Source organism: Chelon labrosus (genome assembly GCF_963514085.1).
Source record: "Chelon labrosus genome assembly, chromosome: 22".
NCBI classification, from domain to species: domain Eukaryota; kingdom Metazoa; phylum Chordata; class Actinopteri; order Mugiliformes; family Mugilidae; genus Chelon; species Chelon labrosus.
In genome coordinates, this window is record NC_140355.1 from 15507989 (window position 1) to 15635063 (window position 127075).

Genomic DNA, 127075 nt, shown 5'->3' on the forward strand with positions numbered 1-127075 from the left:
AAATAGAGACAGACAGAGAGGCTGGGGAGGTCAATGTTGTAGACAGGAGGAGTGACAGGAGGCAAACCTCTGAGAAACTCTCCAAATAAAGCAGCAGAGAGGTGGGAGGAGGGAGTAATCTCTCTGCCTCACCAGAGGAGCGGAGGGTGGGGAGAGCTTGGACCTCACTGCACACACGCACACACACACACACACACACAGACGCGTTTCCATGCAAACAACTTGGCCATGCCGGGCGGTTAGGTGGGAGGATGTAAGGGAGAGGGCTACACCCTTATGCGAAGCTTTGTTGTGTGACACATAGACAGCCCACCCTAACATTCCCACCCCTATATTTGGCCTTGAATACAATTGCAGGTTTGAGGGCGACAAATCGGACTGGGGCAGGCAGACTCAGCTGAGGACAAGGGCAAAATTACACGATGAGAAGGGGAAACCGCTGCCGTGGAGCGGTTGTTTTGCAACAGTATTAAAGATAAGAAATATGCAGTGTTTTTAAGTCGTTTATAAGCTGCAGAATTACGAGTGAGGAGGTTTTGGATTAAAATCTCCCTCATGCTACATGGTAGCCATCGATTTCTGTCTTTGTTCGTCTTGTTATTTTTCTACAAAATCGTTCATTGTGGTCTGGCAAACGGACTCGCAGAACACGAATAATATGATGTTAAAGAATGCATTAAAAGAGATCAAGGTCATTTTTATACTTTAACAATTCTTATTCACTTTTCATACAATTTGTCTGAGTCAGGTGTCATTTTGCTGATCGCTGTTGACCCCCCCTTTGTCGTTATTTCCTGGTTCTTACACGTGCACCACAGAGATTCTTTTGTGAATGCAGAATTTTTCATCTCTGGCGTCTCTAAATATGCAAAAATAATAATAAAAAAAGAAAGTAAACCAGCTTTTAAAAATTTAAAAACTGAAATTAGCCTGGAGATTTAACAGGAGGTTGATCGAACTACATTTTCCAAATAAAATACTTTAACGCTATAAATTCTGTGGGAGACTTGATGAAATTTCACACAATTTGCTTATATATACACGTTTAAATCTCATATAATATTTTTGCAGTAACATAGAAACATATAAACAAATAATAATAAATACTGCAGCAATATAAGTTTCTAAATTTTAATCAAAATAAAAGTAAAAAGCCTTAAATAATAATAAAAATTGTCCGTGCATTGTTTTGTGTTTATTTTTCTATTTTACACGTCTTCTCCATGTGTGTACATATGTGCGTACAGTAAGTGCGCGCCTGTGCTGTGTGACTGTGTTTGTAATTATGTGTGTGTGTGTGTGTGATTCTGTGCCTACAGTATGTGTGTGTGTTGGGGTAATTACACAGTAGTGGACTGGTGGTGGGACAGTAAATCAACTGTAGAATGACTTGGATGGGTCCGCTCTGCCAGCAGCACTCCTCACCCTAACCGGTCATCAGGGAGGGATACACTCTTAGAATAAATACTGTGTGTCTACCTCATGTGTGTGCATGCGTGTCTATATACATCTGTGCACACACTGAATTTTCTGCTGTATGCTTCGGTCCACACATGTTTCGTCGGTATGAACCTGTGTGTCCTCGCGTGCGCCGCGCAGAGCAGAGTAGTGTGTGTGCACGGCGCGGCATGGGCGTGTCGGCGCGCAAGTGTGTTTGTACGCGCGCGCGCGAACGCTGGTGGTGTGTCAGCAGAGATCCTCACCCAAACAGGTCATGAAAAAGGGACTCTTGACTGCTGCCTTTTCTCACCGCAGCAGCCACTCGGCCTGCAGCCACACGGTTAGCTGCTATTAAAAACACTCCCCGCAAACCCAGAGTGAAAGAAATATTTTCAGTGCGTCACTCACAATCTAAAAGCATTTCTCAAATTTTATGAGACGGTCCTGCCAGCGGAATCAGTGTGTGTCTGTTCATATCTTGAAAGGCTGCTGCTGTTTGTCCAGAATTTAAGATTACGTGTCCAAGAAGGTTGGAAGAAGAGTTTAGTAAAAGCAACAACAACACAATGCATGAATACTACGCTACATGTGAAAACTCTTGGCATTGATTGTTGTAATTAGGTTAAAGTGCTGAAAATGTGAAGTTAATTTAGTGAGGAGTCTGTCAAGATCTGTCAGAGATCATCCTAAACCAGCTGAAACGGACGAAACTCATTTGTATTTGGGAGAATCAAGAGAAAACTTCATAACCACAAGATCTAATGATTCATCACAAACAGAAAGGCACTGGTAGTAGTCCAGAGAAACCTGCAAAAACAAGCTGAAGTTCTGTGGCCTGGGGAAAATGATAACAAACTGCTCATGACCCCAAACAAACCACCTTATCTCTCAGATATGGTTGGGTTGCATGCATGCCTTCCAATGGAACTAGTATTTATGGATGATTTCAGTGCTGACGGATGAAGGAGGGCAGAGGTATTCAGGAACATTCAACCAAATTTCACCAATGATTTGGACTCTAAACATAACAACTACCACCCAAGAGCATTTGGAGAGAAGAGGTGAAATATCTCCAGAGCGGCTGAGCTGCTTTCCACCTGCTGAAGGACGGACTCAAGGCAGAGAGTCACAAACATAAAGATGGGAGAGCAAACAAAGCTCCAGCTTATGTCTGTGGATTCTGTGATTTTGGATCCACAAAACATTAAACAGCTCATGTTCACATCACCCGTTTTCATAGAAGATATATCTCCAGACAAAAGTAGTGTTAATCACATCTGTATCTTATAGTGTGTTTAATGTAATTTTTCATGAATGCTGTGTACATTAAAAAGTATATAAAGTATTTGGCCTTGTTTAAACCTGATGCCTGTGTTTGTATGTGTGTGTATGTGTGTGTATTCGTGATGCTGCTGAATCTGCAACTTGTGCCAACACACAGAACGTGACTGAATACAAAACTCTGAAATATGAACAGGCATGTACCAGCATGAGTCACAATCACACACACACACAAACACACACACACACACACACACACACACACACACAGACTGTCCACATTATTGGACCCGGCGATTACTGGCAATAAACACCAATCAGCTTGCTTGCACGTTGTCTCAGTGTATATGCGCCTCTTCCTTTACAAAGCATGAATGTGAAACTCAGGCACACGTTGCTGCGTCGTTCCACATTGCTTTGTCTTTTCTTTTACTGTTTGTTCATGATGAAAAGAAACCCACACCCCGTTCCTGCTGCACACACGACCCATAAAACGGCATGCCTTACAGCATGGGGGTGGCTCATTGAAGCCATTGCTACACAACGAAAACCTTTACAGTTGATCGTATCTCATCTTCGGCCACGGATACAGTGAAACCCCCAAACCTACCCTCACCATTACTATTACCACAGGCCAACCACACAATAACATATACACATTCACACACATACACTGCGTCTGTGTCTCGAGGACCATGATTAGGGGTCTGGAGTTGGGGTGACGCCCTACAGGTGCTTTAGTACTTAGCTCAGGTTTCTATCCCTTATTTCATAGCAGTTGTGTCTCTTGTATGGAACCGTATAGCGTTTAATATTTTTATGACACACGTGTGAATTTAATGCATAAATATATATAAAGAAAAACAGAATTACTGGAGTTTATTCCAAGTTATATGGATTTTTTTCTTTACATATCTGTTTGTAGTGGAGTTTTTCCAGTAGCTAATAACACTATTGCATTTTATCATTTAGCCATAACACGTCCCTATTCCTGTTAGCTAGTCGGTCCCAAAACTGCTACCAGATTTAGCTAATAATAGCAACACATGTTAGCTAGAGCATTTCCTTTTTTTTGTATCTTAACAAGGCTACATATGCTACCTAGCTACATATGCTACCTAGCTAGTGGGCTAACTCGAAAGTTGGGGGGGTTGAGTCTGATATAACCTGTAGTTACGACATAGGAAGCTGTGTGCACAAAATGTTTGTCACTGAGGTGGTAGACAGCTGCTAGGCGACTGTTGATGTCTGTTTACCCAGCTAACGACTTAATGTAGGAAATGTAAAGGCGTAATGAAAGGATGAGGATGTAAGGGATATATACATTTTCCCCGCCAGCCGTATCCCGGGCTGCTAGCGTCTGTTTGAACAAAGGGAGGAAGTGAAGACGTGTCGTTCATTTCTCGCTACAGTCTATGCTCTCGCCACTTGAAGGCAGCATGAAGATGTTGCTAAGAGAAAAAAGAAAATGTTTAACAGTCTTTTCCTGAGGTTGCTGAAGCCAGACGAAGCTAGCTAACAATGCTAACATGGACTCCTCACTTTGATGCTGCCAGATAGGTAGCATTGGTAACTTTAAGATAAGGATTAAAAGCTACAGATGTTGGGTGTCGGTGCACATGTCAAAGATGTAGGAAATAGTTGGTTTAATTATCCCCTACAGACAGAATGACACTGCTCCAGATAAAATGAAGATAAAATGAACTGACAGGCTAAATTTGGATCTAGTTGTGCTAGTGTTAGTGAGACGACAGCTACATGGCGCCACTAGGATAAACTTTACTGCATAATTTACACAATTTACTCAAATTAATTTACAACGTTTACATGTATTTAATTTTGGACACTACTATACTATTTAATGTATTTTCTCGGTTTAATTTGATTAAGCATACGGTGCTGGCTTTGAGTTTCAAGTTATTTTTTTTTGCAAACAAGAAATCTGCGCACATAAAAAAGGATAAAAAAAAAACAACTCTTTGACTCAAATTTGATTTTAATTGCCTTTTAAACAGACATATAAGCTCCTATGTCTTACACTGACGCAGGGACGGTTTTAAAAATAACTCCTGTCTTCAGTAACTGAAGACATGCAAACGAATACCATAGCAACTCTCCGCCGTAACAGCTCACCTGGGGGATTTCAGGGTGCGAGTGAAACATCTGATGGCACAGCTTGCCGTGTAATTTTTAATTTCTACTGTAAATTGAAAAAAGAATAAGGTGAAACTGTACCTGTACAGAGTGAGCAACGGCGAGCAAATGAAATATACTGCGTGGCAAAAAAAAAAAAAAAGTTAAAAATACAGAATTAATTTTCTTTTATTATAGTGTTATCTCATTTCACATCTTAGCCTGTATTCGTTTATAATCATGTACTTTTTGGCCATTTTATTTTATTAAACTTAACAGGTTTGACTTCATTTAATAGACACAATGGCCGTCACATTCTCATCTCTATGTTCCAGTACATTTGAGCTGTGAATAGTGAAGGCATAAACAAATACGACTGAACCGTGACACACTCAAACAAAGAGGATAAAGAGGAGTTTTAATTAAAATAATAATTTAAAAAAAAGATCCAGAGGAGCCCACAGTCTCTTAGCCCTGTGTGGGATGTAGTTTGGCTGGGCAGGAACGCAGTATAACCAGACGCACTGCTTTCATTTTCCCCCTTCCAGACAAGACAGAAACACAAAAAGCATACACACACAGTCACACACAAACACACACACACACACAGATGTTATGTTTCGTAATTTTAACACCCGTCTCTGACCTGAAAGCACCTCTCCCTATCACTGGTGCACGCTGTACAGTTCAGACAAGGTCCGTTAGTGGGCTGAGATTTCTGTTTTAACACCCCTAGTTGGAGTCCTACTGCTCAACACGTACACACACACACACACACATATATGCATACATGAGAAAAGGAGTAAGTGTCAAACAATGTTGCCACATCATGTAAAGAAATATGTCACAAGAACTGACACACTGCTCCAACTGTACTCACTACTGTGTGAACGAATGGATGCCTCAATACAGTTTAAATTATTATAAATTATTATTATTATACGTAAGAAAAGATTGCAAACCAATTAATAAATTAATAACGAGGAATAAACTGAAGCAAAACTATCAAGCATGCTTTCAAAAAATGCATCAAGGAGCATGACTTTAAATGTGATTCCTCACCTCTTTTTGAACTTTCCTATTGTCTTCAACTGGATTAAATTACCCCAGCACTTACTCATGTCCAGACAGACAGACAGACATAATGCCACTACATAACCCATAAACGAGAACAACTACAATAGAATAAAGGGCCAGCGCATTGACACGGTAGAGAGGGTACAATAATAAAAAAGACAATCCCTGACGCAAACGGACAGTAACGCGGGAAACATGTCATTGGCATCTGTCACGAACGCTCAGGCTAAGAAGTTGGTTTATTTTAAACAAACACATGACATCGTGTTGGGTAGTGTCTGTTTTTTTGTTGAAATGCGGTTACATGAGAATGACGGCCTGGGATCACTTTATGGTTTTATTTATTTTTCTGCCGAGCGCGTAGCAGAGGTTGGGTCGACTTCGCCAACTACTTCACTTTGGGTGTTGATGCATGTGCGGAGTTTGACATGTTGGTCTGCGTCTCTGGGCTCTTAGGCGGCATGATTTTGTGACATTACAACCCGTTTGTCATGTCAGTCGTGGCTCAGTATTCAGCTAAACATATTTTTATTTAAGTGTGCGAGGGAGTAGATGATTGTGAAATTTAAGTACAAACTAAAACTTAGTGTTTACATGCTGATGATAATGCAAGTTGCTTTTAAATAGGGTTGCAACATGGCAGTCATGCTATTTTTTTAATTACTGCATCACTTCACGACACATCTCATCATGGAGGTCATCTTGTTGGCAGAAATAAGAAATAAATTCATCTGTTCTCAGCTCCAGGTTTGCCTTTATAATCTTCATGACATATTTTCTCAATATTTGGAGACTGCAGCTTTACTTGTCAGTAATGTTTTTGAGATTAAAATCCTTCATAGATCCTTTAAACTAAGTCACAGCCGCTCCAACATGTATTTTCTTATGCCAGCAACCAACTATCAAACTATTTTTGAAGGTCAAAAGTCTCCCTCCCTTCTTCCACAGCCTTCTACCCTCTTGCACCTGCTATCATTATCACCCCCCCACAAATCCCACCTCCTCCCCCTTCTCCACCCTCCATCCCCTACCTGTCACCCTCCCCTCCGACCCCCGCTGCTTGTCGCATCTCTCTCACCTCTCCCTCTGGTACCTGGCACCTCTCCTCACCTCTCCTGCTCCCCTCTCCATCCTTCACCCTGCCACGCTCCCGCTATCCGTCCCCTCGTTCTCTCAGCTATGCCTCCTCTATACCTATCGCCGTCCCCGCGGCTCCCTCTGGTCCCCTCCCTCTCCGTCCCTCTCCACTTTCTGACACTCTATGTGTTGCTGGTGAACTTCCTTCTGTGTTCCATCTGCCCCTTTCCCACCTCTCCCACTCCCTTCCAGCAGACCCACCTACTCAACGGGTGCTCACCATACATGCAGGCAGGCAGCACACACGGCCCAGAGCTGTCAGCGCGCTCCTCGGACAGTCCGCGCTCTACCGCAGCTCGGCAGCAGGGGGAGCGTCAGGCTGCTGAGGACGGGACGGAGGGGGGAGAGGAGAGCAGCCTCTGCTCCTGGAGAGGGAGACTGACGGACAAAAACACATAGCACAAGAATATTTTTCTATCAAGAGTTAAGGAAATAATTTGTGCTTCAAATTTTGATACAGAATGAACTGAATATTCTCGAAGAAAACCCCTTTTTGTGCACCAAAAATAAAATATTTATAGTGTTTGTAGAAATAATTAGTCACTTAATTGATTGGAGAAAAAGAAATGTTAATCATTTAAATAGTTATTTAAGAAAAGCTCTTTAAAATTCAGCTTATATTAGAATTAAATGTATATTTATTCAAACTATCGATTAGACAAAAAAAAAGCAGATCTGTTGTATTTATTTATGACATTATATAGACATATATATATATATATATATATATAAAGAGAGAGAGAAATAATTGTATAATGAAGAAAATAAACAGCAGAAAAACCTATAAATAAAAAATATTGTTGATAGTTGTTCATATATAATAGTAGTTTTAAGGGTAATTTCTAACAAAAAGTCATAATCTAAATCAAATTAAAGAGATTTTTTTTCCCTTAGATAGCTAAATATTATTTTACTATTCTTTTTGTTAACTGTTAGCCTCTCTGATACTGGGATCAGATCTGGTATCGTGCTTTCAAATTATAAATATTCTGGTGAGGATTCATTACTGAAAACCTGCTGCTTATCAGTGGGGTTTAATCCCGTTAACGTTACGGACATTTTGCCACAGAATCTCAAGAAAAGTACGACATTATCAGTTTCACAGCGTGTTGCAGAGATATTGTGCTAGATTGAATTAGATAATTTTCCTTCCACTCCTTGCAGTCTGAAGGTAACAGCGCGGCTACAGCTAGAGTCCTATGATCTGTCTGCTGCCCCCACCTGCTGGTTAGAAAGCTATCATGTTTTTGTTACTCAACAAATTGAACCGAGGCCAAATTCAGTGTGTTTATTTGTGTGAGCGTTAATGTGTGTGTGTGTGTGTGCACGGCCGTGTGTGTATTTTACACAAAGAGATGTTCAGTCACTTCCACCCACTTAGTTTCTCTCCATCTAGTTCACAGTGATCTTTCTCCCACACCTATCTCCTGCAGCCATTCAACCCAACAATAAAAGAGCAGAGCTGCAGTGCACCGCTGCACCGGGGCCGCCGGCCTAATGAACTTCACATACTGACTAGCGCAAATAATCAGCCCGCGCTCTATAAAAACCCGCACGTACAGTAATAACAGTTTGCTGGCCGGTGTTGTTTATATCACACCGTTGCTCTCAGAAGCCGCAGGAGGGGAGAGTCTGTGACCTTAAGAGCTGTGGGGCCTGTACTGTCTAATTCCATGTTTATGGTTTTGCCTTTTATAACACACACAGACGGAGCTGCCCAGGCCACAAGCACACGGAAATATCATCATGCGTCCTCTCTGCTGCTAATTGGTGCCTTGGTACCATCCCTCTGGTGGGGATTCAGCTATGTGCAGGGCGACCTGAGGAGCAAAGCCAGCTCCAGCTTCTCCCTCACTCCACAGGAGTTCTCCACACTGTTCCACTGAAAAACCAACTTTAAAATATAGTTTAAGTTCATAGTAACAAATAGAAATACTGAAGATTTATTCAAGTGTGGTACTAGATTAGTTTTTTTTTTGTATTTCTATTTTCTTCCACTGTTCCCATCCCCATCGTTACAGCTTTCAAAAGTGACGCACACATCACTTTATCAGTAATTATCAACCAATGCATCAAGCATTATTCTGGGCAAACAGCAGTCTTACTTTTGGTACTCCATGCTTTTGTATTTTGCGTTTCACTTGCATTTTTTTACTGTAACTTCTCCGACTGCTGTGTAAGCCTTTGTGTAAATATACTCATCTGCTGTCGGCACAGGCTACAAAGAAATATATGTTTATCTTCATAGTTGCTCACATCCGTTACCTTTCTGATGACTGAAAATTAAAATTGACATACGTGTGGTGTGGGTCTATGCTCTCTGTGTTAATATAAGGTATTTTATGTTTTGTTTTAACTCTTGTTGCATGCTGTACAAAGTTTATTGACATTTCTAGAACAATAAAATTATATACCAGTTCAACATTATGGTTCCCTTGGCAACGGTGAAAATTAGTTCTTGAACGTTTACAGCTTGGCTTCACAGGAGTCTAAAATCTGATGTTCAGTAGACTCGGGGATTTAAAACAAATAACAGATTAGCGAGATGTAGAGAGAATTATATTACTCCGTAAGTGGACGCGTTTTCTGACATTTGTGCTCGGCTCACAGGCTGCGAGAGCAGATTACAGGGCGGTGCATCATGGGCTTCAGTTTTTTTCTGATACTCATAACAAAAAAAGAAAGCCGCAGGTTTGTACACGTGAGAAGAGACCGTATAAATGGAGCATCTGCAGAGAGAAAATGCTCAGCAGCATGGGAGGGAAATGGAGGGCTGGAGTGCTTGCGGTGCTGCGGGTGATGTGAAGAGGACAACAAAGTAATTATGGGACGACTAAGGACAGATATAGAAATGGGAGAGTAAGTGAGAGGGAGAATGAGAGGAAGAAGAAGAAGAAGTGGGTTGGGGGTGTAGTGAACGGTTGGAGTCTCCATCACACCATGGTAGTTAATTAGCCTCTGACTGAGACATATTCTGCAGCCATCTGGAACACACAGGAACTTTTTTCACTCGGCTGCATGACTACCTGCCCAATTTCAGATTCATACATCTGTCTGTTATTACAGCGATATGTGTGTGTTTACAATTGTGTGTCTTACTAAAGGGCTGCTTCATTAAATGCAGACCTATTTTTTAGTCAGTCGGTCTGGACTCTATCTTCCAACTGTCTACCATACGGGTTAAAGACCCTGATGAATCCCTGTGGAAGCTTATTCATACTATGTACGCATAGTGTACACACGTCTACATCTACAGTGACTCACACTAACACAGGACAGAGGAGAGGTCTGTTACTTTAACTGCACTTCTCTTATTTTCCACAAGGGGTCGTGTTTATACCAAAAACACTAGAGCTCACTGATCTGTTGTCGTCTGTGTTTGGATTCAGACTCTGAGGGTTTCTTTTTTATTTATATCCTGCATGAAAAATCAAGCAATCTCATAAGAGAAAACAGATGACCGATAAATATATATTTTTTTAAAGGCACCTACAGTTTTTACTCACAACTCATGTGCTCCACTGCATTTTGTTGGCAAATCACTTCATTAACGACTAATGGGTAAATTATTTGGGGAGAGAAAACAACTCATGCACACATTCAACAACCACAACAAGTCATGTGAGTGGCTTCAGCCATGAGCACAAAAATGATAAATCTGTTAAACGTATTCTAAGAAATCTGTTGAAATAAACCAACATATCCAGTTCACATAATACGGACTGCAAACAAAACTTGCAAATTACCCTATTTGTTTTTTATCAAAAAAGACAGAGAAGTATCTTGATGCCGACTGTTCCTTTCTGTGTGGAGTTTGCATGTTCTCCCTGTCTCTGCGTGGGTTCTCTCCGGGTACTCCGGCTTCCTCCCACCGTCCAAAGACATGCTCATGCTCAGGTTAATTGGTGATTCTAAATTGGCCGTAGGTGTGCCGCGTGTGAGTGTGAATGGTTGTCTGTCTCTCTGTGTTGGCCCTGTGATAGACTGGCGACCTGTCCAGGGTGTACCCCCCCCCCGCCTCTCGCCCGATGACAGCTGGGATAGGCTCCAGCAGACCCCCAGGACCCTTAACAGGAATAACCGGGTATAGAAGATGAATGAATGAAAAGTATCTAGATGCAGTATCAGCTGAAAGAGACTCAGAATAGTTAATATATCCAGTTTTACAATATGTAGCTATATAAACACGCAAATGCAGACACAAATATTAAACAAATTTGTATTTATATTAATAGTAGTGGCAGTGGTATTGATCACCTTGCAGTTTAACTACGAAGGATAAAGAAAGGGTCACAATTTATAACTTACATCTCTAGATAAAAGATATTCTGTTGTTTTATTATTTTATTTTATTATGTACTTATTTGCAGTAAATGGCCATGATGCAGCACAAATAATGTTTTATTTATTATTGCATTTAGTTTAATTTTATTTTATAACTTACATCTCAGGGATAAATTGCCATGATGGATTTGCATCACACAAAGGTTCGCTCTGTCCTTTTTATTTATTTGATTTTATATGCATTGCAACTGTATAAAATGAGGCAATAACAGCGGTGTCCCTAACATAACTCCATCTCCCACAATGCCCAGCTCTCGAGCGCACGTGTCAACGCTGCCAACAGACCGGACTGGACGTCACATTCCTGCATTCCCTTTTTCCTCAGTGTGGGACGTCGGAGTTACCTCTGGTGCAGCTAATCCTCTTTTCCCCCCTCTTCTTTTTGAGAAACACACCCATGACACGGCGGATTTGATCTCAGGAGGCGATCCCGGGTTCGCCAGGTGCCAGAATCTCACTTCGGGTAGGGATTTATCTCATTTTAAGGCGTCTGAAGGCGTCTTGCGGTTGGCTCTGCTCCTACCGTGGTAACCAGATAATAACAGTTTTATAAAATGCGCTGGATTCGCGGCGAGTGGTCTCGGTGAGTGACCTGGTTATGCTTTGACCTGCACTGGCAGACCTGTTGGTGTATCACAGTGGATGCAGAGCGGTTTAAATCAGTCATTTGTGGCCTGTTGTTTACTGTTGTACTCGTAAGCTAGCGTTAGCCGGGCTGGTTAGCCGCAAAGCTTGCGTCACCATTGTTACCGGTTGATACGCGGGCACACGCACCAGGGCGTGGAAGCGCCTCCAGATGTGGCTTTGTTACTCTGACAGGGACACTGTGGTGCAGTGGCTTTAATGACTTTTAAACCTCCTGTCATGATTAAAACACGTTGCTACCACCAGTAGCTAGCATCCCAGACAAGCATGGGCGTGGCTACAGAATGAAAATAGGGAAAGGGCTACAGCAGTAGTAATAGTTCAACCATTATGGCCGAGCACTTTTGGTTTCAGTTGTATTTTGAAAGATAAAGAAGCGATAAAACGTTTGGATTTCGGATCTGAATGGAGCTGAGCTAGCTGCAGATCAGCAGGCTGCCTCAGCTGTTGAGTCTTACAACAAAGAGTTGGTCAGCTTTTACTGTAACAGCACAGAGGCGAATCAATGAAAGTACAGATACTCTTTATCTACAGTGGTATTTGAATCCTCCTCCTTTCAGAGATTAAACAGTTGAAGCATAATGTTTAATTAAATTGTTTTTGGGGGGGTGGTATGAATTTCATATACATTTGGGGTCTCCAGTCTGTAGGATTTACAGTTTAATAACGCGCTTGTCAGACTTGGCAGGAGGCCTGGCTGTTGGGTTTTTAAGGTTATACTTTAGTCCGGTTTGCTCATAACGTTCCTGAGATTCCTGCCGTTCAGAGACTGATTGGATCAGGGTGACTTTGGTGAGGTGAAGGAATGTTTGCATGCCGCCACAAGTCGCACAACATAGACCCTACTACTAAGACGGGATATCGCACACTTTGATGTAGAGACCGAATTTGAAATGTGCCTCAACTGGAGGCCTAAGGATTCCCAGTCATCCAGGTAATGGTATATCCAAAAACAAAGCTGAAAACATAGGCAGCCAGACTTGTTTGAGTTTTCTTGAAGGATTTTATTTTTCCTGGCTTGTTAGAGCACCATTCGTTGAGGTATCAAAACACACTCGTCCAATCTGAGGTGAGTATCTGGGTGTTAACAGACCCCCAGTCGCTGTGGGTTTCAGGTAGGCACCACCCACAGATGCTCCGAATGAAAACCTAAACAGAAGTCCAGCTGCCTTTCTTTTTTAGCATTGTTCTTCTTTGTCTTTGGATCGCTTATTAGTTTGCCAAGTGGTACGTCGGGTTCAGCCAGTATTCGTTACAAAGGCACACTTAACGGTTACAAACAGAGGCTGACCTGTTTGTTTAGCTTTTATAAGGACGGCTCAGAGAAATGTGAGAAGATTTATTCAAAGTATTATTTGTGATTTAGATCCCAACAGATGTAATGCAACAATGGAACTGATTTGATCGTACAAGAGTCCAGACGTATTTGGCCGAAATAATTTCATGTATGGAGAGTGACCGTGCTTGAATGGGTTGTTACCGAACCTGTTTCGGCATATGCATCCAGATGTTTGAGGTATCCATCAGCTCGGTTAAATTGTTGCCTTTAAGTGGTCATAAAATGTGTATGTGTATGTGTAGACTATTTAAAAAGACTCTCAGCACATGTGAGCCCTGCACTGATGAATGATAGTGGCTGTGAACTCTGCCCTCAGAGGTGAAACTACGACATGAAACCAAAGACTGACAGCACCAGCAACGAATAGTGATGATGAGGTAGAGTTCGGTGTTGTGACGCACACCCAGTTCACATGCGTGTGGCGTTTTGAAGAATGTGGAGGAGGAGCGACCGTAAGCTGCGCGTTGTGGAAGGAGTGGGAGACGCCTGCAGAAAACTGGAGCAGCCTGAGTCAGGCTGCGTATCAGAGATATAGCCTCGGTGGGAACTGCTGCTCATTACATTGCTTGCATTGCATGGATGAGTGAGTGGGTAAGGAGAAAATGAGGAGAGACAGATTACATGGCTCATGATTCAGAAAAACAGCAGCTCTGTAACGGGAGAGATGATCAGGTGGTGGCTTAAAGCTGGGAGAATAAAACCTTTCCCATGGTGCAGAAATCTACAGCAGTTTTCTAGTGTGTTGTTTCTGTGGCTAAACTTTTGTCACCAGAGTTTTGTCATCATCCCACGTGTTCAGCCCTGACAAATAATGGCCACAGCTCTGTTGCAGATTAACCTTTGTTGCCTCTCTTTTCACTTTTGTTTCTGTCCAGCTTTGAGGTCTCCGAGAGCTGCTACCTACCCCCCGTGTATGTCACAAAGCACGTGAGCACCTTTACACGCCCTCGTTGCGTTTGTTGTGCGTGTGCGCCTGGACGGGACGGCACTGTGGGGGCCGCAGTCCCGCACATCCTCAATCCTTTCCCATTAGCTCACGTCACGGACACAAGGGGGACAAAGAGGCTATTGTTTTAAATGTACACACATCTTTCGACCCCCTGTGGGGCATGTGAAGACTTCTGCTGGTGTGCTCTCCCAGATTAAGGTCACTCGTCTCGCACAGTGTACACGTAAATATGTTTTACCCACAACAGCTTGTTGCAACGAATGAGACGAGACTCCTTTAGTTGTTACTTCACCTTTTATAATTTCAGTATAGATGTTAACCTACTTTGTAACTACCATTATTTAGATCACTGGCACCTGTTGCTCTGCTAGTTGTATGTTTAGCGGCTGATTTTCCACATGGATAAAGTACATTTATTGTCAAATTCCCATTGGCGAGAGGTAGTTAAGGACTTTAGATTGATTGGTGCTTGCTATATGAAGCAAATTTATTTATTTTTCCCACAGCATTGTAAGAGATTGAAGCTAGGAGGGTTGGGATGAAGACAATGCTGATGAAGCTAGTATGTTGCCACATTTTGTAGGTGTGTTGTGTATTTAAAACGTAGGAAGTGCGCTTTCCACCACTCATATAGTAGTGGATTAAAGTGCAGGCAGACATTCTTGAGGCTGTGCTTAACATGCGTTGTATTATGATGGAAATTTGTGCATTTTCCAACAACTACCTTTACAATAGATGCACAAACACACTGACACAAAACTCTTCATGTCGTGCTTTGTTGCTCCATTTAAACTATTCTCAAAAAAGACAAACTATATCAAATATGTGCACTGAGTCATTATACTCAAACACGGCATGAACTCTAGCCATCCTCCAGTCAAGAATAGACTACTCCACAATATATTTAAGACCAAGTGGGAGTTTGTTAAGCCAGCCAGTCAGTCAGTAGTAGACCAGATTAGGCCTATTACCAGCTCTCGCTGCATGTGGTGAGAACATTGACTTGGACTCCCACCGGAGAGACTTGCTCCCATCTTCCACTCTGTTTGGGTTGTGAGGATTACGGTCCCTACTGTTTGACTGTTGCGTAATAATACTAAAGGCTTCAAGTCACGGATGGCTTGAGTTGTGTTGCGTTCAGCATTCCTTAGGCTACACAAGTGGCCTACAGCATTGTAAGAATTTATACACTGTGTGTGTGTTTGTGTGTGCATTGCTCTGTAATTAGCACCAACCCACTAGTCGGAGATGTGATTTCTGTGCCAGTGAGTGTAGCGGAGCGTGTTGTTGGAACAAATAAATGTTTTTAGTAGAAGAGGTGCAAAATTGTAGGACATTTCAGGCGGTGCAACAACAACGTAGTTACATTTCTGGGGAGGTGCTCATCAGACGGCAGAGTAGAATACGCAGCTACGATCTACCTACAGCATACGTTTGATGTAGAAGTATAAATTAAGATGAAGTCTAAAATATGTCCTAACACTTGAAAATGAAAAAATACTCCCAAATGATTAAATACTCCCAATCAGTACTGTCCCAGCTACCGTGTCCCAAGCTTTTGTTGGGTTTAAAGTTTCTCTGCTATGGTTTCTTTACTAAAACATTCAATTACAGTGACATTTGTGCCTCCTACTTGAATAAACAAATTCTAAATAAGATTTTGATTTCTCATACTGACTTTCTGGACGTAAAATATCTCAGGTGTCCAAGCTTCGACTTTCCACATCACATTTCTAATAATTAATCGGGATTTTCCTCTTGTTCCAAGAAACAGGAACATGCATCATTCAATAAAACGAATGTAAATTAAGCATCCCAAGAGAAGTAACACTCACCAAACATATTCTTGTGTTTTTATTTTAACCATTGTGTGTGAGGAATATTAGATAAGATAAAAAAAATTCCATCGTGAGTATTTCTTCTGTCCGTTTTTTGGTGATTTATCCGATCATAGCTCATACATGCAGTAGTATAGATTGGTATCTGCCTCTGCCCCTCACACAAAGAAACCGTGTGCTGTTCGGTGCCATGCTGTGTCTGTCCGGACAGTTCAGCTTCTGTCTGAACGGTTGCTGGCCTTCGGGCACAATCGTCAGCGTGGTCAGCTTCAGCAGAGGCTGTTTCATTTGACAGTGTTCGTCTTTCTCTGCTGGTCTGTTGTAGTGTCACTGGCTGGGGCAGGCATCACAGCACCTCACTGCACAGAGTGTCAGCGTACCATTCGGTCCGTGGGTCGTAAAAAAGGCTTTGGTAATTATGTGTTTGGTGTTAGTGGCTGGTTGAAAGCTGTGGTCACTGGTCGTGTCTTTCAGCTGCTCAAATACTACTAGTCTGGTGGCTTTATTTGTAAATCTGGGTATTGTTACTGATTTCCTGAATCGATGTGATTCAGATTTATTGATTGGCTGTTGATTCAATTCATTTAGAGATCTTTAAGTCAGTTTTCTAACTATTTTATTTAGTCACAAAAGACTTGTTCACAAAACTAATGTTGTTATTGTGTTATATACGCAATATTTTACCTCTAGTTGGCATGTCTTGCATGTGGCTTCTCTATCGTCATACTTTAAAATCCAAAACGCTGCTACACATCAGATTTCAGGCCCAACGGTGCTCTCAGAGATGACAGTAGCTTGGGTCATGTTTTGGATCGCCTTCCCGTGGACTAATCTCATTGGACATTCTTGCAGGACTAGTCATGTGAGACCGCAGCAAGATTCCTAATGAGAGGAGGCAGGAAATGGCACGTATTTTTTTAAAAAAGCGATCCAAGGATTTTATTAACTGATATCGAACTGAAGATTGGAAAATAGATTTTTTTTAAAACCCAGCCCCATTTGTACCTAATAAACTGGAAACTTGATGTAGAATCAATCATTAAACTGGCCGACTCTCAGCAACAGCTTACTAAAACGTGCATAATTACAGATATTTCAGAGGGAGTACTACCAGTACATTTTGATGTTTACCTGTGTTGCATACTGGTATGCCAGTTCTTAAGGCAGGAAAAGCTAAAAGTGTGGCTGGCAGGATGGCAGGCCGGCCTTTGTTGGAACAGCTGGTGGAACTGAGGGAGGAGAGTAAAAGTGTGGAGACAGGAAGGAGCAAGGGGAGGAGTCGGGGGCATTGTGGGACTGAAAAATGTAGTTTAAGAGGAAGGAGTGTGGGGCAGATGGAGAAAGGACAGGAGAAAGGAGGAGGTGGTGTTTCAGTATAGTAACTGTCTTTCTGCACTACGAAGGTATTCCAAAGAGGCAACAATTAACATCAACAAATGATTTTTGCAGACTCACTTCTTTCTGCCTACTCATCTTCAAGCTTGTATTCTCTTTGTGTGTGTACAGAAAGGCTGAAAGGTCGTTACTACTAATTTAATAAAGCAAGCAGATTTTTATGGTTAATTACCCTGGCCAGCTACATCTGTGGAGCTCATATTGTAGATTCAACTTAAAGAGTTTGCGCTGGAAAAATGAGACCTGTGTTTGGGTAAATCTGAGATGCCTTGCAATGCTATTTGTGCTCCTGACCTTGCAGAGTCAGTTTCTCTGTTTAGTGCAGAGGGGGGCTGCAGCCTACAGTCCCTGTTGGTGCTTGCTTTTCTCATGTACGCTTGATACAGTAGCCTTTTCTTTGTCTGGGTCAGATGAAATCCTCGCTTTAATCTCCTCCTAGCCCCGTCCTGTCTCCCGCTGCAACCTCAAGGCATGATAGGAGCTGTGCTTGTTGATTCTCACATGAGCGAATGTGCGCCATCCCAAATGTTATTCTGCAACAGAAAACCTTTTCTCTTCCAATAGAAGAACACAGGTCTTATTTTTACTGAGCTGGACCACATACCCACCATGAAAGCAAAGTAAATCTAGTCACCAAACAACTCAGAACAGATTACTGCAGGTTTGGAGTATGTGTTATGAAACACTGCAGGACTGAGTGGACTTTGAGTCCCATTCTCTTGGACAGCGGGTCTGCTCGGTGATCATGCAGAACAAGTGTTTACTTTGGATGTTTATGTTGAAGTCACTCGGACAGCTCTGGTGATTTGTTGGTCTGGCACAGTGAGTGCGTGAAGCACCTCCGCATGGAGGGATTAAAATAGACCAAAAAAGACAGAAAACTAGATGGAAGTTGTGCCAATGACTGGATCTATAACTATTGGCAGCTGTTTCCCCTCAGGCAGTAATTCTATACTATGTATCAAGGACAAGAGTAAGGACATCTAACTGGGTTGCAGCCACCACCGATATGCATCCATTAACCACAATCATCCAAATCATTAGTAGGTTGAGATCTGTCTTTATTTGAGCTGAGGTGGAAAGGACGGTGACGTGACATATATTTTCACCTCTAACTGGACAAGAATACAGAACCTGAGCCAATAGTCCCATTTTAATTTGCCTTGAAATGCACTCAAATTAATTACTGTGAACACATCAGTGTCTCTGAGCCATAATGGCTACTATAGGACCAGGAAAAGGCCCCAAGGCTTCAAACTTACATAGGAAGATGAGACTAGTGAAATTTAATAATAATAATAATAATACATTTTATTTATAGGCGCCTTTCACGACACTCAAGGTCACCGTACAAATTGTTTAAAATAAAACACAATTCAATACACGAAATAGTTAAAATAAAACACAATTAAAGTACACACAAGCATAATATAGAACATATAGTATACAAATGACAGATAGAATGGGAGATGGAAATGAGACTATGGAATGGAGTAGGCCTGTCTGAATAAATAAGTTTTGAGCTGAGATTAGAAGGTGGTGACTGAGTCTGTATTTTTTAAGTGTTTCGGGAGGGTGTTCCACAGGCAGGGGGCTGAATGGCAGAATGCTCTGAACCCCATGGTGGTCAAGCGAGCAGGTGGGATGGTGAGTTGTTGTGATGAGGATGACCTAAGAGTGCGGGCAGGAATGTTTATTTGGAGCAGGTTAGTGAGGTACTGAGGGGCGAGCTTGTTTAATGCCTTGAAGGTGAGAAGTAGGACTTTGTAGTTGATACGGGAGATATTGCGTAGGTGAAAATAGGCTGAACGGGTGATGTTGTTAATATGAGTATGGAAAGAAAGAGTGGTGTCAAGGATGACACCCAGACTCTTAACCTGGGGAGAGGGGGAGACTGGGGAATTGTCAATTTGAATAGAGAAGTTGTTTATATTAGACAGGGTGGTTTTGGTGCCAATGAAAAGAATTTCAGTTTTACTACTGTTGAGTTTGAGGAAGTTGGTGGAGAACCAGGTTCTGATTTCCTGAATACAATCCGAGAGGTAAGTGGGTGGAAAGGTGGATCTGGGTTTGGTGGACAAGTAGAGCTGGGTGTCATCCGCATAACAGTGGAAATTAATATTATACCTATGAAATATCTGGCCAAGGGGAATGAGGTAGATGATGAATAAAAGAGGACCAAGAACAGAGCCTTGGGGAACACCAGAGAAAAGGGGGGATGGGCGGGATGTAAATGTTTTTAACTGAATGAACTGAGTGCAGCCAGAGAGGTATGAGATGAACCAATTGAGAGGTGTGTCAGAGATACCAATGGAGGCTAGTCTATGGATGAGAATGGAGTGGGAGATTGTGTCAAATGCTGCGGTTAGATGTGTATACATACATGTAAATATTTATATTCTATGGGTGTCAGTCGATTAAAATCATGATTAATCACACATTTTCTTATCTGCTCTGAATGCACCTTAAAAAATATATTTTTTAAGGTTTTAATACCTTTACTGAAATGAAGTGGATGCATATGTTGGTGTTATTATTATTTCAGCAATCCAACACATTGACAAATACTGTCTAGAAGACTCTCCAGAATAACCTCAAAGGTACTGCATACTCAGAAACCTTGCTGCCCCTACATTGCTAAACTATCCAGTGTGGCAAGGGAGAAAGGGAGGAGGGGTCTCTGTATCAGCTGTGTGCTTGGCCGGCAAAGTACCGTTTGAGGCTCAGTGTGCTCCGCCGGTGACTCAGTTCACATCGACAGTAAATCCAAATGACATTGTTCTTGTGGAGAAACCCATTTGGCCTGGCTTTAGAGCTTGCCATTCAAAAGACCCCCAACTTCATCCATTTCTGATCAAGTAGGTTTGTTTCTGCGTGGCGTCCACAACATTTTTCATTTCCAAACTACGGGACGGGACGAAGGTCAAATCACAGAACATGCGCGCTTTTGTCACATGCAAATAAACGTGTGGCGTTAAAAAAAAGAATGTGTCACGTTAAATTTGCATCGGTGTATTCCAGTCTGTACATGTTTTCAGTAAGTCATTGCTGTCTGTACACTTCCCGTTGTTCACCCAGGCGCTTAGTGCGGAATCTCCTGCGTCCTACTAACTGCAAATCACCAGGCTAATCTGAGCCCCGGCATTAATGTATGGCTAGATTACATATTGACATGTATGGTATTATGGTATTGACACTGGGTCAGATTAGGACGTGTTGACCTGCTACACAGTGTGAAGAGATTAAAGCATGAAATGCGCATAAAGAACAGCAGCAGTGAGGTGATGAGTGGGGAGATTCTGCAGTGCTACAGTGACCTTGAGCTGTAGACTGGTTCAGGTTCCAGTCTCCTGTTTAGCAGGGGCGCTGGTCCTGTGACTGAACCTGAGGTCCAGTTTTCCAATTGAGCATTTTCTTCTCTGCGTCATTAACTCAGAATAGTTGTAAACATATTTTTTGGTATTGCTGGTACTTAAGGATAGAAGTGTTTGAGTTTACAAAAATCAGTCTTTAATTTGTTGTGCTGCTGTTTGAAAAGATACTACTTTGCACAGTGCAGCAATTAGTACAATCAAACCTGTGTAAATGAATAGATGGCAGGAAATGTTTAGGATGTACCTCTCTCCAGTTACACTGCATTAAATAGCACTGTAGCCAAACCCAAAACAAAGGTTTCAAAGGCTTTAGACGTTGTGTAGCCGACTTGTTGGCTGCAAATGCGCAGGGTTCCCCAGTGAGTCCCCAGGGCTCAGCAGATACCATTCTGCGTGCTCCAGCCATAAATCCTCTTTGCATGGCTGGTGATCAAGCCATGATGTAAAGGAGCTTAGTCGCAATAGACAGGCAGGCAGGAAGCCGCTTCCCTGTTGGCCTGGGGTCAGGTGATCACGCACACACACACACACACAGAGCACTGACAGGAGAGAGACAGCAAGGTAGAAAAACAAACACAGAGAGGTGTGTGTGAATGGCGACCAGAAGGAGTTTGTGCGGAGATGAGTCAGAGGTGTTTCAAATGATGGATTTGAAATAAGCAAGAGTGACTAACAAGCTGCTGTTGCTCCAGGCCAAGACAGTGTTGCTGTTGGAAGCGAGCAGTGCATTTATGGATGTTTGCTGACAGCGACAAGGTTGTTTGTCTTCTTTGAATGTTGGGAAGTTGAGGTAAAGCATTTTGTTGTTCCTGCTTCTTTCTGAATGCAGTCTTCTATCGTCTAACCGTCGTTACAAGATAGAAGACTGCATTCATTGATGTGACACACAAGCTCCTAGTCATGCTGATTTTTTTTTTTTTAGCTCACTCCTCTGTCTGTATCTCTCATTTTTCTTCACGCACAGGTCTCTTTCCTCCCCTCCTTCCCCCCTCCTGCCCCTCCACCCGTCACAGCGCCGGTTGCCATGGAGAACTCTTCGGTGGCGTCTGCATCGTCCGAGGCAGGGAGCACGCGCTCGCAGGAGATAGAGGAGCTGGAGCGCTTCATCGACAGCTACGTCCTGGAGTACCAGGTGCAGGGGCTTCTGGGAGACAAGGCAGACGGAGACTTGGACTTGGACAACGGTGGCAAGGTGCCACAGGTCAGAGCCTTCTTACTTAAATTAATGACGTTATTTCATTAGTCCCATATCTGTTAGTAGCAGGGGTCATGTTTAATGACAGTTAATGTATATATAAACATAGACTAAGGTGCATTCACCTGCAGCTCTCCTGTTGGCTGCCTGCAACCAGAACTAGTCTGTCCACATTTATAAATAGCCAAGATAATATCCCAAGAGGTCAAAGACACCATATTGAGTCATTTATACAAGAGAAACTTAACGCCTTCTCCTCGTATTTGTCTCCTCCAGTGGACTGATGACTGCAACAACAAGAAAGATGGTAGCTGGACGTCATCACGAGGACGAGGCTCGTCTAAACCCGTAAGTGTTTTTGTCATTATGTCAGAATTCAGCTCATCTCACAGCTTGATCTTTCTCAGTTAATTAAATAATAGTCTACTTATGCACGCCCATGAATCTTGTCAGGGCTCTAGTGGCAAAAAGAAAACCTCTTCTTAACTTTGCTACTCATCCATAACGTCACAAAGAACCAGATTGATCAGTCACCATTTCAGAAACAATGTTGAATCTATCCGTTATCTATCACCACCTTTCCTGTTATGGTCTATAACAAGTTGCAAGATCATGTAGAATCTCCCTTCTTGTTTTTTCTTTTCTAATAAGAGGCATTTCATCACCTCATTAATCAGATCTGAGTGTGTTGGTCTTCTGTTTCCAATAACGTCAGATCAACCTTTGTGCTAACTGGCTGACAAATGACTCCATATAGTTGAGGGTTGAATTTATTAGTTTAAATGTGAAGTAGCACCATGTGACACTTGGATAACAAATACCAGCATTTCTTAGTTAAGTGTAACTGATATATTATTGATCTAAGCAACCCTATAGCAGCACCAGAAAACAATCATTTAAATTTAGTTGTTTTGTCGTATTAGTCCTTGTATGTAAAATATACCTCCATTATTTTACACTTCGCTTTAGATTATGTCTTAAAACCCCAACTTTTAGCTCAGTCTTTGCTCATTTCCTTTAAACATTAATCACTTACACCCTCTTTACTTCTCAATATTCCTCTTTGCAATCGGCATTATTGAATCATGCATTTCTCCCTGCTTGAGTCTCCTCGCCCATTCCCGTCTTTTCTGGAAATGCGCTGGCAGCACATGCAGCAGTACTTAAACACAGCTAAGGGTAATTACAGCAGTTGCAGAGCATGCCATTATACTGTGGGAATATAGATTATAAACTGTGGAAATTGTACCATAAAGCTGCTAAACCCAAACAAACAACCGAGATAACTTAGATGGCTGCTTCAGATAATGCCACACATCCTTTGAATTTATTCACATCGCCCATTAAAGTAGCTCCAATCTGGTAAAATGGCAGATTATGCTCTGAGAGTTGCCATAGTTTTACCCTGTTAGTCGCAGTAAATATTATTTTAGAATTTGAGAGGTTTATCCTCCGCTGCTGCCTTGATTCTGCTGTTGAACGTCACCCATCCAACCAACCTCGAGCATTTCACAGCTCATCTACTTGCTTGTGGTTGCTGCCGACAAAGTATGTTCCTAATGGCTCACATGGGATACTGTGAGCCAGCGAATAATCCTGAATGAATTATCAGTCAATTAGGCTGCTGAATATCACTGTTTGTGTTTATCAGCTCACTCAGTGAGGGGAGATTTGGTGTTTAGTATCGTTGCCCCGGAGATTAACTGTTAGCGGCATGGTGGAGAGGTTCAAAGAAAACAGAACAGAGGTAACTGGAGAAATATGAACTCCACTCTATACTTTCATATTTTGCAGCAGAAATAGAGAGCGCCAGATATCACGGCCTTTAAATTTGTTCTGACGTTTATCTTCTGGTGGTTTAATATCTGAAACTAGAGTTTACGTGATTCATGTAGTGTGTCTTCTCTGGCAGTATGCAGAAAAACTCAGAAACAACAATATGCAGCTATTTATCAATAACAGAAGCAAAATGTGATACACAAACTGGATTTTCCTATGTAGTGTACTTTGAAAGAATGCCCTGCAGTAAGCATGAGGATGCATTTACAGGTTGTTATTCTACAAGCCGAGACATGGTAGCCAACCAGAGAGACGAGTATCGTCTGTGAACCAGCTAAGAGTCAATTTCTTTCTCCACAGGACGAGTGGGAACACAGTAGTAATGGCAGCACTGGTTCCCGGCCCAGTTCAGGCTCCAGACCTGGATCTGGCTCTCGCTCCGGCAGCAGAGGCCGAAACAACCAGTTCAAAGGTCCCGCCAAGGTACAGGAACAGCTGTATTGGTCTGCTGTCTTGGAGTCTACTCCTGAGTCGTATTATGTCAGTCTTTCTTCTATTTTGAATTAAATTTCTCACAATCAACATTATGGAAGTGAAATACTGTGTTTGCTTTAATCTACGTGAATAATATCAGTAACAGTAGTGGTGCTTACTCTTAAATGAAAAGAGAAAATAAAAGCATACATACCTGATAGACGTCCAGTCAAAGTCCTGGTTGTCAGGTGAGAACTGTTTTGTAGTCGAGCTGAAAATGTGCTTTTCCTTGTGTGATTTCTAGAACGGGAACAGAGACGGCTCCTTTGACATCTTGGGGACAGACATATGGGCCGCTAACACGATGGACTCACGTGGGTAGGTGCCTCACTGTTCTACAGACCTCATGTGCTGGCCTGAATTTATAGCTTTTGCCTGTTGCTCTCACAGACTGTAATCCAGTTGTGTTGCTTTCCCCGCTGTGTTGGATTTCCTCCCGACCTGCCTCTGCTTGTCTTATCAGTTTGTAAAACCAGCTCTGCTGTCGTCTACATTTTCAGTTCGTTTTCTCCTGGCTTGTACACGTTTCATCCTCAATAACTAGAGAATAACTTGCATTTATTGCGGCTCTAGCTTGATAATAAAATGAAATGCAGTAAGGAACATCATATTAAAAACAACCTTTTGAAGATTGGTTTAGCTGTTAATCTAACCTGTCTCTTCACCGAACATTAATCCAGTAGAAAGTAAGTGTTTTAATAAAGTTTTTCAATCTAATCTACCCCCTGGAGGCTTGACTGTCTCCTCTGAGAACGTTTAGTCCACATTATTTTTCGACAACACGAGATATATCTGGGGAAAAACAAAACAAAAAAAAAAAAACGGCAAAAAGGGGAAATGAGCGAGGCATAAATCAGTTACAGCAGAGTGTGCACTGGTTGCCACGGTAACGTCTGCACAGCAGCAGCAGCAGCAGCAGCGGCAGCTTCACCTAGCGGCGTTCCGGCCACGTTGGCACATCTGAGTACGCAGCGAGTGACGCAGCCGGCACAGCAGGATGACGCAAACAACACACGCAGGAAGAGATTTATTGTAGGAGTAAATGTAAAAACTGATCGTTTTAGAGAGTCATTTATGAGCTTTGAGTGAAAGCTAAAAGCGTGGGGAAATCTAATATTTCGTGCACTTGTAATTTTTTTAGTTTTTGGAAAACGTGTTCTTTTGAGCTTATGAGCTTTGTTGCACATGTGCGTGTGTTTTTGTGTGTGTCCGTTATTAATATAAAGTTGTAATGCTGAGGTCAAAATTAGTTTATGGTTTTCACAAAATAGAACGACGACAGTGTAATGTTCCACTTAGATCCAGATCTACTGGATCTAGATCTGTGTCAATGTTACGTTTGCATGTCTTTATCAAAATAATTGGCCTATTTTCACCAATCAGCCCTAACATTATGACCACCTGATCATAGTCACCCGTCAAGTGAACAATGCCGATTATTATCATTGATTATTATCATGGCATCTGCAGGAATAATTGCAATTGCTTAACTATTGGGTCAGTGCATCTACAAAACTGCAGCACTTGTGGAGTGCAGTGGTCATACCTGCATAAACAGAGGACTGAGATCACACAGTGCACCAAAGTGTGTTGTGTATGGAGCTATCTAACCGGAGTCAATGCTAACCCCTGTCCGCCGCTGATAGCGCCTACAATGCACATGTGAGCATCAGAACTGGACCACGGAGCAATGGAAGAAAGTGGCCTGTTCTGATGTATCATGTTTTCTATAGCATCATGTGGATCATCAGATACCTACGAATCATTTGTCTGGGGATGGCCCCGGGATGCAAGGAGCACACTATTTTTGTGCTTGGTCTGCGACAATGTTCAGGTGGTGGTACATATCAAAGGAACATCCACATAAATGCCAATGTATATCGTAATGAGATGATCGGATGAGCAGTTTGAAATAACCTCCCCCGCCATTAAATAGCAAAATGTGTTTGATGTAATTGAAGAACACGTGGTTTGATATACCTGCACGCTGATGTAATACAAGATGACTGAGGTATCCTCTGCAGCGTAGCCCAGTTTATTTAAGCAAATATGGGTGTATGCAAAGATATTGCATGTCTCTAACCGTTACTACCGTTACTGTTTTCTTGTTGTAGAGGTGCGGGTTGGGACGTGCAGCCAGAGAAGCTGGACTTCAGCCATTTCCACAGGAAACATTTTAGAGGAACGCCAAAGCACCTGCCCCACATTGACAGAGAGGGGTAAGACATATCTTCTGTATCTATATTACTGGGCTCTTGATGACTCCATTTATGTGTAGTTACAATTAAGTAACGGATACTTCCCATCTTCCAGGATGAACAAAAACAAGTTTGAGGAAGATGACGGCATAGACATGAATGACATAGAGAGGTTTCTACCCCATCTGCGCTCTGTAAGTCACTTATTTTCTCTTTTTGAAAAACTAAAGCCACCGTCTCAGATGTGAACGATGTCCTACTGTAGATATTTCTGTACTGCATTTGCACCATTACTTCACCAACTACAGCTGACAGATCTCAACATGTAGCATCTGTTAGTTGTTATAGAGGGACCCCTAGTGGAGTAATGGAACCATAACATACTGTACGCACTGATCACAACAGTCAAGTCTGAAATAAAATCACTTGAGTATTAAACATTACTGCACAGAACATGTCACCTGCCTCAGAGGGAAATTAATGTAGTTTATTTTTTATAAAAATCTTTAAAATCACAAATGAAACACACAAAAAAAGACCAAGACTCAATCTGTATATCACAACTCAACTATAAACATTTGGTGACATCTAGTGGTCGGATGCTGAAGTGAGCTAAACCTGAACTATATGAAAAGTTAATAAAGTGTTATACCTCCCTCTGGTGGATAAATGTACACATAACATTTAACATTAACAAGTAATATCCACAGAGAAGTGTCTCTGTCAGTTTCAAACCTCTTCTACAGCTTTGAGCTCAACTTAATGCTTAATGCTTAATACTTAAGTTCTCAAAATACAAATTTCCCGGTCTTCCTTTTGTGTGCTAATGTGCACTTTACTATATGTAAGGCTACCACCAAAGACAAACCCCATATTTTGAACTAAATGTTCTGCATAATACTTATAACTGAGTAACTAGTTGAAGTATTGAATGCTGGCCTAGTCAGGATAAACTGAATGACCTTTCTGTTCATATCGGTATACACAACAACAGCTTCCTGGCTTCATTATGCTGTCTTTCGGGGTATGATGTGTCTGGCATGGGCCGAGTAAAATTAATCTTACAGCTGTGTAAGCTCTGGTATTATTGCACGGTATAAGGCATTGTGTTTTCCAAGGTGATTTGTGATTCACTGAGGTGGCAGAGTTCATTTTAGGTTACCCTTCTCTCTTCCTTCCCTGCTCTCTGAGCCAAAATGTCTTCCATCTTTCATAGCGTTTCAGCTACAGTGTCTTCCTCTTTCCTTCCCCCCCTTGGCCTTTGAGCCGAGCTGCCTTCAGCCTCTCCTGGTGTTTCAGCTACCAACATGGCTTCCTCATTGTATAGTTCCTGAGCCAAGATCGCTGTTTCCGTTCATTCAGTTAGGGCCAAAAGAAAGACGGGGTCAGCCGCGTTTGTCTGGTGTGCTTTGGGATCGGAAATGTGCGCTGGCACTGGGACACGGTAAGGTCAGAGACACGGAGCTGAGGAACGAGTTCATCCCGTGACATTCCTCAGCTGTTTCTGTGCCCTGGCCAGTTTATCTCAAAAGCACTGCCATGTGGAGTCATGCAGCCGTGAAGCCAGGCCACCAGTGCCCCGATGCGTCTGATTCAAATGAGGACATCCACTGACAGTACACTCTTTGGCCTTGAAGACACTGACGAAGGCAATTGAATGTGGGTTTTCCACCAGAGACTTCAGTGTCGAGAAGTATAAACCTCAAAGCCAGTTGATTTCTTGCATCAATATCAGAGGCAAATAGTTTTTACCTTTTTTCACCATGTAATGAGAGTTACATTTTGTCACTGGTCCTTAATTAAATGGGTACAATGAAGATTTGTTACACTGAAAAATATTAGTATTGGAGTGGAGCTCTATGTGCGGATAGTAAGTAATACAGATCAAGGGGAAAAATGCAAATCACTCAAATACAGTTTACCGTATGTTGCACAGTTTGTGATATATTTAGTGCGTCTGCAGGATGTTTGTTTTGAGGTGGTTCCAGGAGTGTCCTGCCTCTCAATAGTTGACTGTGAGCATCCCCCTTTCTGTTGGCACTTTCACTTTTATTACATGTCAAAGTTCTTACTGTAACGGGAAGAGTATTTTTAAGAGTGGCTGTCATTGTTTGCTTCTGGCAGAGGTTGAACCTAAGAGTGTACATTTATCCTTACACTTTACTAAACCTCAACGAGAAGTGTGCCTATTAAAGATTAAGATTTTCCAGAAAACACATTATTATAGACGCTACACATTTTTAACAATTACACTACTGACTCTCAGCTATTACGACTTGTGACCCTTGCTAAAAAGCAGTCATGGGTTGACTGGGTTCCTCATTATGTTTCACCAAAGAGACATTTCTCCTCTCGGCTTCCCAGGAGGTTTCATTTCAGCGTAAATGTGTGAAATAAAATAAGACATTTGCGGTCCAGAGATTTCACATTATTTAACCGTTATTTCACCGAGTACTGCCTAGCAGAGCTATAGCGTATAGCGTATTCACACGAGACTGCACAGAACCTATACCACATCTGCTACAGCCTTGTAAGCATTTCTCTGTGCACTCCAAACAATGGCGACTGGAATTGAAAGGCTCGTGTTGGAGGCTCCACAGTAGTTGAATAACAGTTACTTTGGCTAAAATCAATGCCACGCAGATAAGAGAAAAGGCGCCAGAGTTGACGGTGTGTAGGTGAATTTTCTATGTCTTTCTCTGGACACTGAGAGACCAGGTTTAAGAAATGCAGTGAGGACCAATCAGATGTCTCTCACCACAACATGTAGCCACATTTCTCGTCAGGTGCATGGCAGGCTGTGATGAAGGGTGCGCAGGATCTTAAATACGTCTTAAAGGTACAGACATATCGTCGCTCATATCGAAACCAAAAACTCAAATACACCGCAAAGACTACAGGCAACGACCAGCCGGCGCAATGTTATGAATCTGCGTGATAGGAAATAACTCTTTACACCAACAGGTGGCAGTAGTCTGTAGTCGTTATTCAAAAAGTTAAACTGAAGGGCTACTATTAGCTGGGAGGCTAGGAAGCTACAAACAGCTACAAACGGTCATACAAAGCTGGTCTCTCCTGAATAAAGCCAATCACTTGGTCTACGTTTGATTTATTCTAGATTATCACGTTGTTGTGAACACATTTGTGTATTTGAATGTTCAGATTAGCGGAAGATGAAATACAATACAAGCTCTCTGTTTACTGAATTAGCTAAAAAAAAATAAAAAAACGGGATTGACTAATAGTGCGGGACAAAAGCTAGAGTCACGGTTGCTCGCAGTCGGACGCCAGCAAACGGCCGACCGTCTACACTACTTCCACCAATTGGCTCACGGTCAAAGCGTCACCTGTGTATTGTTTACTGTTTGTAAGCAAAGACGAAAATACCATCAAGCATTTATCACAATGTACCCGAGCAAGGTCTCTATTCCAGAGTCATCACTTCCAGCTACTGTACCGCGGGACTACATCATCCAAAGACCCCCGTCCACGTTCCACACTTCCTATAAACATTCACTTCCCCTTTCCAGGAGACTTCCAAATATGTGTGTGTGCGTGTGTGTGAGCAGCTCGCCGAGAAAGAGCTTCCTCCTTTTCCCTTCAGATTCTGCTGCTGCTCCTCTGCTGGCCTCTCTGGAATGTCAACCTGCACACTCAATAACCCTGACGTCCCCCGCGTCCAATGTCAGGTTGTAATGACAGAAGCATTCAGGGGTCAGAGAGCAGATATTTCGATCTTTGTGTCCACGCCACGTATCGCACGGATCATGGAAAATACTAAACCCTAGAGCATTTTATACAAGAAATAATACTAGCGCTTAGGTTTTTACAAATCGCTTCACACAAAATAGTTAAATAAATAATAAAGAAATAAAATAGGCCAGCGAAAAAGACACGAGTTATCAATATACAGGAAATCTGACACGTTTCCATATCAATAAACCGAGTGAAGAAACCTCGGGGGCCAGTTGATTAAAATTAATTTTATGAAGCAATTTAAAGCGAATTGTTTGAAGACCCTAGGCTACACAAGTACCGTGAGTCATCACACACACATACTGTTGGGCTCATCAGCGTGATCATGATCCTGACAGAAACAACTCATGTGCATGTGTGTGGGTTCACGTAGGTGTTCTCAACACTTACTGTACCTGAAATGATGCCAGCAAACGTTCGCTGATCCACACATCAGCAGCTTTGTGTGTGTGTGTGTTAAATATGGATGAAAAGACTGATACCACTCTCATGGTAGTAAGGTAGATACGAAGCCAAACACAGCAGACTGTTGTGCTAGGTGGCTGTGGCTCAGTATGTAGGTAGAGTGGGTTGTCCACGAACATGCCAAAGTGTCCTTGAGCAAGACACCGAACCCCCAGTTGCTCCCAGTGCATGGCGCTGGTGCGTTTGTGAGCGAATGGGCAGATGTGTCTTACGTGATGTGTCTCCATCTCAAAACGTTGACTTAGGGCCGTGATACACAGAGACAGCGGTCAGCCGTTTGCCGGTATTAGATAGTCAATATCCATTTGTGACCCTGGTTTTGGCAGTGTGTCCCGGACTGGGCAGGACCGCTGACGGACGGTTTTCAGCCAATTCAGCATGTTGAATTGGCAGTGGAGACATCGCTTTGATTGGCAGTTCAATTTAAATAAGCAAATTACAAAGTCAAGAGGACACGCACACAGACTGCTTTTCTTTTTTCCGTCTTCTTCTCATCTGAACATCTAAATACAGATATTTGTAGCTCTTCCAAGCTAGTAGCAGCACTTCCGATCTTCATTTTTGAACAATGAAAACTGACCACTGCTATCTGCTGGTATCAAGAGTAAAATACTCTCACGCAGAACGATTGTATTGGCAGAACATGTTAGTTAGTGAGCTTTAGACATGTTGATGCTGATAGTTGCTCGGGTAAACTGCCTGTCTGGCTAACCAAGTGTCTCCTGTAAGCTTTGCATTTTAAGGACATTACAAAAGCCAAATCTGGCCAGAGCAAAACTATTTGGGGGTGTGTAATCTCGCCTCTAGCAGAATGCAAGCATGAAATAGACTGTACATTTACAGTAACGCAACATTTCTTTAATAATAGAGGGCACCAGAGAAGGCACAGAGGGATAGGTTGATACCGTGGAGAGAAAGAGAAAGCGACTAGTCACCAAGGAGACATCCGGTCTCTGGTCTGCGAACAAAGCCGTCCAACAAGGAAACAAAGCAGGAGTCTGGAGCTGAGACATTACAGACTGGTTGGCCCCTCTGTCTGGAAGTGTACGTGCCGCAGAGCAGGACTCTGGCTGTGAAGGGACACCGGGGGCGTAGTGGGGTTTTTTTTTTTTTTTTTTTTTTTGGTGGTCTGTCTGTCAGTTGTCAATTTGTCCTAGACCTGCAAAGCATTCACAGTAGCTACGCACACCTATTAATTGTTCGTGCAGGTTTCTGTTCGGTTCCTTCATGTCTACCATCTTTACCTCCTCTCCCTTCACTTCTTCCTATTTGCCATTTCCTTTTTCCTACTCTGACCATCATCATCATCATGCTCGTCCCTCCTCCCTTCTCTCCTCACGTTGTCCTTCACTCCTCCCCTCCATCCTTCAAATGTTGGTAGGCAGCAGAACAATATCCAGGGGGTCATGGCGACCGGCGGCCCCCTCCCTGCGGTCACTTCCTGCTATTGTCCCAGGTCCTGCTGCTGATTGGTTCCTACACTCTATTAACCACACACATACTGACTTAATCACCACCGTACACTGTTCTGATCTGCACTCTGTCATGGGAGAAACACTGGAGACCTGACTACATGCATGACTGCAGGATATATTAGGAAACGTGTGACCAGTCTCACAAAGACATTCAGTAATAGTTCATCAGTGACTTGGTCTGTTTGTCACATCTGCATGATATGTGTCTACATAACAAATAATGCACGGGGATATATAAACGTAATATTATCCAATTTATTTTGCAAAACCGCAGACTGTGCCATGATTAAGTGTGTTTTCTGTCCACAAACTTAGTAAAATTGCCTTGTTTTTATTGTAAAGCCCTGTTTCATATAAAGCGATTCACTCGTCGACCATCGCTTTGTGGACGGGCGGACTCTGGTTGTCCGGGTAACCCTCTTGCATACAGTATTTGCATGCATACGCCAATTTTGAAACGAGCAGAACATATTGCCCGCCATTAACATGATGAATGTGGTCGTCAGAACGATAGACGTGCACGGGGTTTCCTTTCAATCGACATATGGGAAATGCTGCGTTTGTGTCTCCATTCACTGTATTCCCCCCCTTGGTACTTTCCCACTTTGCATCCTCAAATTTTTTTTCAGCCATCATCGCTACAACTCTCTGAATTTCATTAATGTTTCAGGGCCTCTTGTAGGCGCATCGCTGCTAGTCTCTTCCCGTGTATACGTCTATTAAGAAGCATCCAAATGTTCTCCCGACAATACGAGTCTTTGATAGTTGGTCTTCACAAATATAATACAAACCAGATCAGACGCACCAAGCATCGGGTTCAATCCAGCAGGGAAGATGAGGTGACTTTTAGGATAATGTAACACAGAGAGGAGGTATGATTGAAGTCTTTTTCATCATACAGACAGAGAGAGATGCCTTGAACAGAGCTGCATGCACATGAAACCTGCTGCATTGGTTGCATCTCTATAGGGTACTATAGTTTTTTCCTCTTTTTTTTTTTTCCCTGACACTTTGATCCCACGATGGCTCCATCTCCTCCTGTAGCTAGACCACCGAGTTCTTTGATGTACCTGTCTCTCCGTCCGTGGCCCTGGCCTCAGATCACATATTAAATGAGACAGGGATGTCAGGGACCTCACATCTTTGCCTCTTATCACAGATCACCAGCTATACGTGGTTGTGGCAGCTCCAAATCTCTTCTTTCTGTTCTGTCGGCGGGGATCGGCTGCAGACTGTGTTACATGAAAGGCCTAAACTGTGAGACACGCGGCGCATCCTGTGCTGGAGTAATATTGCAGAACAAAAATGTGAAAATTTTAAAGCTTATCTTGATTTGTGAGATGAGAGAGCTCGATGTGATCAGGATGTTTGCCACTGCCAGTTACAAATGATGTATCTCTCTCTAATCATTATGACCAAATATTAACAATATAATATTCTCAGTGCTGCTCACAAATCATCAGATATTAACTCAACACAGTTCAGACTTGAGTTAGCTCTGATGGAATATAAATACGAAGGAGCAGATCTTGAAGGTAAATTCTACGATAACAGACAATATTTGCCAGAAAATTGGGTTTTATCATCGCTTTCTAGCCTTCGCTTCAGCAGTGCGAAGGCTAGATTTCCACTTTTCTCTTAGATCACACATAGTCCTAGTACAGTAAATCAAAGCCGCACACCATATGCCGCACATACAAAAACTAGCTCTCTTCACTGTCACCACTTTCTAAAATACTGTCAACAACTACATCACTCCACCCAACCCAACAAGCCTGCTATTGGTACGGAGAATGTCAACCAGTTGATCCCATCGGTTGTCGCTTCAAAGCTTTGCTTTTAGCGTGCACGCCCTTCTGCAGACATACTTAGCTCTCTAATAAATTGACATTTCACCTCAGTTCCAAAGCTCCAAGCAAGCAAAACAGCAAAAATCTAATTTCCTTGGTCACAGGAAGAATAGTTTTTTGTCCGAACTTGGAACGTGGAAGAAAAAAATACTGTCAGCGTATGCATTTCCGCTCCCTCTCTTATATTATACGTGCTTGCTATCTCGTATTTACAGTCTCTCTTTTTGTCATTCTTGCTCTTTCGCCCCTCTGCTCTCAACAACCTATCCTGTAATGCCACCCCTGGGGCAGCTTTTAAATTTATTGCCTTTGGCCGAGGGCCCTCGCAGCATAAATAAGCCGGGCGAAACAATGGACCTGACTGAATGAGCATCACACCAGAATTGTTGCACACCAGAAGGGACAGGAAAACATGCACTTCACTTTTGGGGCTATTGCGGAGAAAGTTCTATAATCGTTATTCTCAGTTTCTATTCTTCACGTTTCCATCCTGGTTAGCTTTTCTCATTTCCTTACTTTCCTTCCTTGTTACTTATACTCCCTTCCACACTAAAAACTGTTGTGAATGGATTGACAATACTATCTATAAAGATCCATGACCCTTACACAGAATCCTTAAAAGAATGAAAAGATACGACCATAATATTTCGTTTTTTAGCTAGTTAGCTCAACACAAGCATTACGTTTAAGTTACAACAAGCTTGATTGGGTTGGGCCTTAGCTGGCTATGTGAGGTTGATGTAAAAAGGACACAGCCCATTAGCGAGCATCCCAGGTAGCCGCTCCCTTTGACCTGCGATTTTCCCAAGAATGCAGCAGGGTATGTCAACTTCCTCCCAAGGCACACTCGCACACCCAAGCGCATAATAGAATACAAAGACACACCTCAGTCAGGCGTGTAAAATTCAAAGCAGTTTGTTTTTTGGTTGTTAGGAGACCCATAAACTGTTGGCGCTGTGACAGGTGAGACTTGTGTTAAACCTGCTATTTAACCTGTCGTAATGCACTATAAGCAGACAGAGAGAGACTACAACGGCGCGATGAACGATTATTTTTAGCCATTTGGAATACACGTGTTGTTCCAGTCCATGACTAAAAGCTAAAGCTTCGGTTAAATCGGCCGATCTGAAAGGAAGCTCTGCCTTTGAATTAGCAAGACTGCGCCGCATCATTTTCATTGCCTGCTCCATCAGCAATCACCTTGAGGAAACAACCTGGATTGAAAACCACCGTTTCTCAGATGCGGCTGTCATGAAGCTGAAATCCTTCAAGCTGCAACGTGCAAAGCGTATTCCTCTGTGTTGACAGTGCTCGTCATTTTGATTCAGACTTCTTGAAACTTAACATGAATCAAATTGTCAAAACTGTCTGTTTTTTCCAGTTTGAAAGCCCTCTACGGTATACCCAACATACCCTTTATTTTTCTACTCCTGCTCAACAATCTCTTGCCTGGTGAACTGACCAATCTAAAGAAACACGGTTGGATCACACTGAACAGAGTAATTCTACAGTTTACCTACAGATGTCTAGGTGGAGGATAAAATGTTTGTTGCTGTGAGCGTTTTTATATCCTGCCTTACTGTTATTAAACGCTGTGCAGTATACTGTATTGCTGCACGAGGGTTGATCATCTATTACTCTATTAATCGACCATCTTTGTAACACAAAGATGTCCAAACAATATTCACCTCATCTGGTCTCTTATATTTACTCTCACAGATGTACAAATAGAAGCAGATCCCCATTTTCTGTTTCTATCAGCTCTCTCACACTAACATAGCCAGCCCCCCCCCCCCCCCTCCTCGCTATCCTTGTCACGTCCACAGGGCTCACACTGCCTGCCTTGGGGTGAGAGGTCTTCTGGCTGGGGACCAGGACAGCGCATGGTTCCCTTTGATCTACCCGGCACTGGCTGCTACCTGCAGATAGCATATTCACACACACACACACACACAGAGAAAGAGAGAGAGCTCCCTCTTGAAGCGGCAGAGACAATTCTACAGTTCTCATTTCCTCTCTGTTCCTGTTAGACGGATTATAAACTGCGCACACTAAAGCTTTTTTCAACTAACCTCTGAAGTTTTTGCTGCGATCTGGACGAAGAATTGAAAATACAAGTTAAAGAGTTTGAGAAAAATGTGCTGCACATCGTTTACGTGTGCGTGCGTGAGTGTGTGCATGTGTGTGTGCGTTCACTGTCATCTGGTTACCATTTGAAGGCAGAATTACAGCTAATGATATCCTAGAGGAAAACTACAGTAGCTAAACATGCAGCAGCTCCTCTGTTTCTTTCTTTTTTCCCCTCTCCACCTACTTTTCCCTCCCTTCCTTTCAGACCATTACAGAAGTGGCAGTCTAAGGGGAAAAGAGGCAGACTTTCTGACAGATAATTAATACTATCAATGCTCTGGATTTATATGTAAGATGATTTCTGCGTCTCACATCTGGATCAGAATCTAACCCTCCCCCAGCAGCAGCAGCAGCAGCAGCAGTGTTTCTGTCAGACAGCAGTAGGTTAGAACAGTAGTGTCAGATATCACGCACTCGCTCAAACTCATCTGAATATAGTAGGTGTTTTCTGACGTCTGGATTTGAATTGAGTTCATGTGAAAGAGACAATCTGTTGGTTTGCGCTTACACAGGATTGTTCTGATGTTCTGTGCGGACGTCGTGCACACTGTGTACTGTATGTATGTATGTGCTGTTCTTGTAAATTGCCGCCTTAAGCCATTATAGCATTATAAACGTAACACTCACAGGAAGACGCTGGCAGTGATGTGACAAGAATACACTGTCGATGATTCAGCTGTAGCAATGACAGGACAAAAAAAAAAATAAAGTATTGCCAAGTGAAGTTGGTAAAGTTGGAAGCAACTGATACAGTTGTTTGACATATGACGCAAGCAAAGAGTTCCCCAAACAGTTGTACCACAAGGAAACATTGTTCTCAGCTTTGATTTCTAACACCAAGTTCACCGTGGAACCCAGATGGAGTTCAGTCTACACTCCAGCATTATTTTTATGGTCTGCTTGTTTAACTCGGAAACATTTGGGGTGGGAAAATTATGAGAGGGTTACCTAGGCAACCAGATCTTGGTAAGTCGACGAGTGACCACCTGTCGGCTAGAAAGAAGTGGTCAGTGACTGCTTTACATGTGGACAGGGCTTTGTTTTCTCCTTTTATCTTGCGTCCTTTAACAGCCTTGTGCCACTTTTGTACCCGTGTAAATATAAAATGCAGTCTCTAAGTGGCATCGGTGAGCAAATGAGAAGGAATAAAAATGTTGGAATCGTCCAAATATGCACAGTGAGAGCTCCTTGATGATGGAAATCCAGCAACGAGGAACCGATACTAACGCCGTTACACACTACGCGACATTAAATGATATATTCGACAAATTGTTTTCCGCTTTTTTGTGTTATTGTTTTATCGAGAAAAAGGAAGATGGTATCGAGCAGACGCTGCACACGGAGCCGTGTTTCCTGCTTACACACTGTGGTCTCCTTTCTTGCACAACGAGCAGAGAGTTGAGAGTTTGGGACTTTTTGATTTGCATCAGCCTGCAACTGTCTGCACAGAACATCCTGACCGGAGACTGATTTTGACACAAACTGACTTTGTGTCAGGCTGACACTCGCACATCATGTATAGTAATGTTGGACATTATGCTGCGTGGTGCGGCAGCTCATAGTCATGCACACTGATGCCCTCCGCCCTTTTAACGACGCCTTCTGTCAGCGCATGCACAACGGCGTTAGGCCTAGGCAACCTGTAACCATGGTAACAGCGCATAGCGATGTTGTGCAAAGGGGCATTGTGGTGTTTGATTGACGGGTGATGTTTAATGGATGATAGACGGTCCTTTTTCACAGCAAGTGTGCTGTATAAGTAAGGGGGCAGCATCCAGCAAATTTTACACACCATACATCCACAACCACAACCACCTGCCTGCCAGCAAACAGTCACGTTTTAATACCTTTTAAATATAGTTTCTGTTTGTAAGAATCCCCGCTGCTTGCATTGCTAGGCAAGATCCACCATTGTTAAAGTGGGATAGTATTTTAAATCCTAAGAGATTTGTTAAATCAGAAGTTTAACCGGGAGACTTGAATAAATCAGAGAATAGAAGAGCTCTGCAATATAACTCTGTCGTACACACACAGGCTGCCTCTCCTCTCCGTCCTCCTCCGCCTGTCTGTCAAATTATCTTTCTATTAGAGCTGAAACGACTTCATAGCAACATAAAATTATTTTCATAATTGTGACTATCAAAGCATAAAAGGTGGTAATTTACTGGTTCAGTCGCTCAAAATACAAGAATCTGCAGCCTTCCTCTGTTGTGGATCTTTAAAGATGTGCACACCATACATCCAAACCACAACCACCTGCCAGAAAATAGTCAAATTTTACAGTTTACTTCATCTTTTAGTTGAATCTGTTTGTCTTTTTCACTCCTGCGTGGTAGGAATTGTGCGTTTCTCTTAGTTTTCTGTGCTATTTCAGTAACATGTCCTTTGTTTTTCCCTTTTTTTAAATACATTTAGATGATTCTTTAAAAAGTTATTTCTTAACTTTTAGTTTTTTGTTTTTTTTATGAATAAACCGTGACGATGAGTGTCGCGTGGGGAGGATTAAACAAGTAAATGATTTCGACCACACCTGCATTTAGTGTTATCTTGTTATTGTGCAGTTGCTAACAGTCCGTCGGATATTTAAGTCGAGATGTTTAACCTCCTTTACATTTTTACCTCATGTGTATCTACTTTCCACAGTCACATAAATCGTGGACCCTGACAGCCGGCGTCTCTCACTCTATGATTTGTCTCCAACAGGTCTTCCCACCCCTTCCTAATGAGGCTGAGATCGCACACACCAAAAAGCTCTTCCGACGCAGGAGGAATGACCGACGGTAATGATGCATCTCGAGCCTGCACACACACACACACACGCGCGCGCACACACACCTACCTCAGTGAGAGGGAATGTTTTCATTGCACAGCCAGCCCCATAGCTTTAACAAATCTCCACATCCAAAGCAGTGTCAAGACAGGAATGCAGGCTCCACACTTCACTGCAGACAGGGAGGGGGAAAAAAAAAAGAATTTGAATAGTTCCTGCAACAAAATTCTTGCCAGCTATTTTGTCACTTTCTCGCCTGCAATAATCAAGACCATTTTTTTTTCTGATTATTGATTTACTTGTTACGTTTATCCTGTTGTTCTGTCCCACCTCCCTTAAAGCCAGTCCAAACTAAAATTTCTACTGGCACACACTTTAATCGCGCACACTCTGAAATCGAATTTCACCCAAGTCTGACTTCATTGAAACTCGTTCGTTTAAGAGAGAGAGAAGAAAAAATAATCTCTCTTCTCGTTCCCTCGCTCCCTGCCCTGATGTCACTGGAAAACTGTTCTTCAGTTGCTAAGAGACAGGCGCAGAGAAAATATTTTGGTTGTATTTGTGGTTTAAAAAGAGGAAATTGTATCTGGACCAAATGGACAAAAGCACTTTCATCCTTGCTTTTAAATACAGAGAATAATTGCTGCTGTCCAGAGCTGTTGTATTTATGTGTGACGGGCACAGCGCTGGCATGGTAGAATGAAAAGAACAAAAAAAAATATGATCTTGGACCAACAGCAGTTTGCTTAGTTTTCAGTCCATTTGTTTTGGGAACTGGAAATATTAACAAGAGACCATCCTGTTTTCTCGTGCGTTCCGCTTCCAAAGCACACTCTTCTCAGTACTTTACAGCCTGTTTTACATATGTGTGCGTGTCTACGTCTGGAGTAAACGCATTCGTCTGTGTATACTGTGAAATGCAGAAGCTTGGCAAGCACTTGAACCCCACAGTCTGGGACCCCCCCCCCAAAAAAAAAATCTAAATGTGCCACAAAGAATCGCTTGTTTTCAACACGACTCTTGACTGATTGCCGTTTAACACCAAACAGGGTGACGGAAATACTCACGCACTTCCATTTATGTCAGGGTTGGTGACTTGCTGGATCTGTTTTGCATTGTCACAACAATGCCAAACCATTTTACAAGCTTTCTTCAAACAGCAGCATTTTAAACTTGGAAACGGGCCAAAAAAAAAAAAAAGAGTTCAGTTAATTACTCTGAAGCTTTCTAGCACAAGAACTGCAAAGTCATCAAACAAACAAAAAATCACTAATAATCACTTTTTGATGGTAAACAATGTGAAATTTCAGCACAAAAAATGTCTTTCCATGCCGTTAAAGGTTTAGACATACGACCCGTCGAACTGTAACTCCACATTAACGGTGGCTTCTTTTACATTGACAGCATTCCTGTGATCAGAGATTCCCTTTAAACTTTATTAACAGATTCTAAATAAGATATATGTGTTTACACGCCGCAAAACATGAATCGGAATCTAACTTTTTTCGACATTTTTGACAAAGTGTCTCTGGCTGAAATGCCGGCTGAACATAAGACTTAACATTTTATAACTTTATTGATGAACTATCAAGTTGAACCCACGAGGTTTCGCCCTCCTTTTAAAATGCCTGTGCTACTGCCATGTTTTGTTTCCGTTCTGAAAAGATCGCATCAGGCATTATTAGGCTCTAATATTTTACTATTCAGCAGTTTATCTCCTGTCAGCCTCCCGTCTCTTTACACTAAACCATCACACACAGGTTGGCCCTTACACATTTACGCTGCAGAAATGGAGAAAGCAGGATGAAGCCACGAATGAAAAAAATATCAAAGCAGGGATGAAGGAGAGGATAAAAAGACTGGACAGACAGGAAGTGGGGATCTGTACAAGTCTATAACCAGACGCCGACTGGACGGGAAAGGGAAAGCTACGACTGTTCTCACAAAGCATTTAGCCGAGTGTGTCATCAAAGATCTCTGTGGGATTTTTTTTTTTACAATACATAACAATTACGAAGGGCAGAGAGGACAGAAATCCTATCAAAACTAGTAGTTTGTGTGGCATTTATACCAAACAGCTAAGAGTTGGCGTTTAACATTGTTGTTCATCAAACCTGCTCATACTCTTATGGCGTTATTGTCTTAGTTTCACAGTCCCTCACAGATCATGCTAGCTGTGCGTGTTACATGTTGTGTTTTTAGTGTGTATCAGCACATCACAGCAAAGAGGAAAAAAAAAAAGTAAACTTTCTGTATCCAGAAGGTGAAATATGGAAATGAATATTGATCAGTCGACAGTATGTACAAAGCACGGGGGTTGTACCGAAACAAAGCACAAGAAAGAAACAAGAGTGGGACTGTGAGATTGAGCAAAGGAAAAGTGTAGGCTGGCCGTGGCAGGAAGGAAAAGAAAGGGGAGGTAGTGCATGTGTTTCTACTTTAGTAGGCACGTCAAGCAGGGCTGAAATTAGTTGTGATTTACTGGAATGTGCTGCTTACCGCGTTCTGCTTCAAAACAGAAAAAGGGGCAAAGAAGGAGCACGTCAGCTTCTTCTACGTACAGTTTGGCCTTTCTAAAAAAAAAAAATGTGTTAATTGTTGAGGAGCTTTCACACAAAGAGACTTTCTTTTCTTCTGCAGACTCCACGGCATTATATCCATGGTGCTTACAACTGAAGGAAAAACTATTTTAACGCACGTTAGCTGAGCAGGCTACTGTCGTTTTAGATGTTCAGCTGTCGCCACAATTAGTATCTATTTTATGATCAAACTGTGTGCGTTGCCTGATTTCATGCACTCATGTCAGAGTAAACAGCAGGAGCAGGATGCATGTGCTATGACTATGTGCAAGTAAAATGTCAAATTTATGAAGAATCATCAATCATAGTGGAAGAAGGTGTAAAAGAGCTAGTTTCCACAACCACAGTTAGTCATAGATTCAGCCCAAATCACTCGTCTTCATTTCCACCACTCCCTGGACCTGTCATGGAAATTAATTTTGTTCTTGGGCAGCCGCCATTACACGCAGATGTGTTTTTTTTTCTTAATCATTCACAAAATACCGTTAAACCATCATGACAGTGATTGTTATTAAACGTCAGAAACACGATCAATGATTCATCCACATCCACAGCGTATTGACTTCTGTTTCTGCACCTACCATGAACTTCCTGCAAATAACTTCTGGCCGCGGCGACTCGAAGTTATTCAGCGTGATCGATAAAAGAATCTTAAGACCTAATGCAAATGTTCAGTCAGCCAGTCGAAAACCTGTCTCCCCACAGTCCATTAAGCCCCGTGCGCTGTGTCCTGTATGAAGCTTTGGCCATGTTATTGACTGTCTGGCCTGCAGGCTTCTCTTCCCCTGGGCCGATCGATTCTCCAGTCTGGGTCAACCAATGATTCCACCAGGTCTCCATCCACATCCACATCCACAGCAGCAGCCGTGACTGATCGTCACCGTCCTACCTCCTCCCACGATCATATCTGCCAATTCATTTAGCCTTTTTTTATATAGTGTTCTCCTCCTGTAGGTCTGTGCATGTTGTTGTTTTTTGTGTGACATAGTTATCAACCTGTAGTTTTTTTTTTGTTTCCCCTTTGCTTGCTGGCTTTCTCCACCTGTAAACTCCCTTTTTTTTTTCCTACTTTCCGCCGTCTATAAAAAATACCCTGTAATTTTCTACAAATTGTTCTGCCACTCCACTCTCCATCTATCCTTCAACTCTGCATCCTTCCAACCATCTGCATTGTGGCATGTCCTCCTCCTCTCCTGCTTGTAGAGTGTTTGATCAGTTCATCCGAGACCAGTTAACCGTACTTCTGCCCACTGGCCCGGGGGGGAAGCGACAAGTCTCAGCCAGGTTAGTGACAACATCGGAGCAAAAATGGGACCTGGATACATTTTTGACCTTTGAGAAAACCTGTGGAAATTGCATTTGATTCATTCTGCTCAACAGATCATCCAAAGGTCGGCTGATAAAATGGTGCTTCAAACACTCAAGTAGCTTAGAATAAGAAGGCGGGGAGACGAAAAGAGATTTATAACGGCGGAATCAAGCCATGCGACATCAAACGCTAATTTAAACCTGATTAATGCCTTAAAATTACCAGACTCTTCATTCCAACAACAGGAAAGTAATTTTTCATTTCGTTAGATGCTTGATCACGCCGGAGTCAAGTCTGTTTCTAAGTAACAAGATATTGTGAGATGAAATTTCATCAGCGGGCCCATCGTTTATCCTTAATGCAAACATCTCCCTGGCATTAATGTTGACTGATGGATGGTCAATCTGAGCAACACTCAAGCTACCGCAGAGCTCGCGGTCATTAAATATGATTAACATTTTATTACTGTCTCACTTTCGCCTCCGCGCATCACCAGCAGATCAGGAGAGCGGCTTATCTGAGCTGAGCCTAAACTAACAGCTGCTGTAGGGATGCGATGAATCGTCACATCAGTCAGTGTGTGTGTGTGTGTGTGTGTGTGTGTTTCAGAGAAGAGTCTCAGAGCAGTCCGTGGCTCAGGAAAAGATTAAGAAATCTCTATAACGTCAAATTAAATGAGATCTCGGCGTTTCTGTCCGTCAACGTCAAAGTTATAATCCGGCAGGTTTCATCCCTGGCCGAGGTTGCCGCACCTGGGGTTACCGTAGCAACAGCGAGAGCGGTTTATTACTACTGCAAATACTCCCGAGCGTCTGCTTTGTCAAGGAGCAACAGGTGTATCTGTTTACAGTGTTTTCCCGCTGCCACACGGCAAAGCTAATTCCCCCCCCCCCGCGAGAAACAACAAGAGAAAAGTGGCGTCATCGCATCCAGATGTTCTCAGAACTGTGCGCTTTGTGCGAACTGATCACCAGGTGATGCCCGTCGAGAACAAACGACAAAATAATACACTCGCGTGCCAAAACATTGGGTTCACTAGTGAAAACAAATGCATTCTCGTATAAGTCTCACGTTCAATTATATATAATGTTCAATTAATGTTGAAACTGTGTAAGAAAAGTGGTAACTCAACTATATAATCCTTTTGGAGGATGTTTAGCCTAGCCCACTGCCAGTGAAATGCTTTTATTTTGAAGCAGCAGTAGGAAACGTTCAGCTGGCTTAAGCAGGATGTTAATACGGCCAAGTTAACTGAGAAGAGTCTGGCTGTTTTTAGTAAGATAAAGTGGATTCGTTTGAAATACACACTTTGAATCAAGCACTGAAAAATCTCAAGCTGCAGAATCTAATGATTAAGTTCAAATAAAAAGCCCCTGACCCAACAGCAACATAGTAGATGTTTGATGTGAAAGCAACTGTACGGTGGAACAGCTCAGATTAGCCACGTGAGTAAAAATGTGTCAGGACAGTGCAGATCTGGCTGTGAGGGAGTATTTATAAATTGATGGCGGCAGGCTGTTTGGTGGAGGAGAATCAGAAGATGAACTGTCTCGCAAGCTCCCCAAGAGAGTGGAGCGGAGGGGCCGGGGCGAGACATAAACCACACACAGAAATAAGACGATAAATACTCTCGTACGCGTTCACCTTTTTTCCATTTCTGTCCCTCTAGTTTCAGCTTCAATCAAAACGGTTTTAGTTGTAGTTGGATGAGTAAGCTATTTGTCTTGGATTTCAATATTTAATATTTACTGACATTCTGTAGATGGTATCTACATGATGGTATAATAATTGTCAGACTGATCAATAAAGAAACTGATATTTGTTAGATAGAACTAAAGCGTGCCGTTTTTCTCAACAATCCATAATTTTGTGATGTGGAGCCGTGGATACGAAGGGATGGTTTAAATGCTATATACTGTATAACACATTTTAACGCCAATATGTTCTCTAAACCTTTGATTAATGCGCACACTTTCCTTTTTGACTCCTTACCTTGGGCCGACCGTAGTTTGGAAAGTCAGAAAGCACTCAGTAATGTTGTGGAAAGTAAGGAGAATGTGAAGTGCAGTTGTAGTAAATATTAACACCCTGAGGGGGGCAGTAATACACCCTGTAATGTCAATATTGCCAAAAATCCCAAAAGAAGAAGAAGAAGAACGGATAAAGAAATGTTAATGTTCAGCTTAAGAGCCTCTCCAGACGCATGAACTGTTAATAATTCCAATTAAATATATTTGATCTACTGGCAGACCTAGTTTATGTATGTATACATATCTTGTAGACTTCTTCTTTTTTTTTTTTTTTTTTGCTCAAAGAACATTTCCAAGGTTGTTTTATATTAATCTGTTTTAGGGTTGAATGAACATTTTCACAAAAAAAGGACCAAAGTCGATCTGTGGAGCGTGATTGTGCCACTCAGTTCTCTTTCGCAAGGTGGAATAGTTTGGGTTTTTGTTCTGCAGGATCAAAAAAAAAATGTCAGGCCTGTTCTGTCACTTTTCATATTTTGGTCTGTAAAAATCAAGCTATTCAAGGTTTGCTAAATTAAAAAAAAAAGAGTGAAAGGAAAATAGTTTGTGATGAATGGAGAAGCCCACATTGTGATCTTGGCATTGATGACCTTTTAAAACTTTTAGGAAAGTTGTCTTTTCTGTGTTCATCAATCCAGCCTACCATGAGGCTTAAGCAGCTGGTCTGTATTGTTTGTAAGTGACTGAAGAAACCTATTCAAAATGTCTTGAATCCGTCTGAAAGTATTTGACTATATCCCACTAGTCTGACTCTTTGTACTGTAATAGTGAGGTACTGTATGAGTGGCTGCAAACTGTGGCTTTGTGTGCATATGCACATGAACGGCCTTAAAGTACTCCAGCCTTTTCAGGCCTGAATCTTCTTTGCAGTGTCTTCTGCAAACTGCACTATAATTGGTTAGAATCAAATATAAATGCTGTAGCTATCTATCGATTTCAGTAGTCTGGATTTTTTTTCCCTTACACAGTCCTTGATGGTTCATCTTGTGGTTTATTTAGTAGAACGGCAAATTACCTGTGTGTCAGACATGTCCTGCGCCCTCGTGTCAGAACCTGCTATTATTTACAGCCCAGTACAGTCTTTTAATGAGTTTTTAGTTTTACATCATTACTTTAATTCTTCTGGGAGCTTGTTGATTTTGCAGCAAGCTTCTTCTCCACCTGCACTTCGTTGTCAGGGAGATTCTCAGTCATCCAGGTCATATGTGTTTCCAAAAACAAAGCTAAAACAAAAGCAACCAGACTTGTTGGGTTTTCTTGAAGACATTTTGGTGCTCATCCAAGTACCTTTCTCAGTAACATTCAAACTATTCAAGTGACCAACCTTTGCTTGCTTTAGTATTCATAATCATCAAACCACGCCTCAGAGCACTTTTGTACATAGAGTTGCACGTATCTGGACAAAGGCGTGCTAGCTGCAACTAGTTGAGTTTGAGCTAGTTCACATGCTGAAGCAGATAATAGGTTGCATCTTCGGTGCCAGGGTGACTAATCCCCCGGACCATATGTCAGCGGCTTGTCAAGCCCCAGAGACGGTGCAGCAAAAGGACACAACGATGCAGGACAGGAAAACACAGACGCACTGTGCATCCGCATGTAAGCAGGCACTGGGCTTTTGACTTTACAGTTCAGTAGGTGATAGGTTGGTGTTTGAATATGGTCACGGTATGGAGTCACAGTTAGTCTTTGTGACAAGATGGGTAAGGGCCACAGAAGATAAAGATACTGCTGCTACGTTACAGTGAAGCTAACTGAAACTTGCTCTCATTTCAGGAAACAGCAGCGGCCTCAGGGAGGAGGAGGAGGTGGAGGTGGAGGAGGTGGAGGAGGAGGTGGAGGAGGTGGAGGAGGGAAGAGCCAGCCCCAGCAGATACAATCACCACAGCAGCAGAGGGATCAAACCCAATCTCCAAACCAGCAGCAGCCGGGTTTAACAGAACTGGGAGATAACAGGAACCACAGCGCTGGTCGGCCACCTCGCCAATACCAAGGAGGACATGGCCAGCGCCAAGGAGGACCCGCGCACCACGGATACAGCCAGAACCGGCGTTGGCACCACAGTCAGAAAGGTCAGGGGCATGGACAGACAAACACTGCAGGTGATAAAGGAGTACCTCCGAGATCAACCAAAGACAGAGAGACTGAGAATGTAAAACTGGGTGACGACCACATCAGACCACCTCAAGACTGCGGCAGCAGGAGTCCCAATGAATCACCCAAATCTGACTCAACGTCCAATTCAAACGCCTTCCCAGATCTGACACTTAATAAGGAATCTCCCAACCTGCCGCAAAGTGCAAAGACAAGCGAGGGCCTGTCGGAGCAACCCAAAATCAGTCTTCTGCAGTCGTCAAAGGAGAGGCTGAGGAGGAGACTAAAGGACAAGGTACCGGAAAGCTGCTTAGTGTCTGTCAGTCAGTATTAAAGAAACCAGGACTGAAGCGTATGTGTACACACACAACCGCCACCATTTAGTCCACTAATTGCTTTCATTATGTTCACAAACATTATGGACACACTTTCCTCACACTGCCTTGCTTGAATCATTCGCCTACTGATTTATTTAGCGTGTATTTTGACACACACCCAGACTGGCAGGGAGGGGAGTACGTGTTCTCACTAAGGAGGTGAAGAAACTGAAGCTTAGCAGTTTTTGACGTTTTCCACTGAGTACTAAACTGATGAGCTGGCCATCTATGTTCTTCCTCTCTCTACTGCTAACTCGTTACCACCAGGAGAGGATTGATTTGACAGCACATGACTCCCCAACAGGCAGCAAGGCAGGAATTAATAAACATATCCTAAGTGACGCCAGCGAATCAGTGATCTTGGAATCAGCCTCCGCTTGACTGGGATGAATGTTTTTAATCTTTGTATCTCATTTGTTTATAAAGTTAGTGAAGGGCATTCAGCTCAACTTTCCAGACATAATACACAAAACTACTAAATTACTGTAAATGAGGTCACTGCTTAACATGATGTTCTTCCCTTTAAACCGGCCACTCAACCGTAGCACATTGGGAACACATAACAAAACACTGATTGGCTTTCACGTCACGTTGTGACTGGAAACTCCACGTAGACAGAAAGCAGAGTGTCATTTGTTATGCCTGTGCACATATTGGCACAGTGACTTCCAGTCAGGAGTTAGAGTACACCAAGAGCTACGTGGGGAGATTGTAGAGTAGTTTAATTCGACAAAAACAGAAAAATCTATAAAGACGGAGAGGCGGTAGTAACAGGTGAACACTTCATGTTGAGGTTGTGAGCGTAGACACTAGAACTGAGAAGTTCATAGGGTCGTAAGTGAAGATGCAAGTAAAACACAGAGTAAAACACAGAGGGAGTAAAGCATACCTGCAGATGTGTGTAAGGGTTCATGTGCAGCTACTCTTTGCACAGGCCATTTGAGTTGTAAATAATTTGGCTAGCTAACTTACACTGCCCAGCCAAAAAAAAAAGAAGTAGCCACCTGGATTTAACTAAGCAAATAGGTACAACGTCCTATTGGAAAATTACTACGTGGGCGATCACTTAAACGTTTGGTGAAATCAAAGTGCAGAAAAACAATAGTAGAACTCATGAAATATGTTTTAATGAGAGAGATAACTGGCTCCAGGATTCATCATAATTCATGAATGAAATGAGTAAATAAAAATAAGTAGACATATTTTATTTCTTTACAACACCACCTAGTTTACCGCATGTTGAAACTGAATACTGCATCGTGCTCCGTCAAGCACCGCTCATGTGTCTTATCCCGTCTTTGTCCGCAGGAAGAGTCGCGTGAGGAGAAGTCGGGCCCTGGGTCTCAGAGAATGGACCGGCTGGTGGACCTTCTCAACAACATGAGGAGCAACAGCAGCGGCGTGGAGCAGCAGCTGGCCTCCTTCATGGAGGAGGCGCAGTGCTCGGCGCAGTCCGAGGAGACCCTGGCTCAGGTGGTCAGCACCATCTACTCCAAGGCGGTGTCGGACAGGAGCTTCGCGGCCACGGCCGCCAAGCTCTGTGACAAGATGGCGCTGTTCATGGTGGAGGGGACCAAGTTCAGGTCGCTGCTGCTCAACATGCTGCAGGTACGAACGCTGGATTCGGCTTCATGCTTTTCCACGTTTTCTTCTCAGACTTCAATAACGATCTTTTTCGATAATTTAACCGCATTGAATTTTTAATTATTTTTTTTTAAATCAAGGTCCTCAGTGACTGAATTGGACTGCCATGAGAATAACTTGCGCACAAAAAAGAGACTGTGGTGTAATAGTCTTTCTTCTTGTGCTGCTTTGCTGCTCTGTTGAATTGTGCAATAAGCTGCCGCCTTGATAATAAGCTGACAGAGCAACTACTCCACGGTTAAAAATTCAATCTCTGCTTCTGTGCGTGCAGCAAGAATCTCAGCGGATCTTGTTAGTTACAGTTTTGAATTAGAAACAGTGTTGTCTCGCATGAAACGTTTTTTATTTTATTTTTTTTTATGCACACGGACGTTTTAATCTCTGTCACATTCTTGCGCATGCTTGAAATGCAAAACAATTTTCTGGAATTTGTTTGGGTGGTGGGTTTTTCTCGCTAGACGTCGGCGGTCGCTCTACATTAAAAGACACGCGCAGTTAAACCCGAAACACTGAGTACACACACTATTCTGTAACATCTTTGAATCGTAATATATAAAGCGGAAAGACTGAACATTTTATGGTTACAGCTTCTTCGGTCCTGCCTTTTTCATACTTTATCAATTTAAAGACGTCACGTTGGGATTTGGGAGATTTAATGTTTTTTTCTCTCCATTTTTTCATGACATTTTAAATACTAAATAATCCTTTAAAATACTGCAGGATTAAGTGATAATAACCCTGAAAATCTTAAACCCACCCTGCGTACCAGCCCTAATATCTCGAGAAATGCAAGTTACTGTAAACGAAACGTTCTTGTTGGAAGCTTACAATCTTATTTACACGTAAGTCACCAACCATTTTTATGCCGTATGTTTAAACACAGTCCTCTCCGTAGTTTCAGCAGTTCCATTCAAGCTCAGTTTTATGAGAACGTTCAGGTGGTGGCCAACTGTGTGTGAGGTGTCGTAAATGTCAGCGGGCAAAGTAGCTAATCTAAACACCCCAGGGAGAGAGAGAGAGACCTGTTCCCCCTTCTCCCTCTATCCGTTCACTTAACTGCACAGTTCCAGTCTTGCGCCCGCGATGAAAACATCCTCTCAGCCGTTACATATTTCACCTCCGCTCCCTCCCTTCCCCCTGCACGTCCCACATGAGCTCTCTATTCCCGTGCTCCTCCGACTTATCACCTCCCCTCGCCCAGAACGGCACGGGCCAGTGCCTCGCTACTTCTCCCTCCGCGGTTCCCGTATCCCGCCTCGCTCACTCTTTAACCACGCTCCTCCTCCTCCTCCTCCTCCTCCTCCCTTTCACCCTTCACTCGTTCGCTCCATCCACAGAGAGCCAGACAACCTCGCCAGAGCGGCAGACAGTCTAGAAGTAGGCAAACATCGTCGTCATTCAAGGTCTAAACGTTAACCCACCTGCTGCCTCACTACGTCTCCTTCTTTTCCTTTACTCCTACTCCCGGTTTCCTCCTCCTGCAGATGCTCTTATCGACTAGACTCCTACATTTTTTCTCTTTTTTTCCCTATTTAAACACCTCTTTGAGATTTTGATCCCAGACCCGGCAGCGGTGAATCCTGCCTTGATCCCTCTACCCCCTTCTCCCTTTATCACAGCTGTGTGGTCCCTTCCCTTCTTCTATTTCTCACTTTAATTTCCACTTCCAAGACCGCACGGACCCCCTCCCCGTCTTTGACATTTTGCCTTTTTTTCCCCTTTAAAACATTTTAAATGTCACAAGTGGGCACATGAAGGCCTTCATTAATGATGTTGCTTCCAGACCCCTGGATCTCAATATGGGGGCAATTAGTGTGCGACTGCTCTGCTTACTAAAAAGAGAGGCATCGAGGTTTGTTGTTGCTTCGCTTAATCATTAAACGACCTTTCACCTGCAGAAGATGCTCTTTTATTTAACCCTTGGCCATTTTTGTTAATCCTGCATACACCTTCTTCTTTATTTTCTTATCTTATATACATACAGTATATAATACTCTTTGTAGACTAATTATTAATGAGGCTCTACTTCAGTGTCCTTGAAGGTGTGTGTGTGGTGATTTGAGCACGTGCTGCGTTTGTTGCCGACAGTGGAGTGAGTTTTCTCTTGGACCTCTTCAAGGCTGCATATTTTGTGCACGTCCGTGTAAAGGCAGACCTTCGGTGCAGTCGTACAAGTCGGTGAGAATATAAGCCGCTCATGTTTCCAGCCCTAACAGGCAGCCGCGCTCTGAAAATGAAATGAAAAAAGAAAAAGAGAGAAGAAAAAAAAACGAGAAGCGGCGCGAGTCGCTCTGACTGTTAATAAAGTTTCAGTTTAACCTGCTGAATATCATCTTTACAAGTGCACATTAAGCATTAACCCGTATTAACCCCGGCACTTTTACAGCACTGACACAGTTCACCACCCTCCACTGTCAAACTGAATTAGCGTACTCTCCTCTCCACTTCTGGCAGATAAAAGAAATTTCGCGAATTTGTTTAATGTGTTCTTCGGCTGCTTTTTGGCTTTAAGCATGTTAAAGCACAAGGTTAATATGTGTCCCACCTACAAAAACTCCCATTATAGGGATAGTAAAGATGTTAATGGTGATTAATGGTTCCGCCAGGAGAGCTAGTTCACCACCACAGCTTATGAATTTATGAAACGTTAAAATATCCGCCTACCTACTGCCTACTTATACTACAGATTTACTAAAGCTGGACAGACTGTAATATTTCTGTGTGTTTTCCAAACTAAATATGCATCTGTATGTGTTTTTTTCTCCACCCCCACAGAGGGATTTCTCTCGCCGTGAGGAGCTCCAGCAGTCAGATGTGGAGCGGTGGTTGGGCTTCATCACTTTCCTGTGCGAGGTGTTTGGCACCATGAGGAGCAGCTCTGGCGAGCCCTTCCGGGTGCTGGTGTGTCCCATCTACACTTGCCTGCGAGAGGTACGCGTCCAGATCCTACACAATAAGTGTGTCAACAGCAAATCGATCCGCCTTATCCGCAAGTTCCGAGAGGGAAACCTCCGGCTAGGTGTGTGTGCAACCAGCGTCTTCGTGTCAGCAAGCCAGAGTTTCCTGTTTTTGGCCCAGACGTTAGTCTAGACTCCAGACACCGCAAGAGGGTTTGGTTCATGGTGCAAACAGTCAGGACACCACGAGTTCCAGGAAAATGTGTGACCCCAGGTTCAGTTCTCATCAGCTGGTCACACTCTCTTACACACTTTCCCTCTGTCGCCATGGATACCATGTAGGGTAGCCACAGCAGACGCGCCACGATACAGAAGTGGTTAACGACAAATGGAATATTGAAAGGGGAAGCAAATGTGGGGGGAGGAGGAGGACAGAGGAAGCGCAGGAGACTGTGGTCAGGTTGACAGTTGAAGGAGGATGTTTTTACTCTTGGCATGACAGGTACAGGAACAAAGGCACGGGGGCTGGCAGAATCCGAGAGCGAAAATTGATTCCAGTACGTAGTTCAGGTGAAGAGAAGAAGTAATGGCGGGTGTTGAGGCACGTGCCATCTCGTTTTACCACCCATGTCCACACCTCCGCAAGTCTGGCACTCAGCAGACACCCGACGTCTCATTAACAATCACACACACACACACACACACACACACAGCTAATGCCATCCACACCCTGTCTGTGGGTATTCCCAGGGCATTATCTCAGCTTGTTAAAAGGCCCGGCAGCATGACCATGGGTGTGGAGTAACCACTCACAGATGCACACAAACACACCTCTATATTCCAGCATCAGCGCTGCCGCACTATATGCATCCCGGTCAGGACACACGCACCTGTCAACATCGTCAAAACATTTGCAGGGTTTCATACGTTGTGTGCAGTTGCAAAAAACCAATGTGCCCGTTCCACCGTCTCCATTTCTCACAGCCATTGTTCCCCGACTTTGATCTCGCCGCTGTTTTGACAGTCCTGTTGTAACGTGGTTGTCAGGTTTCAGCTACAAGCTATGTGTCGTGACGTGCACACATCTCTGTGTGTGTTGTTGCATTAGCATATGCAAGCATATGTGCCTGCACATGTGTGTGTGTGGCGGTCGATTTAGCAGCCTTCTGTAGCTGCAGCTTGCAGCACAGGATCAGGTAACACAGGAGGTGTGTTTGGTTATAAATGACAGCTGTATGTATAGACAGAGCAAGGTAATGAGAACTTATCTCAATGCCTGTCAAGCTGTTACAGTCTTCTGATGCTCACACAGCCCATTGTTTTTTTTTTTTTTTAACTAGATAATCCTCACCTGCGTTTGCATAAAATGTTAAACCTATATTTATAGATTTTTCTTTATTTGTGCGCCAACTTGGGGTGAAATCTACATGCTGTAAACACACATACGACCGTACTTTAAGTCATTAGGACAAATGTGCTGGCAAATACTTTCCTCTTTACATTAGTCTCCACCGCCTGAATGAAATAATAAATGGCTCTTATCCAGCTGCTAAATTCTGTTACTGCTTGTTATTGTTGTCTGCTGTTTAACACTGAACATGTAGTTTACAGCGGGTTTAACACAGTTCTTTTGCTGCAGCTGAAAATAATGCTACGGGAGCACCGAGAGTCTGAGAGGAGCTTCAGATACCCGTTCACCTGTTTTTATGACGTTACCAAACACTTGAATTATTTTATTGATTTAGTAGATTTGATATTCATCAACTGTGTGCCCCGTGAAGTGCACTTTTAACCCAAACTTCCTTCCTTGAACGTTATGAGCTTACAGGAAATTTGTGAAGTAAAACTTCTCCTTCCTTTTGTTTGTTTATTGGGTTTGCTACTGTTACGGCGCGTTACTGTGGTTACACGGGTTGTTAAGAAACAACAAATGTGTAAATTTAGAAACCGAGATTGAGTCAAACAGCTGAACAGTTCAAAGAAACACCTACACCGGATCTGAAAAGAGCATTTGCGCATACACTGCAGTGTAAATTCTAGCATTCTGCACAGAGAAGATGGAAAAAATGAATTCTTTTTTTTTTTTTTTTTACGACAGGTTGCCTCGCGAAAAAGACAAAACAACCAACAAAAGTGAAACCTAAAAGTTAAACACGGATCAGACTGCAGAACGCAGGCGACTCGAGTGAACCGATGCCGCATTTTATTGAAGCATGCTGCCCACAGAACCCATCATCAGGATATTGGTTTGCAGTTGCACATTGCAGAAAGCATGCACGTACTCTTGTGTGGCGGCGGTGACATCAGGAGCTATTTATATGGCGCCTTGGTATTCCTCTGCGAGAGGCTGCGCACAGGTCTCAAATGTGTGTTTGATTTTTGTCTTGTTGACGGCGGCGGCCCTTTCTGTTCAGTAAAGTACAGCACTGATGCAACAGAAATATTGTAATATTACGTAATGAAACTACAGCGAGCGTTGGTCCTGAAGCTAGAGCTGCTGTTGCTATGCAACTACTGGAAAAAGTTGAATTTTAACTTTGAGCACTCTGATCATTAGCATCCTGATGAAAGACTTTTCTCTCAGGACTGGTTCGTGCTTTTTTGTTGTTATTAACAATGTGTTTTTTAGCGTTCTCTAACATGAATGTGTAAGAGCGGGGGTGCCCAGTACGTCGATAGTAGTGCGGGTAGATTGTGTGTCATTGAAAAGCTGTTTTAGATGTTAGTCTATCATTTATCTGTTCAAACTCCAGAACGAACAGCGAGACAAACTTTCATCTTTACTTTTCTTGCAACATGCCCTCAGTCAAGTGGCGCACATCCACAGCCACGCACATCAACAACAACTCAAGATTGCCGTCTTTCTTAAAGGGACAGCGCTACTTTTCTAAAGGTGCTGTGCAACAATCATTTTTTCTTAGAGTAATAAAAAGAAATGGCGCTTTTAACACTTTAGCAGCAATTAATATGACATATGAATGTGTCTTTTGTTGAGTTCATTCAGTCTCTTGAGGTGTTGATGCTTTTCTGGTGTTCGCTCTCACAGCTGTCACACTTATTGTTGCTTGTAATGTTCCTTATCAGACGCCCTTTGAATCAAAACAAAGTAAATGGTAATTCCAAGGTTTCCCTGTGTAGCAAAATGTGTTTCTCAGTGATCTAAGGAACCAGACAACACGAGAGACTGTGTTAAGCAGCCTCACTGAAACTATTTCTTCCTGCAGATGTTCCTTTTTTCCCCCCCATTTAAAAACGAAAAGGTAATGCGGAGCGATGGAATGTATGTTGTGGCGTAGCGGCTACAGAGGAGAGTGAATGCACTGGAGAGGTGCCAGAGAAGAAAAAGCCACTGCAATGGATAGGAGAGCTGATGATAGATGAGTATAGATTAGACCATTTTACACGTATCGAGCAAAACTTCACTCTGGGCTCCCCCGAGAACTCATTATGAGCTAATCCCGCTCGTCACATAGTTCTCCTACTCTGGAAGCGGCGCGACTTGAGTTCCCACATCAAACAGCCGCACTGTCACCACGCCCGTCTAAGCATACTGAGGAGCTGACGTCGGTGCAATTGCAGGGCCCGGAATGATAGGTGGAATACCATTAAGCTTACAGCGTGGAAACAAGTAGCAGCTCATTTTCAGTCTGGACTATGGGAGCAGACGCTGGTGGTTCCTCTTTTCTTTTTTTTTTTTTATGAAGATTTATATGAGAGTGCTTTTATGGGAGTACTTTCTCTTAAAGCGTACATTTAAACATTAGTTTGTCTGCTCGGCGGCTATGAAATGATGATATTTAGAAAAGATGGGCCCCAAATGGAAGGAGTTTTCACCCAGATTGGGAGTGGTGGTGTAAAGCCGCTGATAATCTGTTCAGTATGAAGACATTAACAACTAATAACCAAGAAAGACTTGTTCTGATGCATGTTTTCACCACGTTCTCCATGTGGGGTAAACGTCACGTGATGAGGGCTGCACCGCTGAAAATGTGAGTTCATTTTTTGGTTTTTGGTTTAAAACGACTTCTGTCATATTTTCGCAACATTTCACATCTTGCAGAACCACCTAAAGGGGAACTACTGTTTTTTTTTTTTTTTTTTTTTTTACAACCTGGGCCTTATTTCTAGCATAAAATACGATTGTTTACTCACCCAACTAACTTTTGTGTCATTTGCACTCGTTTAGGAGATAATTAGATCAACGTAAACCCATATAGCGGGAGTGACAGGGCACTCTGCCGCGAAACTCGTTCATTTCGCCAATATTTTGTTTTGATACGCTAATGCTGTTCCCCGTTGAGTCAGGAGTTAGCTGTTATCATCATCCGGGGTCTGTGGATCGACCTACAGACCTGGACGATGTCATCTCTGAGCGGCGCACACACCCTCAACGGTTGGCTAGTTTACCTGTAATTTGCCACTGCTAGTTTTTAAACAACATGGCTGAATATTTTTTCCGATTCTGAGGTCGTGGACGAACCATAGCAGTAGCAAATTACAGGTAATCTGGATGATTTAAACCTGCAGATTAAGGCCGATAGTTCTCTTACAGGGTCACCAGTGCCAGGGTTTCATCATTTGATACACTGTTATAAAGACTACTGACTTAATCACTGATGCTTGTCTGAAACACAGTGGTGTCCTGGGAATTCCCTTCTCTCTGACTGTATCCTGCATTTATACGACTCATATTTAAAAACACCCTCCCTGTTCCTTATTTCCCTCCCTCGGTTTAATCACAGCAGTACTAAACAAGACAAACGGGGAGTAAAGCTTTGGTAGAAAAGGTGTATTTAACCAAATTAATTTGTGTTGTAATCTAATGCTAGGTGCTTGTAGTGGGAGGCTCAGCGCTGTCCTGCCTCCCTTTGTCACCATCCCTCCCCTGCATTGTTTGAAAGTGCCAGTTGTATGCCCATCTGTGCATGGGGCCAGCGTGGGGGGGAAAGCCAGCTAGCATGTTTACCAGCTCCACTGTTTGTCTCTGGCTACACTGCCTGTTTACAGTGTGTGTGTGTTTATGTACAGTGTGCATAAAGCAAGCCTTGATGTGTGATGTTTCCACGCTTGCCAAACTGAGGGGCCTGGTCCAAGATTTAAAATGTTAATGTCGAAAATATTTACAATCAGGATTAGGTCTTCTTTTCCCCCCCCCCGTTTCCTTGTGAACTGATTAACACATACAAACACTTGCATTTGCCTAATCTCCCCATGTGGTCTAAATCCAAACATACATGTATAAATATATCTTCTGGCCTTCCAGGGTTTTCCTCCCTCGTCATGCTTGACTTCTTGATGTTTTTCTTGTTTCGTGTTACACCGTGCAGCCCTTTGCTTTCCTGCTATAATCACACATTGTCGTTTCTCGTCCTTTGTAGCTGCTGGAGTCAACGGATGTTAAGGAAGATGCAGTCCTCTGTTGCTCCATGGAGGTATGGGTCATACACGCAAACCTTAACATCAACTCTTGGAGCTAAAACTGCTCTTCGAGTGCCGTCTAAAATGTTTTGTCCTAACACAGTAGTCCCCACAAAGATATACTACTAATACTTGTATCTTTAAATTAAGCTAGGAGCTGATTTGAAATGTGTGTACAGGCTTCTTCTTACTATCAAAACTTTTTAAAGTCTGAACAGATCTAGATCATTATACACAAGAAAACAACCCTGTATATGGGATCATTCTGCAGCATTTACCAGAGATGTGGCTATTACGGCTCTATGGGTCATGCACTATATTTCAGACCAACCATTGCAAGCTTCTTCCAGGTTTAAAAAAATAAATACATAAAAAGAAAATCCAGGAATTATTTTCAGTGTTTCTTTTCCAGTCTGCCAGAAAGTAAACCAGAGCATCTTCAGACGATACTTGTCTGCAGACCGTAAAGGCTAGCCAGTTAGCATCACCCACAGAGCCACAATAGCCATTAATGAATCACCTGCCAAGTTGTAATAGACTGGAATTAATTAATTAAGTTTTCTACCAGTAACAATCCGTGTACCTTCCGTTCATTCGTTTTTCGTAGTGAAACCAAAGAGAAAAAAAAAACGAGAAACCATTCGTTTTTTCGTTATCCGTTTTAAAAACCAAAATGGAAAAAACGGATAACGGATCGTTTTTTCATTTTCCGATTCTCCACCAAAATGAAAAATCTAAATTTTGGATTACGGAATATGCCCGTTGGTTTCGTTTTACTTTATGAATGGACAGAATGGGCGTGTTCGACTTCATGCAGATCTGACTTGATGTGATGCATGCTGGGTTGAACAAGTTCATTTTAACAAATCATATTCGAGGTCTATGAGCATGAACAACCCAGCATGCATCACGTCAATGTCGAATGAATAGACGTCATCTACACTCAATGACACGCACCACTCTGCCCCTGATTGGACAAGGATAATACACAAGGCAACAGGTTTTTTTCAGTGAGAAGTCAGGTCCGAGGAGATTTTATGCTTATGCTTATGCTGAGACAACTCTTGGAAGGCTTGTTGAACTATAAGTTTGTTTGTTTATTATTAATAAAGGAGTTAAAGATTTACTCCCCTATGTGAGTCAATTATGTTAGTAGCTAGATTGTAGGCCAACTGGCTTGGAAGCTAAATCGGTTTGCTGCTAATGTAGCTAGCGCTAGGTCATCTAGCTGTCCACCACTAGCATTTTCCGAAAAGAGACGTGCCCCCAGGCAAAACGAAACGAACGGGCAGATCCCGTAATCCAAAATTTAGATTTTTCATTTTGGTGGAGAATCGGAAAATGGAAAAAACGATCCGTTATCCATTTTTTCCATTTTTTAAAATGGATAACGAAAAAACAAATGGTTTCTCCTTTTTTTTCTCTTTGGTTTCACTACGAAAAACGAATGAACGGAAGGTACACGGATTAGTAACCTCTGGTAGAGAGACAACTGCTGGGTGGTCGTGCGTAGTTCACTATTTTGGGTCATAGGCTCAATCGTTTTTTGATAGACAATGTCTCAATAGACATTTATTGAATTGAAATATCTATAAATCTTCAAATAAGACCTTGAGGTAAAACAACAGATAGCAGAAAACACAGCTGAGCTCTGACTGGCGAAGAGTTCAAACACAACCTTTGCAGTCTTGATTACTTTCTGACAGCCTCACACAGCGGTGTGGCCAGAGGGTGTGTGAGCCTCTGCTGTCTGACTCTATCCACAGTAACAAGGTGCCAGACATCTTGTGTCTTGCTCTCGGTAAAGGACGCACACTCCGTCTGACCTCCTACCTCCCTCCTCCTAACCCCTGTTTCTCTCTCTACCAGTTGCAGAGTACGGGGCGTCTCCTGGAGGAGCAGGTCCCAGAGATGATGACGGAGCTTTTAGCGGCCGTGAGGGATAAGATGCTCTGTCCGACCGAATCCCCCCTGACCCGCTCTCTGCTCATGGAGGTCATCGAACTTCATGCACACCGCTGGAGCCCCCTGGAGGCTCTCACCACCCAATACTATAACCGTACCATCCAAAAGCTCACCACCACTGCCTAGGAGCCAGCTCCACACGAGAAGAGGAGACAAGTCCCCTGACACCCCAGATATAATAAACTAAACTAAACGAATAGATGCTTCACGTGGGGATTGAGCTTAACTCTAAATTCCGTAATTATTCCAAGACAGGTGACCACTGCCACAAACAAACCGTACACGAGCCACCCAACAGTTATGCCTGAGCTACGAAGGCAACACTACATGTGGCGTATTTGACACAAATGGGAAAACACTAACAGATGCGTGACCAGTAGGGGCGTGCTTGGCCACACAGAGTCTGGGAGCTCGTCTGGTTGTGGCTGCTGAGAGATGAAGGGGGGGTAGAAAAGAGGGGTCATGCAGGGAGGAGAGGGCAGCAGCCCGTCCGTGGGGAATAGAGAGATCTGTACCCAGAGATGAATGGAAGAGGGAAGGGGTGTAGTGGGGGTCAGGGTGGTCTCTGTCAGTCTCTTCATTGTGTTCATTTGCCACACCACCCTCCCCTCTCTCTCTCTGTCTCTTTCTCCTCCCCCCTCTTCTGTCTCTCCGTCAGCCCCTGGGGTCTGTGTGGCTGATAAAAGAGAGGAGGGGGAGGAAGGGAGTCGAGACGGTGCTGTCTGTCTGGGCCGTCTGCCGCGGCGGGCCAGGGACCAGGTCAAAGGGCCTCGCTGCGGAGCTCCCCAGCTCCCACAGCTCCTCCTCGCCTTTGTTTCCCCAACCCCCCCCCCCCCCCCCCCCCAGCAGGAAGCCTTTTGGAGGGGTTGAGACAGCAGGCCTGCTGGGCCGGGCTGGGCCGAGGATAAGGATCAGGCTGGCTAGAGTAGGGTGGCAGATGGCTGCTTGAGCCCCTGTGAGACGACACACTCCTAACACACCCCATTGGCACCCCATCTCCCTGAGCTCAGGCCCACGTTACCAATAGAAGCAGTAGAATTATTGAAAGGGGGGTCAGCATTAGAAAATTAAATCAGACGCCGCCGTCTGGTAATTCCTTTGTTTTCGTCTTGCAGAGGAATGTCTCTTCTTCTCTGTTAAGTCGTGCATGTCCATGCTTTGTTAACGGCATCATTTGTATTATTATTATTATTATTATTATTATATTTTTTTAATCATTTATTGTTTTTATTATTGACGTTTTAATTTTGAAGTTTTTATGATAAGATGTATGAGACGTATGAGATATTGTAGCAGTAGGCCTTATTGCACAGGTTTGATTTGTTTTGCACTGTTTTGAGGTTTTGCTTTAAAAAAAAAAAAAGTTCCAGAAGAACAAAAATGGAAAAAGTTTGAATTTGAAGCAGTGCTTGTAAATTAACATCTCAGTAGAGGGATCGGTCGAGCATAGCGAAGGGGTTTTAGGATGTTTTAACGGACTAGTGGCCTTGTTGGTTGTCCTTTTTTTTTTTTTTTTATATATATATATATATAGGAGCTCTCTTTATTTCGGGGCCTGCAGGGCTAGTGGTGTGGAGAGCGTGCTGTGGACTAAACAGGTGGACTTTATCACATCGCTCTATTGCTGAAGGAAGAAAAGGAAAAAAAAACATTTAAAGAGCAAAAAAATAAATAAAAACGTGAAGTGGGAGAATAAGCATGGCAAACAGACGAACTGAAGTGAAACGCTTCTTTACGGTTTTGTCCCACTCAAGCCATTCTTTGCGGTGGACATTTTGCAAGTGTTTAATATCGACTGTATCTGATCTCGCTATTAACCTGTGTATTTGAAGATGACAATGACAGAATCTTATTGTTTGACCTCATATTTAGCTAGTCATGTGACCCTTATTTCCAGCTAACGTGTGTACTATGATATTGACGTACCAAGCCAATCACGTACCATTTGTAAATGGGCTCTCTATATAATCTGCGTACAGTATATTTACAAGTATTTAATAACACAGTGAAATAGAGTGTGGGGGGGGGGGGGATAGTGCAACAGAGATGTTACACATAGGAAGACTGTGTGGCTAGAAGTCAGCCTTCCCATGCATTTCTATCAGGGACTGGCTCTTTGCTTGGGAGTAGTCATACATGTACTTAGTTCCCCACTGAATCTCCGTGGGCAGTTTCAAATGTTTTTTTTTTTTTTTACATTATTTTTCCGTGTCTTGCATCAAGAATTATAATCCTGTGTGGTAGAAACACAGCCCAGAAGATTAGTTAGATGAGATGCAGAGCTCACAAATGTTTTTTGAAGGAGCATCCTAATCATCTGTATGTGTGCGTCTGTTTATGAAGTGATTTAATTGTTTTTTCTGTTGTCCTTTATTTCTAGGTTCCTATTTAAATTATATTTAGCTCCATTTATATATATATATATAAATAATTTTTCTTCTGGTGGGTTTTCCAAGACATCCGAAGCAGTGATACCTAGCTTGCTGGCAAGTGTGTAAGTGTGGTATTACCGTGTTTTATTTTGTGAAAAAGAAAAGAGAGAAAAAAAAAAAAAAGCCCATCGGTCAGTGTCCATTATGCAAAGAGCGGCTGGCTCTCACAGCAAGATCGGGGCAGGTGGGGATCGCCCCCCTTCGTCTGTGGTACTGGAGCCTCCCCACCCCGCGTGCCCTTAGACCCCTCTGCTCGGGTCACATGACTCACCCGACGATTGAATGACACGCGCCTTCATTTGCATATTCTCATGAATATTAAAAAAGATTTTAAAAAAAAAAGGCGCAGACGACAATAGTGGGTCATCTGTGAGTTCTTGTTTGTTTTGTTTTTCTAAGTGACTGAAAAATAAACTAACAGGAAAAGAAAAAGACGTGACAGAACAAACTGGTGGTGTGCTTTCTGTCTGCTCGATTATCAGCACAGTCACATGGGGAGTCAGTGGTATCATAAAGGCATTCAGACATCATAAAAGGAACTCAGTGACGCACACAGTTTCCCCCTGCCACTACCAGATAGACTGCGTAACTAATCGCGGCTCCACAGTAGGTCATTACGCCAACAGCTCATACATGTGCACACTGGAACTCCTCATTTACATGCCTTCGCCTTTACGTCGTCACGCATTAGGCCGACCACACTTCAGAATTTTAACAACATTGCGTACGTCGGTGTGTGTGAGCGCTGCAGAACGTCCTTGACCAGTGATTTGCCTCAACACATGCCTGGAGGCTCCACCATTGTGGGGCGTCCCGACGGGGGAGCTCTCAATGCTGGGGTTGGAGCCCCCGACTGAGGAGCCCCCGTCTCTGGAACCTATAGGACGTCCTTCAGCGCTCGTCCACATCGATCAACGTAATCCTTGAAATTCCAACGCAACTGACAGACAGAAATTGTTCCATCAATGCCACGAGAAGCTTGGGTTTTTCCTTTTTTCTTCTGTTGTGTCCTTGATTTACGAGAGCGGTTTCATTTAGAATCACAACACGTGTAAGCTTTAACACAACACAAATGGAGACAATAAGGAAGATATACAGTTATAGACTTACTGATCCAGCTAACGCAACATCTACAAAAGGGAAGATTAACGGCAGAGGAAAGAGTAAGAAATGGTGACATTAAATGTAGCAGGGGATTAATGTGAGGAAACATATATGTAGCTATGACTGAATCTTAAGATCATATGGGAGCCTATTGGGGAATAATTGCACAGTGGAAGAAAAACAGAGCCAGCCCCAGCTGACAATTAGCATCGAATTTAATTTTGCTCAGCGCAGTGAAAACAGACAGGCCCGTTAGCCTTAAGGGGTAATGTTTGAGGCTATACCGCTAAGCTACTGTCTATAATTCACAATCAGATCACATTACAACAAGGCGGTCATTTGTCTCGGAGCGGAGTGACACAACGGGAGACAAATTAAGAGACGTATAAACTGATGAGTGAAAGAAAAGGGCTGCGGGCCACAAACGCTCAATTTATGCTTGCTTTCTGGAGGAAGTTTTTTTCGAAAAGCTGGGCTGGAACCAATTAATGGAGATATCGATCAAAACAACAGACATAAACAACTATTTTGATAATCGAGTAACCGCTACCAGCTTGTTTTTCTTGATGATTCTTGACAAAAGGTATCGTGAGAGTCACATATCATTTTTGCGTCCTACTGTATATTTTTTGTTGTTTACTTTTTATCAAAGAACCAGATTTTTTATTTTATTTTATTTATTTCTTTTTGACATTTCATAGACTAAACAATCAAACCACTTCGTTGAGAAAATAATTGGCAGATTAATCCATTATGTAAGCAATCATTAGTTGCAGCCCTAATATGGACTGCAGGAGTAAATCTAATCAGGCAGGCCTCGGGGCGCCATATCATGACTCCAGCTTTGCCTGCGTTCTCTGCTGGCACTGATGGATGAATGGATTTGTGTTGTGTGTGTGCGCGCGCGGTGACTCACGCCAGTATCGTCCATTGTTCGAGCCAGACAAAAGCAGGCTGCATCTCTGCTGGCCTTGATGACGAACCAAAGACGAGGAGGGAGGACACTCGCGTTAAGATAACCGCTTATACGTTCAGACACACTCTCCCACAAACTTAAACAACACAATCTTGTGTTCAAGGCGTCTCCTTGTGTCTCGTATTCTTTGCTAGTGTAATGGCGCACTCATGTATTTTTTTTTTTTTTTTTTAGAACTATTTTTTTGTGTGCCCTCCCGTCTGAACAGTGTGAATCTTACAAAGCGTTTGATCAGCACACAAGCCGACCGGAGGAAGGCCCCGGCAGAATGTATTCTGTTTAGTCCAAGGGGTGCAGAGGCCAGATATTGTGTAAAACAAAGTGGAGTTAAAACGCAGTAGCATCCCCAGATGTTTTTGTACAGTACGCATTGCTGTGGGAGAAATCAATAACTGTGGGCTACGAAGTGGTTTTAGCTCGCCCTCTTGACCTTTCCATCTCAGCAGCGGCAGCAGCAGCAGAAGCAGCAGCAGCTACAGCGCTTTAGTTTATTCTTCTCTCTCTCCAAAAAAACTGATTATATCTCAACTATATTTGAATTCAGACGTTTTAGCTGAATATCAAGCGGAGGCACTGGAGCCTAATGTGGATCTCTGGGAAGCATTTATTCATTATTATCTTATGGCTGCTGCTAAATAAATCTTTGTCACGTTTGGCCATGCCAGTTCTCTGAATAATATTCAAACTTTGTTGACAGCTATAGACTAAGAGGAAGGAGGGACAGTCAGCTGAGACAAAATAAAACATAAAGAAATGGGACAAAGTTTGTGACGGGGGCAAACCTAAAACTAGAACATACACTAAGTGCAGCAGCCTCATTCATCTAAGTATAACATATATGTTATATGTGTGGGTGTGTTATAGCAAAAAAAATTTTGTTTTTCCAAAAAAAGTAAACCAGAACGGAAACTGAAAAGCTGTATTACTGCTTCCTGGACAGGCGGTGAAGGAAATGATGTCATGACCTACTCACTTCCTGAATGAACTGTTTCATTTCACTCACACTTTTTGGTGAAGGACACGCCGAGCGAGTGAATTAATCAAATAACGGGTTTCCCGTGGCGTCTGCAACTCATTTACACCTCCACGTACTGACATGGTGTATTTATTTGGCCTAAAGATGATTCACTCGATATAATTGTATTTATATAGCGTCAATAACAACCCTAATTGTCTCGAGATGCTTGAACGGAGCTGACGGCGGTGAGCAAAAACTCCCTTTTAACAGGAAGAAACCTTGAGCATCTCATATGGAGGCCCCCGTCTGCTTTAGACCATGATACAAACAAAAAGTGCTTGATACTAGGTGGTGCCGGATGCACGGTAGACTGAGAAAGGATAAAAAAAGGATGGATAGAGCCAGCATTCAAAGTATTAATACTAGAAAAGCTTAACGGGTATGCAGTGTGCTCATTACATTTCAGGTAAGTAGGCCGAGTCAACAACTCTTATTCAACTGCAGCATAAACCAACATAAACAGCATGATAATGAGGCTGCAGCTTAAAACTCCAAGCTTGGTTTGCAGGTATTCAATTATAACAAACTGTCAGGAAAGAAGCTGGGCCCATAAAGTAACTACAAGACGACCAGTAAACCTCAAGATAACCCACAATAAACTACAAATGTCTGTAAAAGACAATAACGAAGGAGAAACAACCCTTAAACCCCACCATATAATGCATGTGAAATAAAAAATACTTTTTCCAGTGTGCCGTCAAAAAAGTCACAGTGAAGTGAAAACTGCCACGCACCAGTACACAGAAACACAAAGTACAACCTGGTGATTTCAATATGTGAATGAGAGCAGCCATTTCCCCGCAAAGAAAGCATAACAATAACACACTGTAAGTACAGCATTGTATTTGCTTCAGAAATGGAGACCACACACTTCAATGCGTATACCGTTCACCGGTCTTAAAACAGCTCGCATCTAGGCTAAGGAAGCATGACGTCTTTGTTGTTCAGGAGCATGTGTGCCCTTGCAGCGGCCTGGCTGAGAAGTGTGCTGCAGTAGGCTATTCTCACTTAGTTGCTGCCAGCAGCAGCAGCAGCACGCACACCGCCAATGTCAACAGACGGACCTTCATACAGTGAAAGGAGGGGAGAGCGAAGGTGAGGTAGGGGGGGAAACAATTTTTAAAAATGGAGCAAACTTTCAACACCTAACCTGAACAGGGAAGAAACCAAGCAGTAGTGCAGAGCAAACACATGGAGAGGAATCATTAGATAACTCCTTGCTCTGTCTTTATCTCGCTTACAAGGTTCACCTCAGCTAAATGCTGTAATTTATTAGCAGTGGCATCTGTGTGTGTGTGTGTGTGTGTGTGTGTCATTTCCTAGTGTGACCAGACCAGCCACCCAGAAGTGTGTCTTTCTTTGCGGATGACAAGCCGGCGTGAGCAAAGCTTCCGCTGTGAGCTGCACTCGGTGACCGTTCACTCAAGCAGAAACACACACACACACACACACACACACACACAAAATAATTAGAGACGGTAAAGGGACACGGGTAGCATCCGCAGAGCCTCGGCTGTTCACTGGAGCAGAAGTGAACACACACACACACACACACACGTACTGTACTGCGCGCACACACACACACACTGCAGCCATTGGAGGTCGATGGAAGTGTCCGCGGACGAGCAGTGGGAAGCAACACCTGATGTCTTTGTTGCCAGGCTCCCGCCTAGAGACCGTCAATGTGGCAACCTGCAGCGACAAGCACGACCCTGTTGCTAGGCAACCCAAACTTCTGCGACAGATAGCGGGAAAGTTCTTTCGCAGCGAGCGAAACTGAAAAGTAGCGAGTGTTGAGTTCAGAGATTTCTTTTTACGGACAAAAAGGAATTTAAAAAAGCACTAAAGACGCCTGTGAAGGTCTGTGGAACGGCTCGTTATCAAAGACGGCAGCGGAGCCCAGAACTGACATTCCAACCTGACTGTGTCTTCATCAAAAAAGGCTGCAGCTGTCGGCCTTCTCCGCTTTTACAGACCCACTCCCCTGCGTGCCAGCAGTCCTTTGATTTGTGAGGTGGCATGCTGTGCAAGGCGTGTTCCCAGTATACCGTGTGTGTGTAAACATGCACATAAAAGAGCTCAGCGCACGGCCAGGGGATCGCATGAACTCCTGTACAAGGTACCGCTCTGTCTGTGGACACGCAGACTCTCCCTCGGCCTCTTCTGGTACTGATTACACACAAACCCAGGGTAAGTCAAAAAAATCACAAATTTGCCTTAGGGGACTTTACACCGTACACAACACTCTCTGTGGTTAGACCTTTGATTCACATAAAGAAAAACTCCCCTAAAAGCCCTTTGACAGAAAAAAATGAATAAACAGAAAAAGCCTTATTCACACAAGGACTCTACACGTATCTGTTGTGTTGAATGTGAATTTTATAGCTTCATAACGTCCCCACAGTGCACAGCAGTAGCACTTACACAGCAGCTTATGTTCACAGATTTTAGAGGTGGACAAAATTGCTGAGGAATGTACAATACTGTATCGTACAACTTACGTGATGTATGCCGAGCAACAAATGTCTTAAACGCTTATTTCACTTTCAGTATCTTTTACAACAGAGGTGATAGCGGAATCTGAATATGTCGCTTCTCCGACGGCAGCCAAAATCCCCTCAACGGCACTCAGATGATTATGTCTACGGCTACGTTGCTGTTACTCTTCTTTCCATCTCTGAATAAAGCCCGTCCAAACAATCTGAGAGGACCGGTCCGAGTGGAGCGACTCCAGACCCAAATTCTATCACTAAAATTGTGTGGATAAAGAAACTTAAAGCTGGCTTTCAGGCTATAAAACAACTATCAAATCAATCGCTATATCCTTACCCACACTCCAAACGCTAATAAAATTTTATTTAATAGTCTACAAGGCCTGGAAATGCAGTGGAGTACTCATATGCTCCTCCTGGTTTGTTCCTCTTCCTGGCTTCCTAGGTAACGTCTGAACGGGGCCACAGTCGGCCTTCCTTGATAGTAGGAGTCCAGTAGTTCTTTGATGTCAGTGTGTCCAGGCCTTTAGGGATCATCTTTGTCAAAATGAGTCCAAACCTTGAAGACGTTTGACCACAAATTAAGATACGGCACACCCTATCAACCCAAGAGCACCGCTTAAACCCCCCATGAGTTACTTCAAGAGCACATGTACTGTTAAAGGACACAGTTTAGCCATTACTTCCCAAAACAAGCTCCTCAATAGGTGGAGTAAACCTTTACTCAGTCCAACCACGCTGGTTACACAATCTACACCAGTGACCTGACGGACGTCCCAAACAGTTCAGCAAATTCAGTAAAACAACAGCCCTACTCTGGCTTTTATTCTTTTGCCAAGTTCCCAAATGGTTCTGGAGAATCTCGAGTACACTCAAAAGCTGTTATTTATAGCCCGTCCACATACGGGACGATAACTTCTGCAGGTAACACTTCTTGAAGCTGTCTTCGCTGCCATTTATATTATGTCCGTTCTCTAGCACTCCCTGCACGGTCCACGGTATATAAAGCCAACAACTACAGTATACTGCACGTCTCGACTCTTACTTTGAATACTTTGAATACTTTTAATGTAAAGTTCAGGTCATTAGGAAGATTACTACAGTCAAGCTGCTCTTTCTTAATATTTAGTGCACCACCTTGAGATGATTTCATGCTCTTCTTGGGCAGAAGATACTTTTCAGATCCAGATTATTTATTTATAGAAACTATAAATATAGATATGGACTATTTTGTTCAGCCGGTTGTCAAGGTGAACGTCCACAAAATAAATATCGCCTATAAATCATATTCATATCCACGTCTGCAATTACACAACACACTGGGAGTCGTGAAGGTGGTCACTGACAATTCAGGAGTTAAACGAGTCAGTAAACCTGGTGTGCCTAATAATGGGCATGGATGATTCAAAAGGTCAGGCAGTGGACAAGTTACTCCACTAAATATAACTGTTAGGGGCCAAAGTCTTTCAGAATTGGCAGTGTGCGAGCATTTGTGATGTGTGAGTCAGAGTGAATTTGCCTGGTGAGTGTCATACACCCACAAGGTCCAGCGATCGCTGTTTCTAAATGATGCTTCGTTTCGGGGTGTTGTACTTCATTTCTTCCTTTTCGTGGGTGAGTGATCAAGATACTGAAAGTTGAATCACAGTCGTTTTAAATACATCCGCTTTCTCTGTTTTAGCCGTTGTGTCTTTGTTCAGTGCGTACGCGCAGCCCACACAGAGCCTACACATCTGTGAGGATACGCTCAGCCCCATGAGAATGAATGTTTGTCATGTGTGCAGCATTTGGATTTTAATTGTCATTATTAACGTCAGTCTCAATATAGTCAGTTCGATAAAAATTAAAAAATAAAAATAGACTGAAAAGAGTCCAAAAGCAGAAAATATCTAGTGAGGAGTAATATATTTTGTTTTACCCCTAATAACAGCAACATCTAGCAAAGGTTAATATTATTTAATAGTTGCTATGGCTTGTTGTTGTTGCGTAAAATCCACTCCTGTTTGTACTGCAAATTCTGAATTGTGCAATACAGCCAACGAGTTATGATGGCTTCCTTTTCTTTCTCTGGTTTTTCATTTCCGTAACACTGTACGTAATTTAAAAAAAGTATTTTTGTGCCTTAATTGGATAATCATCAGTGGAGAGCAACTTGAAGTAAATGAGAAAGGCGAGAGAGATGGAGCACGACATGCAACAAAGGTACCAAGGTAGGGCCAACAAGGACCATGGCCTCATTTTAGGGGGCGGCACACTCAAGCAGGTGAGTTGTAGGGAAAGATTCACACTGATATAGCTGGGCGACATGAGCACAAACTGCACTGGTATTAGTTCATTTGTTGTGTTTTAAATCCCGGTGTAGGTTTGCTATACAGTTTAAAGACAGATCTTCTTACAGTGCTGTGTCCAAAAACAAAACTAGAGCTCTGTCCAGGGAAGATTTTGTAATCCTTGATCCCATTACTGCAGTTTCAAGCAGTTCTAATCATCACAGAATACAGTGTAAAAACATATAAAGGTAGCCTGGCCACCACAACACTAATACATACAAATACAGACCCACTTTCACTGTATCAATAATCCAGTCTCTAGAGAGTCCGTCTCCCAATCTAGGTGTGTTTGCACGGTGGAGGAAACTCAGAGATGATCCCAGGCTTAACCACAACACACTGCCCTAACCCGTATACTCATTTAAGATGTGATTGATTTATACTATCGGCCTGCTACTTAATGAATGAACGTGCTGCAGCAAGCAGAAAAAGAGTAGACGGCATAATTACGCCGAGAACAGAGCCCCGTTAATTCACCTAATTAAAAAGTATTGTTGCAAGCGTATCGGTTCACCGTAACGCTGCCATTGCCAACAAATGAACAGTTAAAAGTGAATTAATAAACACAAAACAGCTCTAGCCAGAAAGTAAATTATTTAGAGTGTCTTCATTATTTTTGCCTGTTTCCATTCCAGCAGGTTAATTCATCTGAAGTCTTTTATCTTAAAGTGGAACCGACAGTGAAAGAGACGTTTTCTTCTTGTGTTTTCCCATTAACTTCATATAGCTGTTACTTTTTCAGTTTTACATGACAACGGCATGCGCAGTAAATACACACTCACCACATATAAACACAAATGTCACGCAGAGATATAAGGTGCAGTCTGCTCGTTCCCTAGTAACCAAAGTTTGTCCAGCAATAGTGCAGCTGTCTGCTGTTTTATTGGCAGTCGTCTGTCTGTCTGTCTGTCTGTCTGTCTGCCTGAGACGAGTGCGAATAAATCTGGAAATGCATTAAAATGAAGCTGTCCTGCGACTAACCTGTCGTAAACATGGCTGACATACGGAGCAGTGAGAAACAGAAGGAAATTCGTAACAGGACGCTCATGCAGATTCGCCTATTTTGTACAAGTTTCCCAAACAAACGCCGCACTCTGCAGTGGATTTGGTGAGTGGACCTGTGTTGATCCACGGGGTAACAGAAAATACGCATTGGGATTTTAAAGCTTAGGTTTAAAATTCAAAGGAAGTGGCATCGGTGGATATCATGGCAGAAATTAACTGACACCGAGGTAAGGATGCACACTGCCATGCTGAGAAGTATTTCCTTGGAGCTGTAGAGAGGCCGTACGCTAATTAGACAAACTGTTATAACCTTAAAGTTTCAACTTCTAGGACGAAATTTCACTTTTTCAGAAGGACAAATGAAAGAAATGCTCAAAGAGTGGTTGCACTGAGTTACAGCCAGTCAGCAGTGGAAGTGGGACGTCTTTTAAAGGACTGAGGTTTCCCGCCTCCAGCAGAGTTTCAGACACTTAAAGAGCAAATAGTGAGGAGTGTTTACGCTTCTCTGGGGGCTCAGTCTCATTACTAACACGGCTTATGTTTTGTTAGATGCGTCACCCGTCTGTGTTTCCAACTGCCATCAAAGACTATGTTTAAATGGATGCTAGTATCCAGCTAAGAACTGCAACAAAAGCCCAGTCAGAGCAAAAAAAATGCCTCACGTAACCACCTCAATCGCAACACGGTGGTCCAGGTTGGCTACATTTACATGGACATTATGTCTTTAAACGGGCTCTGGTTAAAGAGTCCAACAAAACTGTTTACATGGATGCTAAATAAAATGATCAAATTATTACTCACTCGACAAAGACAACTGATCAAGACGAGACGCACCCAATATACTGTCAATTCTAAAAACACTTATCTGAACAAGTTCTTATTTTGCTACCGCCATGTTTCTGTGCTTCCCTCCAGTTGAGGCAGTCTGTTCTCACTGAGGTGGTTACATGATGTACGTATTTTGTTCTGAGTGGACTATTATTCTGATAGAGTAATAGTAGTCACACAGCAACAACGTCAGATCTAACTGTTTCCACTCATGCAGAGAACATGAGTGGAAACAGTCCTCCTTGTGCCTCCAAAACAGTTGTGACTCATCAGAGAATGGACATGGACCTTCTGAGGTTGTCCTATGGTGTCTGGCAACATAATGTTGTTAGTGGGGGGGGGCCTTCGGGTCACATGGGTTGAGGGGAGGGGCCTCAGTGGATCAGATACTTGATGAGTTTTGGATCTAGTGAATTTGGAGGCCAGGTTAAACACCTTTGTTTGCTGTTTTTGTGTGTGTGCCTATGTCAGGCTGCATCCTGCAGGCTGGGAATGGCTGCTGCCATCAAGGAGTGTTATTGCTATGGGGTGGGGGCGTCTGGTCTGGTCTAGGTGGGTGGCACATGTCTAAGTAACAACCAAACGAATGCCAGGTCCAAATGTTTCCCAGCAGAACACTTAACTGTCACAAGATGGTCGATGTTATTCACTTCTCCTGTCAGTGGTCATAATGTTATTCCTGATCGGTGTATATATGTGAGGAGACAATTACTACATTGTTCTGACCTTTAAAGTGGCGCTAAAACTATATAGGTGTTTTTCCCGTGTGTCACTTTTATGCCACCGTCTTCTTCCCAGCAGACTCCTACTGACATTTCGATCAAACGCCACGGCAACACTGGCCGTCCAAAAATCTGACCAATTCAGTTTAACGTCCTCCCACGCACATCCTACACACTCTCCCCAGAGCCTGGTGGGCTGAAGTTCACCTGCCACACAAAGAGGAGGGCCACGTACACGAACGCAGGTCCAGAAAGTGGTACTAGTCACGTGACTTCCTAAACCACTCACAGGGGACGCAGGCTTGTTGACAGCTGTCCGTCCACGTTGCCTTCCGATAGCTAAGGTTCCAGACAGAGAGAAATAAAATGGACCTCTCTGTTTACTGAGCTATACCAGACAGTTTATCATAATGCGTCTTGATTCCAGCACAAGGACGGCGATGAAGATTTTTTTTTGTGTGTGTGAGAACCAAATTTAAAGCAAAAAATGCCACAGTCTTGCTTCGTTTTCCAGCCCGGCACATGTTTTTTACTCTGAACCACCGTAAAAACAAGATTCGTAGCGAGGCGTTGAATTTCTATTAGAGCATCTTTATGACTCCCTGAGGTAACGACGTATATTACTGCTCCTTTATGACAATAATAACGTGCTCAATGAGATCAGATATGATGCACAACCTATATGGACCAGTACTCTTCATCCAAGAGTTACGCTTTCATTAAATATGTACCTTTTTTTTGACATTGAGCCATGAGTGAAATGCCAACACACTATATATGATAATTACAATAATCAAAAAGTATCTCTCACTTATTTAAAGTCATTCATTATCTCCAGGTTTCATATCTCTACATCTGCATAGCCGTGCGCGTGTGAATGCTTCACTTAATGTAATCTGTGTGACATATTTCAGTCTGGCCTCTGTTCTACCTTGACAGCATCCAGTAGATGAGTGGATATTGCAACAGTGTGTGTTTCTTTGTCAGAGCCTCAGTGGCCGCACTTCAGACACGAGGCCCCCGCAAACAAAGGAGCATTCATCCCGCCATTCAGGCGATGGCCAGGCCGCTCTCTCTGAGACACTGGGGCTGACACTGAGACTGGCGGCACCGGGACGCCACAATAGCCACATTATTTGGTGTCAGCACAACTATGCCACACTTCTTAAAAGAAATGACTCAAGGCTCGAGCTCTGAACGCTTAACACACACACACGCGCGCGCACAAGACAGAGTGCACGAGTGTGGGATGTGTTTATGAAGCGGCTGTGTGTGTGTGTGCGCGACACAAACTCGTGGAAACAAAGTGCAACGCTGTCATTCTGAATATGTTTGGCAGTCGTGATCGTGCGTCTCTCTCTTCTCGGGAGCAGTAGGTGTTTAAACGTCGTCATGGTAACTGCATATTTTCCTCCTCCTCCTCCTCAAGGTGATCAGTTTGATTCACGCGTATTTGCACGGCCAAAAACAATCAAGACTCCCCCAGTCATTGACAGCTTCAGTGCGTTTTTCCCGGGTGTTTTCCACGTTCCATGTTGAAATTTATACGTAATCCAGAGTAATCCAAAAATACATAGAAAAAGTGCAGGTAAAAAGCGCAGAACAAACTAATTTGCTCATTACTGCCTTGAAAAAAAATTATCATCGATGGCTACCGATCAATTTTAACTGTAAAACCTCAACTTAATCACAAATATGGGGAATATATCAACTAAAATCAGCTTTATTGACTAACCCTTTAGACAATCAGATAAACTTGATTGATTTCTTAACTGATTCGTGTATTATTGATAGTCATGCCGTGCTGGTTATGGTGAGACATTATTGGACTTGAGTGTGCATCATTATTCGTGGCTTTCCCAGACAGACTGATTAAGTTATTGATTGGTCACTACAGAACATGACCACTGTAGCTAACGTCTCCTCTGGCATGTGTTTTGTCTTCTTATAATGGCTACTGCCTCTGAATTATTCATTTTAAAAAAAATAAAAAAAACCCTGGGATAGTCTGGACGTGGAGAAAAGCAGAGTGATGAAATGGAAAACAAAGATCAGCAGATAGAGACAGGTTTGATTCATAAACTTTTACTACTCTCCACAAGCTTCACTGGGCTTACAGGCCTCTTTGTGGCACTTTAATCCCCCCTTTTCCTCCCGTGTATTTACAGTGGAGTCTAACTTGCGCGGGGAGTGACTGCCTGGCAAGCAATTAAGCTCTAGTTTGTCTTAACACTCACCTCAGAGCCAAAGGAAACACCAAAGTGTCAGAATTAACATACAGGTGTAACAACCCGTTTGGCCCTTTGTTATTACAGAGCCACAGGCTTGGCTGATACATCTGTGTTAACACATATATCTTGCACTGCAAGCTAACGAACACAGGCCAAGGTCTATGTGAGTGGGCATTTAGAAACCTTTTAGAGTAAAGCTTAAATCAACATCTTTGACCTTAAATTAAAAACCAAACTGAGCAGCTTGTAAATAAAGTGGCACTTTTTCTTTTCTTTGAAACAGACTGTGCTGTTGGTTTTAGCTCATTAACTATAAAAGCGCGCTTACTTTAAGCTGCTGCCAACAGTATTTTTCTTTTTTTTTTTTAAAGCATCTCTTTAAATTTCAGATGGATTTTTAGCTCCACACTGGTTTGTATTTCATTCATGTCGTACTTTTACTTGATAGAGACAACAAGTCATCTTCAAGTTTTTGTAGTAACTGCCATGTTATCAATTTTTTGAGACATTTTTCAGTAGATGCTGAAATCTGAGGCCAATAATTATTATTTAAAACAAAAACTGAAAAGAAAATATTGTTGAAACAATTAAATGTGCACAATTTGAGGGTTAAAACATGCAACAGCACAGGTGTGCTCTGTAAAGTTCCATCTGATATTTCATACTCTACTTTTAAACAGTCAACTTGGCAGGAACATGTCTCAAATACACCTGAATGTAACCGCAGAGAAGCATAGGCATTACCCACAGATAAGGATTTTGGGGGAAGAAGAAAGTCAGGCTTTTTGGAGGTTAGGTTTCAGGTAGTTATGAGGTTAAGAGAAGAGACCAGATGACGAAGGAGGGGTTGACGGGAAGAAGATTGAATTTAGGAATGGTAAATTGTGCAACTTTAGATTTAGATGAGAATTTAGTTGTTGTTTTTTTCTTGACGACAGAGACAGACATGATGGATATCCTCTGTCAGTAAACTGATATACACAGACGCCTCTTTGCGCCTTTTTTCCCCTCACACCGTGCTCTGTTGTCTATCACCCTCAAAGACACGCACGGACAAAACCACACACTGGCAAAAAGTCGCGGCGGAAGCCTTACGAGCTTTGGTGCCCATGTGTGTGAGCTTCTGTCTGTCGCTTTGCATCATCACCCCTCGCCTTGCCCTGCGGCCTTCCTGTTGACAAGCAAAGCAAGAAGAGCAAAAAAAAAGAAAAATAACTGTGAAGCACAATGTGCGAGACATGCTAGATGAACTGTTAACTTCCTGCACCCACCCCCATTCGTTTCTTTCTCTCTCACACACACACACATGCACACACACTCCTGCACTCTGCTCTTTGTCCCAGCTCTATCTCCTATCTTTTTCTCTCCTCCCCCCCCGGCACTGCCTTCCTCTATTCAGCCTCTTTCCTCTCAGTCACTGCCTTTGACCTCGGCACCAGTATAAAAGCTAACCTTACACGTCAGACGAAGGTCGCTAGCACATGGGGGGGTTGGGGGGTGGGGGGTCAAGGAGAGGTTGCATTTGTGCCCTGGGGGTGCTGCCTCTGTCCCAAAGGACTAGCGGGCAACGTGACAAGAACGAGGCGGGGAGGGCTTCCCACTTGACCTCGTAGGGCTGTGGACGTTCATCTGCACACATATACAGCTGTATATTTCCAATGACTGAGCCTGTAGGAGCTATTTATAGTCACTACACAGAATATGGATCTACCACGTATGAGACTGTTCAGATAGTGATCAAAATTTTGCTCAGTTTAATGCAAATTTTTTAGAAATTTAAATGGAGTTTGGCTGAATAAAGGTTCAGGTTCACATCTAGAGGAAGAGGTATTATAGTTTATTGTTATTCATAGCATCTATATGAAAATAAAAAACGACAGCATCCATCTTTTCTCGCTTTCAAGTATATTTTGCATTAAAAAAATAATCCTTACTTTTCTCTAGCCCTCATTTTTTCATCAAATGTGTGCATTCGTGTCTCCTGTGATTGTCTGCCTCCTACAAACTGATCTGTCTTTGTCGGAGCCGGGTGACAGGTCCCTCTGTGTCTCACAATGGAAACACAACCCCCTCGCGCACACACGCACACATACGTGGGAGTCACACTTACCATACAGCCAGATGGGCTTGTGTCCCCCATCGCCAGACAAATTAAGTTTGGGCCCCCAGATTAATATTCAGGCAAAGCACTGGCTCTATATAATTGAATCATGGTGCCATGAGTGTACAACAGGGGCTACTTTAGATGCAGCCACCATGTGCGCTCGCACACACACACACACACACACACAGACTCACAGGCGCACACACACACCCCAACATCAACACTTGGCTGCCAGCTGCGCTCGGGATCCTGTCTGCTGGTTGGGGGCAAGTCATGAATACAGAATCACAGCTCTCTGTGCACCACACACTGTTTTATGGTGGATTTTTACCTTTGAGCCTCGATTCCACTACTGAGAAACTACTGTACTGTACCTCCTGAAAAATGCTGCATAAACACACATCCATGATTTCTCTTACATCATCAGACAAAAATGAAGCCCATAATGTTCTCAATGAAATATGTATTTTATCCAGTTGCAAGCTGATACAACAATAAACACATATTCAAGCGGCTGAGAGAGCTAGATGCACTTAAAAAACACTAACAAATTAAGAAAGGACACCAGCATGTACAGAACAAATAAAACAAATGACGAACCTGGCTGGACTGGTGCTGAAATGTGAACATCCTGATCTCGTGATTTCTTATAAACTTGCCTATTCACAAATAATCCGACGAAAAACATGATGAATGTGAAGACTGATGGCATTTGTGCTGTTTGTCTTCTATTTGCGGCAAGTGTTATCAAATCAAATGCATTTTATATAGTATAAAATCTGTGGATTGCACTCGGCAATCTTTTTGACAATTTTAAATGATCGACTGTCAATTAAAATTTAAATGGTTTAATATGTTTCTACCAGTTAATCCATCTCATGCCACCTATAATTACCATATATATAGTAGTAATTGAGAAAAATGTGACGTACAAAGACGTGTTCTTCTGTGGCCTATGAACAAAACTTATTTCTTAAAATTTGCTGTTCACTCAGCCCCAGTGGCTGCTCATCTTTATTAGACGAGGAACCAGCTGGCTGGGAGAGCTCCAATTATATGGAGCCCCCCATTAATACTGCTTACATCAAAAAAAAATTCCCCTTGAACCTGTGACGGGTTCATGTATGCTGTGTATGTTGTGCGTAAGCTATAGGTGAAACGAATAAAATATTTACGCCTCTCTTTGATAAAGATTCTTTTTGATAAAGTATGCTTTGTGAAAGTTTCATATTGTTTTTTTTTTTGTCTTTAGCAAAAATAATTCTGTGTAATATATTCTTTGTGCCATATGACCATCCTGGAGGCTAAATTAAATTAATCATTACCCCAAGGGCTTCACTTGAAATAATATATTTTTTTTTAATTTGTAGATACAATAGTGGAGACAAAAAACAAGGAAGCTAATTTCCTTCAATATTTTTAATATTTAACCGGGGAGGTTAAGTTGGCTCTTCTGTTTAGTCCCATAGAGAACACGGAAGTGCTTCAAGCTATTAATATTGGATTTTCAAGTACAGCATGTACCACACAGTCTAAACTTCAGTGATGGTTTAAAGGTCTGGACAAACCAAACCAAGATCCAGTTTAACCAATGGCCAGCTGGCACATAAGCTCTGTGCCTGCATGAAAGGAAATACTGCTTCTGGGAAAACCCAAAGAGCTGCTATTAGTGGGGAGGCGAGGAAGAGCTGACCTCTCCTGAATCATGCCAAGTCAGTTGGTCTACTGTTTATTCATTCTAGATGATCATTTTGTTGTAAAAAAATATTTGTGTATTTGAATGTTCAGATCAGGGTGTAAAACGAGAAGCGTTCCTTTGTTTTCTTTCGACACTTGCATTTTTTCTTCTCGTGCATTTGTTCTTTAAACTAAACAGCCAAATCAGAGAGCTCTCTCTCACAGACTCGTTCCACCGCTGATTCAACATGTTGAACAGGCTTGAGAAGCTGGTGACAGGGGTCTGACTAGTTGCAATGGTGTGGGACACTACGGCCACAGACACTCACCTACCGCCCAGCATGTGAAAACGGCCGACCGAGGTTGGTGTGTCACTGCCCCAAATGAAATACACAAAGAAATGTGCAAATGCATGAATGCGTTTTCTTATTTCTCAAAAGGAGACTTCCACAGAAGCAAAATATTTATCCTAATAATAGGACAAGTGCAAGCCTGCTCAGCTAGCTGCTAGACTGCCCACTCATCTAGTACCCTAACACACACACACTCACACTCACAGGCATGCACAAACACACATATACAGTCACACCTCCCCAGTCTCCTCTGCTTCCTGTTCTCCAACAGGCTGTCGCCCTCACAAGTTTTGGTGCAGAGAGAAGAGGTGACATGGACACACCCACAACCACACACACACACACACACACTTCATTTCTCACCAGGCTTTTTCTGGCTCTCCCTCACCTCCTCCTCCTCTTCCTCTTTCGTCTCTCACACTCTCAGTCACACTCAGGGTTCAGTTGCGGGTTAGCTGGCACTGTACCTACATATTGGATTTCATGTTGACAATCTGACTGATTTCCACGTTTGTTTTTGTCCACGCTGGCATATTTCATCGGGCGTAGATCGTATAATTTTTCAATACCCTACGTGTCCCAGTTCTTGTCTCTGTCACAAACGCGTCAAATGTAAAGAGGCGTTCTTGGCACAAGAGCAACCTTTACTCCTCAAACTACTCCAACACAATCTGAGCACAGACAGTGAGACACAGCTTTGGTTACCCAAGAAGCTTCCACATATAGCTCTCAGTGTGTGATTAAAGCCCTAATGCCAGTAAGGCAGGGTTTGTACTGTGGTAGAGGGGTATCTGTCATCCACAGCTGTTTGTATGTGGATGTGAGAACCATCACTTTCAGTTGATTAAATCCCCACAGTCATCTTATCTGAAGGCAGCAGGACAGGTAAGTGCGCTCCACTGGCAACAGTTAATCTGAGGGATGTGCTGCACATTTTCAAAGAGCCGCCCCAATTACACACACCACTTCCTGTGTGGGTGCCATGGTTAACAGAACCAGGCTTAACTTCTGTGTTTCTGTCTGCACTAAATTGGCTGTCTTGGTTCTGCAAAGCTTACAGATTATGTAAACTGAAAGGAGGAAGTGAGAACAAAATATGATTTTAGAGACACAGAGAATTCACTCCAGCTGGAGTATGAATCTGTCCCCGAATGGACACTTTCAATCTTTAACACTTTTGAGAGTGTCCTGTGGTGTCTGGCAACAGAATGTCGTTAGTGGGGGCCTTAGGGCCCTATTGGTTGAGGGGAGGGGCCTCTGTGGATCAGGCTTGTTCCAGTGCATCCCACAGATACTTGATCAGTTTGGGATCTAGTGAATTTGGAGTCTTTGTGCCGTTTTTGGTTGTTTCTAAACAGTTTGTGTGTGTGCCTATATCAGGCTACATCCTGCTGGGGATGGCTGCTGCCATCAAGGAGTGTCATTGCTATGGGGTAGGGGTGTCTGGTCTGGTCTGAGCGGGAGGTACATGTCTAAGTAACATCCACACAAATGCCAGGTGCAAAGGTTTCCCAGCAGAACAAAGTATTTTCACAACTTTATTTTAGTGAAGATCATAACTACATTGTTCTCATTAAGATAACGGAGCACCTACCTATATTGGATACACCTATCTTAACGTAAATATGAGGTTTACATGCCACATACATTCGTCAACCATAACAATATGCGTAGCCGCAGACCAGGCAGGGGCGCCCACGTTGACTCCTGTCCACCGCTGAAAGTGCTCACAATGGCCACATAAGCATCAGAACAAGACCACAGGACAATAGAAGAAGTTGGCCTCGTATGCTGAATCAAGATTTCTTCTTTATCAAATGGATGGCCGAGTGCCTTTGTGATGTTTATTGTCGGAACACATGAGCACGTCAAGCCATAAGATCCGGCGTGATGCTTTTGTGAAATGTTCTGCTGAGAAACCTTGGGTTTCGCCATTCATGCCGATGTAAATTTGACCTCCCACAGAAGCATTGTTGCAGACCATGCACACCCTTTCAGGGAAACAGCATTCCCTGAAGTCCTTGTAGCAGTGTCCACTTATAATGCACCCTGCCACAAAGCAAATATAGTTCAGTAACTTGACAAACACTACAACAAGTAGTAACTTGGCCTCCAGATTTCCCAGATCTGAATCCAATCGTGCCTCTGTGGTATGTGTTGGACAAACAAGTCAAATCCATGGAGGCCCCACCTGGCAACTTGCAGGACTTAAAGGATCTGCTGCCAACGTCTGAGTGGCTGATACCACAGCACAGCTTTAGAGGTCTAGTGGAGTCCATGCCTTGACGGGTCAAGGCTGTCATAGCGGCAAAAGATCGACCTGAACACAAAGTTATGACTGATCAATTATATGACGCATAGCAACCTGACAAAATAAGCAAATAACTTGTAGAAGTGCATTAGGAACAACAGCCTACTATTTCTTTCCAGAGCTGGAAGAGGCCAAACAACAGAGCTAAAAAGTATCTTGGATGTAATATTATTTTAATAAGCAACTGTTTCAGTTGTAATATTATGTTGGTTTCAATGTTTTGATGCTATTTTGCCACCATGACTACTTGGAATTAACTGTAACTACCATGTATTTACAGTGACCACAGTCGCCAAGGTGTGTTGGAGCTACAATGCACACGTATACAAACACGCACAACTACACTGAAGAAGAACAAGAGCAAATTCATATCAACACCCAAAATAACAAAAGAGTCCACGCTAACTGCTTCATTTCCCATAATAGATGGTACCCACACCCATAAACTTAAACCTATAATCACAACAACAGCGGTACTAATGACATGCTTCAAAATGCCGCACCTTTATTAACTCACACCGCAACATAACGAACCAAAGAAATAGAGGCCTTTGAACTGCAGCGCACAGCGCATTCAGCCCTGCCACTGTAATCTACTGTACTCCTCCTGGCCAGATGAGAATATTAGCAGCATGAATAATTAGGCCAGATGTCCTCTTTCTGGGCCTGTAATAACCAGCCACCTTCCCAGAATTCAACGCAAGAGCACAGACGAGGTCGGCCTGAGAGACAAGCACAGGACGGTCAAAGGCAAAGGCGGAGAGAGCTGCAGATGCGCCGTTGTCATGACCACACAAACCTCAAATGGTTAAATATCACTGAAGAGCAGAGACGAGAAGACCTACATATCACTGCAATCCCCTGCAGTCATGTTTTTCAATGTCTGAACCACTTAGTGAACGAGCGAGACAGAAAAAGCAAGAGAGAGAGAGAGAGAGCGACACACACACACCCATCATCCTCTTTCCTACACTAATGCAACAAGGAAAGTGGCAGTTCTGTTGAAAAGCACATGGAGCCCCAAGGCGGCTTTCTGGGCCTTGGTAATCTTCTTCAAATCTCATGCTTAATGCCCACTCACACCCAAACACCCATCTGAAATGTTCCAAAAAAAAAAACAAGGCAGACTGGCCGTCTGGATCACTGGCTGTCCAGCTAATTGACTGGGTGAGTGAAATCAATGTTGTGAACTGGATGTGCTTTTCAGCTCCACTAACAGCACACTGGTTCAGCATGAGTTCAGCATGCCATGGGGATTTGTGTGTGGCTCAGCTTAGTATGACACAGAGTTGCCGCTGTTACCATTAATTCACTTCAGAGGTGGCTTTACTGATGCGTGCCACCCAAAGGTAACAGAGGAGAAATGGATCAAAGGACGGTAAATTGAGGTCTTGAGCGAACATGAAACCTATGAAGAACGCGACCGTTTCAAACGTTAACGGTTATATATTGAAACAATTAATCACAAAAGTTAAAATTCACGTGGTGCAGACCTAATAGGATTGAGTTTGATTTAAATTCAATGGCTTGTGCTAGCCATTAGCATCAAGAGTGTTTGAGAGAGCGTTTCTTGTGTTCTTGAATGAAACACAACAGATAAGGATACAACGATGACGATTACCAGGGACTGAACAACAGCCAACAATCAGACAAAACACTTTAGAAATTGCCATCTTGTTGAGGTGGGGAAGCCAGTGGATGTTTTCTGTTTAGATACTCAGTGCGTGGTGCAAGACGTTGCTCTTATAGTCAGTAATGATGAGGTAATAGTAGGTAGAATTGTTTTTTTTAGCTTGCTTCCTGCTTTTATGCTAACCATGTTCTAGTTGTAGCTTCATGTTAAAAAGATAGAAATGAGAGTGAGATCAGTTTCCATCTACCTACCTATCTGCAACTGACAGTTATCTTGCCCCATTGGCTCATATGAATAAGTGAATGTAAATCTATTAAAGTTGTTCCATATACTAAGTGATTATTTCTGCGGATTTTTCTCTTTTAAAGCTAAAATTAAAGCTTTTAATAAGGAAGTAACACACTGTGCATCACAGCTGAGCTACAGGGGATCCCCAACGTAATCAACGCACCAATTTCGATGCAACACATGCAACTTGAAGGTTTAAATTAAAAAAAAAAAAATTCCCAGTCCTGCTGGCCATTACACATCAGAACGACATACAAAAAGCACTTAAAAAGAGAAACCACCTGGAGAGTCAGTGAAGCGCAGTCATTTACGTCTGTCGCATCCACACGTGCAGAAACACAATCTCACACATGAGCCTTCACCATTCCTCCCATTCACATTTCTGGACTACAACTTACATGTAACACACACACAAACACACACACACACACACACACACACACACACACACACACACACAAACATCTACACACATCACTTTTCATACAGGCTTCCACTCCTGCATCCAGGGCATATTCCTAGATAGGCGCAACGTTTAAATCGGTCCCCAGGAAAATTGGATCTCTTCCACTGTTTAAATTCCACAGACTTTGAGGCATGCAGTTGCCTAGCAACAGCAGAGCTGTGTCGCCCTCTCTGATATCCATTTTGGTTTTTCGTTCCTGCATATTCCAGCCTCGACTCAGACGTAAATTAACAGTCTGAAATAGTTCCCATTTGTGTAAATACTCTACAAAAGCATTCGACAAGATTTAGCAAATAAACAACTTTGAATTGGACAAGTTCTAGGTTTGATTTGCTATGTTTTTATTCACTGGACGAAGAACACTGACGCTAGGTTTGAACTGTCGGAGAAAAGAAGGGTTTTAATCAACTCAGTCCCAGGATACTGTTATTCATATACACTCAAAACATAGTGTCTCTGAATGCTAACAACTGTGAATGTTTTACAGTTATGGTAAATTATTTCCTAGACTCATAATTTATCAATGAGAAGTTTTTGCCATTGCCTTCCTTCTAAAACACGTGAAAGCATGTGTTCCTGCTCTGATGGAAAATCAGTAAACACTGTGATTTGATGTCAGATGGGACCATAAAGAACTGTGTGTATGTGCCCTTTTTTCTTTTGTGTCTACTACTGTAATTACAATAATAACTTCTGCAGAACAACCCAGTCCCCAAGGGTGTTATGTTTGCACATGAGACTAGCGTAGGTGGGGCCGAGATCGACGGTATTGTGAGTCTGAAATGAAGGTTCCTTGGCGTCCATCTACCTATTTAAGAGATTCATTGTGGAATCAAAGAAAATAATCTCCGCCCGGCGTCTTGCCAAGTATGTGACAAAGCATCACATTGCCCACATAGAACTTGGAACCACAAACAAATTCCTCTGCTAACAAAGGGGATTTCATTACATCAACGGGATTTCCTGAGTGTGCGTGCGTGAGTTCATTCTGCTTAAAGTGAAGGACTGAACCGAGCCAAGTGTGGTCGTATAAAATATAAACCAATGTAAATTTACTGTGTTCTTATCAGTGCCGCTCACTAATCTCACCATGTCCGCCTCTGCTGTTTAAGTTTTCACGCTTTGTGTTGGAGGCATCAATGGTTTGTTTACGACCAGCTACGTTCTGCACACTGCGCTCCTACTATCTGAGTCTTACAAATAGATTTAATCTACGCTGGCATTTCTGTTCACTGCCTTCATCTTTTCCTTCTTCTATTTTTCTCTCCATTCCCACAGGAACATTAAAAGTGCTTCTATAGGATTATAGATAGTTTTTAATTTTAATTGTAGTGTCAAGCTTGTATGGATTATGTGTAATTATAAGAGGACTACTATATGCTATACCATACTATATACCATGAGGCCTGTCGATGTTGTGAAGTGAACCTCAAGAAAACATGCTGGTGAAGCCCACGTCTAGTTGGAGTTGAAGACAACCCATCACGCTTGTTGTGATTCCCTCAAGAAACAGAAGCGCGGAGTTGTTTTCTGATCCAATCAATCACACAGAGGTACTTTAAACAAACAGGAAGATAAGCAGAACCTCACATTCAACGGATTGGCAATTCTCTGTGAAATCTCTTTAATGAGGCCCTGTGACTTAAATGAGAACAAAACTACAAGTCTCCAGCCATGCTTTCATCTCGCCGAGGCTGCACACTCATGCCTGGAGCTGAACAATAATATCAGAAGACAGTGCTAACATACTGGTCTTATGTTTACCATGTTAATTATCTTAGCTTTGTGCGTAAGCATGTTTCCTAACTACCTCTAAAGACCAAGTATAGCTGTGGCTAAAGCTATGTGCTTAGTTTAGCAGATGTCGGTGATAAAGATGCCACTAGAGAAGTCTTTGGATCACTAAAGTTCATCCAATGGAGCACCTGACCATCTGCACCAAGGGTTCAATGGAGATAATACAATTTCACTGGAGACAGTTCATACAATCCCTGGTGGAGCTGGATGAAATATGAACTAGAGCCACACCAGAGCTGTTAATTAGGGCCTGTTTAGACCAGTAAAACAACATCCGTGATCCAACGCATCCTGGCTAACACCACGCCAACACCACTTTGAATTACTTTACTCTGGTTGACGTAACATGACAATTCATTCACACACAAGGCTAAAAAAAAAAAAAACAGCTTCTTCCATCAAGCTGTCAACTAATGAACATGCCACCCCATGGCCCTCTTCAAACCTTGCATTAACATCCAACCTGGGCAATCCGATCACAAGTGGCCAGCTTTAAGCACCTGTGTTCACATCTGGCTTTAAAATGTGTCTCCGCATGCGTCCCCAGCCAGCTCTTAAGATCTGATTTCAGTTTCACACTCTGTATGCAAGTAAAAGCTGTTAAACGTATCAGAATCACAAACAGCTGTTTATGTGAGCGTCAAGACTGAAGTCTCTCTCCCTTACAAAAGCAGACACATTAAGGTATTTAATTTATCTGCACTCTGATATTAGATATTTTAGAGACATGCATCAAGCTCAGCTGATAAATTGAACCCTGAAAGCTTTCTCATGCACCGTAATTTCAAAGCTGTGCTGTTTGAAGTAGTGACAGAAAAATCTCTGGTAATAAATGTAAATAAAGACACAGGTGATTATTGAGGAAATACGCAACTTATACATCAACATGATGCCATCAATAATAAACCACATGCCGATATGGTTTTTAATGACGTAATCACACACAGTGTGCTGATATTCAATAAATTCATTTGATAATTCTTGTTTAGATTTATTTATTAGTTAGTTAACAGCTTCGTGGACAGAATATTTTAAAAGGCTCTCACTACTAAATCATTATTTATTTACTGTTCTCAGCCATGTTGTTTTTTTTTTATTTTAGAGACCTTTACAAAGCTCAGATTATAACTTGAACTCTGGAAGCGTCCAAACGTAATCTCCCCACTGCTCTGTTTGCGAAATCAAAAGGAACATTTTTGACGCATTGTTTAAATTAATTATTTATGGGCCTTTGTAAAAGTTTTGCACTATGTTCACATTTGTACTAACAAGTTTCTCAAACTACAAGCTAATTGTTTTTAGTGATAATTGGAACCAAGTTGTGCACAATCATCCACACAAATGAACCCAATTACTGTGTGAGATGATGTTAGGATTACAATCCTCCATGGCGAACTGCATTAACAGCACTCACTCACATCAGTCAAACTACTTTTGTAGGAACAGTCTAACAGCTCTCCACTTGATTTCCTTCTTACCAGGAGAGGGAAGATCAATATCAATTTCGTGTCAGTGTGTTCAGTTCAGAAACAGGCCTGAGACATGTTTAGCCTAGCTGTGGAAACAGTTAACGGTTTTCTTTTCTGCTTTAATGAAGAGGATGAAAACCAAACACAGGGGGTTATTTAACTGGAACCGGGTAAGAAAACATTAATTTATCAATAAATAGAGCTCCATATTAGGACAATACAAATATTTAACTCTCTGCGTCCCTTTGCTAAGCACTTGTGTGCATTGTGTTAAAGTTTCACTTTGAACAATAGATTTATGTATTTATTTTATTATTCTTTCCAAAAAAAAATGACAGGTTTTCTGGAATGCGAGTCCTTGCCGTAAGTAACAATGGCAGAAAGCTGGAATGAAAAACATTTTCTCAGGCTCCATGCAGGGGGAGACCTACACATCATCACGCGTATAAAGCTTGTCAGCACACTTCTCTCTCCGTCTGCGATTGTTCTCAATAACCCCTGTTGCCCAGATGAATGATGGCAGGTACTGGATGACAGCCAGCATCTGCTTTACTTCAGCTAAAAAAGTCTTTCTCTCCAAGGCTTCATTCACTACCATTCAATATCAGGCATCGCTGCACAAACCAAAGAGTGATGTGTAATAGAGGCGAGAGAAAAAAAAAAAAAGGTACAAGATGAAAGAGCGCCTGGTTAGTCAGGTATGATTAGCTCCACCATGTGTGACTGAGGCAATTTAGACCGAGGTGTTTGTCAATACGCTGTTCAGAACCAGATAAAAACCCTGGAGTGAGGCTACGTTTCACATTTTCACCACAGCTGTTTCTCAGAATCAGACTCAATTATTTTGCACACTTAAAAAAAAAAAAAAAAAAGACTGATTTTCACAATTTAATTAAATCTTCAAGTAGAAGATTTGTCATGCTCCATCAGTTCAACACTAAAACTAAAACAATGATTAAAGCGGAACTTAAAGGAACAGTATGTAAGATTCTGGCCAAAAATGGCCAAAACTGGTACTGCAATCACTTTCAAAATACTGTAGAACGGTGTATCCCCCCCTGACTCGAGGTTGCCAGCTACGCTGCAGGATCCAGCAGTTACGTTTCACATTGCCATAATCGACGTGCTAATGTTGTTTTCCTCGGCGTTTCAGCATAATGACAGAGAAACGGGCTCATAATGCATCGCTAATGTTAGCAATGACGACTCGCCGTTTTTATTTCCCAAACAATTCCTTACCTTTTCAATTCGATGACCCACCTCCTCTGTATGCGCTAACGTAACGTTACTTTGCACGAACATGCATAACTTTGTTCGACTGTCGTGAATATTTGAAATGTCCATTTACATTATGTACAAGTAAGTTAGCCAGGAGAAAATTAGCAACGTTGGCGTCTGTCTTCAAATTCTTCTCCGTTTTCAGCCGTCTCCATCTTTCAAAGGCATCTCCTATACAAATCCTTGTTTTATTTCGGACTTTGTCACGACGTAGTTCGGATTCATAACGAGGTCTTTTAGGTTTCGTAACGTTATACATGTTTTATCCGACACGTTCGTAGCTGCAGCTGCGGTAACTAGAGCAGAGCTGGCAACCCGGATGACGAAACTCTACTGACTTCGTGATTGGTAGATAGGTGGAGGGTGGCGCCTCAGACCAAAACACAACATGACAACATCAACATCAGTTGAGGGCTGCAACTTTCACTTTTAAATGACAATATCCTGGCCAGACCACTGTTAGTGATATAAGTATTTGAAATGAACATGATTTCTTCATGTCTAGTGACATATCAGGGCCATTTTATGATTAATTGAAATACATTTCTTACATACTGTTCCTTTAAAGCTACAGTAAAGCTGCAGAGCAATACTATTTTCAATGTGGTTATTCCACGATGATTATATATAGAAAACTTTGGTGGAAAATATTTAGTCTACTGATAACACAGCCTGATGTTGACCACAATACTCATCTACGCTCTGTATAATGCAGTGCATGTATAGCAGAAGAAATCAATCTGTCTCAGGACTTCTTTTCTTTCTTTAGTATCACATTTTTTTTTTTTTTTTTTTTAAAGTCCCTCCCTGGTGTGGTGTTCTTTTCTTCTTTATCTTCTTTCTGCCAGTGTGTCTCTCTCAGCCTTACTCAGTGTGTTTGTTTGGAGAGTAGAGCTCGCCCAGTACGACATGGAAGTACGTCAACATCGTTGGCTCGTTCTTAGAAAAGGGCAACAGGAAGAGACCACTCAGGGAGAGAGAAAGAGGAGTCAGGACGGGAGGTGGAGGGGAGAGGTCGAAGTCATGTTGGAGAGAGAAAAAAATATATGTACGGAGAGAGGAAGGGAGAGACCAAGAGGTGATGCACGGTGCAAGACATCAATGATTTACTACATTATAAGGAATCTTGTTTTGTGTCTGTTTGCTGCTTTTTCAGACCGCATCCTCCTCGAACTAATTGATATAAGCTCTTATTTTTGCTTGAATATTTATCCCTGTGATTTCTACCTCAAGACCTAATGGCAGGATGTCAATTTTTTACAATTTTAGTTTGAAAAATCTTAAAAAGAATTACCTCCGATTGTACGATGTTATACGAGAAGCGAGAACTGGCTAAGCATCCATAGTTTTGCCCTGCGTTTAGCTTCTCAGGCAACATGAAAGTACCTTTTTCTTATTGCACAGTGTAAAGATTAATGTCGTCTGAGAGCAAGACTGTAGCAGAGGCAGAAGGATTACTCAAATAATCAATAAGTTAATTGACAGAAATGAATGGATGGCCATTTTAATTAAAAAATATTCCCTTGCAGCCACTTCTGCAGTGCGAGGATGTCCTACATTCTTCTGTTTTACATTATTGTAAACTGACCCCTGAGCAGGAAAGTGGTCTCACATCATAGCTGATCCCACCATTTTTTAATTTATTAATTAAGTATTGAGAAACTACTGGACAGATTGATTAACAGTGAAAACAATCATTTGTTGAAGTCCCACACTGCAATCATCTGCACGTTTGTAGCATATGTATAAATCATTAACCGTGTACCATCATGTATAACATAAGATTGCAATGATTAGAAAAAGCCTGACTATGAAACACTATTTCAACCGCAGTTATGAAACCAATCTTACGTCCTTGTTTAGTAAAAAATTATGAAATGATTTGATTTTTTTATTTTATACTTAACACCAACTTCTTTTAAACTTCAAAAATGGTTTATTTCTCTGCACGATCCTCAGAAATTACTGAGGTCTCTGAAGGACTGAAAAAAGCAGCAAGCTCCCGCTCAAGGTGAGCTCTGCAGATTATTTCTCTTTGGAAATAAATGTTAGTTTCATTTTTATTATATTTTATCTTTACTGTCAATGCTCTGCCACAAAAGACAGTCCCTTCAAATTGACTGCAGCATAGACGGTGGACGCAGAACGTCCAAAATCGGTTTTCATGCCAGGAAACTGCAGAGGTAAGCCTGTGTCGTTACTCTCAGGCCGTTGTAGTGTTTATGGTGAATGAGTCATTAGCTCAGGAGAAACTGGATCTTCAACAAGCTCTCACTCGAGTGCGTTAAGGGTGAATAGCGGCAGACTATGTGCAGCTTGTATTCTATTGGCATTGAGTGAGGAGATAATTAGAAGTTATAGCATTCATCCCAGGATGTTCATTCTTTTCTCTTTGTATCTCATTCTCTTTATCTCTTCCTCCTGCTTGGATCAGCACTGCTGCTTTGATCTGGCTCTTCACATAACAAGGCCCCAGGGCCTACTGTACAAAACAGTAGAAAGAGTCCAAACTTAAGTGTGCGTTTGTGTGCAAACATTCGTGCACGTTTGAGTATATGTACACATACTTAAAAGTATGTGTTGAATATCATGTTGCTAGTGTCAGACCCTTGCCAAATGTTCCCTCTGGGATTCATTCTTAGCGATTTTTTTTTTCCTGAAAAGCTCCCTCCACTTTTATTAGTGGTCTATTAGGGACACTGCTGTTATGTGTCTGTGTTGTTTTACCCAGTTCAGTCTTCTGGAAGCCTAATTGCCATGAAAGTGAGATACTCTAAGCTACCATTGAAGGAGGTGACAAATTGAATTTCATTAACTGTATAAGGCTTGACATTAACGTTTGCCCCAAGCAAGTAAAGGCTGACCAGGCAAGTGGAACGCCTCATGCATTCTGATCAGGCAAGTGAAAAATAAATGCGATGTCTTTATCCAGTTTTCCGTGTTGAGAACCGTTGTTATTGTGGTTGTTAGCTGTCCAGTAGCTGTGCGTGCTTCTTTGAGTCTGTTCCTGACTTGTTAACCAATCAGAGTGTCTGACTTCGAGGCTGCTCTTATCACTGCACAGTGGAATAACAAGTAACCGTCTTGCTTTTAGCTTAAAATGTTCTTCCAACCACTGGCCAACTGGCCAAGCACCAGGCAAAACAAGCAGAAACAAACTGGGGAGGATAAACCAGCACCACAGGGCTATGAAGCGAAACAGTTCCTTTCCTTGGGTCCACTATGACCAGAAGGGCACAGTGTTTTGTTTTAACTTGTGGCAGATCCTGAAGACATGTACCATACGTTGAAATAAATCGACCATAAAATTATGTTGGGGCTTACTTGTCAAATGGTGTTTGTTGATGTATTGTTACAGTAGCATGGTGGCGTACACAAAAAGGCACATATAACAAGAATTTTCCTAATAATTCAACTTAGCAACTTTAACAACCATCTGACATCTTTGCATTTTAAGTAGATAAAGTCCTATCTAATTTTATTTTATCTTAACCTCCTTTGTAGCTAATGTTAAAAACTGACTCTTTGGTAAGTATAAAATGTAATAAAATGTCAAATAAAAAGGAAGCATAATTGATATTGGCCCATTCAGTGCTGTTGCTAATGTCCTTTACTTTGTCATTCTCAACACATTTATTTATTTACATTTGGTTTGTAGACTGGTTATTCTCAAATAAATAAGGGGCCGTTCCACGATTCAGAAGCTGTTGAAAGTTGGTCAATTAAATGTTCTTGTACATTATGTTCTCCAGCAATAACAGCCAGTGCTGTCCTAGTACTTTGTCAGATTTTGCTGTTGCGAATAAAGTAATCTACTCTATCTTGTCTGTCTCGCACTCTCATGATCTCTTCCTCTGGTTAAACAACACGTTTCAGAAAGACAGCAGGGTCATAGTCGGAGCCAGAACATATGATAAAGATCAGCCATTTCCTTTGCGTCACATGAGTGCGGCACTGTGTGTTTGTGTGGGTTTGTATTCATGCCTAGTCTCTAAAACGTACTGAATTTAGCATCTAAAAATGCAAATACATACTTTGTTATAAAAGTATACTGAAATACATCAGTGCTTTGGGTATGGTAAAAGTTCTAAACTGCCTCATTAAAACTATGTATACTATACATATTTTAAATGTGTAGGATGTTTATAAATCATCCTTTATTAATGCATTTTAGACCTTTAATTAATTATTCATATAGACGACTCTGCCTTGTTTGTCTTGACTGACAGACAGGCACAGACTTTAGTGGCATTAAAAGAAAGGGTCAACATTTTGGGAAGTTATTTTATTTCTAATGGAGAGCTGGATAAGAAGATTAATACCACTCTCACATGCCCCTGCTAAATATTAGGGGTGCACCGATCCGATATTGGGATCGGATATCGTCCCTGATATTGACAAAATAGCTGGATCGGGGATCAGAAAAATTAACAGATCCACAGGCCGATCCACTTTTTTTTGTTTTTTGTTTTTTTTTCCTCCGTAGCAGCAGATATTACGTCATTCGTTAGCAGCACGTGTGTCGCATGCTGGAAAGAGTTGGAGATCCTGTGTAGTGTACTCCAGTAGGTGGCGGTATATTTTCGGTATGATCCGCCATTAAACAGAAGAAGGAGAAGAAGAAGAAGGAATTGGAGCATTTAAGCAACATGGAGCGAGCCAAAGAGTCGGCTGTGTGGAGATATTTCACGCTTGCCACGCCAACTAGTTTGGCGGCTGTTTGCAATGTCTGCAAAGTAAATGTTTATTTATTTAAATTTATTTTAAGAAGTTTGATTACATTCTATTTTCGATTTGGATGCACAATTGTACTTTAAATAACAAATAAATAAGTATTCAATACATTACATCTATGTTATTTTGCTTTAGTTAGGAAAGTAGGCTAATGTTTAGTTAGGACAGTCTGGTGCCTTTAGTTTCTTCTACATGGTGGAAGGAAGGTATAAGGTGGAAGGTATGCAGTTTATTATTAATTCAACAATGGCATCGGATCGGTATTGGGTATCGACAGATATACAAAGCCCAGGCATTGGTATCGGTATCGGGACTGAAAAAGTCGGATCGGTGCATCCCTACTAAATATAAGGCTGGCTACAAACTATTAGCTTAGCACAAAAACAGAAAACAGGGGGCTAGCCTAGCGCCTTCAATTTTCAACAAAATCCACCAAAGTATCTCTAATGTTTACTTATGAGTGAGTTTTATCTGAAGTTGGAAAACTACGATTCTCTGCATTTATCATGAGTCAGTCTTAGCAACAAAGATAAGTTGACCAGATGCTGGTTGTAGCTTTTATTACACAATATTTTAGTGGCGCTCATTCTAGCATTGCTTCTTTAGAAAGTAAATAAGCATATTTTGCTAAATTAACTCTTTCTTTAAAAAGTGAAATGGTCGATGGAAAGAAAATGACGTAATGAGCGCTTTTTCTTTATCTTATAGTCTTTTATTCGTCTTATAATTTTTCATTTTATTTTGGAATACTTGGTTTATGGGGTTCTTTAGATGAGCTTTGTAAAACATTAACAATTATAAGCAATTATAAAACCTTTTACACAGAATGTCTTACTAGACAGAGGTACTGTCTTATCTGTATTGGTTTGTTTCGATCAACAGCCAGAAGAGATATTAGATCAAGGAAAGCAGCATACAGGGACTATTTGGTGTCAATGAACTGACCAATTGTTTCCACCTCTGAGTAGTATCAGTGAAGCCACATGTGCATTTTGGAAGCTGTAATCTTGGACAAACAGACAAAAATTTAGACACTGAGTGAGGGGAGGAGGCGAGCGTGGGCAATCTAAGGGCCTGGTTTGTGTTAAAGTGTGGGTGTGTGTTGGGATGGGGAGGGGGGGGGTTGTCTCAGCCAAAGTGTCTCCTGCGGGAGGAGTTGTGTCGTCGTGAAGGGATTCCCGTTCCTCTGAAGTCTGGCAGTCGGTATCTGGTTACTCCTGTAGGTCTGCTATGATTACCCTCCACTCAAATTCCACAACCCTCATTTACTCCAATCCACACAGGAATCTTACATAGTCAGCACTGCACACAGAGCAAATACACACATAAACACAGGGCCACACAACAAACCCAACGGATCTCCAGTCTAACTTTAAACCCAAAGCATGCACCTCAGATGAACACAATCGTCCCAAGCTCTCTTGCTCCTGTAACTGTCTCCTGGTCTATCAAAAAAAATTGCAACACAACTTGCGAGTTTCTGTAATGACTTCGGCTGTGGGTGAGGTTTGTGTTGACACCGTAGCGCTAACCTGGTTGTAAAATGCCAGAAATGCTGTAATCCACATGGAGGTGTTTGTCACCTCACACCAAACTGAAAGGAGAGCAGCGGTAATGTGGTGGTTTAGCCCTCGACCTCGTCTGCTACCCTCCTGCTGGAAGGAATGCTTCCCCAGGCAGCCGACTAGACGCCCAATCAGCTGCTCACATGGCCACATGTTGTGCAGTTCCTCTGTGATACAGTAACAGGACTTAGAGTACTTTCACAGAGACCATCCGATTCATGACATCAGTGTTCATTCACATACGTGTGTGTGTGAACCAGTGCCGTGCCTTCGGCCTCGTATTCGAGAGCCGTCTCCACATGCTGCTTCCTTCCTTTGAAAACGAATTTCCCGTGGCTTTATTAAAGTCAGCTCTCTGTCAGTGTGTCTGACATCAACATTGTTCCTCCGTGGGGGGTTTTGGCCTCTGGGAGAAAGGCACCGGTACGACGGAGGACAGTGAGATTCATAATCAAGAGGCGAGCAAGGAAATGGCTCGTCTTGGTTAACGTAATTGAAAAAGAAAGGGGAGAGGATATTGTAGTCATCGTGAGCTTGTCTCTTGCTGATATTGCACCTATCAATCATTTTTCATAGGTTATGTTTTGTGTGTTCACTGACATTTCTCTTGATTTATCATTGTAATAATACGCCCATATTATACCATACGGAAGAGAAGAGGAATATGAGAGGGGGGGGATGTATGTGATGATTTAACGTGAATTGGTTTGTGTGTGGGAGTGTAGTGGGTATAATATTTAAAATGGAGGAATACGGAGGACAAACTTATAGCCAGATCTTGAGTATTTTAAACTCAAAAGACAGATTTTGGGTATCAGCTCACAAACTATTCATTAAAATAATGATTCATTCTGTTTCATCCATAAAAAAAAAATTCAGCTTCTGGGAAAAAAAACAGCTTTAAACCACTTTAATTAAGTATATCACAAATTATTGATTTGAATTAGGGTTGTTTACCTATTTGAGCTCTGGCAAACACTCGAATTTAGCTTCAAAGTCAACACAGTGAAAGCCTGAATGCTGCCAAAAAAAAAAAGATGCCGCAGCAGCTGCTTAAATTAACAATGAAATTAGATATTGTATGAGGTCTCATCCTAGGGCTGATATTTGTGGAAAAACACTGAACAATTGATGAAGACAGGCATCTTGTTTCTTTCAGCTGCAGAAGCCAGGCTTTATGTTGCCTTCACCTGAACTACTAGTGGTTGTTCACACTATGCTTTTCTTTGCGTTGCACAATGTATACATCTAACGTAGAGATTCTTGTCGCCTATGGAGGTTTTTTTAATGTGAACAAAGAGGACATACACATGGTTATAAAGAGCTGCTAGAAGTTACGAGCAAAAAGGCGCGTTTCCACCACCTTAAACTTACAATCCCAGGAACTTTTTCCACCAATGTCTGAAGAACATTGTCATTTTTGGGCGGGATTCAGTCTGTGCTGCTTTCCAAGTTAAGTAATCAGAGTCAGTTGTAGAACGGAGACAAGCATAAGTAGCATAGCAAATTCAAAAATTCCCAAAATACTTAAAGTAAGAGAAGGGATTTTACAAGCTACAGCAGGGATTGACTGAGGCCTACCAGAAATGCCTACCAGCACTGCAAACCCCACCCCCAAAAGTTCCTGTACTTTCCAAAGGTGCTACACCTTGAGATGGTGGGGGCTGAAATGATTTCGCTCGAACTTAATTTAAACCCTGGCACTGCAGTGGAAATGCAGTAGGTTCAAAGGTTCCCACCCCTGGGAAAAAGATCCTCCGGTAGAAACAAGGCTAAAGTTCATGGTAGTCTCAGGGCTCTTTAAAGCACAGTGGTCACGCAGCGGTGAAGGAAGAGCATCCCTACTTTTTTCCTGAAGCCAATAATGCATGAAACTCTACTCGCATCGAGTCAAAACATCTGGGTCCATCAACATAACCATATACAAGCTGGGAGCAACGGGTTAGAGGTGTGCTAAAATGCTTTAAAAATGCATGAAAGTTGAGGTTCTTATTACATGTGTTGGTTTTTTATTATTATGATCACACTTGGTCCTACAGCTACCACTGCTGTAGTTAGTTAAAACGCCAGAAATCTCCTATCTGTAACCACCAAAAGCCTTCTCCCTGTTGAATGGTGGGAACAGCAAACTTTAAGTCTTAAAACACTCCTCCAGAGACTTCTGAGACATGCTGCATCTGTGTTTTCCTACGGCCTACATGCAAACACGTGTGGTGGCACAGTTAATTGGAGGATGATAATTAGTACTGGCATCTAAACTCACCAATTCTAATTACTACAGCAAACAGGGCACAGGAAAGCAGCTTTACGTGTGACTGTTCCATAGCAACACATCAGTGTTGGCTCACAATGAAAGTGCTGTGCTCAAAGCATTTTTTCTAACAACAATCAGCGAGGTGTGTTCTTGCACCTGTCAGCTAATATGGCTTACAATAATATTAACACATTTTAATTGACCACAAATCAGTTTTTATTGACTGGCTTGTAGTTTGCATATAACATACTTGTGCATGCATATGTATGCACATCTGTTTAAGCCACTGAGTATGTATGTATACCGTGTTTGTGGTTGATGTCTTCGGCAATTCTTTGAGGTTAGGAGAACATGCCTGCGGGCCATGATGGGGCCAAATAAGCATATGAATGCCAGAAGTGACCATCCCCATCTTTAAACTCCCAACCGACACTTCCAGCCTGTAAACATGGCTAGACTGTCCCCACCCCACCACCTCCACAACCTCCTCTCCCGAGCCCCAGCCCCAGCCGCCCCCCCCCCCCCCCCCCCCCTCCTGCTGTGAGCAGGCAGTTGGACAGACTGTGTCTTCCCCCCCCCCCCCCCCCCGGGGAAGAGGAAGAGGGGGATGGGGTCTAGCTTTGTGTCTACCGGCACAGGACTTTGTGTCGCTCCCCCCACATGCATGCACATGTGCGAAAATACATGGATGTAACTACACATGAGCACACACATAAAGGCGAGGGAATAATAAATGACAACACACGAATCGACAAACCACACGGAGTCTTTGATCTATAAATACCGCATGCCAACGTTAATGCTGTTTAGGTTGACTCACATTCAAGCAACGAATGAGCTAAACAATGAAAAGGATGTTTACGTCTGATTAAGTGCAGATTCCAATTATAAAATAAAATCCCTGACATGAAAAGGTCAGGGGACGTTCACACACAAAGGTCAAAGCATCCCCCACTAACCCCACATAGACACGCCTGCAGGCCCCCACCTTCAGACTTCATGAAAACTGTTATATATGATTCCACGATGCTGAAAGAATTCCTTTGAGGCTCTGCTCAATGTTGACATGAGTGCATCACAGCAGCAGATTTTCCAGCTGCATATTCATGCTCTGACTCTCCATTATACTGGATCCCAAAGGTGATCTAATCAGACCTGGTGAGTGGAGCAGCAACTGAAGTACACAAAGAATACGTTTATTCTAGTTTGGTTTCCTTGCACACAGCAGCATAAGCCCAAAGTGATGTTATAACTGCAAAATATGGTGCACTTTGGCATGCTTTTGGCTGAGCATCTCCAAATTTATGTAACCTGGCAGGCACACCTGGCGCATCTGTTCTACATAATCCAATACCACAGGTTGCATCAAGCAGTCGTAGGGGTCGGTATCACTGTCTGCCAAAAAAAAACGAAATGGAGAAGCAGCTGGAGCATGTGACAAGTGGACAAGTAGGAGGTACAAGTCTGTGAGCATGTCATCCCAGATGGCACAGAAGTTGTGGAGGGAGATCGCTTCAGCCACTTAAAAAGATGAGATGCTCTTCAGAAAACTGTCAAGAGGCACTCGAGCACAAACGTAAAAAGGTTATGACTCTGTGTTGACGTCACAGATCATGTGTGCAAAGGACAAACGTGTAATGAATAACCGCAAATTTATTGCCAGAGAATAAGATCTGAAACAACTTTGGCTGTGTGCCATGGCATATTATCGTGCTGGAAATAGCGATGAGAATATGGGAAGATTGTGGCTATAAATCGATGCACGCAAGCCAAGAGATGTGGTCAAACCCTGTTACATGAAAAAAAATATATATATATTATGAATTTCAGTATTCAGCAGGCAGAGTCAGTCAAATCCAGTATCCTATAAAGTTTTTATAAAGTAAGAGTGAAAAGCATAGTCTGTGCAAATGTCTTACTGTTCATGCCAACAGCACGTGTGAAAACATAGGCTCTGCAGACACTGAATGAATAATAAACAGAACTGTGCGAGTGTCCCACAGTCTATGTGTTACTGTTTGAGTATACTAGGCCTTAACTAAGATGCCCACCGCTTAAGAGATCGCTACACCTCAGAGGAGAATATGCATAGGACGAACCATTATTTGGAAGCAGTAACTCTTTGAATATACAATGGTAAAGCTGTGTAAAATTGAAAGGATTAGTGTTAGCTATTTTAGCAAGAATACAGGCAATGAAAATGTGCACACGTCTATATGTCTCTGTGTGTCAGACTGTGAAAACAAATCTTATTTCTTCCTATGGCATAAGATTAATCTACAACAATTTATTGTTTATTTTAAACAAACAAGTAATATTTGTCATTATTTCTTTGTATTTCAAGATAGTAAATTGTCTGTGTGTGATTTCAAGGTAAATTCTGCAATATAAAACAACGCTTAAGGACATATTATAAAGGACAAGAACAGCCAGACTGTCTGCACAACCTTGAAACATCCAAATACAGCTTAAATAAATAAATAAATAAATAAATAAATAAATAATACTTCCAGCTCAAATGATGTCTGTCCCTGTAACACTGCATGCAGTCAATGCTTTGTCCAGGTACAATTCAATGCATCCTCAATGCCATACAAGCTGTTAAAAACGCTCATTTAAGCATCAATAAAGCTACCAAACACACAGGTAGAAAGCAAGTATTTGACTCACTTTGACGCAGAAGTCCATTATTATGTGGCTGGAGGTGGTGTCTTTTATATCCAGGTGGTAGTCGGGTCCCATTCCACTTGTTGCCATGCAACTAGCAGCTAGAGCTACTTGGCTACAGCTAATGAGACAGCTAGCTACGCGCTAACTGTTTAGCTAACTCTCACGGGTATTTGTTTAGCGAGTTAGCTTACATTTGAATGTTTCTTAACTACTTATTCTTCCGAAATTAGTCTACACTTTGTTTTCCCGATTCTTAACCGTTAAAATAAATACGATAAATTGACCGTATAGCTTAAATTTGACGGTTAACAAGCTATATTGCTAACCGCTAACCGTTTTGACAACACGAACTCACTGCATTTACCAGCATCTATCTAGCGGGGGCGCTGTTTCGCCAATTTAAATAATTCTGTATTGGAACACTGCATTCAAATAAATGTCTTCCAAACTATTAATAACATTTTGTTTATTTGATTATACTTCCCCTAAATCAAGGCATTTTTTTCAGTAATGCTGGAGTCTTATTTTCTCTACTTACTCACCCAGTCAAATGTAGACACTGAGTCAAATAATACTGGAAACAAGATTTTTTTAATTTTTTTTCCCTGGAAGCTGCTCACACAAACAGCTTACATGTGTTAGGTACACGCTGAGTCTAGATGCTGGTGAAATGTGTAATAGTTTTAATGGAATTATTGAATCAGGGTCACCCTGTCTGAGGGAAGTCATGGGTCACAGGATATGAGGCCACAGAGAGAGAGACAGAGAGACTGAGAGACTGAGAGGGAGAGAGAGGGCTTGGAGCCGCTTTAGTTGTATTAGCAAGGATAGGGATTACTGTTATGAGGACATACAGTCAAGGAAAAAAGGGTTCTGCCGTGTGTTAACAGTTTTTAGTGTAACTGATCGTCTATGTCAATAAAGTGTAATGAATGCGAAGATACAAAGATTTGTTTAAATGTTGAGTTATTAATAAAACAGAAGGGAAGGAATATAAATATGTATGCATCCTTGGTTTAAATATTAAAACATGTCAGCTCACACCGCATTTTATATCACATCGTGTCTCCTTAAGAATTTATCAAATACTTTCCTGAAAGGTTCCCTTAAATTGCTATTCACGTCCTCTATGAGAGACGGGCTCGCGGCAGGGGGTTGCGTCATTTCATTCCCACTTCCCCCCACCTACTCGCTGTCACCAAATGTGTAGTTTTGCCTCTCATATTGTCCAATAAAATACTTGAACAGAGCGCAGGATGGATGGAAGGGGGCGGGAGGGTGGTGGTGGTGGTGGTGGAAAGTGGGTCTTGTGAATGTAGGTCTTTGAGACAGTGTGTGTGGGTAAAGCAGGCTTACAGTAGTAATCCTCTTCACAGACACCCATCTGACTAGCAACAGGACGAGGACCAGACAGACACACATGCGTACATGCGAATGTGTTTGCTAGAAGGAAATCTGTTTTTTTCTTTTTAGAAATACAATAGGTCCTAAATAGGCCATCAGCTCTAATCGAATGCTCAGTCGTCTAGTATGCACGATGTCTCGGTGAAGCATTTTCCAGCCGCGTCTTCATTTCCTCAGGTGTGGCCCCAAATTCTTGGTGCGATTGTTTGATACATTCCTTTTTCTTTTATCAGCCGCTTAAATGAAGTGGCTCCTCCAGGAAGCCGGACCCTCTGTTGACTTTATTGGTTCCTGAAATTTGTCATTACGGCTTCCTGGCTGTGATGTCATCAGCCGGCTAATGACAGAGAGGAAGAGGGACATTCATCCCCAAATAACTCAGGAAAAACCGACCATTTTAAAAGGCATAATGAGCCTGTAGGAGCGGGGACAATGAGTTATGGCTCTGTCACAGTCTGACTCATTTTGTCTCCGAGGGAAATGCTTTTAAGATCCACAGCATGACATTAAAGTCCTTCAGTAACACAAAGTTGAGCCAATGTTGACTTTGGCCGTAATGAGGACAAAATCAAACTTGAAAGGTTTTAGAGGAGTGACTTGAATTATGCACTAAAACGAACAACGAAAAAGAAAAAAAACAACCCAAAAACTAAACCACAAAAATACACTGCGCAAGAAATGTTATTTGAATTTTTTTTTTTATTTTGGCATTTCTTTGTTTTGCATTTATATTAAGCAAAGTGCATCTTATTTTCTTTTTCTCATCAACACATTGCACAATACATAAATAATGATGCATATAAAACGTCTTCATATTTACAATTAATAATATATTTATATATAACATAAAATACATTTTTTCGCTTCTTAATTAAATCTTAGTCATTTATTAAACAAAGTCCGTGAGAATTTTATACTTTCTTCTTCTTTTAAATCCTTTTTTTTTCTGTTTGAACCTCTGGAACAAAGAAAAAAAAAAGGAAAGAGGGTTTAAGTCTGTTTGTGAGGAGGGGCAGAAGAGGTGACGGTTGAAGAAGAGGAAGGCTGCTGCTATCGGGTGTTGAAGATGACCTCCAACCAGCACGGGCAGCTACTGATGAACTGTCTGGTGTAGCACTGTCCCCAGCCTTTCACAAAGCTTATCTGCACTGTAAAGCCCGTGCGAGGCTGTTGCGTGAACTCGTGGTCGTTGGGCCTCTGCAGGCTGCCGGCCTTGTCATAGTCAAAAGCTTTGATGGAGAATCCGGGGAACACCTTGTGCACCAGCAGCGTGCGCGAGTCCGGGTTGTCCAGTGTGGCCGACTTAATGAAGATGGGATAGCAGCTGCGGTTGTAGACCCACACCCCGTCTGGCTCACGCGTCAGCTGGATGCCATAGCCGATCTTGGCCCGCACCATCTGCACCAGTTGGGACTTGTTGTCGGAGCAGAGCTGGCCCAGGCAGAAGCCGTTCCCCTGAGGTAGATCGTAGAAGATGTCCAGAGAGGGCTCCTGGACTGAGTAGAGGCGCCCCACGCGTGTCTTCTCCTCCCAATATGCCACCACGCACCAATGGGCCCGTTCACCAGACTCCTGCAAAGCAAGGGAATCTGAAATAGACATAGACGGAGATGGTTAGATTTGTGGAAAGTGGCACCAGAACTGAATGATCTCATGTAAGTATTAGACTGTAAAATATGTAGATGAAGAAATAAAGAAAGGGATATGAAAGGGGGGAGGCGGGGGTGATGAGTGCATGTGTGCATGTGAAAAGTCTAAAGCTACGATAAACTACTTAAACATTGCTACTTCTGAACAACTTCTTCCTTATCCCTGTTTTGGGAAATGGAGAATTTGCTTTAGTCAAGAGCCAAAACTAAACTGTCATCCTCAATTTCTGCCACACAGGAAAACCATGTTGGAATTCCTGGACTTCAGACAAGGAAAGCAACTCAGAGACACTGGCAGGCAAGTGTCCACATGCAGTACAATATTTATGTAGGCATTAAACGCTTATCTTCTGTCTGGCTCGCTGTATTTTTGTAGCGGCGTAGCCAACAATGTACTGACGTCAACAGACTGTCCTGATCATCTCTCTGCGGCAACAAGCTTCGCCCCTCGATGTAGGACACCAGAAACTATCTCCGGATTCGCGCTTGACAAAAGACGAGGCCGCGGCAACTGCAACAAGCGACAAGGTGAGGGGCTTTTAACGTAAACACATAAACCACGTTTATCTGACGAGTGAGGCGGGCCGCTAACTCTCAAACCCTGGTGTCTGAATCGTTGACAAGCTGGGCCTCTCCGGTCTAAAGTTTCCCCTGAGCGTAAAAGAAGTGTAGCATTGGCCATGCTCCAGTTTCCGAACTCACCCCCCCACCCTCCCTCCCTCTCCCGTCCCCCTTCAGAGTGCCTCCTGCGCCGTGCCTCTCCCCCTTCATATCTCTATTCCACAGAAATCTGGCTCCCAGCTACTCCCAGCCAGAAAAGTGGGAGCCAGTCAGGCGCAAGGGAAATAGAGGGAGACAGAGAGAGCACAAGAGGAAAGAAAGAGGGGGCGGGGTGGGGAAGAGAAGGAATGCTTTTCGCATATTTTGACTGTTACTTTTGCAACTTTGCTTCCTCTTCGGATTTTTAAGTGTCTCCTGTGCTTTTGGGGTCAGCACCTAATTGCTTCAACTTCTATCAACGGCTCAATCACGTTTTATGCTTCCTCGCACACATAAATCCTGCCTCCACGAGACATTCAAAGGTTAAAAAAGCTTGGAAGAGGGGACATATACATGAACGGGCCGCTCTCAGCCATTTCAGTTTAAACCTTGTTTCCAAATCAACACCCCCCCGCCCCCCTCCTCCTCTCATCTGGCGGTAGCTGTGAATGTAACCGGTAATTTGGAAGGTCCCGTCTGAGACAAACTGCAATGTTAATGCGGCAGGATCTCTGCCGGCCCAAGCGGACTTACCCCGGCCTGTCATTAGCCTTCATTAGACGCAGGGAGGGGGGAAGAAAAGGGGAAGAAAAAGACAACACTGGGAGAAGAGAGACAGAAACAGAAGAGAAGTGGGAAGGAGGCAGAAAAACTGAAAGCATGCCCTCCATAAAACAAGAGGGGCTGTGTTCTTTGAAGTTGGTTTGAACCGAGCCCGAGGGAGTTTATCGTAAATCCGTCCTCATGGGGTGCAGGGGGGAAACTAAGTACCCAGCTATCTACCTTTGACTAAATGGAGGAAAAAAGGCATTTATCTTAGAGATAAGAGACAGAAAGTGTCTTTTGTGTCTCCGGCTGACGTTGGAGAATCTCCAACCACGGCCGAGGGTTGCACTCTGGCCTGTTCTTCGCGTACGCACAGGAACGGCCGAGGCTGATAAGGAGAAGGGCTTTCTCAACAGCTGACAGTGGGCCTGCTGGTGGAGCTCACCTGTGGGGCCCTGTGTGTGTGTGTGTGTGTGTGTGTGTGTGTGTGTGTTGTTATTGCTGCTAGAGACAGGGCCTGGCGTCAGAGGTCATTAGAGCGGCTGCCTGTCTGAGCCTGTCATTGCAGCCTGAAAACACCCTGCTATTCAGAACTGCCCCGTTTCCCCTCCCTCGTCGCCTCTCGTTCCCTCTCAGAGACTGAGGCCGGCGTTAAGAGAGAACGGCACGGGGCAGCAGAGTGAGGGATGGTAGAAAAACCGACAAGGGCAAACAAAACAGGCGGTGCAAAGTGTCGGCTAATGAAGTGGCGGTTTAAGACAAATACAGTCCCATCATGCCAGCTAACTCTGATGATAGCCTCTGCGCTTGCATCCCATTTGCAGTACGATAGTCTCTTTTGATTGGACCCCTCCCTGACTGACAAATAGCCATGTTTTCCAAAATCCATACCCCCAGTTTCTATCGCAGATGTCTGCAGTGTTCTGCCCAGCTCAAATGACCCCGACAGGTAAACAAACCCAAACTTTTTTTTTTCCTCATGTTCGGCGTCTGAGCAGAGAGAGAAAGCGAGACGGGCAGACTCCTCCATCTGCGGGGCGGCGCCTTGTGAAGAGCGTGTTCACAGTTTGTTCTGACAGCAGATGAGCTTACACCTCATGAGTAATGCTGCTGAACACACACACACGCGCACACACACATGTAGATATATATAAACAAACACACTAATTTAAGTGGCCCCATATCGCCGTGGCTTGTTCTACAAGCGGGTCCCGCTTGACCGAACTTTAATTTCTTAACAAACCGCGTGTTCGCATGTGTCTGCCGGTCGAGCGCCTCGCGTTACAGTCTGACACTATTTCAGGTGCTCCTCACGTAGGTGTGCGTTTGCGTGTCAAGCGGTGTCGTCACCGTGTCACCGTGTCTGTCCTAGTAGCGTTGTGTTACCATCGGGTCCTGAATACTTTCAGAGCCTTGTGCCGTCTCCGTCTGTACATCTGTCTGTCTGCTCCCTGGATGTCTGCCTATCGAGGCATTAGCCCATGCGTCTTGCTGCCTCCCCACCTGCTCGTCTGCACTGCGGCCTTTCAGCCCTCGTGTCTCGGGCTTCTCCTCGCCGGAGATAAGCTGGCTAGCCGGCAGCCCGAGGCCATCTGTCACCCTAGCTCTTTCTGTTCTGCACTCCTGTCAGTTGTCTGCTGCTGCTGCTGCTGCTGCTGCTCTGTCCCATTCTGGTTTCTCCCATGGGGTCCACACACAAACACCCCTCCAGACTTTCCCTGCCGGTCCACTACAAAGCAAAACACTGAAGAAAGCTAAAATGTTGACCGATCAAAGATGTGCTGCTGAAAGGTGGTGGAGCAGAGTGCTGCGTGTCATTGCGGATGGTAATAAAAGGCCTTATAAAAGCAGGTTTTGCAATGTAAGAAATGTAACCTAAGCAGGTGGTGTGAGCTAATGTGGATGTCAGCCATTAGCAGCACTGTGAAAGCAAAAGCAGCATATTGCTTGTGTGTTTTCTCTGTATTTAATAGATGATCAGCTTATGTTGTGCGTGGCGGGGGCGGGAGGCTGCTGCAACATACCAGAAAACTGTAAATATCTGTTGTTAAATAAGCCTCATTGGAATACTGCAATTTTTATTTTTTTTTTTTAGAACAAGGGCGACAGATTTGGCAAATGGACAGGGTGTTAGCTCCCCTGTGGTTTTTAATGGTCCACGGGCTTAAATTGTGTACGCCACGCTAGCTGAGACAATTGGACTCGGTTGAGGGGAGGGGCGACGGCTTAGAAGTGGAGTGGGGGAAGCAGACAGGGTTCTTCTCCTAGGGCCAGAAACACAGTCTGGAAAGGTTAATCATTACCTCTGTCTGACTCCACACACACACGCGCGCGCACACGCACACACACACACGACTGCTACTATTCTTAGAAGTCAACACAGTCGCAGAGTAACACGCTTACACCGCCATGCACCCAATTTTCAACCTGAACACTTTCAACATCGGTAAATAGTGAGGAGGCTCCTGAGATCTGTCTCGCATCGATCCCTGAGAGCTCTCTATGTGTGTGTGTGTGTGTGTGTGTTTGTGCCTCGCTCAGCGCAGACGTGTAATGACCCTGTCGTCATCAGACGCACACACACACACACACACAGCGGCTGAAAAGAGGAATGAGGAAGACGTGAAGGAAACAGCTCGAGGGGGGAGGAAGGGCTCTACACGGTGCCTTATTTTCTAAGTCAACACCCTCTCTCGAGCCGGGGAAAGTCTATTCCAAAGGTCAAGGGTCACCCTGGAGGCATTCCTTTTGTTCTCTCTGCCACGGCGCATATATATATGTATATATGCTCAGCCCTGTGTTTGTGCGTCTATGTGCAGTGAAAGCCGAGCATCTCTCTCTCTTTGTTCACAAAATAATATTTGGTCTCATTGATTATTATTATTTTTTTCTTTCTTTCTGTCATTTATTTTCATCTGAAGGAAGAAATAAAGTGGAAGGTGACCGCTTTGGCTGTTCTGGCAGAGGACTGTCCTCGTCCCACAACACTATAGCTCCGCAGCCTTGAAAGTTTAAGCCATAGACTCGACACAGTCAGGCTTGAGGTTGCGACTCAATCTGCTCTTGACTGGGGTAAACGTACTTGTTGTGCAGAAGCAGCGCTTGTCCTAAAAATCCGCTGATCTAGCACCGAACCCCCTGAAAGACCGCCGGAGTCATGACGGACATCTTTAACACATCAGAATCCACCTACATTTCCCACAATGCAGCTAGACAGCTGGCAGTTTATTTGGAAATTCTGGTGAGTTATGCTAGCTAGCATAGCCTTCGGCCAAAAGCCTCAAGCAGAAAGAGGTCAGGTGATCTCTTTCTTTAAATCTTACGCTAGATTTTAAACATTTTCTAACACGTAAACTGAGCAGGCTTAGTGCAGATCACTTTGGAGACAGAAACGCCTCCACACATATGCGGGTGTACACGAAAAACCTTTAAATACTTGAGAATTCCTCCAATTCCCATTCGTCACAAACAAGCTAATGTGAGACTTTTGGTCTATCAAGTAAAAAGTATCTAGAAAGTGCACCAGGAACAGCCATGATGAAGAAATGACATTATTTCAGGGCTGGTTCAGATAAACAGACAGACAAATGGGTGGTGGTAGGTTTAGAAGCTGTGTGAAGTCCTTCCCCCCCATTTCAGCTAACGTAAATAAGCCCTGATGGCAGGAAAACCACACAGGGGAGTGGCATGGTTTCACTATCTGCAGATCTGACTCCTTGCAGAAAACACAGATAGAGAGAATGAGTTGCAGACACGCCATCTCTAACATGAACCATCCGGCCACGACCGGGAGGAGATAAGGAGGAGAAATGGCGCGTGTTTTCCTCCTGCCTTCCAACTACAGTGTAATTTTCTCAGAGCGGACGCTTCTGTTGTAATTACGCGATTCCACATGTCTCGACGCCACTCGGGCATATTTTTCCTCGGTTTGAGATAAAAAACACGGGGACGTTTCGTAATTAATTCTGCAGCATCTTCCATCTGGATCCGCATTCATCGCGGAATTACAATACTTATTTTTTTTCGCCGAAGGAGGACATTTTGTTCCCCTGCAACACCTCCTTCCTACTCCTGCTGAGTTATTATTCCAACACTTCATCACGCTGACCCTCATGCACACACACACACACACAACCACTCCCAGCCCAGATTTCCCAGGGTGACAGGACAAATAAACACCAGCTAGTCGGACACAGGGTGCCAGGCAGGCTGTAATGATGTCATCAGCTAACTTTTGCAAACACACAAGTCGAGAGATTACCCGCAGGATCTATATCTCACAGCCCTGTTCACACACACACACACACACACACACATACACATACACAGACACTCATGGCGGCTACAGACAGATGGACAGACAAGCTAAACAATCACCCACATTGTTGTGGCACTAAAACACCGTGGGAACTAAATAATACAGACACCGCAAACAGAGAGGCAGACAACCAGCAGAGCCAGTTGTGTGCGGCCCGGGCTTTTTGTTGTGTCGTTACTGTGTTATTAATGTACCTCCTGTATTTCTGTGAATGTGTGCGGTTATGCCAGCGTTTAGTCTGTGACAGAGACGTGGCTACTGACAGGCCCCCGTCTGTCGCTGAGATAAAAACAGACACACACACACACACACACACTCCTCTCCTCTCCTCTGAGCACACAAGAGACAAAGTGACTACATGAATGAGCAAAGTGGGAGGGTGGAGACAGAGGGACTGTGTGTCACAGCTAAAGGAGTCAGACACACACGCAGGTTTACGGGCATGTGTCTCCACTTATTTCCATTTCCGTTTTTCTTATCCTGCCGAAGGAGGGTTCCTTCTCCCTCCCTTCCCCTTCACACATTCCCTCGTTCATATCTTCATACATTGAGGTAATGTCAAAATCCACTTCCACAGAGTGACTGCAAACCAAAACAATGTTCATCTTGTTCTGGGCTTCCCTCCAGCTCTGGCCCCGAGCCAAACCTGCACAGCCCTCCCTTCAATCAGCGGCGCTATGCTAAGGTAGGTTAATGCTTTCAACTGTAAATGCTATCTTGATGCTACAAGGCAACACGAAGCATGTGAAGATGAGAAAAATCCCAAACGCAATGCAATGCAAGCAAGGCACACTTTCCTCCCCTCTCTTTTTTCCTCCCCCTCTCTCTCTCTCTCTCTCTCTCTCTTTCTCTCTCTCTCTCTCTCTCTCTGCGTGCTGTTTTTTCGATTTGTGCAGCATAATGACACAGGGTGGGGAACAGAGGACGGCCAAAACCAAAATTAAGTCCCTTGCCAAGAGGCGGCTTGGCTGCCGCGCAAGGAGAGGAAGTGGGGAGTAATGAGAGATCCTGGCCCGGCACGGAGCGGCCCGGCTCTGCTCTGCTCAGCTCGCTGGCTAACACACAGCCTCCAAATTACAGAGAACAGAGCAGAGCTGCCGGCCATCTCTCCCTCCACCCAAAGCCGCCATCTTCTCTAGCTCTCCATTCCTTTCCTCTTAAAGGGAAAAAAATATATAAAACAACAAAAGGGAAAACTCAGATAGAACCAAAGCAGAAACCGGCGTTCATTTTCCTCCAGAAAGCTTCTCTGCAGCAGGTCGCCCGGCTGTAAAAAGGCGACACATGCGTTTCTTTATTTTGGGGGGGGGAGCAGTAAAACAAATTTTCTGTCTTTTCTTGTTCGGCTCCCTCCCTTCTTTCTGGTTGGTGTTTGTTTTCCGTCAAGATGAGGCCTCGGCTGCCTCCCTGCCCGCTCGCCTTTTCCTCAAAGACATGAGGTCATATCCTGTGCAGCCCTTTCCTCTCCCTGCTAACCCAAACAAGGCAGGAATGCTGAGGGAGACTGAGGGTGCTCTGTTTCTGAGCTGAGCTCTTAATTGCTGGAAGTTAGCTTTAAAAAAAAAAAATGTAAAAAAAATCAAGAAATAGTGTCTTGGGTATTGTGTTGGCAATATGTAATTAAAAACATCCAATCCGAATAAATTCAAAACAGTTTTTTTCTCCACGGGTTTGCACCAAAAATGGGTCGTTTCTTTGGGGCCCCTCTATATGACACAAAAACTAGTTTGATTTAATGAGCCGAGGTGCCAAGACTAAATTTAATCTCCGTCAGAGCCCCTGATGAAGGTTATACCACCAGCCGATTCGCCGGATGACTAATTGACTGACTGAAGGGCCGGCCGACTGTCTGTCGAGTGAGGTGGTATAAGAATACAACTCAGCCTAAATTTAACCTGCAGTGGGAGGAAGCGCCTGTGTGACAGTCGGCCGTGCGCCAGGGCTCGCACCAGGTCATTCTATCTGCCTGCATGTGTGTGTGTGTGTGTGTGAAAAACGCGCGTGTGTGTGTGTGTGCGTACATGTCACCACAGCCCGACTGGATCCTCTTACACACAGGCTCTCCGGGTCAGTCCCCAATGGCACCATCAGGCATGCCACTGGCACACACACATCAACGCTACACTTCCAAGAGTTTGGAACAGAGGACCATACCTCGACATTAAAGAAGAAGCCTTAACACGCATATGTATATTTACACAACGATAACACCACGATTACATGCATCTAAATCATAGATCAACAAAACCTCAAGAGTACAAAAAGTTCAGTTTCATTCTATTTTAAGTTTTATTCAGGCAGAAGTTCTGTTTTCACACCGGAACCAAACCTCTTGCGTCACAACAGCGCTAACATGATTAAAAACTCTTCTTCAGCTCGGGCAAAATGGACGACCGCCAACTCGAACGCTAGGCTAAGCCGCTCGTAGAGTCAACCGAAAGGATCCCCTCCGCGGATTCACCAACCAGAAGTCCCTCTTAACCCTGACCTGATCTCCATTTCAAAATCTCTCTTTTGATCTCTCGCTTCAGTTCCTGGGTGAACCCAAACCTCTGAGCTAAGTCCTCGCCCCAGATCAAACCAAGATCAGCACCCCAACACCCAGCTCCAGGCCTCCAGCCATCGACCACCTCCTCCTCCTCCTCCTCCTCCTCCTCCTCCTCTCCAATTCCCTCCTCTCCGCTCTGTTCCAAGCTGATGACGTGAGCCAGCGAGAGGAGCTTTGGAGCTGGTAGCCTGGCAGGCAGCCTAGTTTGCATTTGCGCTTGTCGCTGTCGCCGCTCACTTAACTCCTTCCAGCCTGGACGGTCTAGGCCTTTTCCAAGACGGATAAACAGGGAAGAACCTCCTCTCCATGTCGTCCGAACTGCGCATTTCTTTTGTGTAATGTTCTACAATTGCTCAGACTCAGCTCCACTGCAAGGCTGCTTTACTAACACACTATTTCTCAAAGACGACAAGCCCTTAATTAATCTACTCCAATGCAAAAAAAAAAAAAGTAGCAGTACAACTCTTGCTGACTTCAAGCCTTTGCCACTCTCCTTCCCTCGGAGCCTCTCTGTTCCCTTTCCCCTCTGTAAATATGTCTAGAGAAGAACATAAAAAGGGCAGAGTGAGTGAATTAGAAGGTCAGCAGCGGGCCTCTGGGAGAGCCATGTTTCTTTTGTCAGGGCCCCAGAGGGAGGGAGGAAAGAGGGAAGCAGGGAATGAGGCAGGGAGGGAGAGAGAGGAGCAATGGATTAGTCTTTTTTTTTTTTTTTTTTTTTGCTTCTTCTTGACTTGCCAGGGAAATCATGAGGGCAGAGCGCTTTGGCCATCCCGCCCCGGCCTTTCTACCTTTGCCGCTTCCAGTGAGGAGGCCCATTCACTGGCCGAGCTCGCTGCCACTGCCATGTCATCCTCGCCAGGAAGGAAAACAGGGGAGGAGGAGGAGGAGGTGGAGAAGGAGGAGGGGTGGCGTGTATGCCTTACCGAGGGAGGGGAAAAAGTAAGGGAGGGAGCATGAGGGTGCCTGTTAAGACTCCACGTCTTGGGTTTCACAGTTTGAACTTGGTCGAAAATGTGTCTTTAGTTAATGCACGCGGGGAGGACTTCGGTGTCCATCCGACGGTCAGGAAGAGGAGGCGGGGAAGAGGAGAGGTTGATTTTTGGCTCCTCTGCTCTTGTAAGCAGCGCTCCGATCTCTTCCCCCGTCTATGAACACACACAACGCAGACAGGCAGTCTCAACCCTCCTCCCCCCCCTTCCAACCAAACAAAGGGGGGGGGGGGGGGGGGGACGGGCAGCGAACACCAACTGACATAAAACAGGCTTTAAAGGCCCGGTAATGAGAACCATCTGAGGCAAAAGGAAAGCAGAGAACAGCACAGCGCAATCTCAGGCAACTCTTTCTCTCGCGAACACCATCTTATTCCGCAGCCCGCGGACAGGGCGACGGGCAGGGAAGGCAACGCTGCCAAGGGGGATTATGGGAGAAAAGCTGAGGAAGCCTAAAAACACGTCCTGCATGAGAGCTGGAAGAAATAAAAGGCGCCTGTGTCTCGCTCCGATCCACGCAGAGCCCAGAGGAGTGTTAACCGTCTACAAAGACATCCCCTGTACACACAAACACACCCAAACAAACACTCAAATGTAAGTCGAAGCCTTCTTTTGCTGCCCCCCTCCCCCCTTCCTCACCCCGCCCCTCAATACCACACGCACAGAACATATTCTTCTCCAAACAACGGTTCGGCGTGTTTGTCTTCCATTACAACATAACACGGAAAGGGATGAGAGGGAACGGGAGAGAAGAGGAGAAGAGAGGAGCGTTGTTCAAAGAGCCAAGAGGGAGGAATTTATGTGGATGTGGGAGAAATACACCACCCGCCTTCACTGGCTTTTTTATTACAGAGGGGAAGCAGGGGCCCCCACAATCACTGCCTCATCATCACAAGTATGGAGGGGAGATGAGAGTGTGTGTGTGTGTGTGTGTGTGTTGGGAGGAATGCATGGGAGAAGGAAAAGAAGACAGAGGAGGAAAATAATGTGGAGGACGAGCAGAAAAAGACAAGAAAAACGGCGATAGAAGCAGGAAATCATTTTGTAAGAACGTTTACCTGAAAGCCCCACAGGGGCCGAGTAAGTCGTTCCCCCAGTATCACTGGATGAAGGTCCAGAGTCTGGAGAATCTAATGGAGAGAGAGAGAGAGAGAGAGAGACTTTGAATTAGTACTGTGTGTGTGTCTGTGTGTGTGTGTTTGCATGTGTGCGAGGGGAGACGGCAAAGCGGCAGCAGCTGTGAGGCCGTCAATCACCCCGGTGAAATCGATGCCTAATGAAGACGCTGACGACGAAGCTCACACTCTCTCTCACACACACCGAAGACTAACAGCGGAGAGTTTCTTACGCCCCCGATAATCCCCCATAATCCACCGCTTCAGGAGGAACGTTAGCCCCGCGTCCCCGCATAGGCGAGCGGCTCATCGGCAAAGAGGCTGTATTCTCTCGGCTAATGACCGAGGGTCGAGCGCTTTGATCCCCGCGCTCAATAACCAAACAACGATCGAATATTAGGAGACCGGTCCGGCTCTTAATTGCTGCCCGCGTCTTTTTTTTTAGATGTATCGGAGACACCTCCAAACGAGTAAAGTGCGCGTGGGTGGCTTGGAATTCAACATTTAAGCAGGACACCCTCTGTCTTGGCAAAAAACAATGAAGCAGACTGTGCTCTGACAGGCCTTGAAAGCTGTTTTCTATAAATCTTCTTTATGGCAAGGCAGCCGCCACACAGAAAGAGAGAACCTAGTCCCTCTCCTTCTTTTTCTTTTTCTTTTTTTTTTTTTTTGCATTTGAATGCTAAACTCCCACCAACGACTTGTAACGTAGACTAGTTTCAACATGACACCTGAATGGAGCTTTAACAAAACCACTGCGTGCGCTGAGCGGAGCTGCACGCCGCTGGGAGCAGGCTAGCTCCGCTGCAGAGCTTCTGCTGGTTTGCTCGGTCTTCGCTAATGATGCATTCCTTTTGCTGCACGTCAACGCCGCGCTACACCTACTATCCACTGAAAGATAGCGGGTGGTGGTGGTGGTGGCAGTCACCTCCACTCTGACTGATCTGTGATGTGGGCACAGGTAAAGCGATCACTTATCTGGTATAACTTGACGTTAATCGCAGCGACTACAGAGGATTCAACCTGGTGGCGGCGGAGATGATTTAATCCACATACGGTGAGGAGGAGGTTTCTCAACTCACTAGCCTCCTGTTTGACCAAGCAGAGCCACGACGCTGTGACCAGAGCCGTTCCCCCCCATCCCCCGCGAGCCCTAAACCGCCTTCCGCCCCGCTCCGCCTGGACGCGGCCCGTGCTGCTGTGGTCACGGTAACGAGATGCACGGGCACAAACCGGCCTGCCTCGCTTTCATTGGCTGCCAGCAGCCTTGCCCTGGTCTCCCGGGCAACAGTTCACAGCTGACCACAGGGGCTGAGGGGGCATCAGAGAGAGAGCGAGCTAAACAGTGTGTGATTTATATTCCCCAGAGCTGAAACAAGGTAGCGTTTCATGCCTGGGCTGCTTTCATATTGACGGCCACTGCTGGATTCGGACAGGCACCCTGGCACATGTATCCCCACTTCCTGCTCGCTGGCATCATAAAACGATCATCATAAAACTCCATCCGCCTCATGCACACATTTACAACACTTTTCTTAAAGTTGCCTACGCAGATCTGAACGCCCCGATGATTTAACGCGGCCGAATATAAAACGAATGCCGAGAATATTATAGAAAATTGCAATAGCCTCCAGTAATAGGAAGGAGCCGGTGATTGACAGCACCCCGAGGCAGGGGGGGGGGAAAACCCCGTCCTTCTACGCGATAAGCTCATCAGTCCTGCGTTTGCAAATGTGTATATGTGCGCACCCTCCAGCACGCTCCATTGTCCTATTAATATGTCTTTCACGCTCCTTCAAAAATACGGAGACACGCAGACAGACAAACAAGAGTCTCCTTTGATTAACCACAACTGCAGCTGCAGTGGCTGAATGCAACAGAATCACAGGTGAGCCAGAGACTGTCGCACTTTCTCACCCAAGTGTGACTCTGAGGATATTGAACTGGACGCCAAAGTAACCTGATACTTTCCTTTACTGCTCTTAATTTCCCACACACTGACTCATGTTTTTTTTTTTTTTTCAGTTTGCTCTGAGAGGAGGAAACAGGGTGGCAACATGAGTTGTATAATCATTTCCTTTGTCTGCGTCCAGCTTGCATTTCCTATTTACCTTCTCGTTTCCTTTCATCACTGGAAAGTCTCCAACTGAACTCAATGCGGAGACGCCAGCTCTAAAACGAGACGTCAATCTGCTTTCCAGGATTTTAAATGAACTTTGCTTGCATTTAAGGCTTAAAGTGCGACAGCATCGCCAGAGAATGGTGAATAAAGATGACAAAGGCAGAGGGAAGGGAGGCTTTTGAAGAGCCGCAGCTGCAGCTGCAATGACTTCCTATTGTTTCCACTCACTGAAAGCCACTTTCTCCTTCTCCTGACTAACTGGCCAGCTGACTGGTCATTGTTTAACGCCGAGCTTTTTTTTCTGCGCAGCCAGACAGGCAAGGCACAGAAATGAGCAAAAGAGAAAATGAGCAATATATAAAAACGCACGGCTTAACAGTCCAACACTCAGTCATTTATGTATTTGTCACCTTCTCTGTGACACCAAGAGAGACTGTTGTCGGTCTCCTTTTTCTTCCTCCCCGGTCTCGCACTATTCTGGTTATAGCGTGAAATTTAACACACTTCAAAACTGACTTAACTGGCGATGACATAACCCGGTGCCATTTTCCTGCACCGGGGCGAAGGGAGGGGAGAGGGAGGAGGGTGGTGGGGTGGGGGTTCAAGGGATCGAATGACAACCATGTGGAGTCTGGCACAGGTGGAGGGAGAAAACAATTAAGCCGGAGCAAAACACGTTAAGGGTAAAAAAAACAACCGGTGCCATCACAAGAAATTAAATGGCGTACACAAACCCCCCCAAGACATCTAAACAGAGAAGTGGGACGGAGGCGCGCGCACACACACACTAACACACAAGCCCTCAACCTTAATCTGTTGATCATTTCAGCTGATAAAGACAGGCTGGCTCCAGAGACGCCGCTGTCTGCCTGTTTCTCTCTGTGCCGCGATTCACAATAGATAGATGGACACACAAACAAAGCCCCCCCCCCTTCCCCCTACCCTCCCCCTTCAGACACGCACACACACTGCCCCTGGTGATGTGCCAGTCAGTCTATATAGCTGGTATCTCAACTTTGTACTGCCTTGCCCTGGCTGCCAGCCATGCTCGAACTGGCCAGCCAGCCAGGCGTGCCACTCTGCTGCTATCATAAATCACAACATAACATGGAGCCACTTCCTACACACACACACACAGACAGAGACACACACTAAGGCACTGCAGAGCAAACCTGCAAAACTATATGCATATGTAATGTCAGACATATGGACAACACATAAGCATTCGTGAGTACTAAAAAGCATTTTCGTTGTTTAGTGTTTTGCAAGGCAAATGTGGTGCTCTCATGTATTTATGTAGCTCACCTGGTGGTTTAAGATAGTCCATGGGATAGCGCGAATATGGAGGAGGAGGAGACTCTGTGTGGAGGAGAAAAGAAAGAAAAAAAAAAGAATGAGTGCATGAGAAAAAAAAAAAAAAAAAAACAAGGGAGAGATCTAAAATTTACGATAAGAGTTGTCATTCTTCAGGGGAAAAAGATTTGTGTCTCTCAGCTCCGCCTGGAGAGGGGAGGCTGAGAGGCCGGCCGGGCGGCTATTGCCTTTCATTGGCAGGCAGATAAACAGGGGGCCGCCTGGCGCCAGAAGGGCCACTATCAGCGTCTAGGACAAACTGAGATACGGGCCTCTTTTGGCCCGGGACGCCAAGCAAGCGCGCGCACACACACACACACACACACACAAACGCACACTGAGACCCTGGAAACTTCACCGTGGAAAGACTGTAAAGCCCTGGCTGAGTCGCTGTGCACTTTGGAAATGCCAATTATGAAATGTTGAAACAGCCCAGCAGACAGGCTGTTTGTTTGGAAAGAGGGGCTTTGATGAAGTTGCTGATTTAAGTCGGAATAAACAGATCGTAAGTGCTTTGGCGCATTTAAGGTGCCAAACTCCCTGTTCTTAAAGCAGAGATGCGGTCTGATTACCGGAGCTGTGTTAAGACATCAACGCGTTTGGGATTTAAAAAAACAAAACAAAACAACAGAAGTCAAATTTAATGGCGCCCCACTGCCGAAAAGATGAAGAGACCACTTGGCACTCTTCGGTCAAGTTTGACCTTATGGAAACTCGAGACAACTGTGCCAAGAGAGGTGATGTCATTTGAATTAGGCTAATTAGCCCTTTAGGAGTCTGGTAATTCTTTGACATAATGTCACAGCATCCGAATTTGTGCTTGATTTAAAATTGGGACCCACCACCAGAGAATTAAACGCAATTTCAGAACTTTTTTTGCGGTAAAGGATGAGGTTATTATAATAATCCATCTCACCGAGTTCACACAGCCTGCTCATGTGGTGCGGGTTGCAGCAAATGAGCTCTGGGTTGATTTTCCCGTAGGATTCACAGCAAGACAGCCTCTTCAGCTCCGAGGAATGCCTGAGGTCCGGCCACCTGAACACTTTGTAGAGCAGCATGGGGAGAGAGTAAGACTGTTGACCCACTTTGGCGTCCACTTTGCTGGGCAGGAGCAAGCAAGGGCTTCGGGCACCCCCCTTGGACTCCACCGCCTGCAAAAGCACCTCTAATTGTTTCTCTTTGATCTTTTTCAGTATCGAGTGGGTCAGCGCCTTCAATTCAGCCTCCGACCCTGCGTTGGACTTGGCCACCTTTGTCGTTTTGCCCATGCAGCAGCCCCCGGAGCCATGCGTCCCTCTATCCGCCTCCCCGTCGCCCTCCACGGGCGCACGGCTCCTCCAGAGTCGCCGGACGAGCCCCGATCGTTTGGTCCTAAACATGCGGGACGAAAAGAGGATTTCCCGGCTAAAAAACGAGCATGGTGTCCGCAAATCATGAAGATTCCGGGATCCGAGTCCAGGCAATGACAAGCAGCCTGAGAAAATACGGTGGAAAAACTGGGAGCCGGATAAGCAGAGGAAATCTGTAGCATACGCCAGTCTCTGTTGCCTTCTCCTGCAGACTAGATGAATTAAAAGCAGCCAGTTTTCACGGGACAGTCAGCTCTCCCTCCTGGGATAAACTACCATCACCTTCGCGCATTTAAGACTAAACTATAATAAAGAGTCTAGCAGCTCATACAGTAAAGGGGGAATCTGCTACTACCAGGCTGCATGTAGCCTGAAATGTGTTACAATCTAGACTTGGTGATGTGCAACCTAACGCTGGGAGCTGACCCCTTTAAAGCGTAACACTGTGCCGATTTTCAGCAAACAAACACTATTAACAGGATCCTTCTATCCGTGCGCACTGGCTGTGCTAGAAATGAGAGAAACCGGGGCCTAATTAAGCCTAAACGAAATTATCCCATGAAAAAAACGAAGCTCGCCGTTGTGTCTTCAAGAGCATTAATCCACAAAATCCTTGATCCGACTGCACAGAGTAGGGCTCTCCACCAGGCTTGCGGTGGCTTTTCCTTTTTCTTTTTTCTTTTTATCCGTTATCGTCTAAATATGCCACTCGTCTGCTGAGGATGTGGTCTGCCGGCTGGAGGGAGCCACGTCCAGAGAGCCAGAGAGCAAATCCGAGACTGGATCGCTAACCCGAGTTGAGTTTGTAAAAGCCGAGAGAGGAGGAGGAGGAGGAGGAGAAGGAGGAGGAGGAGGAGGAGGAGGAGGGGGGTGAAAAAAAAAAAAAAAAAAAAAGAGCGAGAGAGAGACCCTCGGTTTGCGTCCACGCAGCCGAGCCTCGTAACCTATTTTAGTAAGGCGAATCCCTTCAGATAAAATAATCCAGCCTCGTATCTCGCACGAAGTTTTCAGAGAGCGGAGGGAAAGGAGGCGAGCCGACGAGTGATTCCGGAGGGGGGCTGAAAGGCTCTCTGTCTGTAAATGAGGCGGATGGTTTGGGTGCCCTTGCTCCGTCTCCAGTCTCCAGTACGCATTGACGCGCCCGGTCACGTGTGCGTCTAGACACCCTGTCGCTTAAAAGAAATGTGATTGTGTTGCGCAAACAACAGATCAAGTAGAGCCCACAGCGCGCACACGCACGCCAGGCAGGCAGGCAGGCGCGCACACACGGAAAAAATAAAATAAAAACTAACGCGTTTTAAAGTAAAAAAAACTTTTAACCAAAGGAAAAGTTTAAACTTACAAATAGTAGGATGAAATTAAATGTGAAAACTTTAAATTTCTCTCTTTAAGCTTTTAAATGTTAAATTTTAACCAGGCACCACTGAAGAAGTTTAATAGCACAAAAACTTTATTAATAATAATAATAATAATAATAAAACTTAAAGATTTGCAGTTTTGAACAGCTTAAAAAGTATCTATGTTCACCTCATGCTTAAAAGTTTCTCCTCAAAATAAACCTTGCTCTTTTGCACTTTGATTACTCGGGATAGTTTTGCTTATTTGTGTGTTTTCAGTATTATTTCTTTCTTTCAACTCCAGGGTTGGATTGTATATGGACCTGGCTCAGATTAAGGTTTTCAAGGCTAAAATTTAGGGTCTCCAACTGCAAGACTGCAACTAAAATATGCCTGCGAGTCCCAGCTCAGGGTGAGAAAAGTCCCCGTGAACACGTCCCAAAACCCAGATGGGAGCGCGCTGCTGCCGCCCTCTGGACGCTCGGCTTCCCAGGTGGGACAAACGCATGAGTTCGTCCGTTTTTGTTTTTTTTTTAGTTATCAACGGGGCAGCTTCCACACCCACCCCAAGTTATCCGACAGAGCAGTCCATCAGCCGAGGATCAATTTCCTGTCTTCCCCGACAGCGGATCTATAACGGGATCTGCCCACTTTACTGCTGTTTTAAGCTGGATCCATATTTATTATGGCAGGCGCTGTGGGTTTGATTTGATCACATTACTGTACTGTGCACCGTTTGAGAGACATAAACACTCATTTAAGAGAGAGATTTATTTATTTATTGTAAATAAAAGTGTAATTTAAGGGCAGCATACAAGACACCTTATCTTAGATATAAAATTAATGTTATTTTAATGTATATAAATCTATAAATTTACACCAAACTCGTTTCAAACTGCAAAAGAAGAAGCTTTCGACGTTTGTAGCTGCAGGGCCTCAGACTCTGCAGCCTCATTGTCATGTATGAGCAGGATAAATAAACTTTTTTTTTCTTTTTCCAATGGCCCATGTGTGTCTCCTCCGCAGCTCAATAGAGTCCCCTCAACAGAGAGTAATCCAGGAGGAGGAGGAGGAGGAGGAGGAGGTGCAGGCAGCAGTATGTTAATGTGACAGTGTCGCTGCAGGGCAATGGGGGTGTGTGTGGGGGGGGGGTGGATGGCTGATAATGATGATGGTAGAGATGTGAGGGGCTGGGGACAGAGGTGTGCATGTGTGTGTGTGTGTGTGTGGATGGGGGTAGTCAATAGTTCATCCCCCGTATTGTCCCAGGATCCCCCACTGGCGCCGAGCAGGAGCGCGACACAGCAGCCCAAACGGCGCAGGGGGACTGCGCCGCTTTTTAAGGCAGTCTGGAAGCAATCAGTCAGGGGGAAAAAAGGTCTGTCAGAGGGATTGTGGAAGTGGCTGCAGACTCACATTGTCCCCTCCCCTCTCTGTCTCCCTCTCTCCCTCTCTCTCTCTCTCTCCCTCTCTGTGTGTCTACATCTCCCTGCCCTTCCTTTTGTGTGTGTGACTCTCCAGACTCCAGGAAGTAGCCAATTTTATCTAACCGTTTTCCATTTCAGGCTGGCTGCAAGAGTCTGTCTGCATTCTAGCCCGCATAAAGGTGCAGGAAGGGCTTTTATTATTAACCTGTTTGCATAGATGCAAACACAGCTCACTTTGATCAAAGTAATTCAGCAGCTGCGGACACTTTATGAGTGAATCCTAACACGATGGGCCGAAATAACTGACTGTGTAATAAAAAAAAATAAAAAAAATAAAAAAAAAGTTTTTGGTGTGTTGATGGGGGTCTTCCTTTCTAAGGGTTAGTCATTTTGAATTCTCATCTCTGTGGGAAAATGCAAATGACCTCATTTGAATTGTTCCATGAATGGGAACTTTGTCTGTTTTAAAGATAATTTTGAGAAAGCTGCTTTTGTTTTAAATATACCTGGTGAATGCATCATGTTTTTGAGTTATCTTTTTGGAAAGGTGCAACACAAAAGGCCTGTAAAGATAAAAAAACTAATCATTTAACCACAGCCCCTTTAGAGGTGGAGGAATTACAGTTCAGTTGAGGGCAAATTGATTTGTGTAACCGCTCAGTAAATGTTTCATGAGGGGATTTTCCTCAACTGTCATTACACATTGCATTGCCTTCATTCATTTTTGTTTTATCCTTCAATCAGGTTTAAAACATGGCCCCTCATTGGTTGCTCTAAAGTGTTATCAGGCCCTTTTTCGAGCATAATTTTCCCTTTTAAGTAGAAAAGTTTCGATAAGTAGGAGGATTTTTCCTTAAGTTCAACACAAGCTTTCAATAAATTGTTAAAAGTGACAGTTTGGTGAATATGCTCACGGACTACAATGTCCATTAAATATAGATACATCCCTCCGTTTCCAGTCTTTCGCGCCAAGCTAAGCCGCGTCTTCTAACTCTCACCGAGAAAGTGAGTAAAATGCAATTCCAAAAGTGCTGAACTGTTGTTTTAAGGACCTCTTTAAGGTCTATCAAGTGGTCCGCGGAGCTAATTCAAGGGAGAGGGCGTGCAGTGGGGGTAAAACAGCTTTGCACAGGAAGAGGAATGATTAATATTCCAGATAGCAGCCTTGGCCTTTACTATAATTTATTGACACAGTGACTGCTTCCAGACAAGGGGTCATGCATATGCAATTAAAGAGGCGTACTCCGTGTGCGAATCGGCGCTCAGTACGGGGCGAGGACGGCACACGGGGATCTGGTCATTGCTAAGATAAGAATGATAAAAATAAGACAACTTTAATTAAAAAGATAGAGGAGACTTTTTTTTCCTCTCTCTCTCTCTCTCTCTTTCCGTTTCTCCACCACTTGCACATCTGATATCTTGTCAGGAAAGTGCAGAAACGCCCACCACACTGGCAAATGTCACGCACAATGAAAGAAAAATAAAAAAGAAATGCAAAAGCAAGAAATTGTTCTCATCCCTGTTGTGTGGAGCACTTGTCAACATCTGCAGGGACACAGCTACGAGGTGATGTCCTGCACGACCCATCCACCTGCCCTACCGCTCTTTTCATTCAGCTGACTTTGGGGTTAAAGGTCAACAGCGTCCTCTGTATTCTCCCTAAAATGGAGTTAATGACTTTTATATTTGTCAGGCTGAAGAGTTCCCCCACCAGCCGAAAAGGGAAATTGAGTCAAACGCAATCTGACATCACAATAATGAGCCGCCACCGACAGCTGAGGACGAGGCCGACGGAAATCTAAAAACCCATCTCGTGCAGATTGAAGTATGACGCCGTCGAGCCAACGGAGAGGCTCAAGAAAATATTAGTCGGTGATATTACATCTCAGCGTCCAAGAGGAGACGGATATCACGGGTACAGATCGCGGCGGCGGCGGCGGTAACCGAGAAAAGACGCCATTGGTTTTTATTATGGATTAATCTGCAGAATATTTTCTTACTCCGTGAATCTATTCTTAAAGTCTATAAAAGCGTCAGGAAACGATTAAAAACGTCACACTTTCTTCTCAAAAAACCCCAAGGCGATGTCGTCGAATCAGTTATTTTGTCACATAAACTCCACATCTACCTAAAGATGATCACTTCAGAGTCACACGGAGCAGCAGAAGCAGTAAATCCAGCAGGAACTTTTAAAGATATGTGAAGCTTTTAGCTCGAATAATTGCTTTTAATCGATAGCTGCAGATTATCTTTCTGTCCTGTAGGTTAATTAAAAACCACATAAAATTGAGATGCAGGGTAATATCTTTAAGAACGTGAAAATTTGAGGCAACCTTCGTATTTAGAAGTTAATCTTTCACGAGGCTAGTTCTACTTTTACTTGCCAATAAATCATTAATCTGGCAACACGTTTGTCTTCTATGAGAAAGTGTAAATTTAATTCCTCACAGTCTTTCTTTTGGCTCTTTTGACTTGATCACAAATAGCACAAATAGCGATTAAAAATACGTCAGGTTACTCAGGTGCTAACTGCAAATATAGTATACGCTCATCACAAGTCTTTGCAACTGCCTAGAAACATTAGGAAAATTAGTGACAAACTGTCATACACAACTGAAACAAAGCTATGTAAATGTTTGTCTTAAGGCAGTGGTTCCCAACCCTGGGGTGGAGATCACCCCAGGGGTCATTTGGTAAATGGGCGCGGTTACTGGATTGGTAATGATTGGTAAGAGAATCTCACCTGCTCATAGACAACCTGTCTGACACAAGATATCTTTTTTTGGCTTTTCAGATGACGAACGTAAGCGAAGCAACCGGTCTTGTGTTTTCTTTCAGCGCTTCACAGTCTCTCTGCCCACTCGTTCACACAAACGCACGCATGCACCGATAAGCCGCAAGATTAAAACCACTGTCAGGAGAAGTGAATAACATTTAAAACATCTTGTGACAATTCAGTGTTCTGCTGGGAAACTTTTAGACCTGGCATTCATTCATGTGGATGTTACTTAGACATGTAGCACCCACCTAGACCAGACCAGGCACCCCCAACCTATAACAATGACACTCCTTGATAGAAAGGATGCAGCCCGACATAGGCACATACACAAAAACGGTTTAGGAACAACTCAAAAACATGAAGAACAGCGCAAGGTGTTGACCTGGCCTCCAAATTCACTAGATCCCAAACTGATCAAGAATATGTGGGATGATCCACAGAGGCCCCTCCCCTAAAACCATAGGACCCAAAGGCCCCTGCTAACAACAGACACCACAGGACACCCTCAGAAAGCCCATGTCCATTCTCTGATGAGTCACAACAGTTTTGGAGACACAAGGGAGACCTACACAATATTAGGAAGGTGGTCATAATGTGTCATTCCCACTGGGAGCAACTCGAGTCATCACCGTCTTGCTCAAGGACCCACAGCGAAGGGCATGTAAGGTTCACCTCGTTTTAAATCTTTATCTCATCTGAACTTCCAAATACACACGATCAATTACGAATAAACCCCAATTCCCTCGTAAACCCGCTGCCGAGTGTGAGTTCACCTTCTTTTCCTCCTCCTTGCACCTCGGTAGCAGCTGCGCCAGAAATACAGTTTTTTTTTCTACAGACCTTCACCTTCAGCTAACAACATATCAGTATGGAGCTCAGAGACAGCAGACAGCGGTCAATAAAAAGAACACCTTAATACAATATTAATTACTTTTAATCGATCCAAACTTTTCAGCTGGATCAAAGTCTGACTGATGCATTGTGATGCTTCAATTTTTTTTTTTTTTACGCCTCTAGATATCTGTTAAATATTAATACGTAGCCCACCATCACAGGCAATTAGAAAGTGCAGTGAAGCAGTGAGCAGAGACATGAATGTATAGTACATATGCCTTAAAGCTGCCTTTAAGAGGCATTTCATACTTCATTTTTTTTGTGTGCGGGATTTTCCCCTTTTCAAAGATTTATCGCCAAAACATCTTTTCAGTTTGAGTCCCGGGTCTAAACGCTGTGGTTTGAAGAACGTTTCACAGCGGAGAACATTTACTTCCACGTTCCTTTGGTCTGGTTTCGTTCGGGGAATCAATTTGGGACGTACTATCACAGTAGCTGGAGGCCTCCGTGACCCAGTTCTCTTTAAAGGCCATTAGCGTGAAGCAATTTTGAAGATCCGCGTGTAATTGTTCTACATGCCGGAGTGACAAGGCCAAACAGTGACGCCAATGTCAGACAGTCTCTTTGTCCTTCCAGCGACTCGGTCCTCAACACACCATGTCAAACACAGAAACCAGGAAAATGTAGACTGGATATTTATGGATTTGTGAACATCTTCACCGTGAAGAAAGAAAAAAAATAAATATACACATGATATACACCAATCAGGCATATCATTATGACCACCTTCCTAATATTGTGTACGTCTCTCTTGTGCGTCCAAAACTGTTGTGACTCATAAGAGAACGGACATGGGCCTTCTGAGGGTGTCCTGTGGTGTCTGGCAACATGATGTTGTTAGTGGGGGGCCTTTGGGTCCTATGGGTTGAGTGGAGGGGCCTCTGTGATACTTGATCAGTTTGGGATCTAGTGAGTTTGGACACCAGGTCAACACCTTGTGCTGTTCTTCATGTTTTTTTGAGTTGTTCCTAAACCGTTTTTGGTGTGTGCCTGTGTCAGGCCGCATCCTGCCATCAAGGAGTGTCCTTGCTATGAGGTGGGGGTGCCTAGTCTGGTCTAGGTGGGTGCTACATGTCTAAGTAACATCCACATGAATGAATGCCAGGTCCAAAAGTTTCCCAGCAGAACTCTGAATTGTCACAAGATGGTCGATGTTGTTCACCTCTCCCGTCAGTGGTCTTAATATTGTGGCTGATTGTTGTATATATATATATATCACCACTAAAATTGTTTTGGTATGTCATCTTGGGACCATGAATGCACCAATACATCGATCTCATGCTATGACGTTGCTGCCGCTGCCACAACATGTAAAGTCAGAGGATCACCGAAATGGTTCAGGATTCAGACCACAAACATCTACCATTCACAGCAAGTCATTCAATAGTTGCTAAGACTAAAATTGTGGACGAATGCGACCAGTGGTTAGATTAAAAATAACCTCCGCTCTGGACAGATTCTGTTTTGTAAGACGTTTCGTGCGGTAGCGAGGCCAAATAGGCTGAAAGTAATAAAGAATGAACCTGAGAAACGTGTCCACACAGCGACTAGTGTTTCCTAAGATGAGCCGAGCCAGAGGTTGTTTACTGCTTCAGTAGGTCACCTGGTATCTTGCAGACATCAAGATTGTGATAGTCTGTCTGTCTCTTCTTTATATCTGTTAAATTTGTTTTTCTGGTCCAGCCCACTGAAACATGGTTTTCATTCCAACCAAGACTCGTTTGAAGGGAACGACAGCGGGCGTTTTTTTTTTATATGTTCTCTTGCAGTGAGCGTCTCTTGCTCTGACCTCACCCTAAAACCGCGGAGCATAACGACCTCGCAACGTTACCGTGGTGATCTGTTATATTAATGAGTTTCGCGTCACAGGGGGAAACCAGCTCTTCAGCAAACTAGTATCCGGCGTCCTACTTTCTACGTCATTTAGTTGACACCGATTCGGGTGTGACCTCTGGCTCCGGGGTCGCACGCCGACGAGATTCCACCTAGACCTTGAGGAAAAAGGTACCGACGTTGAGAAATAAACAAACTACCCATCCCAGAATTCCCCGATCCATTCATCTTTCTCCTGTCACCTGAAATGGGAGCCGGTCGTAAGGTGACCCCTCGCGCCATAAAGGAACAAGGAGAGCCATGTCACTTTGTGAAAACCTCCGCTCAGCCATCTGGCACTGCTATAATAGAGCTGGAAGCAGGTGAGAGTCCATGCAGAGGCAGAGAGACAGCGCCGCAGTCTCCTCGAGCGTGCAATCTCACTGTAACCCGCCGACGACCCCGCGCTGAAACGAGCCATTCTTTACATCAGATTGCATCCATTATAGCGTCCTTGAGAATAAGAGAATTTCAGGCATGAAAATCAATACAATAGAGACGAAAGGCATGAAATTCTCTCGGGAAGTGGGAGCTCCGGCGTCACAGTGGGTGCCATTGTGCCCCCCCCCCCCCCCCCCCATCATCACGGAGTAGTTTTCTGCCTCCGTTTGTGCTGCCTCTGCAGCTACGACAAAAACAGGCAACAATGAGACATGCCAGACACATTTAGTGTGCGATGCAGAGGAAAACGGCGGGTAGCGGTTTGATTTTCAGGCAGCGATGAAGTCCAAAAAGAAAAATAATGCAGGCTATTTGTACTACATCCTTTATAGGTGCCTGAGTCGTGGCCCGTGGACATAAATATCTTACACAATAAAAATAAATCCAACCTTGGACACCAGGCTAAATCTGGCAATTTGAGATTAATAAAGTGGAACTGATGAAACATTTCTGTTCTTTATTTTTGAACAATTCACAGTTTAACATCTTGTGGCCACTAAAAACTTTTTTTTAAACCACTCCGGTGGAACTTATACAACCTTTAGCAAGAAGAGTTTGTGTTACTTCAAGAGAATAGTTTGACTTTTTGGGGGAATTCTGGATAACGCTGCATTAAATATCAAGATTACAACAAGAAGCTAGTTAGCTTAACCAAGCATACACATTGAAAGAAAAGGGAAACGGCTAGCCTCGCTCAGTCCAAAGTTAAAAAAGAAAATCACTGACTAGCACCCGGTGAGCTCACTTTTGTGATAGTTTTATGGGGAGTTATGAAGCAGTGACTTCTTGGATTGTGTTCGTTGTTTGCTCCACATATGACACCGTTACCTCACAGCAAGAAGCCTCTGGACATAAATCTGCAGACTCTGAGCCTTTCTGTGTAGGGTTTCACATTCTCCCCGCGGCTCCTCGGGTTTTCTCCGGGTGCTCCGGCTTCCACCAACACAGTCCAAAGAGAAAAACAAGTCACGTTAGGTTAATGGGAGAAGACTGGCGGATGGTCTGGGGTGTCTCGCCCA

General features: G+C 43.4%; 2 protein-coding genes across 3 annotated transcripts; one reads left to right on the top strand and one right to left on the bottom strand.

Annotated features, from left to right (window-relative positions):
* The first annotated feature begins 11722 nt into the window (after nucleotides 1-11722).
* ctif (CBP80/20-dependent translation initiation factor) lies at nucleotides 11723-62294 on the top strand. 2 transcript variants are annotated; one of them, XM_084571961.1, is made up of 14 exons: nucleotides 11723-11875; nucleotides 21917-22153; nucleotides 22424-22495; nucleotides 24287-24466; nucleotides 24705-24778; nucleotides 26575-26679; nucleotides 26774-26852; nucleotides 39038-39114; nucleotides 42887-42967; nucleotides 46796-47408; nucleotides 48799-49098; nucleotides 51910-52065; nucleotides 57410-57463; nucleotides 59319-62294. In XM_084571961.1, exons 2-14 carry the CDS (start codon nucleotides 21977-21979, stop codon nucleotides 59538-59540), a joined length of 2190 nt encoding a protein of 729 aa, XP_084428087.1. In that variant the 5' UTR covers nucleotides 11723-11875; nucleotides 21917-21976; the 3' UTR covers nucleotides 59541-62294. The 2 variants fall into 2 exon arrangements, with proteins under 2 accessions (XP_084428087.1, XP_084428088.1); XM_084571962.1 differs by having other exon boundaries at nucleotides 24287-24409.
* Nucleotides 62295-101066: 38772 nt separating this feature from the next.
* smad7 (SMAD family member 7) lies at nucleotides 101067-118169 on the bottom strand. The gene is made up of 4 exons (XM_084572648.1): nucleotides 116871-118169; nucleotides 115907-115960; nucleotides 112423-112494; nucleotides 101067-102144 (listed from the first exon to the last, which is right to left on the bottom strand). The coding sequence occupies exons 1-4, from the start codon at nucleotides 117334-117336 to the stop codon at nucleotides 101606-101608; spliced, it is 1131 nt and encodes a 376-aa protein (XP_084428774.1). The 5' UTR covers nucleotides 117337-118169; the 3' UTR covers nucleotides 101067-101605.
* Between the last annotated feature and the right edge of the window lie 8906 nt (nucleotides 118170-127075).

Bases quoted from the DNA above. Each gene is read 5' to 3' on its own strand.
- ctif (XM_084571961.1), top strand. From the start codon at position 21,977: ATGGAGAACTCTTCGGTGGCGTCTGCATCGTCCGAGGCAGGGAGCACG. The intron at 22,154-22,423 runs GTCAGAGCCTTC...TGTCTCCTCCAG, and splicing joins ACGGTGGCAAGGTGCCACAG to TGGACTGATGACTGCAACAA. The intron at 26,680-26,773 runs GTAAGACATATC...CCCATCTTCCAG, and splicing joins CCCCACATTGACAGAGAGGG to GATGAACAAAAACAAGTTTG.
- smad7 (XM_084572648.1), bottom strand. From the start codon at position 117,336: ATGTTTAGGACCAAACGATCGGGGCTCGTCCGGCGACTCTGGAGGAGC. The intron at 112,495-115,906 runs GTGAGCTACATA...TCTCTCCATTAG, and splicing joins GGACTATCTTAAACCACCAG to ATTCTCCAGACTCTGGACCT. The intron at 102,145-112,422 runs GTAAACGTTCTT...TGTCTATTTCAG, and splicing joins GGCCCCTGTGGGGCTTTCAG to ATTCCCTTGCTTTGCAGGAG.